Genomic DNA, 144,179 nt, shown 5'->3' with positions numbered 1-144,179 from the left:
TTAAAGTTATGTACATGGCTAAATTTTCTCTGATGAATCGAATGTAAAAAAGAATCGCATTTTGTAAGTGTGTTTATAACTATATAATTATAAAAGACAAAATTATTAGTTATATCATTTGCGTATAGCAGAGAACCTCTGTAATACCCTGAAAGTAGCTGTTTAATTCAGCTATTTCTTCAACAGCCTCTCTCCCGGATATTAATTTTTTGCAGCTATTGCATTTCAGTTTTTTGAAAACTGCATGACAGCAATAACCTGTTAAGTATAATATAACAGGAAGCACTTCCTTGCATTGATTAACATCATCTTCTGTTACATCTATTTTAAATTTATAAACATGTAACTTTTGCTCCCTTGTCATTTCATCCCAGTTAGTTTCTTTTAAATTTTTCAATTCAATAGTTCGATTATTAATTGATAAGCTCAATTTTAAAACTGACAACATTCTGAGTTTTTTTAACATTCATGCACCTGACGTATCGATATATTATACTGATCTCCACTAAGTTGTCGATACTGGCAAAACCTTGCCTCAAGGTTATCTGTCTGAAACTTTCCTGGTAATATATACACTATGTTCAGTACATTTATACAATATTTAGTCAATTCTAAAATTGCGTAAGTAGTATAGTGCAAAGCAGTATGTTTCCTTTGTTAACTTACCAGTTCTTCCAGGAATGCTATTCCAAGTTTCTAACCAGTCACAGAACACATTTAGGAAACTATAATTATCACTATTTAATGTAAGTGGATTAGCATATTTATTACGAAGTCGACAACCTTTATATGGTGTTTTCACATTCAGTATTGTCCACCAAATATGGAATATTTGAATGTATTCGGCGATTTCTGCATAATTTGGCAAGCATTCCTGTTTTCCTAATGTTAGCAAACCTTTAATAGTATATTTGTTGAAAATTTGCAAAACCAAATTAACATTTTTCCTTTCAAAAGTAGTCGGAGAAAGAGCTTTTGAAGTCAACTTATAGCAATATTTCACACGTGATTGAGATTCTAGGGCATAAAGTTTATGTAAACTAGAAACTGGAGCAATTTGGATGTTATCTAATCAATGATTTCCATTATAATAACACTCTGGGAGCATCATGCATTTACGTTCATCTTTTTGGCCAAGCCAATTGTTTCTAATACATTTTAATATATGCACTGAGTCGAATAAGAAGAAAAGAGGGCTAGACGTTCTAACTGGATGGGGATATACAATTGAAAGCTTTGATGGGCTACAAAAGAAAGACATAGCTTTTTTATTTATTGCATTATTATCTGTTATAACAGATAATACCTTAAACCCTATATCTTCTAAGCCAATTATTACACGTTTAATTATGTCAAATAAGTTCTCAGCTAAAAGACATTTAGTTGGCATAACATGCACAACATCCTTATATTGCGAAAATACACTGCTAAGCATAAAAGCAAATGCACTTGTGGCAGGTTCATTGTTGTTGTTAGCTAAGCCAACAATATTACCACCTTTATAATCAAGATAAGATTTCAGATATATTTCATCAACAAGTAAAGATACTGTGATGTCATTCTGCATTAGTAACTTGAACTTACTTTTAATATAAATGAGAAAATTGTTATCGTGTTGTTCAATGACAGGATTCATAGAAGTTGATAAGGTTAATCTTCGAATGGTTGAATAGCATGGTAAAATTACATTTTTAGTGTCTCCTAACAGTCTGCACCCTCTAAGGGAGCAGTTGTATAATAAGGAAGAAAATACCATCATTTCACTCGAATAATTAACCTTATTCATTGTCATTATGTTAATTTGTTCATATATGAACTTAATGGCATTAAAATATTTAAATGATTCATCTTGCACTAATAGCAAAAATTATAAGATTAATTTTAATAAAGAACTTATATTAGAAGTTTTCATTTCCTGTTCTTCGATGTCCATTTTTTTCATGTTTTCCATCAAAATGTGCAGAGTATTTTCCTCTGTTACATGTTTAGGAATTCTATACTCCTCTATAGCACTCATTTCCACATCACTACAGAATACTCTAACGGCCAAGTCCGGTTCAATCATCATAGACATTTTTATTTTGGGGCATGGGCATCTCTTTATATGGCATATAATGATGGTATTGTCTTGCCTAATAGAAGTCTATAAACGTTAATTTTTTTCTAAATCATCAATATTATGGAAAGTTTTACGTTTCCGTAACTCTAACTCGTCAGCAACACTTTCACATAATGCACGCTTAAAAGCAGAATTTTCTAAACACATTTTCTTTGCGTTACGAGACTCTCTAAAAGTGGTTGATGACGATAAATAGGAGGGACAGTTTGGTAATATTCGAGGAATAGCACTATCCTTAAGATAGGGATTTTTTAATTTAACACTAATTGTCTTTCCAGTCCTTTCATCAAATGCTGATGCCTCTCGCTGTATGTCTTCAGGTCGAAAATGAAGTTCACATACCTAAAGAAATAATTTCAAAGAAAGTCGTACCATGTTTGACTTAATTAAAAAAAAGAAAATTACATGCAAAAAACGATAAAATAAAAAAATAAGGTAAATGTGCAGAATTAGTCTACCCTCGAAAAATCCTTTTAATTTACCACTTTTATAGGTTTTCGGGGGTGCTGAAAACGAAAATAACGTTTAAAATTATGGCAAACTGGTAGTTTCCAAGATATAAAGAGATGTTAGTTAAAAAAAGTGGGGGATGATTTAACCTGAAACGACCACCCACTTTATGGCCATTTTTTTTACATTGGCAACGAGCAATTTTTTTTAAATTACATTTTCGCCTCAAACAAGGCTAAGTGCCTCTTTGATGTAGGAATGAACACAACTAAACGTAAAATGAGCACCTACAGTTGAGCCGGCCCCTCTCCCCGACAAAAATTGTTTACACTTTTTGAAAGGGGGTGCTCATTTTACGTTAAACTGTGTTCATTTACATTGATTCCCAACCCCCAACATAAAGGTGGCCATACTTTTTTGACACAAAACTGCGAATAACATACAAAACTCGTAATTTCTCCGTTTAAAGTGGGTTGTTTATTTTCTTTATGGAATATACTTCCAAAATAAACTATTTAAATTGTTTAAAAAATAATAGAAATATTATATTTTTATTGCCGACATTTTGTAAACACTTCTTTAAAATAAAAAATAATATTTCTATTATTTTTTAAACAATTTTAATAGTTTATTTTGGAAGTATATTCTTCAAAATTCTGACACCTACAGGGCCACGATATTTACCATAAATAATTATTAATAAGGTGTTGGGATAACAAAAATGGCCATAAACTTTAAAAAAAAGTTTAATCTATTAATCTGATATAAATATTGCACAGTAAAATAGTTGAACTAAAAAGATAAATGATTTTTCTTATTTAGAATTATTTAAACAAGGATTCCGTTTTTACGATATCGCTTTTATTAAATTGTTAGGTGAAAGTACAGAATATTTTCACCATACTCCGCATTTTAAATAAGTTTCTAAATAATAATTCATTATTTCAGCACATAACTTAAATTACATGTAAAATTCATTTTTTATATACATACTTTCATTTTTATTTTAAAATACGTTCTAAAAAAATAAATAAATAAAAATAAAAAAGGCGCGTTTTTTTTTTTTTTTTTTTTTAATATCTCAAACATTTTAACACTTACTCTGCTATATTTAGATGGAGTAAAATCCTTTCTTTTTATTGCATTAATCCACTGGTAAATTATTTACTTTTTTTTTGGGGGGGGGGAATGAAAACACGGTAACTTTGGTCCATTTTCGTTGTTACCTCGCCATTTTGGAACTATACATCTCGACAGCATGTTTAAATTCATTTAACCCTCCAAAACCTTAAACCAACTTCCGGTTTAGTCATGAGACACGTGACCAAATTTCAATAGACCGATGTTCATGACGTCACCAGACTAAATTATAGTCGTCGCTAGGCCATCATATTACGGTAGCCACGGTTAAATCCTGTAGCTACTTACGTAGATGCGCTTCATCAATTTCTGAGGACCCTCCCAAAAAAACTCTACTGAACAAAAAGTCATGAGAAAAAAAACACCAAAAACTTGTACTTACACCTGACGATTTACGGTTAAAAAAGTAAAACATTCATCTTTTCTTGAAGAAAAAAAATGTTGATAAATAATTTGCAAATAAAAATATTTTCAGTCACTTTAAGGTAAGTTTTTGTTATTTTTGATTATTTGTAATTTTTTTGTTTTTTTTGTTTTTAAATTAGTCTGCGACTGTTACAAGCTCGGGTTAAACCGATGATTGCCGTTCTCGCCCGATCCATGCTTGACGGGAATTCCCGAGAATCCGGGTCAAATTATGCAAGAGTACCTTATGTTTACATGCTTCCTTCATTTTTTTATTTTTTTCTTCTTCTTCTTCTTCTTCTTCTTCTTCTTCTTTTTTACGCTTTTATTACGCTTTCATAATCGGCGAAGCTCGGCGATTAATGTCGTGTTCCGAGCATCACCGATCGGACGTTGAGTTACGTCTGGTTCAAATTATGCACAGGTACCGACTAAATGTACGACATTCGAGACCGCCGTAATGCCGTATTGCTTTTAAAATTTAGCCGGTAAAATGTGTAGTTTAGAGGCGTAAATTATTTGACAAATAAAAATTTATAAAAACTATTTATTTTTTATATGAAACACATTATTAGACCCAATGGTTGAAATAAAACCAGAAAAAAAAATCATTAAATAAATAAAAGATAATATAAAAATTCTATCTAAAAATAGCACAATACCATCTGCACAAGAATTAAAATATTATCATGCGAAAAAAAAAACGAATAAACATTTGACATTAAATAAAAACACTAATATATATATATATATATATATATATATATATATATATATATATATATATATATATATATATATATACTAGCAAAATTACCCGTCGTTGACTGGGTTCAAAAACAGCCTACAGGAAATGGACTCTGATTTATGAAAGTATGATAGGTTATGAAAAGGAACGGTTGATAGCTTCGAATTTGGGGGTATCAAAACCAAAGCAAAATATGATGAAAGTAAAAATAAAATAGATAAACCCCATAATTTATTATACCATACCTGTTCACGTTCACACTGAAACACTTATCACAATATTCTGTGGATCCATATTAAAAAACCTTGTTAAACTTTGTGACATATTTCCATTCTATGGAGGTCAGGTGCGAACGAACACCCCATAATTTTATTATACCATATTTCTTCAAACTGAAACATAATTATCAAAATATACTTATGCAGATAGATATGAAAAATCTTTATTAAAGTTTGTGCCTATTTCCATTCTATGGAGGCCAGGCGCGAAGGCAGACCCTACAATTTTATTATACCATTCCTATTTAAGTTAAAACATACTTATCAAAGTATTCTTATGTGCATCTATATCCAAAACACTTGTAAACCTTATTTTTTAATTTTTTATTTCCATACTTTGTGGACCAGGCGCGAACGCAGACCCCACAATTTTAATGAATCACCGTTCTGCCAGATCAGATCAAATATACCCATTCCTGTGTCTCGATACATCTTCTATCGTTATATATAATCAGTTTTTTAAAATAGTCAACCATATAGGAGCCTATTCGTGAACAGACACACACACACACACACACACACACACAGCTTTATATATATATATATATATATATATATATATATATATATATATATATATATATATATATATATATACTTGTTTATTGTTATATAAACATGCTCACATCCCGCTGCTACAAATAGCCACTTGTTTCAATCAAACAACAGATATCATCAGGCAGCGACTTGACTATTAAAAGTTCAATGAATAACATGCCTGATGATATCTGTTGTTTGATTGAAACAAGTGGCTATTTGTAGCAGCGGGATGTGAGCATGTTTATATAACAATAAACAAGTATTTTAGCTCTTTTTATTGAGCACTATCTAATAACCTCGTTGAATTCATTAGTCCATTACTTTTGAATATAAAAAAAACCCGAGTATATATATATATATATATATATATATATATATATATTGTCTGTATTTTTGAGATGAGGTGTTTTCATTGATTGAGATTGTCGGACTGACTTCCTCATCTTGGTTGTAATCGTCACAACGTTTCGGTCGTTTTGCCCTCCGGCCTTCATCAGGCGTTTTGTATCGAACTGGGGAACCGTTTGTTAGGAGTCTCCAAGCTCTGTTAGGCTCTGGGACATAGTTGCTGATTCTCTGTTTTGAATGCTACTTTTTCACTGCCTTCGTTCAGGATTGAACTGAGCACCTTTGGATAACTGTAAACTTTGATACAACGCACCTTTGGGTACCCGTAAACTTTGATACAACGCACCTTTGGGAAACTGTAAACTTTGATACAACGTCTAGGACCGCTCGGCCATATGTCACTAGAACAATTCTTAGTTGGTTTTTGTTAATGTTAAACCTATGTTGTTATTCAAGGTTTTCTCTCTCTATCAGAGGTGTCCAAATTGCATTCAGCTCTATGCTTGGTTTGCTCAGTAGGTTGTCATGTCCGAGCATGTGAGCTGTTTCTCACTTTCCAGTGGGTCTCTCTGTTTATTATTTTTACTTCATCCCATAGGGGGCGATGGTCCCCCCTCTCCATCCAGACATGGTTGGCTATACCCGATTTTTCCGTCTAGGCCGGAGGGAAAAACGGCCGAAACGTTGTGACGATAACAACCAAGATGAGGAAGTCAGTCCGACAATCTCAATAAATATATATATATATATATATACACACACACACACACACACACATATATATACATATATATGTATATATACATATATATATATATATACATACATATATAAGCCTGAAGAGTCCTAGAGTGGATGAAACGCGGAATATTCAGTGTAGCTTAATCGCCATATATATTTTATAACTTACTAACTAGCTCTACCTACGTATTGAGCACTTTTGAAGTAAATACATAAAGTTTACGCATAAATTTATACTTTCGTATATTAATTTTATGTGAGTAAATTAAGTAGTTGTGACAACTTTTTCGTACCTCTGTGGATTGTAATATAATCCTCAAATTTTTTCCACCTTTTTTATGGTGGGGATGCTAGATTAAAAAAAAAAATCGACCTTGTGCTCCCCCCTCCCGCCCCACGTGGGAGAGACAAAAATACGGGGATATATCTGGTGGGTTTGTATTACTGTACACATAGATTCGAAAAAGTTGTCAAAAAACAAATATATAACAAATAAATGTTATCAAAGGCAAGATAAGTTACTTTTCTACCAAACTGGATATATTTTTCGTGTTTTTATTCAATGTAACATATTTATTCAGCTCGAAAAACATACAGTGTTTACCGATGTATTGGAAAATTCAAGATGGCGTCTGATTCTCTCTTTAACACGGTAAGTTTGGGAAAAGGTGTTATAAATAAAAAAAAACTATACAAAATACTATTAAAAACCCGCCGAATATATGTCAACCTATGCCACGGTAACATATATTGAGCGAGTTTTTAACAGTATTTTATCTGGGTTTTTATTTATAACACTTTTTCCCAAACTTACCGTGTTAAAGAGAGAATCAGACGCCATCTTGAATTTTCCAATACATCGGTAAACACTGTATGTTTTTCGAGCTGAATAAACATGTTACATTGAATAAAAACACGAAAAATATATCCAGTTTGGTAGAAAAGTAACTTATCTTGCTTTTGATAACATTTATTTGTTATATATTTGTTTTTTGACAACTTTTTCGAATCTATGTGTACAGTAATACAAACCCTATCTGGTTTTCGGGATATGATCATAGTGTGGTACTGGTATGCATATAAATAATTCAAAATGTAGTATCCGTTCCATTTTGTGAAGCCATCCTCCCAAGAATTACCTTCTTTATTCAAGGGAGAGTTTATTGCTTGAGACTCTCTTGTTCCGCCGGAAATATACAATTAATTCTATTCACATTGAAAATGGGGTTTTTTTTTTTTTTTTCTTATTTAAAAAAAGACATAAAAATCGTTTTAAAAAATAAAATTTAAAAAAATATATTACTTGCTTGTTTGAAGTCTTTCGGAATGTTGACGCTAAAACGTAATCAATAGTTTTGGGTTTTGGTATTGTTTCCCTGTAAACTTTTGACGCACGAGTTTATTTAATTGATTTGAGGAAAGCAAGAGGTGGTCTGATCGCGTAGCGAGTGTTACAAGTTAAATGAAATAGTAGTATCAGAGTAAAGCTAAGAAAATCCCAGCCGAGCCCACTCATTAAATAAATAAATAAAATGTGCAATAAACCGTAAACCACCGTTTACAACGCATCCTTCGAATCAAGCGTAACTCAGCGTTCACTCACTTTCTCCTGAGTCACGCAGTTCTGCACCAGCTCGTGTTTAGCCACGGCCATCGTAAGAGATGGCCTATCAGCTGAAACATGACGTCATCACCGAGTTCCTAGCAAACAAGATAAGTGGAACACTTAGATTGTCGATAATGAGCAGAAATTTTTACAGAAAGCGTTAGAAAACTTCAAAATTATCCAAAATCAAAAAAAAAAAAAAAAAAAAGAAAGAAAAAGATAAATAAAGAATACGATTATTTATACTCACCTAATATTGATAATAAAAAAGAATTGAAAGGGGGGGTAAAGTTGTTTGTTTATGCGTTAAAAGTAGTTGAACATTTCGTTGTATTATGGATTTGAAAGATTAGAATACATTCTTAATTTACTTACAATTAAAAAGAAAAGGAAAAAACACGATTTGATTAGTAGTGAAACTGAAGTTTATTCAATATAAATAAAAATTATGCAGGTGAGATTACGTATGTTGGAAGCAGAAGACAAATGTTGCAAAACATAAAAATTGAAGGCAATAAACAAATATTAAAATTAAACGATATTCTTTCTTTTTTTAAGTTTTACGATATCGCTTTTATTAAATTGTTAGATGAAAGTACAGAATATTTACAACACACTCCACTCCCCATGTTGGAAACATTTTTCTTATTTAGAATTATTTAATCAAGCAATTCAAGTTTTACGATATCACTTTTATTAAATTGTTAGATGAAAGTACAGAATATTTACAACACACTCCACTCCCCATGTTGGAAACATTTTTCTTATTTAGAATTATTTAATGAAGCAATTCAAGTTTTACGATATCACTTTTATTAAATTGTTAGATGAAAGTATTTACAACACACTCCTCATATTAAATAATAAGTTTCTGAGTAATAGTTTATTATTTCAACGCATGACATAAATAACATGCAAGGTCATCTTTTTATATCCATAATTCCATTTTTTTTTTAAACGCTCTGAAAAATGTGCACTAATAAGAAATAGATAAAGATTTGAAATAACGCGCGTTTTATTTATTTTTTTTTATTTTTTATTTTTTAGTCTCAAACATTTCATAACTCACTTTGCTGTCTGGAGATGGTGTGATTTTTTTTTATTTATTTATTTATTTTATTTTTTTTTTTTTTCGTATTCATCAACATATAATGTAATTCCTTTCTTTCAGAAGTGAAAAAACAGTAATTTTCGGTCCCTTTTCGTAGTTTCTGCATCGTGAAGGCATGTTAAAAATTTAACAAAACAAAACAAACAAAAAAATAATAAAAATAAATAATAAATAATAATAATAATATATACCTACTTCCGGTTACGCCGTGGGACACATGACCAGATTTCACAGGACTAAGGTTCATGACGTCAACAGACTATAAATTACGTTAGTTAATAATTGGCCATATATTACGATAGTCGTGGTTCAGCTGCTGTCTGACGTAACATGAAGATCAGCCAATCAAAACGCCGCGCGTGCACGCGAGTGCTACTCCCGAGCAGAAGACAAAAAATTGGATAAATATTGGAAGAGGATAAGAAAAAAAAAAACTATCGGCAACAGGAATGATTATATAAAATTGCTGCAAAAAGAATGTTAAAATCATTTTTTTCTACATTTAATATTGTGCTATTTTCTTTTACGTATCATTGTTATGATTTGTGGAATTTATTTTCATCTTTGTTTTGTAAAAAATTCTGCGGGAGTAAGCAGGCTCCTCATTGGTCGATTTGAATGCCCACGATTTTGTTTGAACCTATCAGATTGATTGCGAGGGTATTCTTGGCACTAAATTCCTTTTCAGCCTGCCAGTTTTCACACAGACAACAGGTCGAAATGGACGCATGAAAACTCACTCAAGGCTTGTAGCCTCAAAATCCCTTTGTCTCATTGAGACGTTTTAATGCCCAATGTGGGTGAAATGTTATTATCATTTGCAAACACCAATGCCCTGATGTTAGTCGAAATATTATATTCATTGCACACTGTGAATTGATTGACTTTCATCATTACTTATAATGCCTTTCAGAAACGAAATTAAGGTTTACATTTTGACCTTATCTTTGTCCGCCATTCGGACGGTTATTCACAGTGAACTCCATGATGACTTCCAGACTCTCAGCATTCATCCTTGTAAAGCATCACTTAACTCATCGACCTGTTGTAGTTATTCTTCAAACAGTGTGGAGTATCGTATTAGAATTGATGGCCCTTAAAGTTATTCCTCAGATTTTGGAGACCCTAATGCCTATCAATATCACAGCATTTTTTTCATGTGTTTGATGCACAAGTAGCCCTGTCATGAGAAAGCTTCAAAAAAGAATATTTTTGTGGAAAATCGTATATCAGATATAACCAAATCTATGGAGGAGGTTAGTCTAAAATGTGGGGTAACCCCTAAATTCAAATATGTTCCTTCGTCGGACAATCCAGTGGATCTTTTAACCAGAGGTATTACAACCTCAAAGTTCGAATAAGTGTTCAACTTTTTGATTTGTATACCAGATTGGCTAAATCAAGTTAGCATCTTTAGGACGTCAAAATGTATGTCCTATTGTTTACGTGTATGAGTTTGCATGCTAGACATCTGGAATTACTGCCAGACATGAGCACACACTCATTCTTATTGGCTTTTATTAGGTTCACCAACTTATTCGGTGTGCCCGCCCATGTGTATTCCGACAATGCTAAATCATTCTTAGTGTTGGGTATTATATTGTCAGACGTATTTGTCTTCGACGAATTTAAAGAACACTTCCAATCAACCACGATCGTTCATTATACCATTCCCTTTTACTACTTGGTATGGGGGAGCACGGGAAAGATAGATTAAAACTGTTAAACAATGTTTGTCAAAGTTGTTGGGTAGGAGGAAAGTCGGTTATTTTGATTTCCTAACTGCCCTTTCGGGCGTTCAAAAGGCCGTAAATGATAGGCCACTAACGTTTATTTCAGCTTCAGATAGAAGCCTGGATATTCTGACCCCTAATCATTTTTTACAAACAGGTTATCACCCCCACTTCCTTATCAATAATTATAGTTCTGAATATCTTTCTCCAGACCCTCTTATTGGAAATACACTCTTGCGTTCCCTTAAACTGATGGATGAATTTGTCAGTAAATTTAGACATATTTGGCACAATGACTATTTGCTGTCAATTAGAGAAGTAGACACCAATATTAAAGATGACGGCATGGAGTATTGTATTTTGCATTATGTGAAGATAAACCATGAACTACTACCCTTTTTAGGTGTTACCAGCCCTGCTCGGCAGATAGCTAAAGATAACACATTTTTTGCAAGTTTGATCTACTTTAATAAAATTTACGTCGAAGTTTAAAGGTGAGCATGCTGTGATTTCTTATTGTTTTGTTTCATTCTGCCACAGGCAAAACCGAGGTGAGAGAATATCTCACGGTTTGTTTCTTTCATTCTTTCTTTTGCTCTTTCTTTCTTTCCTCCTTCCTGCGCCTTCCCCAGCACTCATGCCCCCTTTTTACGTCACGTGACTGCTTTCTGCTCGTTGATTGGAAAGAGACATTTTTGCGCCAAATTGGAAAACGTGTAGGACTTTTGAAGTAATATCATCAGTTGCTGAAGAAACAAGAAATATGTATCAAATACATCTTTTTAAGGTTTCAGGAGAAAAAGAAATCTGAAGGATTATTAAAGACGATATACAACTCTGTCCTGACAGGACATTAAAATTGTTAAGAGAGGAATAAGGTGGAGAGGTGTGAACATAATTATCGAGAAAGGGATAATTATGGATTATACGAACAAAATTCGTCTGCTACAATGAACTGGAATTTGTTTTTTTGAAGAATTTAATTTCTAAACATGAGAGCAAGTAAAGAACAAATATATAACAAATGTTGGTGCTTATTCAGAATTGACCTTTTGCTGGAAATTAAAAGTAAAGAAAATACAGAAAAGTCGGTATAATAGCTACGGGCAAAAATGTCGGAAAAAATGGGGCGGGGGCATGGTTTTGAAAGCAGTATAGGAATGTAGTCCGGTAGGATAACCAATTTATAATCGATATTTACCAATTTATAGGACCGTGGTTGCGTGTGCTGCAATTTTAGTGCAGTCGAAAGTAGGAGTGTATCCGAGGAACTATTAAAGCTAAATTTAACGCAATCGCCGATTAATAGAAAAGTTATTGAAATTATTACGGAGTCACTGGTGTGGTGCCCTGTGATTGGATGAAAAACAACTGTTATAATTAAGACAAGCGTATGGTAGCAAGAAAAACGTGAACACGGAGATTGTGTATTCTCGACAAACGAGATGTTAGAAGAAAAAAAAGAAAAAAAAAAGAAAGGATCGTTAGTATTTACTCGAAGTTGACTTGGACGACGATAAGGTATGGTGAGAAGAGAGGTGGTTGAATGTTTGACTCGTGCGTCGGTGAAGTAGCAGTCGTGGCGACGGTGGAGACGACGATTAAGACGGCGTCGGAGAAGAGGAAGGTGCTGATGTTGACAGCATTCGAGGCGAAGATGACGGCCTCGGTGACGAAGACGGCGGAGGCGGCAACGAACGCGAAGCGTGATGTGTTTGACTGGTCGGTCTGTCTAAACTGCCGATTTGAACATGCTGCCCCATTTTTATATCGAGGCGCGATGAAAAAGTGGCTCGAGAAAGCCTGTGTTTAATTTAGGCGGGAGGCATTGTTATTGGCCGAAAAATATAAATGTTATTTTGCCAATGTCTGCGGAATTGCGCGTAAATCGCCTGAGATTTGTATTTCTGTTTTATAACAAAGCTCCCCCAGATCTCAGACAGATTTACAATTTGTGGGTGTGTTTAGTAGTGTAGTGTTTAGATCATGACAAAGTCCCTGAAGCGGGTGGGGAGGTTCCCTCTTGTTGTTCTCACCGGAGGTAGGGTCGGGATAGTGTTATTGTCGTGTGGTGATGATGTTGAGGGATTCATGTTTTGATTTTGTGAGGGGTTATTTGGAAAATGTTGTGTGGCGTGAAGCTGGTTGGTGTTGCAAGGTGGGGGCAGGGGGTTTGTTTTGCACAAATGCGGTGGGCGAGGGGCCAAGCGTCTGATATGTGCGCGGTGGATCCAGGCTGTATCGCCCTTTTCATTTTGCACCTGAGACATCATGTCATTTGTTTTTATGATTGTGAAGTCACCTACCCATGGTAGATGAGATGATTGTGCCATTGCTGATTGTGGCCGATGGAGTAAAACTTTATCACCTACTTGTATCGGGTCTCGACAGGTAAGGTGATGGGTGCCTTTCTCAAGTTTGTGATCGGCCTCGTCGTTGGCCAGGGTGACATGGTGGTGGACCTGTCTTAGCAAAGCGTTGATTTGCATGCCATATGCTCCCGGGTCGTCGCTTTTAATTTGTTTATTATGAAGCGTAGGCAAACCAATGTTGGGGTGACGACCGGTGATTGCATAATGAGGGGAGACACCGGTAGCGCTATTAGTTCATGGATGAGACTACCGATTCGAGGACATCAGTCCATTCACAATTCCTCTCCTCGCATAGCATGTATAGGGCATTTTTTATTGTCCGATGTTGCCGCTCAATGTTCCCCGAGCTTTGTGGACGCCAGAGGCAGTGGAGCTCCTGTGTGATGGACAGCTGGTCACAGAATTGTCTATAGACTTCTCCCGTGAAGTGTGTGCCCCGATCAGAGGAAACTATTCTTGGAATTTCCCTGTGCCGAAGAAAAAACTGAAACAGCCCGCGGGCCGCGTCAATGGCACGGTCCCTTGCACATGGTATCGCCGTGAAATACCGACTAAAGCTGTCCAAAATCGTCAGTATGTACCGTTTTCCTTTCGAATTTGGCATTGTTACAAAGTCGATAAAGACCAGCTCGAATGGCCTTTTTCCACGTTTGTAGTGACCCATCGGCCAGTGGGTGCGTTTACCATAGTTCCCTTTGCATTTTGCGCAAGTTTTGCAAGAGTCGACATAGGCCTTAATGTCGCGGTTCTTGAACTCCCACCAGTAGCCGGATAAGAGTTCTCGCATGCGAGTGATGCCTGAGTGGTTGCTGCCCTCGTGGGCCTGGAAGAGGTATCTGGGACGAAGTTTATATGGCACAACCAGTTTGGGGGAGTTATTGCTGTCCCTCATCATCAGCACGGCGGTACCCAGTTCCAGAAAAAATTGTTGGAAGTGATGTTTGAAGAGCGTAGCTCGGTGATCGCTAGGATCAAAATGTGGTTCACTGGGGTTGGTTGACTGGAGGGCACTGATGATCTTTGCTAAGGTTTCATCCTTCTGTTGTTCGTTTGCAACGCCTAGGTGGTTGCAGATTTTCTCCGTAGGGATGGGAGATGAGTGGTATGCGAAGAATGCATTGCTGATATGTTCTTGGGTGTGGGCGTCCCGTGTTGTGTGTGTCTTGGGAATGAATTGTAGACTGTGTGAGTCGTTGAGGCACCAAGATGGGATGTATATGCGTAAGGTCGATCCACTTAGCTCGAAAGTCTGGCCTGCTGGGGTCGGGTCGTGTGGAGTTTTGATTTTTCTTTGTCCATTACCTCTGCTGAGCATGTCGGCCCAAATGTTGGATTCACCCTCGATGTATTCCAGGACAAATTTATAGCATGAATTTCTTCCTGCTATCTTCGTATTTTGGCGTTATTGAATTCTCGTTGATCCAAATATGTTAATGATCGATGGTCAGTGAAGAGAACAAAAGGGCGGCTTCGGAGGAAATAATCGAATTTGATTATCGCCCACTTGACAGCGTAGGCCTCCCGTTCCGTCGTGGACCAGTTCTGTTCTGTGGAGTTAAAAGTATGGGAGGCAACAGCGACGATATTTTTCTTCGCGTTGTCAGTCTCTTGCATTAGTATCACACCACATGCCACGTCGCTAGCATCGGTGGTGAGTGTAAACAGCTTGGAAAAATCCGGAAATGAAATGATGGGTGGTGAAGAGAGTCGTTCTTTAATTTTTTTGAAGGCTTTGTCGGCGCTCTCTGTCCATATGAAGGGTTTATTGATCTTGTTGAGATCATGTATGGGAGACATGAGTTTTGAGAATGTGCCCGACCTGATTTGTTCCTGCAGGCGCGTCTCAAGGAACTGTCTGATCCATACCAGTCGGCCGATGAGGCTTTGTAACTCCTTCTTTGATGTTGGGGGCTTCATTTCTCAGATAGCTCGAACGTATTCGGGGCCAGGCTTGAAGCCTTCCTTGGTTATAATGCGACCCAGGAATTTTGCCTCGGTTGTGAGGAATGAGCACTTGTCAGGGTTTAGTTTGAGTCCAAAATTTCGGAGGGCGGTGAAAAGTTGTTCTAGAGCGAGTAAATATTCGTCAAAAGTTCTTGCGTGAACCAAATTGTCATCGATGTAGGACGAGATGTTATCACGCGACGTGACTGTAGCCAGAGCTTCTGCTACATAACGGGAAAAGATCTGTCCGGCTGAAGTAAGACCGAAAGCCAAACGAGTGTATTGGTAGCACTGGTCTTTCCACGTGAATGTGGTTTTGTGTCGGTCTTGTTGATCGATTTCGATTTGCCAATATCCGCTGCGTAGATCTAGGGAAGCAAAGTACGTGTTGCCTTTGCCGATCTTGTTGAATAACTGGTCAATTCTCGGTATTGGGTAAGGGTCTAGATTGACTAAGACTTTGTTCAGCGTCCTTTTGAAATTGGCTACTACGCGGACCGAACCGTTTTTCTTGCACACGGCGAACACTGGGCTATTGAAGCCTTTGGGGTCGGTGCATTTTTCAATGACGCCTTCATTTGCCATGCGATTGATTTCCGCGTCGACATCCGCTTCTAAGGCCTGGGCGATCGGGTGTTGCTTTTGACTGCGGGACTGACCGTTGGTTGGTATGCGGACGGGTCGGATGAATGTCCCCTTTTCGCTGTTATTTGTACCAATGATGTCTGCATATCTAATGAGTAGGTCAGTGAAAATCCTGGAGGTTTGTGGATTGTTGCGGCGATGTGGGTCTATCGGCTGATGGGTCGTCATCTGTCGTGGCGATGTGGGCTTGAGCTTGGGTATGAGGTGGGTGACGAAATGGGCAGTTACGCCCACGGAAGCAGGGTCGACCTCCGAGGTAATTCTGACACAGTGGCGGTCTATGCTGGCGCTTCTTGTGGTATTGAGGGCGGTCCTGTCTTTGTTGTTGGTTGGTTGGGCCGGTTTGTTGAGGGTGTGGCTGCCTACTAGATCGGGGTGATAGGTTCGACTTGGGTGGCGCATTCTCCCGATTTGACTGCCATGGTCTTTGAGTGTAAAATGATTCCTGGGCAGTCGCGTGTGTGAGATCAGATTTTATACCGTGATCGAGGTACCTTTGGGCCTCGCAAGCTATACCGATCGCGTTGTAGTGGGAGTCCATAGTTTTGACCAAGTGGGGGTAAAGACTTGGGTTCCAAGCCTTCACCTTCTCGCTCATCAGCATCACGCCTATGATGGAAACAAGGCCGTCCACTGTTAGTTCTGTGTTTTTATCTTTTTTAAACTTGTTTTTAATGTGGACGGCCGCATCTCTGAGGGTGCTTTCTAGGCGAGATGTGAAGTCCGGTAGTCTCTCGCCATCCAGTCGCTCCAGGTCCCAGGCACGGCTAAGGTGTTGAAAATTCGTCATCTGGCTGCCGTGGGCTGCCTGTAGGTAGTCTTTCAACGCGTTGAACGTGGATGTGTCAGCCTTCGAATCGACCATTTGTTGAAAGATTCCCTGGTCGAGGAGATCCTTCGTAGATTTGACAAACTCGCCCTCTAGACTGGGGTAGTTGTCTAATTCCGTTGCGACGTGGATGGCGTAAGCCTTGGACAGCGCTGTGATAAACTGGTTGACATCGTTACCCGGTCGGAAGGACTTTTGCTGCCTCATAATGTCCTGTATCGTCTGCTGCCGTATAACCAGACTGTAGTCGCCTTCCGATCGGTTTGTGTGGGGTGTTGTTGAGGTTGATAGCCTCATAGCCGACAACATTTCGTCGATGTCCTCCTGTAACCCGCGGAGGGTATGTTCCGATGGTTGTGTGTCTCTGATTTTTATGTTGAACATCAGTGCTTTCTGTTCCCGGATAAGGGTAAAAAGTTCAGCTCGTGTGAAGTCTGAATATTTGTTCATATTTTCCTTGCTGCACGCTCTGACACCAATGTTATAATTAAGACAAGCATATGGTAGCAAGAAAAACCTGAACACGGAGATTGTGTATATACATATATATGCATATATTTATTCTCGACAAACGAGATGTTAGAAGAAAAAAAAGAAAAAAAAAAGAAAGGATCGTTAGTATTTACTCAAAGTTGACTGGGACGATGATAAGGTATCGGCCGTGGCGTCGTTGGTGAGAAGAGAGGTAGTTGAATGTTTGACTCGTGCGTCGGTGAAGTAGCAGTCGTGGCGACGGTGGAGACGATGATTAAGACGGCGTCAGAGAAGAGGAAGGTGCTGATGTTGACAGCATTCGAGGCGAAGATGACGGCCTCGGTGACGAAGACGGCGGAGGCGGCAACGAACGCGAAGCGTGATGTGTTTGACTGGTCGGTCTGTCTAAACTGCCGATTTGAACATGCTGCCCTGTTTTTATATCGAGGCGTGATGAAAAAGTGGCTCGAGAAAGCCTGTGTTTAATTTAGGCGGGAGGCATTGTTATTGGCCGAAAAATATAAATGTTATTTTGCCAATGTCTGCGGAATTGCGCGTTAATCCTCTGAGATTTGTATTCCTGTTTTATAACACAATAAATCACGGGCTGCCATTCTAGTTCCCTCCCCGACCTCTATTTGCGCGGTCCCTTCAAATTTTCGTCCTCTTTTGCAGTTGGGACGTGTCTGCGACTACATCCATTTCGCCAGCTCTCCGCCATCAGAAATACGGGACCCGCGAGAAGTTCAGAGCCGGATTAGCAGCACACACCAAGGCCGCACCTTTCTCTTCTCTTTGATACCATAAGGACACAGGAAAGATTTAATTGATAAACGGACATATCTGTGAGATAAGTTTCTCGCAAACCCAACTGTTTGCAATACCTTTCTTTTTGACGTCGTCACATTATTTTGTTACCTCAAACGTTTGGGAAATCCCAATAAGGTGTAACCAATCCACATCCTTACATAAATCTGGAAAATAACGATACTCGACAAAGAACACGAAATAGCAGTATTAACATGAAATAAACAACATTTATTTATGTGTTAGGAATATTAGTTTAAATCGTTCCAACATAAGTGTGTGGAATATTCATAATGAAGGATTAATAAAGTGAGGATTTTTGTGAGCATAGCATGAGTGGTTTTTTATGATCAGAGTGCCGCAGGCTTAAAATTAATGTGATTATTTTCTGAGAAAAACAGTTAAAAAAATTCATATAAGTGAATATATGCGCGTGGGTGTGTGATCATATCATAAGAACAGTAGTTTGAAATAAAATTGTTTAAAGGAATATTTAAATTCTTGCTCGATGACAGCTAATAGAGAATATACTGAAGCTACCAGTAAACGCATCGAAGCACAGAAATTAAGAACCCGTGATTTTTGGAAAATCTACAACAGTGAAGTAAGCAATGGCAATCAAACAATTATGAGGCTGTTTGCACGGCAACCGAGAAGGCTAACATGCTTTCCAGTCGATTTGCTTCAAACTCCATATTGGACTCAGCAAACCACTCCCTCCCTGACTTTGCGGACAGACGCCACATTAGATGATCTGAAAATCACCCTTTCTCAGGTGCATGGTATCATAAAAAACCTAGACACCTCAAAAGCATATGAACCCAATCTCATCCCGATTGTACTATTAAAAAAATGCTCCGCCCAGCTTGCTCCAGTTCTCTCCAAACTTTACAACAAATGCCTAAACGAATCTTGCCTTCCTGACTGCTGGAAAACTGCTTCTGTGGTACCAGTTTTCAAGAATTCTGACGAAAGAACTGACCCATTAAATTATCGCCCCATTAGCCTCCTCTCGCTTATCGCCAAAATATTTGAGACCATAATTAACTAAGCTCTAATCCATCACATCACAGGTTTTTGATAGGGTATGGTAGGATGGTCTTGTCAGCAAAATCAGATCATATGGTATCACTGGAAGAATACATAATGTAATTAAATCCTTCTTAAGTAAGCGAAAAATCCAGGTTGTCCTCGACGGTCGTACATCTAAAAAATATCATATAAATATGGGAGTACCTAAGGGGTCTATCCTTGGACCATTATTATTCCTAATATTCATCAATGACCTCCCTGATAAAATTGTTTCTGAGTATATTTGCTGATGACACAACGCTCTATAACAGGCACAAAGGGAAAACAAATGAACACATATCTAAGGAAATGGCAGAAATACTAGAGAAAGACCTCCAATCTGCAGTGGAATGGGGAAAAAATTGGATCGTCATATTCAATGCTGCCAAGACTAAGCTTGTTTCCTTCAATAATTACAAGAAAACTTCTCTACCACAAATAGCAATGACCAAAAACACATTACCTGAAAATACTTCTTTTAAACTTCTTGGCCTAACATTCACAGGGAACATGAGTTGGAACAAATATATTGAGAGCATTGCTAAGGCCGCTGCAGAGAAGGTGGGCTCTCTCTACCTTGCTAGAAAGCCACTTACGCCTGAAAGTATCTTGTACCTCTATAAAACCACCATTTGTGGTATGGAGTATTGTTGTCACATTTGGAGTGGTGCATCTGCTACTAGTCTCTCACTCCTGGATAGGGTTCAAAAGAGAGTCGCCAATCTGATATGTCCTGAATTGTCATCTAAGCTTCAGACTCTGTCCCATCGACGAAATATTGCATCCCTCTGCCTGTTCTACAAGTATTTTAATGGTGAATGCTCTGATGAACTACAAGCACTTGCATCCCTTCAATGTAAATACCTCCGACAAACCCGACAAGCAGCTAAATCCCACCCCTATGCAGTAGAGATCCCTAGGTGTAAGAAAGCCTTCTACTCCAATAGTTACTTCCCCAGAACTGCTAGACTTTGGAACTCCCTTCCGGGGTTCTGCTTTCCCAACTGTACTGACTTGCAGAAGTTCAAGTGTAATGTGAACAGACATCTTGTTACTCATCTCCCTTCATAATGTCCCTGCAACTTATGCTCCCGATAATAGCCCCCTACTTCAAAGTAGCATTGTGCCTTATTTGGGGTGAAAATTCAATAATAAAAAAAAATTGTTGTAAGTCTCCACGAGGGTATTAAAGTTCATGTACATTGCACGTAACAACAGGATGGAGATTTTAACGTCTCCCAAGATGGAGTAAACTCAACACGTGTTGAACTGGAGAAATTGAAGAGGAAACTGATTTGATTTTTGCCGGAAAAATCTTTATATACAGACATTCTCGAACGTTCAAGCCTGTTTACTGTATTTCTATGCGAGGGAGCATAAGATAGTTCCTTTTGTTTTATGTGTTCGGTGGTCGTATTACGACATTGTGTTCTCACGCATTCTTCATATGTGAGGGCGTTGAAACGATTATCACTATGAAATGTTCCTGTTGGGGATTTATTCTCGGCCAGGCATTGCAGTTGCTACAGCCAGTTTATCATGATATTTTTTGTAGGTTTCCAACTACTTTTTGATTGTATTTGAAAGATTAAAGCTTGAAGTTAATTTTCCAAAGGAAAACAATATTTGTGCACATGAAAAGAATGTTATAATGAAAAAAGTGCACTGGAGACAACCCAAAAACTTACCTTTAAGAAGTCATTTTTCTTTTCATAAGTCAACTGTTTACAGCTGTAAGCGGGTCCGCTGCGAAAAAATATAACATCAGATATTATCACTGACAAGAATTACGCACACAAAACTAATACAGTTACTAGCCTGTGGTTACTAGTATTGTTATGTGTGGCCACCATTTTTTGTTTTAACTTTTGTGTATTTTGGTGAAGTGGGTTCACATGCTTAGAACATGTTAATTCTTGTAGCAGACGATAATATTTTTTTCAGTTTCAGTATTTACTGCAAACAAGAACCATGTCTTTATCCAATCCTAAACAAACTTATTTTCAATTTCTTTTCTCACAACAAGAAACCATTTTTTTTTGTAAATACTATTTTTTGTAACAATATTTAGCACACATTTATCATTTTTTGTTCATTTTTTTATTTTGTAAAAGTTCCGGTAAAATTTTCTTCAGGACCCCCCGCCCCCAAAAGATGAATAATAATACTGTTAAGTCCTGCTATGGGTGTACCAACAAGTATTTCGATGTGATAAAGTTGTATCACAAAGAAGAAGACACAAGCAGACGATTTCTTCATAAACATGGCATTTTGCCAACAAGCTTAACTTGTCCCCAATGCAGAAACGCGCATTTTCCACATCACACTATTAATCATTTTGAGGGGAGCCCTCCACCACGATCAGGAAAGGGTCATGATGGCTGCTCAAGACCAGGGATTGATGACCAATGCATTCAAGAAGATGGCAGGGATCAGTAATGACAATAAATGCAAGTTCTGCCATACAGAATTGGAAAGTGTTGGTCTTCTGATATCAAGTTGCAAAGTTCTTTTGGGGGACGGCTACTATACAGCGAGACATGATGGAGTATGCAAGTAACTCTACTGGACCATCTGTAAAAAATTAAACATCCAGTGTAGCAGCAAGTTCTGGGAACATCAACCTGAAAGAACAGTTGGAAATGACTTATATGCCATACATTATGATCATGTAACTATTATTTATCAGAATTTTTTATTTTATTTATTTATTCATTCTTGCATCCTGTGAAACTGTTCATCAGTTATTGTTTGAGTGTTTATGGATTAAAACCCAGTAACACTCATTTTTAAACCATGTACTTCTCCAGTTGTCAATAAGGGACAACAAACTGAAGAGAGCTGGCAACCCTCATTAAGTTTGCTTGATGGATGAGGGTGGCTAGACACCGAACAGGACTAAAAACAAAACCTATTTTAGGGTAGATGAGCACCAAGTGTCAACGGCCACCAGGTATGGATTAAATACCCTCGCCAACCCGCAGGCCAAGTGTGGTGAGTATGGCAAAACCCCAGGACTATGACGTACAAGAATAAGAAACGGCCCGCAGTCCCCAGCAGTTCTTGACCCACCGTTCCCAGCAGCAAGGGGCATAGCAACAGAATAGAAGGTGCTTAAAATGTCTGGATTCGAACAGGCTGCCATTGGAAATTGAACATTGGAACATACAACACGAGGTCACTGGCTACTGACGTTAAAGTCACTGAATTAGAGGATGAACTACAGAAGATCAAATTTGATGTTATAGGACTGTGTGGAACCAGATGTAAAGGTGAAGGATGTCGCATCCTTAACAACAGCGGACATAACTTATACTATACACCTCCTACAATGGGATTGGCTTTGTGGTCAACAAGAATAGTGCAGGAAACATTACAAACTTCAATGGTGTTTCAGACAGAGTGGCACAGCTCACCGTCAGGATCAACAAGGGATACTTAATTAACGTCATCCAGGTTTTCCTTCCAACAACAGATCATACTGATGAAGACGTGGAGATGGTCTATGAAGATGTCAATAAACTTATTTTTACCAGCAAAGCCAGTCACATCATCCTTATGGTGGATTCCAATGGCAAGATTGGAATAGAAATACATTTGAATCAAATACGGTTATGGAACAAGGAACAGCAGAGGTGAGACCTTGTTAACTTTGCAGAACACCACCAGTTAAAGATCATGTTCTTCAAGGAAAAATCAAACAGACGCTGGGCTTGGATATCCCCTAATGTTACCACAAAGAATGAAATTGTTTTCTTCCTTACCAACAGGCCACACACTGTGACTGAGGTTTCGGCCATCAACAGGTTAAACACAGAGAGTGACCACCAAATGATCAGAATGTCTGTTACCATAGACACCAAGCTAGAGAGGACAAAGCATTTCAAGCAAAACAAGAAACCAAACAACCAGGGTCGAGCAGACAATTCATCACAGTTCCAGCTGCTACTACCCAACAGATTTGTGGCACTAGCAATATCAGAAGATCCAAACACTGACTACAAAAATGTGATATCAGAGATCAGCTGGGCTGCACTGGAAACAGTTGATCAATACAAACCACAGAAACCAGACAAACATTGTCTACAATTACAAAACAACTGAGAGAGAAACGACAACAGATGAAAAGAGGTGGTACAAATGTACAGCACATCGAGTACATTGAGATATGCAAGACTCTGAAACACAATGAACAACAAATACTACAAGCCCTTGAAGTAAGCAAAATCATTAAGTCCATCAAAAAAGGCAGCGTCTTATCTCAAAGACGAAGATGGTACTCTCATCCATAACCTAGGTAGAATTGTTTCAAGGTGTGAGGAGTTCTATGCTAACCTCTATGCCACCAGATAACCAGGACACACTCCAACCCTTCATGCACTGAACAAATCTGAGGAATTTCCTCCACACATCCTTCCATCAGGAGTCTGAGAGAAGCTACTAAACGACTGAAGTCAGGAAAGGCTGCAGGAGAAGATAGTGTTACTGCAGAAGTACGACAGAGCCATGGTGAACCCATAGTTAAGATGTTTACAAGACTGTTTAATAAGTGCCGCTCCAATGGAAAAGTTTCAGATAAATGGAGGAATGCATCAGTGGTAATCATTAATAAGAAAGGAGACTGCAGATATTAAAAACTATCAGCCAATCAGCCTTCTGCCAGTGACATACAAGATATTCTCTCAAGTCTTGCTAAAATGTATGCTAGGGACACTAGACAGTTATCAACCATGAGAAGAAGCAGGTTTCAGAGCAGGTTACTCCATCATCGACCATATTTAGGCTGTCAGTAAACTGCAAGAGAAAGTCAATGAATGCAAGACCCCACTTTGCTTTGCCTTTGTGGATTATGAAAAGGCTTTCGCCTCTATAGAATTTAATCCACTGTTCACTGGCCTTGAGAAACAAGGACTCTACATACATCACCTTGCTGAAAGACCTGTACAGTTGGGCTACTTCTACTTTAAAGCTCCATCGTGATAGCAGCAAAATCAAGCAGAAGAGCAAGACAAAGTGACAATATCTCACCAAAACTCTTCACAGCCTGTCTCCAGGATGCGATAATCAGTCAGATTGTGGGAGAGTGGGGGAGTCAACATCAATGGCGAACATCTGTCACATCTCGTCTTCGCTGATGATATAGTACTGATGGCATACTCTCCTTAGGAACTAAACGATATCCACTCTAAGAGCAAACCGGTTGGCCTCAACAGGCATTTTGGGAAGACAAAGGTGATATATAACCAGCATGCTACCAAGTTGCCAATAATTGTTGATGGAAAGACCAATGAGGAAGTTGAAAGCTACATTTACTTGGGAAAGAAAATTACGAAAGATGTGATGATCTACGGTTGTGAAACATGGGCCCTGACAACTCTCCAAAGTGAAATCTTGGCATTAGCACAAAGGAAGATAGAGAGGATAATGTTAAGCATCGCTCTACAAGACAGAAAGATAAACATCTGGATCTGTTACCAAACAAGAGTTATTGACATCGATACTGCCATCAAAACATCCAAACACAGATGGGCAGGACACGTAGCCAGACAACACGACAACAGATGGTCCATCAGGACAATGAAATAGACACCGCATGAACATAAAAGGCCAGAGGGAAGACCTGATAGAACACAGTGAATTGGATAGCTCGGGACAGAGTTAGATGGCTAAAGTCCAGGGAGGGGTCCTTTGTTGAGTGATAAAACCCTTATTGATTGAATCATTGAACTGAAGAAGCCATCTTGGATATTTTTTATGCTTTTGGTGATTTATTATTGGTTATCTCAAACAAAAAATTTATTTTTATTATATCTAAAATCTATGTAGGTACCTATATCTTTGAAAAACAAAGAATGATACCAAATTTATTTTTGGAGCACAATCAATCACTAAATTTGAACTCTTCAAACTTTCTTGGAAATTGGAAAATTTGCTGTCTTTCAAACCATTTCTTTCTCCAGTTGTCTTGCGTGCTATTGACCCCAAAAAACAAAATTTCACAGTATATCTGAAAATAAAATCTTTGAACAGAACTCCTTACCAATGTTATATCATCTTGTGGTAAATGAACATGGAAGTAATAATTATTTGAATAAACCAACCTAAACATTGCATTAACTCTCAGAAAAATATACAAAAATGACACCGAAAACAACTTTGACTGTTCATATAAAATTCCTTTCAAAAAGCTGACACACAAAAATTGTACATTTTCAACAATTAACATATTGAATCTTCTTAATATTAGTCATAAAACAGTAGAGAACAAGCTATTTATTTTTAAATAAATTGATAAAATTTCGGCTTTGACCATATGAAAATAGATAGAAATATAGTAATATAATTTTAAGGCAAAAATTTAATTCACAAAAGGTTTTAACTTTTTTTAAAGAAAACTTAAAAACTATTACATCCACAGTATCAACAAGTGACGCATTTTCTTTAAAAATGGAGTGTTTTTATATGCATAGGCACACAAGAACAGGCACATTATGGTAGAAAAAAATGGTTATGTAAAAATAAATCGTTCATCCCTAAAAAATAATAACCTAACTTGAACTAATGTGAAAAAAAAGCTGACACACAAAAATTGTACATTTATAAAGAGAAATAATTACATTTTGTTTGCAAGCAAATATCAAAACATCACAAGAAGCAGGGAATCCATACTCAAAATTTGACTCCTATGCATATACACAAGCTTATTACTGCTTTTATCTTCTTTTAAAAACTGTGGATTGTAATCTTTTTCTATCACATCTGATCTTGATCTTTAATTGATGATTGAAGAACATGATCAGATCCTGATCAACAAAAGATTCAACCATCTGATTCTCATTCAAAAGCAACATCCACACACCACCATTCTTGCTACGGCCAGGATCATGAGAAACGACATCTGTTTTTCCCTGTCCCATGACGGCCCAATGTTGTGAATGACGTAGAATACATTCTGCAGGCGAGGATGCTCAGGATTGATATAAGCTGTCACCTCGTTGATATACCCCCAATACTGCCGGCATTTCTTCTGCTAGAAATCCACAACAAGGACACCTGGATGAATCCCCTAATCCGGAACTGTGGAGTATGGCATTTTGGGGTAATGCATTCTGGGCCAATCGCCAGGTCAAGGAAAACTTTGAGTTATTGAGCAGATCTCTCTTCTGACAATCCCAGCCAATCGATAAACAAGTTGTCAGCAATCTGTCTTATCCCAGTAGCAATACACATGGAAAAATTGAAATAGCTTAAAATATTTCAATATTGGTATCTATAGAAAGAGCTTGATGATCTAAGAAAGAATCTTTTTAAATTCTTAAAATCCGATTAAAATTAAGGAAGTTATGACTATTTTTGTGCATCACATGTTTAGATATTTTCCCTCTTCAAAAAATCTCCAGAAATAAATAGTTTCTGCATAATATACAGTTAATACATATAAGTATGCAGTAATTCCTTAAAAATGCGATGAATCCTGTTACTTCACAAGGAAGAGAGAGTGCAAAAAAATATATATATATTTATATCACAAGTGACGGCATGGTCCTGAAAAAATTCGTCCATGTGATCACAAACAATATCGCCGAATTGACATGCCATGCCACCGAACAATATCGTTGAATCAACATACATGTTCCCGAGCAACACCGTCAACTGACACAAAATGCCACCAAACAATCTCATCGAATCAATATGCCACCAAACAATATTGTTGAATCAATACCCAAGCAACACTGAACAATCTCATCAAATCGACTAGCCACGATACAAAATGCAGTTATGCGATACACATTATCAGAGCAGTGTATTTTAACCACCCCTGGATGACTTATCAGTTGTTTTTTTTTTTAGCCATTGGGCGAAACTAAATCGTCACTTAGGGTAAGATGGATGTAGTTCATTAGTAAACTTGATTTGTAATCAAAAGATTCCGAGTTCGCTTTTCACCGCAGGTAGGCCTGACTCATACACTTGTGTGTTTCCACACATGCTCAGCACACTCCACCCTGATCTCGAAATCACAGAAATGACAATGCTGGGCAGGCCGTTTCCTGCTGATATTTCACCTTAAAGGTACACGTTCAGGAACTTCCTCAGTACTGCCTGCGTCTACCACATAATTAAACTCTTTCTGCTCTGGATCATTGGATGCATCATCTTCTGAGGAGCTTTCTTTATCTGGTTGCTCATACAGCAGTGGGGCTTTGTCATCTGATGAGGTGAGTTTGTCACTGATTATGCAATTATGTCGGCATGTTGGGCACACGTCCTTTATGTGGTATAGTGTTCCATCAACTGAGATCGAGTTTTGGCTATTTATTTTTGTCACTGTTCCTGTGCTAAACTGCGCCGTGCAGCTTCCCCGTGGATTCTTCACCCAAAACCAAATCTCCCTCTTTGTATGGATTAGTGTAGTGTCAGGCACCATCACTTCATTGATACCCTTGACATGGATCTTATCATTCGTAGGTGCTGTCATGGCGGTCTTGTCATCTTTAGGCATGACGTTGTGCCAGTACACTGCTTCTAAGATCATGCACTTTGTTCTTACCGCAATGTGCTTTATTGTGCAATGGGATCTTTTCAAGCCTACCTGGCTTCTAATGCACTAGGGCTGGATCTACATTCTTTACAGTCTCCAACCACCGACCACACTTGGAGTGGACGTGTCAGGAGTCAGGATGTCGATGGCATGTCCCATGTAATATTCCGCTATGGCAGTGTTGATAAGGCCGTCCTGGGACACACCACTGACATCCAAAAGGAAAGTTAGTTTTGCTGCCCTATAGAGTGATGGATGCATTCTCACACGGACCCTCTCGAAACACAGTTTTCGTAAAGCCTGCAGTGTTATGGATTTGTTCCTAGTCTAGGGGTAACGGAACACTGCAAACATATCAATAAAAAATAAAAGAGTAAAAAAAAAGATAATTTGAAAAGAAAAGAAATTTTTATTACAAAGAAAGAAAAGAAAATCAAACTATAGAAAAGAAACAAATGTCTAATAATATAATCGATAGTGTAAGGGAAGTAACTCTGTTTTCTAGTTATTTTCCCTTAGTTAATGTTTTCGTAGTAATGTCTGTTTTCATCTTTAGACATAAATGCTTTTTGGTCAAATATAATTCAGAAAAATCTATATTTACCAGTTTGTTGAAGAAAGAGAGTTTTCTCTGTATCTTGTTTGATTCATCTGTTATTTTAATGATTCGGGTTTTCTTGGTTTTTCTTTTGGTCAGAGTCGTCCCTCATTGCGTCCCAACGTCGTGTTATAACTGAGTTAGAAAATGCGCTTGTTCACTATTTATAGTTATCGCTAGAGACAGTTCCAAGAAGAACAAAAAAGGAATACTTTTTTTGTTCCAATTTTTGAAAATCTCCAGAGACACAAAAAAAAAAAACGTTTTTCATTCAAATTCTTAAGGAATACTTTTTATTATTTTTTACATAATTTTTTACTGTTTTTCCCTTTTAATTAAATAATTTATTATTTATATTATTATTATATGTTAAGTATTTTTATTTTGTTATAATTAATATTATTATTAATAATTATTTTTATTATATTTTATTTTTATTATATGTTATTATTTGTGAATCGCAGAATGGAAAGAGTATATTATGTATGTAAAAAACATAATGGTGGTGCAAGCACAATATCAACTGGTAGCGGTGGGAGCTCTAAATATTGAGAGAGAAAAATAGGAACTTCTTTCTCTGTAGATGTGGTGATTGTGGTGTTGCTAATCAGATGTAATGTAGCATTTTATTATCACGAGTGAATGTAGAAGAAATGGTAGTTGTAAGCTATATAAGATAGTGGCTATCATGGTAGATGTATCAAATGTGTATGTGACATCTGTTGGTGCAAACCTACAGTACTTTGGTTCAGAGGGAAATTTCTGAAATCAAAATTTTAAATATGGAGATAGAGATTATATTTTTTGTCCTTTTTATACCAAGTGACACATTTTGTTTTTAAACTTTCCAGTTTGAGACGTTTTTATTTCTTAACTTCACTGATTGAGACATCATTTTATATGCACACACACACACAGTGTATCACAAAAGTGAGTACACTCTTCGCATTTCTTCAAATATTCAAGTATATCTCTTCATGGAACAACACTGAAAAAATGAATTTTTGACAAGATGAAAAGTAGTTTGTCTGCATATAATATATAACAAAGTTAATTTAATTTTCCCTATTGTTCACATCCACATCCCTGCCCTGGATGCTCAATACGAAACCTCTCAGCCAGATCGCATCTAGCCATCAGTTTAGCCAGGTTGGTCTCGCACCTCTCTATCCCTCTAGCTCCCCTTCCTACCTTGTCTATCCTGGGGTTAAGTATCTTGATTAGATTTTGTTGAGACAATCCCCCATTAAAGCTATATTCTTCAAACATGCGACGAATGTGTTGAAATCCTGAATAAAGGAGACCCTCTCTTGAACAGTGTTAGGCATATGAACTGTGATGACTCATTTGACAGCAATATCTACCATCACCAGCCTGCCTGCCTCATCCTTACAGACCATGTTAACTGTTTTTTTTTGTTTTTTTTTTACAAAGGCATCACCACATTATCAAGGCCCAGAGGCCACTCAAGGATAAGGGTTAAAGAGTGTACAGTAGAAATTGGTCAATATAGTAATCATTAGTAATGAAAATTTGGTAAGTTTAATAACTTATATGGAACGGCTCATCAAGAACTTATTTACTTTAGACTTGAACACAACCATATTGTAGTCAGCCGGAAAGCAGGAAAACGGAAGACAATTCCACAGGCGTGCAGTTCTAAGAAAGAAGCTTTGTTCATGGAATCTACGTTTAGGTTTAGGCACAGATAAAGAGTGGGGGAAATTATTGATAGTGTTTACAGCTAGACGAGTGTTTCTTGTGAAAGTTTGGCGAGGGGGGACCATAGATTGAAGCTCAGTTGAACACTTTCCATGAAAATAACGATACATCAGAGACAAACTCGCAACATCTCTTCTGTGAGATAGAGGTTGCAAGGAGGAGAAAAGGACATCTCCTACGAGGCTACGAAGTCTATTTTGAACTCTATCAAGGCAGGACAAGTCCTTTCTAGCAGCTCCTGCCCAGATGTGGCAACAGTATTCCATCCTTGGACGTACCTGGCTCTTATATAGATAGAGAATAGCATCAGCAGTGAGATATCTACTGGATCGATAGAAAGATCCCACCATTTTTCCAGCGGCCTTGGCAACAGATTTGATATACGTGTTCCATTTAAGATCAGGAGTAATGGTCAAGCCCAGAAGCTTGTCAAAACTTGAGGCCTCCTGAAGACGAGAGCCATTCATTTCAATTGATGACAAATGTGGATTAGAATGTTGATGATGTAAAGAGAGAAGCTTGGTTTTAGATGCATTAAAAGTAACCAGCCACTCCTTTCCCCATTGTACTACGTGCTCAAGATCAGAGGAGAGAGAATTGGAGAGAACTTGGTCGTTTACTGTCTTAGATGTGGTACTATAAATGGTAGTGTCGTCAGCATAAATGTCTACAAATGATGTAAGGATATGATTTGGAAGATCATTAATGTAGATCAGGAAAAGAGTTGGGCCCAGGATGGATCCCTGGGGGACACCGGCATTAATACTGTGAGCTTCTGATTTTTGCCCCTCAACTACTACTCTTATGAACCTATCAGAAAGAAATGATTTAATAATTGAGAAGACTTTTCCAGCTATACCATAGCTAGCGATCTTATGAAGTAAACCTTTATGCCATACCCTATCAAAGGCTTTAGATATGTCAAGAGCAATTGCCCTAGAAAGATTGCCACCGTCGAGAGATTTGCTAATCCTATGCGATATAACTGTAAGGACATCTGCTGTAGATCTAGAAGAACGGAAACCATATTGAGTGTCACTAAGAAGGTTATTTTTGTTGAGATGTTTGATTACTTCTGTATTTAACACAGATTCTAGCAACTTACTCATGACGCAGAGGAGACTTATTGGCCTGTACTGAGAGGGGGATGAGCGATCACCTGAATTCTTAAATACAGAGCATACTGATGAGATTTTCCAGATGGGAAACTATTCTCCTTAAGACAACGTTTAAACAGTTTTGTAAGTATGGGCGCTAATTCAGGTTGAAGTTTTTTGAGTACTATAATTGGAATACCATCAGGGCCAGTTGCTTTACTCGAATCAAGGTTTTTGATTAGCTTCGCAACATCACGTACAGATATACGTATATCACATAGCGTGTTTTCTGATACAGGAGGAAATATTGGGGGTTGGCGGTCTTGGTCGCAAAGGGTAGAATTAGCTGCAAAGTTCTTGACAAAGAGTTTGGCTTTGTCTGATGCTGACGAGATTACCTCAGGTCCATTGATAATAGTTGGGATGGAGCACACGCTTCTGTTCAGGATTCTGTTTGCTATTTGCCAAAACTGGTGGGAACCAAGCCGCTGCTCAGCTACTTTGGACTTAACAGATTGAGCATACAACACTCTTGCGTTCCTTATTACTTTCTTACAATGGTTGCTGGCAGTCCTGAAAACGGCTTTAGTTTCCATACATCTATTACGTTTGAAGCAGTGGAAAAAGTGATTTCTGTGCGCAATGGCAGCAGCACATTCTGGAGAGAACCATGGCTGGCTGTTAGGTTTTTGCTGAAACTTTTTAGAGGGTATGAAATGGTCAATACCTACAATTAACCATTCAGTTAGGTCTAATACTATAGAGGACACATCCTTTTTAAACATGGAATGCAGAGGTAGATCAGATATAAATGTACGGAAGCTATCCCAGTCAGCCTTAGTGTATCGATATACTGTACGATGAAGAGGTACGTCTGGGGACTTATTACATTTCATTTTTATCTTAATTGATACAACAGAGTGGTCGGAAGATCCAAGAGGCGACAGAACAGAAACTGAACATAGTTCAGGGCAAGTTGTGAGAAAAAGGTCTAGTAGGCTTGCATACTGGCCGTCATTATCGGGCACACGGGTAGGTTCCTGAACAATCTGAGTGAGGTCATAGGCAATGGAGAAATCATGACAGAACCTCCCCTCATCATCGGTCTTGTTTGAGTGGGTCAACCATTCGACGTTGTGAACATTGAAGTCTCCACATACGTGAATGTTAGCTGAAGGATAAGTAGAAAGGACTTGGTCAATTTTCTCAGATATGCTTTGAAAGATAGTAACTCTGCTGTTGTGGGGGCGATAGAGAGTAAATATAAATGCAGTAGTGTGAGCTAAAGCAACCCGGAAGCACATATAGGGTAAGTTAGGATCTTCCCTGGAGATGTCCCTCCCACATGGAAAGCTATCTTTAATATAGGCACATATTCCATGCCCATGGCGATCTTGGGGGTCAGATTTAGAAGTTAAGTTAGAGTATCCTGAAATTGCAAACTCATCTAGGGAAATAGCCTGTCCAATGCCAGTTTCACTTAAAAATAAAAGGTCTGGTTTAGTCTCCTGTAATTGGGTTTCAACCTCTGGAAGGTTAGAACGAAGACCCCTGATGTTGGAGAAGGAGACATGGTAGTAGGGGTCTACGTTGGAAGTTGGAGAACCGGGTTTAATCGTGCATTTTTTCTTGAAACTTGTCATGATGAAATTTTGGAATTTGTGGACTAGGTCGACAGATTTACTTAGAGCAGGACAGAGAGGGGAAATTAAGAGAGAAAAAGAAACGAAGAATTTTTTTTTTTTATTTGTAGCTAATGATAAGGTAAAGCCGTAACAATTACCCACTAGTATGGCATCGAGAGGCCCCACCAGAAGCTACTGCATGGTCCAGAATCCATTCACCAAATGGCAATACAGCAGCCCCAGTACTTTGCACCTGCTGATAGGACAGCCTCCTTAGTGGTTAATCCAAGGTTCGGGTCCCTGACTATCAGGCGGATAACGTCAGCCCAGACAAAACGTTTACCTCCAGCACCCTTACTAGTGACATGGCTACAAGGATAGACATAGAAACAGAAAATTTCCGCCATCTCAGCCAACTGTTCGCAAAAATACTGCCAACCTAGAAAACAGCTTTTTCTTCTCCCTTTGTCCGAAAAATCACTCATTTAAAAAATGAGGACTGAGGGACAAATAAGAAGAAGCGAGAGTAACAGGAGCTGCCGATAACGCATCCACAATGCGTTTTCTACTCTCCATTAAAAAAAAAAAAAAAAAAAAAACTATTAAGTATTGTACTTAATAAAAGTCCAACAGACGTGTTTAAGGGAAAGTATGGTGATAGATTCCCCTCACACGAACTAAAAATGAGTATAATTCGTAATTTTTGCTATCAACTCGGTAGATAAATAAACATATGTACGAGGAAAAAAAAAAAAAAAAAAAAAAGCTAGCATTTAATAAAACAGAAATACACAAATTAAATACTGAAATAAAATAGAGTTGTTAATATTTTAAATCTAAAATAAAAAGCATGATTGAAATCACTTATCTCAACAAAAACAATTCCGTCTCCAAATTGCAAACTGTATTGAAAGAAATTCAGTTAGTAGCGTTCAAAACATTTTTTTTTAAAATTAGCCGTTAAAAGAAAATCGTGATTTTATTCTGAACTTAAGCTAGTAACGTTTTAAGAAGCTTACGATATAAAAGAAAAGGCTGATGGGGGGGGGGGGGGTTCTTCCGAAAGTAAGTTGGTGCCGTTATAAGTAATTTCGAGATAAGATGGAAGCCGGTATTGGACTAGAAAAAAGCTAGCATTTAATAAAACAGAAATACACAAATTAAATACTGAAATAAAATGGAGTTGTTAATATTTTAAATCTAAAATAAAAAGCATGATTGAAATCACTTATCTCAACTGTTGCAGACAGGATGTGTTTCACAAGGAAAGAGACACCCTTTCCTCAGGCATTCCTGTATGTAGGCCAGCATCTGACAATTCCCAAACAAAATAAAGTCTCCTGGATTGCAGCAACATTCACTCCTAGGACAAGAAGATCTCTCCAGGTGCGAGCTGCTCAGGTTGAAGACCTCAAACCTCTCACATTCAAGCGAGCCAAGTTAAGAGACATGAGACTTACCATACACAGTGTCACATCAGACTCCAAATTCCTCTTGTAAGAGGATGCTGACGCTATCCACCATACTCAATGTTGCCAATTCCTTGATGTTCTGCATACTGTGCACAATGCTGCTGACACCCAGGGGAAAGGTTAGTTTGAGCAGCCTGTACAGTGAAGAATGCATCAGTACAGGGACTCTTAGTTTATTTGTTACTGACTTGAAAATAAAAGAACTCTTTTACGACTTTGCCAGTCAGACTTGGGGTTAGTGCTAAAAACAGTTAGTGAACATCCCTACAAAGTTAGAACAACCTGGAAATGATGAGCATTGATTACAGTATATTATTCTTTTGCTTCTCCAGAATTCTCGGTATCAAAATTTCAATACACAGCTAATTCTTCCTCTCCTCGCAATTCCCGGTCTGAAAATACAATACATGTCTGACAAAACTCACTTTTACTAAAAAGGATCCCCTTCTCTGATCAACAAACTTTTTTATTGAAACTGTCTGGCTTTTATATGCATATTAGATGCCCTGAAGTCTTGTATAAAACAGTAGAACAAAACCAAATTACATTGTTTTTCCCAGGCGACATAGTCTCCTTCTCGTGTTTGTTGCAATTTCGTTTACTACATATCGGCTGAGTAAACCAAGTCACATTGTTTTTCCCAGGCAACACAATCTTTAAACATATCTAATTTATTCAGGATATTGAACACTTTGGATCTCCTTACCATATATGATACTGTATTATTCCTACTTTGACTTCCAGGCAACGCCATGTATTTTGTATACGACATAATAATAAAAAACAAAACAAATAAACTATTTCTTCCAGGTTTGCATGACTTGCAAGACAAGATTTGCAAAATAAATTGTGTAACTTTTTTGTGGCTAGTTAAAATAAATCATTATTTTTTTAACAAATTTCACAGTTCGTTTTTAGAAAAAAATTACGAATTAAATGGTTTATTTATACCAGAAATTGTTTCATGTATCTTTAATGTTGCTACTCTCGGTCATTTCACAGCAGCATTTTCATTGCTTTTCTCTTGATTGGAAACACATTTTCTTTTATTATTATTTAATTATTAACAGCGTTTAATCTCATAGCTTAATGATTACTCCCTAAACAAAAAAAAAAACAAAAACATAATTACATCAGTCCAGAAGGATTCTTGTTTTATTACAATGATTTCAGGATTGATAAAAATATTTCTTCATTACCTTTTTATTGAAGGGACCATGCAAACATTTTGCCATTAAATTTCAGTGTTGGAATTCTTCTGTCCAATCTATACTTAGTAAATTACTCAAATTATTCATTACATACTTTTAGTTTTTAGCATTTTTCCTTAAAGTGTGATTATCGTCATCAGTTCGCCTTCAAATTATACTGTATATGATTTTATTAATCTTCAGTTGATTTGCAGATTAATTGAATATATATTTTTTTCACCGCATCAACACCAGACACCACATCAACACCTACACCAGACACCACACATATACCTGTCCCCACTCAAATGCAGACTGAGCCACCACCCCAAAAAGAATAGAGTGAACCCGGGAGGGGAGTAACCCTTCAGCTTCTCCCACTCATGAACTTACTGCAACAGAGACTCTCCCCCTTGAAATGAGGGAGAAACTGTGTTTTATAGACTGTGGCAATGGATTTACACCACCGACAGAGAAAAAATTTATAACCTCTGCTGGATTGCCAACAGATAAGGGGAAAAGACGTTAATATCTCCCTCTAATTTCTCAGACACCCCACTGCTAACAACTTTTGTCAGGCTTCCAGAGGCAAGACCAACTTGTGGACAATGCCGGAAGCAGCTGAAGGGGCTGTTCCAGGAATTGAACTCATTAGGAAAATTTACCCTTCCTTGACGAACTTTTGAAACAATGCAAGGGAAGGGTCTCAATGTTGGTTTATCTGTCAATCTATAGGGCCCTTAAATTGACTTTCCCTTTGGACTTTGGCAGCATTTTGAGAGACGGTCAGGACATAAAAAACCTGACCACCTTGAGCATTGCATACAACATTGGTGTCCTTTCTCCAGCTGATTTCAGAGCTAAGTGTGACACACCTTAAGGTAGGTACCATGGCTTTGAATTTGGCTAGTCTGAATGCGAGAGGCTTGAGATCATTGGGCTGGGCAGCTCGCCTCCAGCACAACCTCTTGTCTCTGGGAGTGGATGTGGTTGCGATTCAGGAGATGCATTTTGTTTCTTCTGTGGACTGTCAGGTGCTGGCCCGAGATTTTGAGGTTTTCTCAGCATATAGCAGCCCGCGGGGAAAGGGAGTTTCCTTGCTGGTTAAATATACCCTGTCCACAACTGTCAACGTTGTTCATAGGGATGCGGAAGGCAGGCTGGTTGTGGCCGATGTTGCCGTAAAAGATGATGTGTTTCGGGTGATTGTGGTTCATGCGCCCAGCACCGCTCCTGAGAGGGTTTCATTTTTCAGTCAGCTCGATGCATTTGTAGATTGTCAGAAGCGGGTAGTACTAATGGGGGATTGAACACCATCTTAGACCCCAAGATAGATAAGGTAGAAGGTGAAGCTAGAGGGTCTGAGAGGTGCAAGTCCAGTCTGGCGGATCTAATGGCTAGATGCAGTCTGGTCAACAGGTTTTGGGTCGAGCATCCAGGACGAGAGATGTAGACGTGAACCAATAACGTTTCCTTCTATCCAAATACCTATTTGGACAAGATGTTAGTTAGGAGAGGTGAAATAGACTTTCTATCCTGTCCCATGTTCACTTGGCTGGGCTAGATGGACCATAAACTAGTTATGGCCCAGCTGAAGCTTGGAAATAGGCCTAAAGTTAGTGAGGTACTGGAAGTTAAACACCTCCCTTCTGGAAATACAAGACTTCTGAGACAAGTTAAGAGAATTAATTAAAAAGGCTTTAGTGGGGGCGATTACCAGGAGTAAGTGGTGGTTAGATCTTAAAGCCAAGATCAGAAACGGGAGATCTGCGAGGGTTTCGAGAACATTTTGAGGAGTGTTTTACGCAGCAGCCCGATCTTTCGGTCCTTGAGTTTAGCGACTATTTGGCTGACTCTTTCTGTCTCGAGGTAGCTAGTTGCGAGGGCCGGGTGATGGAGCAGGAGGTTTTTACTGCACTGAAGCAGGTCAGCTGTGACAGATGGTCTGCCATACGAACTGTATTTGAGGCTGTCGTCCATGTTTCTGCCTCTTCTGACAGATGTGTTCAACCATTGGTTTGCTCAGGGATCCATCCTGAGGCAAGTCACCAAGGGAGTGATCACATTGCTGAGGAAAGATGACGGGCATGGCGGGCAAGAATTTGATGACTAATTCAGGCCCATAACTCTGCTAAACACAGAGTTGAAGATTTTGGTCACGGTCCTGTCGAATCGGCTGCAGGTTGTTATCAGCGACTTGGTCAAACTGGAGCAGAATTACGCTGTGAAGGAAAGATCGATTCAAAACATGCACCTGATCCGCACGATCCTAGAGGGGGGGGGGATAGAACATGACACGGAAGCCACGCTGGTCAATTTAGATCAGTCCAAAGCTTTCAAGAGGGTCGACCATCGCTTGCTGGCATCTGTCTAAGAGGCTGGCAGTTTTAAACCGGACTTCTGCAAGTCGATCTATGTGATGTATTGACAGCCCACGGCTGTTGTGCAAGTCAACAAAAAGTACTCAAAACCCTTTGTTATCTCTCGGCAAATTCGGCCTTATGCGGAATTGCTATACCTGGTGTCCCAGTCGCCAAGGTATACATGTTCGCCGATGACGTCACGGTCTTTGTGTTGAGCTTCCGAGATATTGAGATTGTGTCAGACATGCTCGCTTGGTACAAAAGAATCACAGGAGCCAAGATAAACTGCAGAAAATCGGTTAGACTGTGGTTGGGCGCCTAAAGTGGCAACACAAACCTCCCGACACCTTTCAGCTGGACAGCTGGCCCAGTTCGGATCCTCGGCATGTGGTTCGGACCGGGTGTCCAGCTTGATAAAAATTGATCAGAGGTACGGTCAAAGGTGGAGGCTGCGGTCAACTTGTGGTTTCCTAGGAAACTTTCCTTAAAGGGTAGAGCTGAGGCGTGTGTCACATACATCTTTTCTCTCATCCTTTACCGACTGGCTGCACTTCTCCTGCCTGCACAATACCTAAAAGTTCTTGTCGAACTCTTGTCCTTGCTTCTTTGAGACAGAGGAAGACACTGGGTGAGCATGTGAGGGAGGCTTGGGAATGCCGGACTTGAAGTGTCATCGAGATGCTGAGAGACTAGATTTCCTGAGCCACTATATGCAAGAGGATCAAGCTTGTTCTCGACTCCTCTATTGAGAGCCGTCGCAGGCTGTGGAGAGAATTTGCCTTCCTGAAAGAGTGCAGAACCGTGCTAAAACAATTACCAAGGTCTAGCGACCTTGTGACTGCTACCCGTAGGGGACGCCACAGGGATCTAGTGAGTGGGGGGCCACCGACGACCCGCTATGCACATGCTTGGGTTGGTAGCAGAGTGAGATTCGCTTTGTGTGGAGTTGGGCGCCAGGTTCAAGTCTACTGAACAATTCAGTTCTCTCTGACTTGGCAATTGGCCCCAAATGCACTTCCACTCAACAACATACAATGCAGTTCTGGGTTTTTGGAGTCACCTGCTTCTCCCCGTTATGAAACAACAGCCATAGAAACGACTGATCACGCTTTCTTCGGTTGCTATGAACTCCACCGTATCCAATGTCATTGACAACGTGAGGCCGCCGTGGGACAGGAAAGACAAAGGGCCTACATTACGATCTTAGCTGTGGCGAGAATGGTGATTTGGACATCGCGTCTGTAAGGTAGCCGGGGTTCTTGTCTTTTTCTGATCAGGATCTGATTGCTTTCTTTAAACACCAACTATGGGCGAAAATCAGACGATAGAAGAAGGCTGCATCATGTGGCATTTGACAGAAGATGGATACATGTAACAAGTCTGTGTGTACGAAGAAGAGCCAAATTTGAATACGTGTTCCTCGCCTAAGTGTGGAACACGCAGTTCCATCAAGTGTAATAAATTTTCAGCCTCTTAGCTAGACAAGTGAATGCTTCATCCCTTCCCAACTAGGAAGCCTCCAAGCCCCCCCCTCCTCCTATCTGCAATTTTTTCTTTTCACCCCTCACTCTAAATTTCACCCATCTTGGCAGAGAAAGAAATCAATCACTAACACCCCATCCCTCACCCACAAAATTTGCTTTTCTCCATTTTGTCCCATCCATAGACATCCCCACATAGAGACTGGCCTGCAGGAGCTCAGGTTCCTTTACAAACCGAAGTGGAACAGGCGGTCTATCAACTAGACGGGGTTGGGAGGGTCCTACCACAACCACCGAGATATAGAAGGCCTGTTAACTGAAAAATGCATGTTGTCAGAGTGTCAGTACTATATGAGGGCCATTTGAAAAAGATCAATAAAACATTTTTGAAAAGAAAAAGGAACACAGTTTGATTAATACTGAAACTGAACTTTATTCAATATAAAATATAAACATTATCTATGTAAAATTAAGTAATTTTAAAGCAATATACAATTTAATACTGATAAAACTGAATTATGAATTTAGGGAACAAACAATAAAAGAAACATTAAACAGAAATATTTTTTGGCCTTCGGAACAAGATCACAGTGTAGTATCTGTTTTGATGCAACACTTCACCTTTTCTGTCCTCGGTCAGTGGAGGAGAAATCTTTCATGACTGAGATTATTTTGTTCCTATCCAGAGTGCCCCTTATTGGGAAGCTGGATTTTCTCCACAAGATTATATGTTGAAATATTTAAATAACTATTACTTTAAATACAGAAATTATATTTAAAGTTTTGGTTTTCTATTCTTCTATGGCCATTTTTTTCCTATGTTACAAAATAATATTAGAAACACAATATATGTCAGCCTATGTCACGGTAAGATATATTGAGTGGGGTTTTAGCAGTATTTTGTATAGTTTTTAGTTTGAACTTATTTTCCCAAACTTAATGTATTCAACAGCGAGCTCGCCACCATTTGTCTTTTTCAAATATATCGATAAACACTATGATTTTCGAACCGAATAAATATTTTACATTAAATAAAAACACTGAAAACTAATCTAGTTATATAGAAAGGTAATTTATCTTGCTTTTGATAACATTTATTTGTTATATATTTGTTTCTTGACAACTTTTTCGAATCTATGTGTATAGTAAAACAAACCCCCCTTTTTTTCATTAAATTGTTAGGTGAAAGTACAGAATAGTAAGAAAGCCCCCGCCCCGTTAAAAATATTTAACTAAATAATATTTCAGCACGGTACAAACAACATCTATTTATAAGATAAAACAAGAAAATATTTATTTCTATTTAATGTACTCTTTATCTTTAGTTCATATCAAAACTAATTAAAATTGATTAGTTAATGAATTTTTAATTATTTTGTGTGTGTCATATATTTTGGGAGAGAAAAAAATTTCCTATTTTATTTCCTGTTTCTGTCATATAAATTATTTACAGTTAAAATGTTATAAAAAAACAAAAACTTGAAGTTTTAAATATATTTCAAAGAAATAAATTATGCCCGCTGCTAAAATATTTAAAATTCATCGATCGTAAAAAAAAAGAAAAAAACTGTCGTGAAAAAAGCTAATTTTAAAATATTTGGAAATACTCAGTGAAAAGTTTTATTTATTACTAGCAGGGCTACCCAGCGTTGCAATGACAATGAGAAAATTTAAGTTGATTTTGAATATAATTGTTATTGTTATTCTTTGGGGAGAGAAATTTTTAATGTCTATGTATCATTTGCTATTTCGAGCAAAAGAATATTTTACCTACCCTAGGACGACTATTACACATGTATGAAATAATTGTACCTTTCTTAAGAAATGATAAATTTGTATATGAAATAATTTTACTTTTTTAGAACGGATAATTTACAACACATATTTAAAATATGTTTACCTACCTTCGGACAGGTAATTTATATACATATATGAAACAATTTAACATACTCTCGATAAGTAATTGTACAACATATATGAAATAATTTCTTTTCCCATCAAGGCTACCATAATTTTAAAAAAATTTAAATAATTTTTAGAAAATGGATCATTAGGATTTCCAAATTAATACATAAATACATTGTGTTGGTTTATGAGTTCGCAACCCTTGCTTCACCATAAATTTCAACATTACTGCGTTTCTTTCCTTCGTCACTATTGGCACTATTATTGTAAGAAAAATTATGTCATTTTTGGAAGAAGTCTCAGTAGGATTTTAAAATTAATGCATAAATATATTGACACAGTTAAGTGATTAGACAACCCTTGCTTCATTATCAAATTCCACATTACTCTGTTTCATTTTTTCACCACTAGTGACAACAAAATTTTTGGAAAAATAACGTGATTTTCAGAAGGCTTTACAAACAAATATGTTGAAAAGCTTAGTGATTAGGCAACCCTTGCTTCATTACAAAATTCCACATTACCGTGTTCTTTTCCTTCCTACTACTGACACCATCATTTTAAGTGAAATGATATCATTTCTTGACCATAACTCAGCAGGTTTTCCAAATAATTACATAAACGCGAACGATGATGAGAAAGCTTTTACTTTACCATAATTTTCAATATTAGTGTAGTTCTCCCCGCTTCCTACCACAACCATCAACAAGACATTAGTAAGAGAAACGATGTCATTTCCGGAATATGATTCCATAGTTATTCCATATTTTTGTAATATGACATTACTCCCTCCAACCCCACCCAAAAAGTGAAGGTTTTTTAATCGCTAGAGAACTCCAGAGCACATTAAAAAGCAACATAATTATGTGTCTTTCTACTCTAATAATTCTACGTAGCCTTGTGGGGGATGTCCTTTTCTCTTCCATGCAACCTCTTTCTCACAGAAGAGATGTTGCGAGTTTGTCTCTGCTTTATCGTTATTTTCATGGCAAGTGCTCGGCTGAGCTCCATTCTATGATCCCCCCTCGCCAAACTTACACAAGAAACACCCGTCTAGCAGAAAACACTATCACTAATTTCCCCCACTCTTTATCTGTGCCTAACTTAAACGTAGATTCCATGAACAAAGTTTCTTTCTTAGGATTGCACGCCTATAGAATTGTCTTCCATTTTTCTTTTTTCCAGCTGACTACAATATGGTTGTCTTCAAGTCTAACGTAAACAAGTTTTTCATGAGCCGTTCCATATAAGTTAACAAATTTACCGAATCTCCATTTACTAACGGTTACTATATCGTCCAATTTCTACTGTACACTCTTTAACCCTTATTCTCGAGTGGCCTCTTGGCCTTGATAAGTGGTGATGCCTATATAAATATAAAACAAAAAAATACTTCACCACTACAGCTGTGACGTCATACCCCCAAAGTTAACATTGAAAATTCAGGAAAATATTCTTAACCACCTACAGAAATTGATAAATTGTCTGGGCTGATTATTTCATTACAAACAAACCAATCAATTAACTTGCATTTCATCATTTTTCATAATTCTTGGATATGTTACTAATTTCGACAATCATTTTTCATAAACTTAACCCACATTTTTGCCTCCTGCCTTATGAAAATAATAACTTTGACATATTGTCTGGGTTGATTATTTTATTACAAACAAATCAATCAATTAACTGAAATTTTATAATTTTTCATAATTCTTGGATATGTTACTAATTTCGACAATCATTTTTCATAATTTTAAACACATTTTCGCCCCTCCCCTTACGAAAATAAACACTTTGATATATTGTGTGGGTTGACTATTTCATTACAAACACACCAATCAATTAACTCACATTTCATCATTTTTCATAATTCTTGGGTATGTTACTAATTTCGACAACCACTTTTCATAATTTTAACCCGCATTATCGCCCCCCACCTGTACAAAAAAATAACTTTGATGTTTTGTCTGGGCTGATTAATTCATCACAAACGCACCAATCAATCAACTCATATTTCATCATTTTTCATAATTCTTAGATATGTTACTAATTTTGACAATTATTTTTTATAATTTTAACCCAAATTATGCCCCCCTTACGAAAATAATAACTTTGATATATTTTAGGGCACAACCTAATAAAATAAATAATTCAATACTAGCTTCTGAAATGACGAACACAACAACTTCATAAAAGGTAACACAGAACAGGTTTATTAATGAGAATGTGATATGTTCCCTGTCAAAAGCTGGACTCCGGCTACCTGGTGCTATCACGGTAATTATTCCCCGTGGAATCGTCGATACCATTAGAAATAACAATGAGGTGGAGAGAGAGAGAGAGAGAGAGAGAGAGAGAGAGAGAGAGAGAGAGAGAAGAAAAGGGAGGTCCGTACCCCTGATTGGTCAGTATGCGACCAAATAGCACATAGATTCGAGGAAGAAAAAAGTTCCATTTGTTTCTGCTACAATATCGTCTGGGTTTAAAACACATTAAATGGATTTATTGACATTTCATCACTTTTCATAATTCTTGGATATGTTACTAATTTCGGCAATCATTTTTTATATTTGTAACCCACATTATCGCCTCCTCCCTTACTAACATAACTTTATTGTCTGGGCCGATTACTTCATTACAAACGGACCAATCAATTAACATGCATTTCATCATTTTTCATAATTCCTAGATATGTTTCTGATTTCGACGATAATTTTTCATAATTTTAACCCACATTATAGCCCCCCCCCACTTACGAAAATAATAAATTTGATTTATTGTCTGGTCTGATTACTTTATTACAAACACACAAATCAATGAACTCACATTCATCATTTTTCATAATTCATGGATATGTTACTAATTTCGACAATCATTTTTTTATTATTTTTACCCACATCGTCGCCATATTAAAATGGTTTTCTAAATAATAACTTTATTATTCCAGTACATTCTGTATTCTGTATGTCAGTTTCTTATTTAATAAATTGTTAGGTGAAAGTAAAATTAGTTACACCCCCCCCCCTATATTAAGATTGGCTTCTAAATAACATTTCAGCACGGTCCTTATTCTGTATATCAGTTTTCTTTTATTTATAAAATTGTTAGCAGAAAGATACTTTTCTTTCTTCATATTAAGAATGGCTTTCTAAATAATAACAGCACGGTCCGTATCCTCTGTGCCATTTTTCAATTTTTCAATTATTAGATGAAAGTACAGAATAGGTAAAAACATGCGCTCCCCATATTAATAATGGCTTTCTGAATAATAACGCTATTATTACAGCACGATCCATATTCCGAATGTCAGCTTCCCTCCCCCCTCTTTTAAAAGTATATATGAAATATAGTAAGTATGAAATCGTAAATTGCTTCAACCATTTCCAGGACCGATTCCATATCACCCCATCACTTAAAAATAGATATGAAATAAAGAAAATTTGAGATCGTAAACTGTTTCAGCCATTTTCGGAACTGACTCTATATAAACTCCCCCTCTCTTAAAAATAAATATGGAATTAAGGAATATTGAAATCCTAAACAGCCTCAGCCATTTATGGGGCTGACTTCATATCCTTCCTGTCTCTTATAAATATATATAAAATAAAGTAATTTTGAGATCATAAACTGCTTCAGCCGTTTCCGTGCCTGACTCCGTATCCCCACTTCCCCCGCCTTCCTTTAAAATATACATAAAATAAAGTATTTTTGAGATCGTAAACTGCTTCAGCCATTTCCGGGATTAACTCCATACCCCTCCCTATTCTTAAAATATATTCTGAGTCGATTATTTTGTATCCTTGCTTTGTTTTGTTTTTTTTTTAAGGAGGAGATAATGCCTGGTAGGAAACTATATTACGCTTACTTGGCCTTTTTGCTACGATCAAAGTGTAGCATCTGTTTTGGTGCAGAATTTCAGCGACCCCCATCCCCCCCCCCAATTTGTTTTTAAGGAGAAGATAATGTCTGGTGAAAACAACTTGATTGCTTGGTCTTCATGACTGAGACAATTTTAAATGCTTAGGAGAAAGTAAAGAATAGTAAAAAAAAATACCCTACCCTACCCTACCCTACCCATATTAAGAATGGCTTTCTAAATAATAGCAATATTATTTCAGCGCAGTCTGTATTTCAGTTTGTTATTTAATAAATTGTTAGGTGAAAGTACAGAATAGTTTTAAAATACCTTTCCCTTCCCATATTAAGAATGGCTTTCTAAATGTTATTATTTCAACACGGTTCGTAATCCGTATATTATTTTCCACCTCCTCCATCTGGAATAAATATAAGATCGTAAAATAAAAGATATATAAGCTTACAAATTCAAAACCGCGAGTAAAATTTACCTATTATTTCATTCTTTTTTATCAATATTGATAAAAAAGAATGAAATAATAACATTTAGAAAGCCATTCTTAATATGGGAAGGGAAAAAAAAGTTGGCGTTATCAGCTACAATTTAAAAATCAAAACACCTAGCGTTCCAACCTAATGTTGTGTTCTCTATTAAGTGTGCGCATGCGCATGCCCCTGACTGCACAAAATGCCTGCTCGGTGTTGATGTACATTTTACATGTAAATTTGCCGATGTCTATGCGTTATTCATGCATGTAAACAAAGATATTATTCGCTATAAACCATCCTTAGTTAATAAATATTATTTCCTGAAAATTTCAATGTTATGTGACCAGTATTTTATGAGTTTACCTGTTAGATATTTACACACACACATACATGTACTGTTTTACACACACACATACATGTACTGTTTTATTTATATAGATTAAAAGAACAGACTGAAAAATATTATATAAGAATTGTTTATTCTGCAGTAAAAAAATAAAATAAAATAAAATATTCGACTTTCTCTGACAGAAATAAAAATTCAAAAACGAGTTCACTTACTATATTTTGTTAGATTAAAATTATCCCAATGTGCAATTATAATAATTATTACCCAAATGGAGAATTGTTCTTTCTTTTTAGAAGAATATATATGGACGTTTGGTAACGCAGCAATATTTTTATGCCTGTTAGCGTGACCATGTGGTTGAACACCGGAAACTTTCTATACCTACAAGTTGATCAAGAAATGACGTAACGCTGTCATGTTCACTGGCCTACTCTCCCGGAGTGGTGGTCTTACTAACCACTTTTGTATTTTTTCTTCCCCTGCCCTCGACACAAATGAATTATTGTATCATCATTATTGTTATCTTTTTTGTTTTTAGACGTAAATAAAAATTGTTTTAAACAATTGAGTTCAAAGTAGGACGTCCCCCAGTAGAAAGGGTGAATGCAGTATTATGGTGAAAGAAGATATTAGTTAAAAGAGCCTTTTATTTTAGTTCTGGAGTGACAAGAATGACAACGACCCCCCCCCCCACCTTTTTGCCCCCCTTTTGAGTTGGCCTTGTGCCTAAGTTCTTTGTTCAGTTGGAACTTTGTAATTTTAGCTTGAATAAAGAATTTAATATCTCGAAGTATAGTAGATGTTCTGATGCTGCACTTCCCGTTTTTGGTCTCGGTTAGTGGAGAAATCCTTCATGACTGATACATATTTTAATTTTTTTACCAACCAGAGTGCCCCTTTTGGGGGAGCTAGTTTTCCCCCACATCAAAAAAACAACCTTGTGTTTAACTCTGCCCTCGTGTGCAGGATAGTAAGCAAAAAAAGCCATATGATTCTAATTATATTTTCTGGTCAAATTCAAACACTTTTACTTCTTGTAGAAGCAAGATGTTTTAGGATTAAATAATTTTGCCAATAATGGTATTGCTTCATTCAATTTTAGCCCGCTGGTCTTTTGAGATAAAATGTAATTTATAAATTTTGTATGTTCCACTGTGCTTAATTTCCTTAACAGAAAGTGAAACGTTTTTTAACCAGGCCACTTTTCACATCTGAAATATGTAACTGTATCTTCTAGATTATAGTAGAAAGTTTCAATGGTGTTCCAAATGTTTTGAGAGAAAGTGATTTCGTTGGTGCTACTTCGGATAATTTTTGCTGTTGTTGTTGGGTCTGTATGAACATCTGCTCAAATCTTTTATTTTGTGCAAGTTGTTCTTTCTGTAATTTAAATTTTCAGCTTCAATTTTCTTTTGATAGGATGCTTGCTCTGCCTGTAAACATAGTTATTAATTTTGCTAAAGCTTGAAAAGTTCCAAGATTACATTTGTAAAATCCTCTAATTTTTATTCCATCACTGAAATAACTGACTTTTTAGCGTGTGTACACATTGTTAGCATCCGTCGGTCTCAGAAGACAATGGAGTTCTGTGCCTTAGATTAGTTTGTTGTGAATTGGAACATCTGTTGATTTAGGTGGTGTCTGATTGCGAGAGGTCTATTTCAGCCCTCTGCCGTCTGTGTTATTTCCTCTCTCTCCACTGTGGGTCTCTCCTCTTTTCATGTCTCTTGCAGCATGCCTGTACTGCTCTTCTCCAGCAAATGCAATCTTCAATCACAAACTCCCTCCCTGTTGGATTGATGTCACCTGCTCTCATGTCTCGTTTGCAGATATCCTTGTAGCATAGGTTTGGTTGGGAACTTATTCCTTGTTTCTTTTTGTTGGTTGAGAAGAATGTTTTCAGCTTTTACTGCGAAAGCAGAGTAACTTCTCACTTAACTGCACCTGTATCCTGTTTCCTTGATGTCTTCGCTTCTCGTTTAAAAAATCATGAGTTTATATTTCTCATTCCCAACTCCCACAAGCATGTTTGTTGTTAAATCTTAGTTTTAGAGAATGCCATTCCCATTGGCTAATTAATTTTTATTATTTTTCTCTTTATGACTGGATGGGTGTATGGAGCCTCGCGTTTACACACTTTGTTTGTGACAGCCGAAAAGTCAACGTTGTGAGTTTTATTATTTTCTTTATGAATCCCCACATATTCCTTTCTTATAAAGAAAAACAATCCTAGGATTTCTTTTCACACCATATCCACTACCATTGGATTAGTCATTTCTATAATCATTTATTTGTTTTTTCACCGGGCCAGAATTTCTCATCAGCCGTACATAACATTTTTTCTTGGGTGTAAGTCAAGTCTTCTTACGATTGATATCGGTCCTTGTGGCCACCCCATATCATCAATTGAGTATGAGACATCCTTCGCCATCAATCTCACTGCACAAATCTTCAATCACATCATTTTAAACACCTAGAGTTTCATTGTCTCAAAACAGTTTAACACTTTGCCCTAGAAAGCATTTGCATTTTATTTTTACAAGGGAGTCACAACTTATCAAATCTCAAAAACATGAAATTTATCAACACGATTCTAAACAGGCCACTCTTTATTTTTTACTTATCCAATTTAATTGGGGAGGGGTAATAAACACATTTTGAGGTTTTTTATGGGGGCGGGAATTAGCGATCACATACTTTTAAATAAATAAAACTTACTTTCGGTTTTAAACAGAACTGATACCGGCTTTAGCAAATAATTAAAATAAATTAAATAAAAAAATAAATTGAATAAATAAACTTTGAATAATATTCCTAAACAGAAACTGTTAGTAACATACAGCTAATTATTAAAATATATTTTCTTCAATGTAATATGTAAATTTTTTAATTAAATTTTCTTTAATGTAATATGTAAATTTTTGTAATGCAGATTTCCTTTGAATAAATAGTATATATAAAAATCATGCTGGAATAAGAGAATATAATACGAAAATTGTGAAATAATGTACCTTTTGTATGTATTAATCAAAATGTGAACAAACAAACAGGAATATAAATGTATTATAACAGATGAGGTGAATTAAATTATATAAGATTTACACACTTTTTTGTTCAAAAACAATGAATAAAAAATACAAAAAAATATGTTATTTTATTCATTGTTTTTATAACAAAAAATTTTAAATGTAATTTGCATGATTTAATTCTCTTTATATATTTAATGTTCTATCTCAAATATTGAACATTTTCTTCAGAATATAATTAAACTATAAATATTAAAACTAATATTCATATTATCATTTTGAAAATTTGAAGTGTATATATATATATATATATATATATATATATATATATATATATATATATATATATATATATATATCATGAAAGAGTGAGAGAGATATAAATGATCACCATTTTCTGTGACATATCATCTAGTTAGATTCATAATGCATCGTTATTTCGTCTGTAGTTTAAAATGATCCCAAGCTAATTGCTGCTCTTTCCAACAGCCATCTACCATCATATGTGCTGCCAGGCGTCCAAGTTCATCACTGGATTTGGCCGCATACCCATTACCTCCTAAGAGAACCCCAAGATTTGGAGAAATCAAATCAATGTAGGGACGTCTGGTTGGAGTCCGAGTGGTTACGCAGCGATCAATGTGAACGCCCAAAATCTTGATATCTGTTCAAAGAAAAAAAAGAAGAAAAAGAAATGAAACAAAAATGACTTGTGATCTCAAATTTTTAGAAGAAATAAAACATTTAGGTAAGTGTTAAAATTGGCATTTTGATCTAATGTTAGGCTGTTGATTGCAGATACATATTCAATTTCATTCATAGTTCATAGCATCTAAATTTTTGAATATATATATATATATATATATATATATATATATATATATATATATATATCAACAATGTTTCACATGCTTATATTTTTATTGTCATCGAAATCTGTCAAATCGTTCATTTTTCAATCAAATCAATTAATTGCCTGCTCTAGTTGGAGACCCATCGAGGTGCATCACAAGAAAGCTTCACATATCTCCCCGTAGTAATTTAGTCCACAATACATTGTTTTCTACATTGGACTGTAGAGAATCTATTGTTGATTTTATAAAATCATTTTTTATATATAATGGCTTGAATTAAAGTTTAAAATGCAAAAGTCAAGTATCATGCATCAATTGTGCTTTAAACAGAAACATTCATTTCGAATGTGCCTCTGTCATATCAAAGAACCTACTGTTGATTTTATATACCAGCCCTTTCTACTTGTGCGGCAATAAAACTTTTCAAATTCACTTGTGATGTTAGGCTGTATAAGATGTTAACTTTGGTCAATATCGCCTGTTTCTTCTTTCATCAAATTTTTTCAATTATTGATACTTATCGGAGACATTCCGATACAAAACCTATCTATATCTATTTTTACGGCTTTACTTTTTCGTGTGCTACAAAAAAAAAATTTCCTGTCTTTTTCTCTCTTACCTTCCCTCTCTGTACTGCTCTAACCAAATATACCGACCTGTTTCCACAAATCTCAAAACCTCAACATGAAATATCTCCAGAAAAAAACTCGAATAAACCTAGAGCCCCATCTTCCAACGTAGACCCCTACTACCAGGTCTCCTTCTCCAACATCAGGGGTCTACATTCCAACCTTCCAGAGGTTGAAACCCAATTACAGGAGACAAAACCGAACATATTATTTCTAAGTGAAACTGAAATAGGGCCGACCACTTCCCTAGATGAGTTCATAATTAACGGATAAGAAGATGGCTTCCCGTGTGGCAGGGATATCTCTAGAGAAGATCCTTACTTACCCTATATGTACTTCCGGTTTACACTTGCTAACACCACTGCATTTATATTTGCCCTTTATCGGCCCCACAACAGCGGAGTTACTATCTTTAAGAGCATATCTGAGAAAATAGACCACATCCTGTCTGCACATCCCTCGGTTAACATCCACATCTGTGGTGACTTCAACGTCCATAACGTGGAATGGCTGACCCATTCAAATAAGACAGATGATGAGGGGAGGTTTTGTCATGATTTTGCCACTGCTTATGACCTCACTCAGATTGTTTGCGAACCCACCCGTGTGCCCGATACACCCGGTCAATATGCAAGCCTCCTAGACCTTTTTCTCTCAATTTCCCCTGAGCTATGTTCATGTTCTGTTCATTCTCCTCTAGGATCCTCCGACCACTCCGTTGTATCAGTTAAGATAAAAACAAAATGTAATAAGTCCCCAGACGTACCCCTCCACCGTACTGTATACCGATACTCTATGGCTGACTGGGATAGCTTCCGTACATTCATATCTGATTTACCTCTGCACTCCATGTTTAAAAAGGAAGTGTCCTCTATAGTATCAGATCTGACCGAATGGTTAATTGTAAGCATAGACCAATTCATACCATCTAAAAAATTCCAACAAAAACCAAACAGCCAGCCATGGTTCTCCCCAGAATGTGCTGCTGCTATCGCGCACAGAAATCACTTTTTCCATAGCTACCAACGTAATAGATGCACTGAGTCTAAAGCTGCTTTCAGGACTGCCAGCAACCACTGTAAAAGAGTAATAAAAAATGCAAGACAGCTATATGCCCAGTCTGTTAAATCAAAGGTAGCTGATCAGCGGCTTAGTTCCCACCAATTTTGGCAAATAACAAATAGGATCCTGAACAGAAGTGTGTGTTCTATCCAAACCATTATCAATGGACCAGAGGTCATCTCGTCAGCGTCAGACAAGGCCAAACTATTTGCCAAGAACTTTGCAGCTAATTCTACCCTATGCGACGAAGGCCATCAACTCCCCATATTTCCTCCTATAACACAGAACAAGCTAGGTAACATACAAATATCCGTGCATGAGGTCACCAAGCTAATCAAGAACCTTGATTCCAGTAAAGCAACTGGCCCTGACGGCATCCCAATTATAGTGTTAAAACAATTACAACCAGAACTTGCTCCCATACTTACGAAACTGTTTAAGTACTGCCTTAAGGAGAAGTGCTTTCCGACTCCCTGGAAGACCTCATCAGTTTGCCCTGTATTTGAGAATTCAGGTGATAAGTCATCTCCCTCTCAGTACAGACCAATGTCTCCTGTGTGTTATGAGTAAGTTGCTGGAATCCATATTATAAGGGTCTACTTCACAAGATTTCCAGCTACGGTATAACTGGAAATGTTTTCTCACTCATTAAATCATTTCTCTCCGATAGGCTCATAAGAGTAGTGGTCGATGGACAAAAATCAGAGGCCTGCAGTATTAATGCTGGAGTCCCTCAGGGGTCAATCAGGGGTCAATCCTAGGCCCAACTCTCTTTCTGATCTACATCAATGACCTCCCTAAACACATACTTAAATCATTCATTGACATCTATGCTGATGACACGACCATCTACGGCAACACATCAAAGGCTGTAAATGACAAAGTGCTCTCTGATTCTCTCTCCTCTGATCTCGAGCGCGTGGTTCAGTGGGGAGAGACATGTCTGGTTACCTTTAATGCATCTAAAACCAAACTCCTATCCTTACATCATCAATGCTCTGATCCCCATCTGGCATCAATTGGAATGGATGGCTCTCGTCTGGGAGAGTCCCCGTGTTTTGACAAGCTTCTGGGTTTGACCTTTACTCATGATCTGAAATGGAACACGTACATCAAGTCTGTTGCCAAGGTCGCTGGAAAGATGGTGGGATCCTTCTACCGCTCCAGAAGATATCTCACTACTGATGCAATTCTCTATCTATATAAAAGCCAAGTACGTCCAAGGATGGAATACTGCTGCCATATCTGGGCAGGAGCTGCTAAAAACAGCCTATCCTGCCTTGACAGAGTACAAAATAGACTTCCAGCTCCCCTACTCCCCAGGGAGTTGGTCCCCATTTCCCCCCTTCACTCCTCACTTTAAAAATCGGCCTTGTGCCTAATTTGCTCGGTGGGGGAGCAAATAAATACCTTGCCTTTTTTCTGTTGTTCTTGGCCTTTGGAACAACGTACAATGCAGTTCCGGGTTTTTGGAGTTGCCTGATTATCCCAGTTGTGGGACAACAGCCGTAGAAACGACTGATCATGCTTTCTTCGATTGCAGCAAACTCGGCTGGTACTGGTCATATGTCAGCGAGGTGACGGCTCGCATTAATCCTGAGTATCCTTGCCCAATTACCGTATCCAATGTTGTGGACAATGTGAGGCCACTGTGGGACCATGAAAGACAAATGGTCTACGTTACAATCCTGGCTGTGGCGAGAATGGTGATTTGGACGTCGCGTCTGCAAGGTTGTCGGAGGGGGTCTTTTTCTGATCAGGATCTGATCGCTTTCTTTAAACACCAACCACGGGTGAAGATCAGATGTGATAGAAGAAGGCTGAATCACGCGGCATTTTACAGAAGATGGATACAGGTAGCAAGTCTGTGTGTACGAAGAGGAGTCAAATTTGAATACGTGTTCCCCGCCTAGGTGTGGAACGCGCAGTTCCGTAAAGTAAAATTTAACAAATAGCCTCTCAGCTAGCTGAGTGTGTGTTCCATCCCTCCCTGATTAGGAAGCCTCCAAGATCCCCATGCCCTCCTTCTTGCAATTTTTATTTTCACCCCCTCTTCTAAATTTCACCCATCTTGGAGAGAAAGAAATACAAACTAACCCCCATTCCTTACCCATAAAATTTTCTTTTCTCTATTCACCCCCATCTAGAGGGCATCCCCACTTAGAGACTGACCCGCAGAAGCCATGTTCCTTTTACGAACCTAGTGGAACGGGCAGTCTATCAACTAGACGGGGTTGGGAGGGTCCTACTAATCACCTTTTTTTCTTTTTTCTTCCTCCCCCCTCGACACAAATGAATTATTGTACCATTTTTATTGTTAGCTTTTTTTGTTTTTACACGTCAATAAAAAATGTTTTAAAAATTGGGAGTTTAGTAGGATGTCCCCCAGTATGAAAGAGTGAATGCGGTATTATGGTGAAAGATACTAGCTGGGAGAAACTTTTGATTTTGTTTAGTTTTGGAGTGACAAGGATGACCAACGACATCCACAATCCCCCGCTTTTGAGTTGGCCATGTGCCTAAGTCTTTTGTTGAGTGTTGATTTTCAATGTATTTTTAACATGAATAAAGGATTTAATATCTCAAAGTGTAGTATCTGTTCTGATACATACACCACGCGAGGCAGTGTTGTTCTGGCGACACATTCTCGTGCCTGGAACACCTGACGAGCTTGTTGGGTAGCATTCTGTCCGCACCTCCACTTTGTCTGTCTTTCCCTGATCCCCCCCCCTTAGAGGGGGGGGATCCGAGCTGATAATTTACGACTTTCCTGCGAGGGAGGGTCGGACACACTTTCTTTCTTCCCTCCACTAACTTCCCACTCCCTCTCACAGTTCAATCCCCCTCTTGCCGCCTTTTGGCGCCACTTCATTTTGGCGCCAAAGTCGGCTCTCCACTTTGGACGCCAACTCCACGTCACTCTTTTCAGTGCCTTTTAAAAGAAGAGGGAACCAAAACGGACACCCCCAGCCCGGGGGCCACCAATATGGATACCCTCAGCCAGGGGGCCACTAATATGGATACCCCCAGCCAGGGGGCTACTGCTCCCCAAGAGGACGACTCACCAACAGGAGGAGCAAAAACAACGTATCACCCGGATATGACAGCATTGGACGCTCCCCAGGAGAGGGAAAATTTACCAACAGCTCCCCCTCCCCGAGGGTGACTCCCCCCCAAAGGGGAGCAAAACCAAAATCGGCTGTAGCATCTCATTCCGACCACAAAAAGGAGGAGGTGCCAGGCCAAAAGGACAATAAAGGGGACAGCGCTCCCCAGGAGGGCTGCTCCCCCAAGAGGGGAGCAGATCAAGAAAATGAGGGGACATACCACTTGCACCTCACAAACGAGGAAGGGGCAGATGGCCTCAAAGTAAACAAAAAAGATCATGCTCCCCAAGAGACCGACTCCCCAAAATGGGAAGCAGCTCCCAAAAAAGACTCTAACCAAAAGACACTGAAAAGGGAGCTGCCCCCCCCCCCAAAATGCGACACTCTCACAAAAGGACAGACTAAGAAATCTGGGGAGGCAGGAAGCGTCGCCAATAAACAGGCAGGGGCGACCTCCATAAAAGACCACAAATGGGCTAACATCACCAAAGACCCCATACCAACACCAACACCACCAAAGGGTCTGTGTGGGGGAAGACCGTAGAAAAACAATTGTCCCCTCAAGAGTATAGAGACCTGTACCTGACAAAGTACAGACAATACATAGAGGGGGGGGCAGATATAAAACCCATACAGGGTGCCTGGGAGGCGATTGAGGGCAGAGTCCTGTCCTTAGCCATTTCCAATATACCGGAAAACCGCCTCCTGGGGATGTTAAGTTTGTGGAGGAGCCCCGACATGTCTTCATGGCGGGGCTCCTCCACAAACTTAACATCCCGGTACTATACCTGTACTAGAGGAGCTTCGCCGTGTGGGACATCCTCCTACCCACCAAGGACGATGCGGAGAGACTCTCCCTCCAAGAAAGAAAGAAGCATGGGAGAGTCAAATTAATACCCGAATACCAGGGCAAGAGAAGAACTCGGGTGCAGGTATTTAATGTGCCAACCCAAATACCTGCAGAACTGTTAGGAGGCCTCTTCAGCCAGTACGGTGAGGTGGAACAGGTGATCCCAGTACAGTCAAAAACTGGGACTCACCTGGGCTGCTACACAGTAGCAATGATGCTGAAGGGGGAGGGTGTCCAGGCGATACCAGCGCTACTGACGTACAAGGACACTATTATAATGGTAGTGGTGGAGGGCCACTGCTGGTTCTGCCAAAAGCAGGGCGACATGGCTAGGAGCTGCCCCCAAAGGGTAACCACTAATCAAATGACCCAAAAGACGATCACAACCCCTGAGACAGCGCCCGCGCCAAAACAAGCGGCAATAACCCCTGCAACCGTGGCACCAACCCCAGCTCCAAGGAAAACCCAAACCACCCAGGAGGCCAAGGGGGAGGAATGGAGCATGGTAGTGGGACAAAAACAGAAGCACCGTCTCACCACCAGCCCAAAAATCGAGGCAACAGCCGCTGCAAATGCAGCAACAACAACAGCCACCGCAGCCGATGCCACGGAAACAGCTGCAGCAACAACAACTACTGCAGCAGCAAAAGCAGCAAGTGCAGCAGAAGCAGCAGCAATTACACTAGCGAGAGCAGCAACAACAAAAACAGCCGCAGCAGCAACTAGAGGAGCAGACACAACCAACAGTCCCCACACCAATCGAGATGGGGATCAAGCGGAGAAAAGCTTGCTCCTCTGAGGATGAATCTGCAAGTGAGAGGGAGAAGAACTCAACCTCACCTCTCCCCGGTCCATTCGAAAGACTAAAAAAGAAAAACAAAAGAAGAAAAGGGGAAGAAAAGGTGGCCCCCACTCCCTGTGAACATACACTACCCCTAACAACAAAATCCACTTCCACCCTCAAACCAGACACCGCACCAACACCAGACACCACACCAACACCAGACACCGCACCAACAACAAACATCGCACCAATACCAGACACCATACCAACACCAGACACCGCACCAACACCAGACACTACACCAGCACCAACACCAGGCACAACATAAACACCCATCGCCACATCAATGCAAACTGAGCCACCACCCCAAAAAGAAAAGGAAAAGAATGAATCGAGGGAGGGGAAAGACTCCTCTGCCTCTCGCAGACCAACCAAATTAAATGCCCTTGCCCTCAAGGAACTATGTTATGTAGACCCTCTATCTGTGGCAACAGACATTTCCCATCGGCAAAGGAAAAACTTAAAACCTCTGCTCGATTACAAACAGACAGAGGGGAAAGATGTAAATATCCCCTCAAATTTCCCGGACGCGCCGCTCCTAATAACTTTTGTCAGAACTCCAGAGGCCTGCAAGACCAACTTGTGGACAAGGCTGCAGGCCGCTGAAGGGGCGTTTCCGGGAATCAAACTGATGAAGAAAAATGACCCTTCTCTTGACGAACTGTCAAAACAATGCAAGGGAAGGGTTCCAGTGTTGGTCCATCTGTCACTCTACAGGGCCATAAAATTAATTTTTCCTTTAGACATTGGCGGCATTATGAGAGAAGGTCAGGATATGAAAAACCTGACCACCTTGAGCATGGCACATAATGTTGGCGTCCTCTCCCTGGCTGACTTCGGAGCTGAGTGTGACACACCCTAAGGTAGGTACTATGGCTTTGAATTTGGCTAGCTTGAATGCGAGGGGCTTAAGATCATCGGGCCGGGCGGCTCGTCTCCGGCACGACCTATTGTCCCTGGGAGTGGATGTGGCTGCAATTCAAGAGACGCATTTCGTTTCCTCTGTGGACTGTCAGGTGCTGGCCCGAGATTTTGAGAATTTCTCAGCATATGGCAGCCCATAGGGGAAGGGAGTTTCTGTGCTGGTTAAACATACCCTGTCTACGACGGTCGACATTGTGTTCATAGGGAAGTGGTGGGCAGGCTGGTTGTGGCCGATGTTGCCGTAAAAGATTCTGTGTTTCAGGTGATCATGGTTCATGCGTCCAGCACCGCTCGTGAGAGGGTCTCATTCTTCAGTCAGCTTGACGCATTTGTAGATTGTCGGAAGCAGGTAATGCTAATGGGGGATTGGAACGCCATCTTAGACCCCGAGATAGATAAGGTAGGATGCAATGCTAGAGGATCGGAGAGGTGTGAATCCAGCCTGGCTGATCTGATGGCTAGATGCGGTCTGGTCGACAGGTTTCGGGTCGAACATCCAGGGCGGGAGATGTGGACGTGGACCAATAGCATTTCCTCCTATCCAAACACTTACTTGGACAGGATGTTAGTTAGGAGAGGCGAAGTAGACTTCTTATCTTGTCCTACGTTCACTTGGCTAGGTCAGACAGACCATAAACTAGTTATGGCCCGGCTGAAGCTAGGAAATAGGCCTAAGTTAGTGGCTCACTGGAAGTTAAACACCTCCCTTCTGGAGATACAAGACTTCCAAGAGAAGCTAATAGAATTGCTTCAAAAAGCACTAGTGGAGGCGGTTACCGGAAGTAAGTGGTGGGTAGGTATAAAAGACAAAATTAGAACCTTCTCCGTCAAGTATGCCCAGCGCCTCGCACTAGATAAGGCCAAGACGAAGAAGAAGCTAGAGCAGAAACTAGCCTGGGCTACAGGGGAGGGTGATAGGGTTAGTCAGGAACTAGCTAAGCAGGACCTTCTGCATGAGAATAGCGAGCGTTATGAAGGTCAAGTAGTTAGAGCTAGGCTTAGGAAGGTAGGCAATGAAGCAGTTAACTCACACACTGACGTGCGTCGTGAAATTTCTAGGCATGGCTTGGACAAGTACATTGCAAATGTAAGACATCTGGATGGACGCTGGTTTAGCCCCACTTTAAAAATGACCTCGTGTCACATTTTGCTTTAGTGGGAAAGCAAATAAATACTAATAGAAAAGAGGGTTTTTAATATGAAAATCAATACACACAAAAGAAAAACGAATTTATAGGAGTATAAACTAGCATTTCAGCCCAGCGTTGCCCGGGTGTTTGGAGGTGTATGTTGAGCAAAAAAAAAAAAGCGGTCAATTTTTTTAACTTTGACCCCTATTATGACCTTATGCTACTAAATCTTATGTGTAGAATCCTTATTCAAATCTTATTTCATGAATTTGATTCAAGAAAATGTCTAACATTTAAGGTTTAACAGGTCATAAGAAAAATTGAAATTAGGGGAATCTTTTTAATTTAGTGTCTGATAACTTTTTTTTTTTTTACATAGGCACCACCACTTATCAAGGCCAAGAGGCCACTCGAGGATAAGGGTTAAAGAGTGTACAGTAAAAATTGGACAATATAGTAATCGTTAATAATGGAAATTCGGTAAATTTGTTAACTTATATGGAATGGCTCATCAAAAACTTGTTTACTTGAAGACAACCATATTGTAGACAGCTGGAAAGCAGGAAAACGGAAGATAATATCATAGGCGTCCAATTCTAAGAAAGAAGCTTTGCTCATGGAATCTATGTGTAGGTTTAGGCACAGATAAAGGGTGGGGGAAATTAGTGATAGTGTTTTCTGCTAGACAGGTGTTTCTTGTGAAAGTTTGGCAAGGGCAGAACCATAGATTGAAGCTCAGCCGAGCATGTGCCATGGAAATAATGATAAAGCAGAGACAAACTCGCAACATCTCTTCTGTGAGAAAGAGATTGCAGTGAAAAGAAAAGGACATCCCCTATGAGGCTACGAAGTCTATGTTGAACTCTATCAAGGCAGGATAAGTCCTTTCTAGCAGCTCTTGCCCAGATGTGGCAACAGTACTCCATCCTTAGACGCACCTGACTCTTATATAGATAGAGAATTGCATCAGCAGTGACATATCTACTGGATCGATAGAAAGATCTCACCATTTTCCCAGCGGCCTTGGTAACTGATTTAATGTATGTGTTCCATTTAAGATCAGGAGTAAAGGTCAAGCCTAGAACCTTGTCAAAACATGAGGCCTCCCCAAGATGAGAGCCATTCATTTCAATTGATGCCAGATGGGGATCAGAACGTTGATGATGTAGAGATAAAAGCTTGGTTTTAGATGCATTAAAATTAACCAGCCACTTTTTCCCCCCATTGTACCACATGTTCAAGATCAGAGGAGAGAGAATCAGAGAGAACTTGGTCATTTATGGTCTTTAATGTGCTACCATAGATAGTAGTGTTATCAGCATAAATATCTACGAATGATGTAAGGATATGATTTGAAAGATCATTAATGTAGATCAGGAGGAGAGTTGGGCCCAGGATGTACTCCTGAGGGACTCCAGCATTAATACTGAGAGCTTCTGATTTCTGCCCATCAACCACTACTCTTATGAACTTATCAGAAAGAAATGATTTAATAATTTCCAGCTATATCGTAGCTGAAGATCTTGTGAAGTAAACCTTTATGCCATACTCTATCAAAGGCCTTTGATATGTCAAGAGCAATTGCCCTTGAAAGGTAGCCTCCATCGAGAGATTCGCTAATCCTATGGGATATAACTGTAGGCACATCTGCTGTAGATCTAGCAGAATGGAAACCATATTGCATGTCATTAAGAAGGTTATTTTTGCTGAGATGGTTGATTACTTCTCTATTTCACACAGATTCTAGCAACTTACTCATGACGCACAGGAGATTTATTGGCCTGTACTGAGAGGGAAATGAGCGATCACCTGAATTCTTAAATACAGGGCATACTGATGAGATTTTCCAGGGTGATGGGAAGCAATTCTCCTTAAGACAATGTTTAAACAGTTTTGTAAGGATGGGCGCTATTTTTGGTTGAAGTCTTTTGAGTACTATAATTGGAATACCGTCAGGGCTGATTGCTTTACTGGAATCAAGGTTTTTGATTAGCTTGGCAACATTATGTACAGATATTTATACATCACATGATACAGGAGGAAATATTGGAGGTTGGCGGCCTTGGTCTATGAATCAAATATAAATCTGAAATATTTGAATCTTCAAATGGAAGGTTGTGCCCATATTATGTTCACTAAAAACCCTTTAAAACACCCCAAAGAAACTGAAATTTGGGAAATATTTATTAATTGATGTCTATAAGATATATGTTAATATTTCACAAAAATTGGAATTATCTGAATTTTCATGAAGCGCTTACAACTCCCTTTTTATTCCTTTGTATAAAACTGAATTAAAATAAATATTTTGACCTCTTCATAATGATTGGTTAATCAGTGTGGAAGTGAATCCGGTATATACAAATATGTAAATATATTAACATACCGAAAAGTAGTTAGAGGGAAAAACCCTATATCTATATTCGGAAAGACATATTGAATTACTATTGAAAATTAAACTTTTTTAACACAATATTTAAATGATACAATCTTTTGTTAAAAACAATCATATTTCTGTATGTCACCTTTAACAACGTTGATGATTGCTTGCTCAAGTTGTTTGCCAAGATTTTCATCACCATTTCCCAAGAACCATTCCTGCACTTCTTTAGCAGTTGTCAGAAATCCTTTAAGTAATTCGTCCCAGTGGCCCATTTTAATGTAATACTTTCCTGGGGGGAACAAGAAAAAAAGTCAGTCCCAAAATAAATGAACATCAAATTCAGTAAATGACAAGTTGTTACAGCATAAACATATAATAGATCAAATAATTATAATAATAATCAAATAATTATAATAATAATTATCAAATAATTATAATAATAATTATCAAATAATTATAATAATAATATCATAGAGCTACTTGAAATTTTGCTAAAGTAATGTTCAATATCTAAAAGAACCCATTTTGTCTTAACATTGTTTCTAGTGAATTAAAAACATTATTTTAAGAAAGTGGTGAGGGAGTTATATTAGATATTTATTTACAAACATAATATAGCTTCCACAAAATGGGCAAAAAACAAAAATTGCCTCAGTCTGGAAATATTTCTCCTTTCTTATTCTTTATTAAAAAAAACAATTTTCCGTATTATCCGCCTGTTCCAAACTAGATAAATAGACTAAGAGATACCGACTCTAATATTGATGTGTGTGTGTGTGTGTGTGTGTGTGTGTGTGTGTGTGTGTGTGTGTGTGTGTGTGTGTGTGTGTGTGTGTGTGCTTCATAGTATGCCATACTGGCATTAAGTATTACAACTATTGTTTTCTGTATAATTTATTTTGTTCTCAATACAAATACCATTTCAATATTTTCCAGAGCCTGGTTTGAAAATATTTTTATTATGTAGTGGACTGGTGGATATATTATATATATCCCCCAGTCATACAAAATAGGAAAAATAAATTGCTTTGAGGAAGAAACGAACAACGCGTTTATTGAATTAAACGAACTAGAATTTATTTTGTGAAGAAACAAATGAAAGAAAAGGGTACAGCACGTGTTTAGTTTGGCGTGCGTCTCTCGCTGTTAACTGGTGAGAAGGAAAGTCTATTGTTGTAGAGAGAGAGAGAGTGAGAAAGTCAATCCAGTTTGGCGTGCATCTTTTGCTGTTAGCTGGTGAGAGAGAAAGTTTATTGTTGTAGAGAGAAAGTCAATCCAGGCCATGGAGAGAGAAAGCATGTAAGGTGTATGTACTTTCTGTTGACTCTTGCCCCACACATAGTAGCAGGTGACGTGAGGCATGTGGGCGCACGCGCCCCGAAAGGGAGCGGATAGTCCATCGGCTGCTCAGCTCGGGAGCTGAGTCGAAAAGAAGGAAACAGCTCAGGTCTCTTGCTTTTATAGTTGTTTCCGGTGGTCTTTGGGAAGTGACGTTGCCCATGTGTGCGTACGTGTGCGTATATGTGTGTATGTAGCGTGTGTGTGTATGCACGTGAATGTAAGCATATGTACGTGAATGTGAATATATCTACGTGTGTACGTGCGTGCGTATGTCTGTGTGCGCGTATGTGTATGACAAGAAAAATGGCTTGAGATGTGAACGCGTGTTTTTGTGCGAATCTAGAAAGAGCTTGTACAATTAGTAGCAGGTGATCCACTGTTACCAGCAAATCCTGGGATTCGAGTATGAATATCCAGCAGGATTTCAGTCCATTGACCAGAGCTAAAGCTTCTACTAAAAAAAATCAATATTTCCAATTGTAAAATTAAAATTTATCGTTGCAAAAATATGTTTTTATTTATCACTTGTTACTAGGTTTTCTAGCGGCTTATTAACCCAAAATATATGGGAACCCATAACGGACAACTTATTCATATGCTAACCATTTAATTCATATGTTTATTGTATAAGAAAAATATTAGGCCAGTGGACAAATAGATACATAAATATTTTAAAATCATAAATTTATATATTTTAATAAATATAATATTTGTGTAAATATTAAAATCTAACAAAACAAAACAATAGCAAAAAACGTTCCAATTATTCATATTTAATGCTTTTGATCATTTGTTGATATTGAATGTATGCACAAAGTGATGACGCCAACGACTTTATGGTAAACCTTGGAGGTCCCTATTCATCGTGCATAAAAGTACAACTATGGCTACATTAGCCTGATACTGTTTAGAATAGTCTCTTTCTTTGGACAAAAACTTGGAGATATGCTCTTCTGAGGCTTAGTATAAATACAGGGTATCCATAAAGTCCGTGTGCACTTTAAAAAACTTATAACTTTATTTGTATTTGCAATAGAAATAATCTGTAAAATGGATTTGAAAGAAGTAAATCTATATTTACTAAGCTTTTGTGGAAATTTTATTTAACTTTCCACATGCCCTCCATCATTAGCAATACAAAGGGTAATACGATTTTGCAGTTCACGAAAAACATTTGCCAAATGATTTATAGTAATGCCTGAAATCACATTAGTTATTCTAGCTTTCAAATCTTCCAATGAACTAGGTTTGGTTGCTAAATTCCTGATTTAGAAACTGCCTAACACGCTGAACAAAACACAAGGAGCTCCATCTTGTTGAAGCACTGTATCATCTTTCAAGTTTAATTGTATTGTTTAAGTTGTGGAATAAAGTAATTCTGCAACATATCTAAGTAGCTGTCACTGTTAATAACACGATCTTCAAAAAATACGGCCCTATGATTCGATTTATTCCCAAAGCACACTACACATTAACTTTAAGAGAGTCCCTTTCATGTTCAACAGTTTCATTTGGGTTTTCAGTTCCCTAAATTCGGCAATTATGCCCGTTGACTTTGCCACTAATGTTAAATGTTGCTTCATCAGAAAACAGTAAATTACTCACAAATGCATCATCATTGCAAAGTTTTTCATTGAACTGGTGACAGAAAGTTAGCCGTGCATAATAATCCTCTTCTAACAACTGTTGATGTAATTGAATTTTGTAAGCTTTCATATGAAGTTTTGCCCGCAGAGTCTTTTGCACAGTAGACTTTGGCAGCCCGAGCTCCAATGATGCCCATCTTACAGACTTTCTTGGACTTGCAGTAAAGGATTCTTCTATGGAAGCAACACTTTCGTCACTGACACATAGCCTTCCAGACCGTGGTTTATGATGGACAAAGCCTGTCTCTTTAAATTTTTTCATCCATTTAACAATGGTGTTCCTATGAGGCGCTTTTTTATTGTATTCTATTCTAAACTTTCTTTGTACAGCAATAGTAGATTTCAATTCAGCCAACCAAAGGACACAGTTTACTTTTTCCTCAATTGAAGCCATGGGATCAAATTGATTCTGAAAAGCAAAAGAAAATATTTTTTACTTATTTTTTACTTATCTAAAAATTGTTACGAATTTTGTGGTGAAATAACTATACTTAAAACTCGATACATGAAACTATACTTAAAAATCGATACATGAAACTATACTTAAAACTCGATACATGAAACTATACTTAAAACTCGATACATGAAACTATACTTAAAACTCGATACATGAAACTATACTTAAAAATCGATACATGAAACTTTATAACATGTTTTACAGATTATTTCTATCGCAAATATAAAGTTATAAATTTTTTAAAGTGCACACGAACTTTATGGACACTCTGTATATATTTATCTTTCTGACAACATTCACACAGCTTGGCCATGCAAGCACCTGCATTCGTTGCAAATAGCTTTGTGTGGTTATTTAGTTGCATCAAGACTATCAAAGAAACTGACATTTTGGAAGACCTCGGCATTATAAGCTAAACATTGTCTATTCTTCTCTTGAACTTTGGAATTTCCTCCTGATCTCCTGCTTCCCTGATTGTACTGACATGCAGAAATTTAAGCATAATGTGAATGCAAATCTAGCTGCTCAAGTTCCAACATAGTGTTCTTATCGACACGTCCCAAAATGTAGTCCCTTACATTCAAGTGGCAATATGCCTTGTTGGAGATAAATAAGAGTAAAAAACAAAAAAAAAAACATGTACAGAAAGAAAACAGAAAAAGAAAATGATAAATATGATAACATCTTACCATCTTCGTACTGTATTGGAGGGAGGAGGTAGTAGCCCACAGCTCCATCTTTATTTTTCAAGGCATCTCCAGGCCAATTGGCAGCACCTTTGCCTCTGTAGATAATACTTGGCATCTTCCTTGAAGAATAAAAAACCATGATTTATCAATATCTATTATGTAAAGGAGAGTTTCTGTGTTTGTGTGTGTGTGCATGTGTGTGTTTGTATATCTTGCTAAAACTTTCAAAATCTGATTTGAATAAAAATGATTCTAGTACTGTCTAAAAAGACAGGGACTCGGATGCATAATATGTGAAATTTAGAACAAAATATTTATTTTTTCTACCTTAATGACCTGAGGGAGTCACGTAAAATCGTCTCTTTCTAAACCATTTCAACATCTGCACATGCGTGAACTGCTTCACTTCTTGGATATGTTTACATAAATTTGCAATGTCATGGTACGACTGTCACAGTGGCTGAATGGGTTAAAGGGTTGTTTCAGAACTATTAGTTTTTGCATTCGCATTTATGGCAAACGTTTTGTCTTTTTTTATTTTTAGCATATTTTTTAAAATGTTTTATTTCAGTAAGCTTTTGCATTTAAACAGGGTTAAAAGAATTTTTATTTTCTGATATTTTTTTAAAGGTGAATTTGTGATACTGAAAATGTACTTTTTTTTGTCTTCACACATTTATGAATGTTGCGTGGTTTGCAAAGCACTAGACATAACTTTTTTCTACTATGTGTAAAACTTGATTTTATTTTGAAAATACTATTTAAAAATTAGCACGGTACAATAAAGAAATAATTGATATTAAATCTTTTTAATGATTTTATAATATTTTATTTTATTTTTGATAAGTGAATTTAGAATGCTGAAACATACACAATTTTCTTTTTTTAGATGTGTTTAGACGCATCTACGTTTTGGCTCTTTGTCTTATATGGCCCGGAAGACGCTGAGTACCCCTGCTAGCATATAAATAAAAATGAGTTTATTTTCTTGTATGTTTGAAAATAATTTTCACAAAATTTTCGTTGACTGATTGTTTTCTTTTATAGCATTGTTACCAGTGATGCCAAATTCAGTAATTTTTGTGAAAAAATCTTATGCTTCAAACTCTTAATATCTTCAATTATTCATTTATGGTGTAAAATTATGTATAATTAATTTGTTTCAAATATTTACTTCTATTTATGTACTTTGGTAATTTTTTTATTTATCATATTGTAACCAAACAATTTCCCTGAACCAATCCTTAATTGCATGACAAAATCAAACGGTGAATCGGGGTAAGTATAATCTGAACAGAGCTAAAAAAATATGACAAACTAAGGATTTATTCGAAAATTAAGACGCCAAATTTGATTAAAATTAACTCCACTTAGTTTCACAGCATTTTCATTATGCTTCAACCTCCTCATTTCAAAGCATCAAATGTTGATAGTATGTTTTTGAAGATATTTTGAGTCACAAATTATGAAGAAAAAATGTTTTTACAGAGATAAGAGCATTTATCCAGAACTCCCACACCATGAAAAACAAAAATGAAAATATCTACAGGGTGGAATGATAAATTTGTCGCCCTACATAAAACAACACTACAGTTTTATTTAAAAAAAATCAATTCAGATAAGTTGCTTATGTAGTAGAGTTGACATCTATTTAATGTAGCCGCTTTCAGCTCCAATCACCACCTTGGTACAAGTCCGGAACTGCGAACATGCCTTTTACACAAGCGCTGGCAGGAGCTCATTGGATACTCAGCAGATGGCGGCGATTATGTTGGCTTTTGTGTTGTGGGAGGTCATGTTAGTGATGTTCTTAACCTATGACCAAATGAAGTAGTTCAGCGGGTTCAGGTCAGGAGAGGAGGGGGGCAGTGAGAGAAAAGTACAAAGTCGTAGCACTCCTTCTGAAGCCAAGTCTAGGTCTCTTTGGAATTGTGGTCTACCAGATCTGAGGTGGCATGATGTGGCCCTCACTTGAAACCACACTAAAGACTATATCGCTCTTCAGATTTGTACAAAATTGGCCAACTAGTAGATGGTCTGCAACAAAAAAAAAACTGGTTTTCATCAAATGGAAATGGAATCATGTTGTCTTCTCTAGTGCAACAATTTTATCGTTCTACCCTGTACTATAGACAACAAAACGAAAAAGTGGTAAAAAAAAATAACTATATAGCAAATAAATTTCAAATAAATAGAGATAAGTTACTCTTTTACCTAGCTGGATAAGTTTTTAATGTTTTATTTTATTTCAAAGCATTTATTCAGTTCGAAAACAAGTAGTGTTGAGTGTTACATGAGAACAAGAAAAGTCACGTCCTTGTCTGAATAATCACTCGAAAATCAAAGATAAAACTAAATACTGATAGAAACTCACCAAATACATATTGGGTCTCTACCTATTATTGAACATTCTACTAGTCATATCTGTTTGTAGTCGAACACAAGACTGTTAATACGTATAAAGAAGTATATAAACATATAAATGACGGACTTCGACAACGGATACAGAGAGAATATTTTATTTGACTCCTCACTAACTAGCGAGTATATACAACAATGGCCGCTTCCCCACTTCCGACCGGAAAACGCCTCACTCACAGGGAGAGTTTTTTTCAGGGGAGATCACTCACACAGATTAACAGTTCTTCCCTTCTTTTCTCTTCTTTTAAGTTGGGCATCATGTAATCTGCAAAAGAAAAAAGGGGTTAGGGTATTTACATTATACAGAGGATTCCTTTGGTTCGGATATGAACCCAAGGATCTTGAATGATAGCACTCCTTTCTTTGTCAAGGAGTTCACAATTTGTCAGTTGATATCCAAGAGATCTCTTCAATTTCTTTTCTGTCAATCATTTCTCTTAAAATGGCCATCTCTATGCGAAGTCTCTTATCCAAAATTTGTGTTGAGGAATGTACAGAATCATAGAGGCAGGAATTGTCTGTTTTACAGATCTTAATGTTGTTGGTATTATCTTTCAGTTGTAATACTTCTAACAAAAGTTTTCGATAAAAAATGCAGGCTTCTGCCATGTCAACCATGGCTAAAGTTTCAGCAGCTAAAGTACTTTTGACAACTTTTCTAATGCGTTTAAACTACCAGGCAATGGGCATATACTTGTCATTGCTTCCAACTAAAAAAAGTATATAGCCTCCTTGTGAACCTCCATCTGTTAAATTGCCAAAAGAAGCATCACTGTATGCAACAATTTTTAAGTCTGGAATATCTATGTGACATTTCTCCTTTTTTGCTTTTTTTACCACCCTGTTAGCCTGTGTAAAGCATTCTACATCTTTTTGTTTTAGCATTGAACTAAACTCGCTAACATCATAACTAAGATCAGGTCTAGTTTGAGTGGTTAACCAATTAAGTTGACCGATCAATTGCCTGGTTTCAGTAACCTCTGTTGATGATATTGCATCTTTCAAATTTCTGTCTGCTTCTAGTGGGATACACTTTAGCTTTTTGACGTATTCATCCTGTCCAAGTTTAACAGCATTCCCGTTTTTCTTTATACTTAATCCTATATACTGGAACTCAGCAACTTCCTCAGATTTGATCTTAAACAAGTGACGAATCCAGTCTATAACTCTGCTCTGAAAAATTTCTGAGCCTGCGAAGCAAAAATCATGAGTAGCCATAATACCATGCAACTTGTTTCCAAAGTTCCATGTGAATATGGCTTGATCATATTTTGAAACCACTGCTCCTGATTTCAATAATTCTTCTTTGAGTGTCAGGTACCAGAACCTTGATGCATCAGTCAATCCATAAACACATTTGAGAGTTTCCAAATATATCCTGGAGGTACACTGGCTTCTTTGGGAGGATGCAAATAGATCAATCGGTCTAACTCTTTACTTTGTAAAAAGGTTGTTTTTATGTCCATTGACTTACACACCCAATGGTTAGATGACATTATAGCCAAGCTTTCTTTAGAGCAGGTTGGAGATCATTTCTTATGTTGCTTGCATCCCTTTCCTGAAAGCCTCTCGCCACAAGCCTAGCTTTATAGACCTGTTTGCCATTGACATTTTTATTTGTGTAAACCCATCTTGTGGATATTTTGGGTTGACCCTGGTCAAGCACTTGGGTGTACACTTTATTTTCAACCCAGCTTTGGAGTTCGTTTTCTCTTGCCATTTCCAGGTTGTGATTAGAAGAGGAAATCATTATATTTTCCTCATCACCAGAGGTAGCTTCATCCTTATTTATTGGTCTGACTTCATTTTCTTTCCAATCCAATACTCCATGATTAAAGTCGAGCTAAAACGGTTCACCTTGTTCCATAGCCACATTCATTAAATGCTTATTTTTGCCTGTAGCTTTGCCTGCTCTACTTATCATCATTGACAAGTTTGCATTTAATGGATTGTCCTGGTTTGGGAAGGGTGATTGTTTTGCGAATGGGTTTTTTTTTTTGGTAGTACATGTGTCTCTCTCACAGTCTGATATTGTGCAACATGATCATTCAGGGTTCCTGGTTCTTCAGTAACATCATTCTCATCAGATATTGATAAGTTTGAAGATTCTTCAGGCTCATTTTGTTAAGTGGTGGATTCTGTTATAGCCTCATTTTCAGAAGAACTTTGATATGTTACTGGGTGAGACATGAGACGACATGGGTGCACTCTTACGTATGTACCTCCATGTTTAACAAGTACCTGCTTGTGCTCCCACCCTATGACAGTTCCTGGGCCAAGCCATCTATCACAGAAATTTCTCTTATAGAAAACAACATCACCATTTTTGTAGGATTGTGTTGTACTCGTCCTAACTTGATGCTAAAGTGCAAGTCTTAATTTTTCCGAAGACTCACACATCATAAATTGTTTTCTAGCTGCATGCATGGCATTGAGATTACTAGCAACAATCTCACTGGTGGAGACACCTTCTAATGCAGGGAGTTTATCATTCAGAAGGGAGGGCAGATTGGGGTTCCTACCAAAAACCAGCTGATTGAGGCTGAATCCACGAGCACTATGAAGCGTGTTCTTTGCACTTATAGCCCATGCTAGTGCTATCTCAAAACTGCAATTTGTGTCCCTTAAAGTCTTTTTTACCATCTCTCCCAATATTCCATTGTGTCGTTCATTTATGCCATTACTCCATGGGCTTTCAGCAGCGGTGGTACGCACAACGATATTCAAATTCTGTGCCATGTCACAAAATGATTCATTATCAAATTCCCTACCATTATCGGTTAGGATAGATCCAGGAGTCCCAAAATACACTATCCAGTGTTTAAATATAGCACTGATGATGTCTGATCTTTCTTTACTGGGAATCCTAACGCCGACACTGTATCTGGTAGCATAGTCAATCAGGTGCAGTACTTTGTTACCATAAATCTCTTTAATATCCATAACAACAGTTTCATTAAAATAAGATCATAATGGGAATCCAACAATAGGTCTAGGTTCATTTTTATTATAGCGAATATACACTTCACAAGAATTTGGAAGTGTTTGTAAAATTTTAATAAATTCTGAATCTCTTATTTCTGCGTTACTAAATCACATAATTTCTTACTACTGGGATGACTGAATTGTCTGTGTAATTTAGTTGCAATTTAAAATTTTTCTGCTTTGTTTTTAGAGGAGATTTCTTTAACAAGGAGAATGTGTTTTAGCTTACCTTTATCTAGTAGTGGTCTGGTGATAGGGATGTGATAATGACCAGATGATGTACATTTCAATGGAATTTTCTTTTTCAACATCGTCACGCTGTCATTTTCAAAATTGAGACAAGTCCCGGCCCTTTTCATAGCTTCTTAGGAGAAGTGGAATGTCGGAATCCACAACATCGGTAACGATACTGACATCAATGTCAGCGATGACACACACATAGAGTCACATTGTGGAGAGAGTTCAGTTTGTTTCCATCGCCGAACTTAAAGGTTCTCACTCCTTCTCTCATAATTATTTTTTTCTTCTGTTCTTCTGTTAATGTTTCGAGAAAACTCTTGTACCACTTTGTTCCACAAACAGTGGCGGATGCACCACTATCTAGGATAGCCGAACCAAGCGTTTCACCCAAAAGCGTGTTGCCATTTGCCTCCCATTTTTGCTGACTCATCAGCACAATATTAGCCAGGGGAACATAACTTTCATGTTCGCCGTCCTCATCTTTGTCCAGGGTATCGTTGACATAAGGGCAGTCGTATGACCAGTGGAATTTGCAGCCACATTTAAAACACACCGTAGAGTTGCCCGCAGGTCCACGCGGGTTCATTTTGTTTTTGTCAGTGGAGCGTGCTTTGTTGTTGTTGTTGTTGTTGTTGTTGTTGTTATGTCGTTTTCCGCCGCGATGTGTTTTTCCTCGCCAACTACTAAAATGCGAATCACTGCGGTGCGTAGAGTGACCATAGTACACCTCGCTAGGTTCGTTTTTATCTTCAGTGTAGGCAATAACATCTTCCTTCTTAACAACAACGGGTGTTGAATTCATAGATGAAGCGTCAAACGGCTGTCTGTGCATAATCTTCTTTAACTGGGCCGACATGGAAACGAGTGTCAGTTCGCCAACAGTCGCCTTGACTAGTCTTTCATTTTCAGGGGTGAGGGAGGCACTCTTTAATGCCCTGAATGCAAGTACCGGTTCAGGCAGGATAATATGAAATCTTTCAACTTGGCAACGTGTCAGCCGAAGTTAATAAGGAAGTCTTCCACTGATATATCGGGTTGTCTCCGAAAGTCTTGTAGGCCAGAAAAGCCGACTGGTTTATATCTTCCAAAAAAAGGATGCCCAATTTTTCATATAATTTGGCTATTCCATCCACAGAATTAAGTCGCAACATTTAATTCCAATACAGCTTCTCTGGGTTTTCCTTCCAGAGAAAGAAATACTATGGGAGCGCGTTTTGTCTTGTCAAGCGACGTGGCCATTTCCCAGATTTGCATTTCTTTTTTCCATGTGCTGTATTTGTCTTTAATTAAGACGGGTGGTGAAATGTGTTTTGAAGTCATAGTTACGTTTTGCTCTCCTACCAGTGTTAGTAGTCGAACACAAGACTGTTAATACGTATAAAGAAGTATATAAACATATAAATGACGGACTTCGACAACGGATACAGAGAGAATATTTTATTCGACTCCTCACTAACTACCGAGTATATACAACAATGGCCACTTCCCCACTTCCGACCGGAAAACGCCTCACTCGCAGGGAGAGTTTTTTTCAGGGGAGATCACTCACACAGATTAACAATGTCAAATAGGTTTCTATCTTAGAGCTATTAGAATTCAAGGAAGAATACAAATTAATTGAAAAATTTTCATTTAAATTGTATTTTTCCTTGAATACAATTGTACAATAGATAGAGCGAAATTCAAAATGTCGGATAAAATTTGCTCAAAACTTTAAAATACTCCAAATATTTATTTTAAAAACTAAGAAGAAAATCCATCAATATGCATACAGCTACCAATCATCATCGTCACATCATCATGAAAGATAATTATAGACTACTTTAGCTATCCATAACTATAAATCCTTTTATAAATAAACTAGCAGGGAGAACCGACGTTGCTCGGGATTGAATGATGTTTCACACTCACATATATTTATTGAAATCAAAATCGTTGAAATAAAAGCAATTGATGGCTTGTTCTAGTTGGAGACTGTTGTGGGGTACAAATCATCCTTATTTGAGAACTAAGTGGAATCAACCAGTCTTATGAATACCACTGGTTGCAGAGACTAAATGGAGACATTCATACCATGTTTAACCGTATTCTACGAACACGTTCCTCTCATACCACTTTAGTGGCTTCTGTATTCTTTAAATACATATTATATTTATACACTTTACACTACTTGTGGTTTCTTTCATTTGGGACCCCGAGCACACGACAACAACAACTGGCTGACGAATATTCGGGCAAAGAATTCACTCTAAAAAACAGTCATTGGAAAACAACATTTGACGACCAAAGGGATTCAAGAAAAAAGAACATACGCGGAAATTTGAAATAATTTTTTCCTACACTCAGAGGAAATTCGAAACTTCAAAAGTATTTATTTTACAAAAGTTCGGTGAAGAACGGAAAAAACTATTTGTCAACATTGGGGGAAAAAACAACATTCAAGTGTAAAAATCCACAAACACGGGACTTTGAAAAAGGAAAATAATTCTTGCTGAAAAAAGGATTTTACAAAGACGTCGTCAAAAGCCTTATCTTGATGTTAAAAAAGCTACTGACAGCGTAAATACGAATTGAAACAGAACTCATGAGACAATTGTGTTGAGAATTATTACTACTGAATTAACGAGACTAAGTTTTCAGTAAGTACAAAAAAAAACAACTTTTTTTCCATAAATAAAAGTAATGTTGAAAAAAAACTTTGTCATTCTAAAAAGCATGTCTCGCTAATACGTTTTATAGTTAAAAGGCACTAGCGTTGGGAAAAGAAAAAAAATTAATGCAAAAGTAAATGATAGTATATTTTATTTTATTGGCTCAAGTGAGTATTTGCACAAATTTAAAAGGATGTCAGATTTTAATCCGATTAAAATAAACTGTTACAATATTTTTGATTTAATAATGGGGTATGATCCCACACAGTCGAGCGATTCTATTTATAAACAATGCTGCTAGGAACTGCCGAATCGAATTAATTCACAGTCTGCTACCAACCAATCAGAAACCAAGGATGGAATACTGTTGCCATATCTGGGCAGGAGCTGCTAAAAACAGTCTATCCTGCCTTGACAGAGTACAAAATAGACTTCGTGGCTTAGTGGGGTATGCCCTTTTCTCTACCTTGCAACCTCTCTCCCACAGAAGAGACGTTGCGAGCCTATCCTTATTTTATCGTTATTTCCATGGCAGGTGCTCGTCTGAACTCCAATCTCTGGTCTTCCCTCGCCAATCTTTCATGAAAAACACCCGTCTAGCTGAATCCACTGTGAAAAATTTCCCCCACTCTATATCTGTGCCTAAATCAAAACACGGATTCCATGAACAAAGCTTCTTTCTTAGAACTGCACACCTGTGGAACTTTGTTCCGTCTGCCTGCTTCCCACCAGACTACAACTTGGATGTGTTCAAGTCCAACGTTAACAAATTCCTAATGAACTGCCCCCTTAAGTAAACACTTCATCAAATCTCCACACTAACGTAATGTACTTGCAATAACCCTTATCCCTGAGTGGCTTCCAGACCTTGATAAGTGGTGATCACTGTGTAAAAAAAAAAGAAAAAAAAAACAGAATTGCTCTATAAATATTAAACCTTTTCTGTAGCAATTTCGCATGTTTCCCCCCCCCCCCTCCCGTCTTGACATGGTAAGAATCTTTTGCTCTGTGGAACTGTCTACTGCAAACCAGTCACCTCTCAGAACTTGTTTAGAAATACACACCATCAGAAACTGTTCTGTCTACTGAAACCAGTCACCTCTCAAGACTTGTGTAGAACAACGAGCCATCGGAAACTGTTCTGAAACTAAACATGGCTTACACTTCTAGAGGTTATGGGCCCAGCGTGCGTCTTTATTTCGATGGATCCGAATCAAAATTCGAATTGTAAAGTTAAATTTCTAGGATATCTACAAATCCAAAAGCTACACAAAGTACTTCAAACACAACCTGAAAACAGAAATGACCTCGATTTCATTGAAAAGAATGCAACTGTCTTTGCGGAATTAATACAGTGTTTAGATAGCCAAAGTCTATCACTAGTAACGAGAGAAGCCCTGGATGATGGCTGCAAAGCATTGAACATATTGAGAGAGCATTATTTATTGAAAGGAAAACCCAAAATTATTTCTTTATATACTGAACTGACCTCTCTAAAACCAATGGAAGCCGAAACTATTACTGATTATATTAGAAGAGCCAAAACAACTGCAAATTCTTTAAAAATGTCTGGTGAAGTTATAAGTGACAGTCTGTTAATTTCCATGGTCCTTAAGGGATTACCGAGTGATTTCAAGCCATTTACCACAGTGATAACCCAGAAAGAAAAACCCATGACTTTTAGCTAATTCAAGGTAACACTCAGAAGTTACGAAGAAACTGAAAAAATGATCACAGAAAAAAAACGCATCTACAAATATCATGAAATTTAAAAATACACATAAAAACACCAAAATTAAATTATACCCATGCCAGGAATAAAAACCGCAACTTTGCCAAAAACAACAATACTCCATACATGGGCGAATGGTGGCCTTATAGAGATACAGGATACTTTCAGGTGTCAGTAGTTTTCTAGCACGGTAGAGAGAGCCTACCTTTTTCGCAGCGGCCCTGGCAATGTTTTCAATATAATTGTTCCAGCTCATGTTTCCTGTGAACGTTAGGCCAAGCAGTTTGAAAGATGTTCTCTCAGACAGGGAGTCACTGGCCATTGCTATTGGTGGCAGAGAAGGTTTCTTGTAGTTATTGAAGGAAACCAGTTTAGTCTTGGCAGCATTGAATGTGACCATCCATTTATGTCCCTATTCCACTACAGATTAGATTTCTAGTGTTTTTGCCATTTCTTTAGATATGTGTTCATTTGTTTTCCTGTCATGCCTGTTATAGAGTGTAGTGTCATCAGCATATATACCCATCTCAGAGGCATTTTTGTCGGGGAGGTCATTCATAAATATCAGGAACAATAGAGGTCCAAGAATAGACCCCTGAGGCACTCCCGCATTTACATCACACTGTTTAGGTGGTCGACCGTCGAGGACAACCTGGATTTTTCTCTTATCTAAGAAGGATTTAATTATGGTAAGTGTTCTACCAGTGATACCGTATGATTTAATTTTCCTGAGGAGATCCTTGTGCCATACCCTGTCAAAAGCCTTAGATATATCTAGAGCTACCGCTCTGCCCTCCCCCGCTTTGTCCATTGAATGGTATATACGTTCAGAGATTACAGTAAGGATGTCAGCTGTGGAACGGGCTTGTCTAAATCCATATTGTTTGTCAGTCAGAAGTTTAGCATCTGTAAGATGCCGGACTAGAGCATGGTTAATTATGGTCTCAAATATTTTGGCGAAAAGTGGGAGGAGGCTAATGGGGCGATAATTTGATGGGTCAGTTCTTTTGCCAGAATTCTTGAATACTGGTACCACAGAAGCAGTTTTCCAACAGCCCGGAAAGCATGATTCTTTAAGACATTTGTTGTAGAGTTTAGAGAGAACTGGAGCTACTTCGGCTGAGCACTTTTTTAATAGCACAGCTGGGATGAGATCAGGTCCACATGCTTTTGAAGTGTCAAGATTTTTTATGATAGCGTGTACCTGAGCAGGGGTGATTTTTAGATTATCTAGCGTTGCATCTGTCCGCAAAGGAAAGTTAAAATCTCTTCTTTGTAATTTTCCTTTTCAACAAATACTTTTTGCATGCTTATTTTAAGGCGCGCATAAATTACAATTAACTTTTTTATTTTTTTTGTGCACATTAGTTTTCTTTCTTATTTTTCCAAAATGTCCTATTTTTTTTGCATTGTTTTAATTACCAAAAAAAACTCTCTTTAAGCGGGTACATATTGCATGTATGTTTATTTTTATGTATATTTATTTATATCTATATATGTATGCGTTTTTTCTTTTTCTTTTTTTACAAAATTGCATAATCAAATTTAAGAAATGGCTTCTTTTTCACATACCCACCACTTTTTAAGATAAAAATACTTCTTTTATTTCTCTTCTCTGTACATATATATATATATATATATATATATATATATATACATATATATATATATATATATATATATATCTGTTTTGACATTTGAACACAATTAAAAATGGCGTCTTTTTACATGCTAAAATTTTAAGATCCAAATGAGTTCTAATTTTTGTTATGTATAATTGAATATTAAAATATATATTTATTTTTGAGCAGAACAAACACAAGGGAGTTCCCCATTATAAAAAATAGGGGGGATGTTACAATATTTTTGATTTAAAAATGGGGTATGATCCGACACAGTCGGGCGATTCTATTCATAAACGATGCTGCTAGGAACTGACGAATCGAATTAATTCATGTTCTGCTACCAACCAATACGAAACCAGAATTGCTCCATAAATATTAAACCTTTTCTGTAGCAATCTTGCATATGTTTTTTTTTCCGTCTCAACACGGTAAGAATCTTTTGCTCTGTGGAACTGTCTACTGAAAACCAGTCACCTCTCAGGACTTGTGTGGAACAACGCACCATCAGAAACTGTTCTGTCTACTGCAAACCAGTCACCTCTCAAGAGTTGTATAGAACAACGAACCATCGGAAACTGTTCTGAAACTAAACAGGGCTTACACTTCTAGATAAACTTTTCACTAGTCGAAGAAGAGAAAAAAGAACAATTTTGCTAAGCATGACAAATAAAGTGTTAACGAAAAAAGGACATTCTTTTTCACAAAGAAATTGAAAAGAATAGTCATTATTAAGTAAATGCTATAAACTCTCTTTCACAGATAAATAACTAATTCTTTTTAAGGAAAAAAGAGGAAGAAAAAATGTGTAGGATCAACAAAGAATTGAACCCAGTACTTACACGTTACGAAAATTTAAAAATGGCAAATGAAATCTACTGCTTTCTGTATAAATGCAAACGCTGAATTATTTTCTCAGGAAAATTGCCACACAAAGAAATAAATATATGAAAGAAATATTCGTTAAATAATCAGGTATGAATTTTGTAAAGGTTTTTTCTCTCTAGAGTTAGTACTATAGCAAAAACTCATTTTGTCATATTGAGTAATTCTAAACCTGCCAAAAAAAAAAAAAAATGGACGATTTTGCAAAACAGATTTTGGAAATGGTGAAATTCCAACAAGTCAACACTTAGAACTTGAAAAAAGGTCTGAGAAGAGCAATTGGCAATACAGAAACAAAACGACGAGATGCAACTGACAATAAAAAGACAGATGGAAGAGAGCTGTTAAATTAAATATTTTAAAAAACAGGAAAGAGAAAAGAAAGAAATGAACGAACAAATGTTGGAATTGAAAAAATTACATTTATAGCAACAAAACCAGTTAGATAAAAAATGGATTTGATAACGCAAGTTTTAAATGAATAAGGACAGCCGAGAAGAAACCAACATGGCCTTTTCCCAAAATGCGATCCAGTCAGCTAATGAGACATTTCCCTATGCTCCTGTGGAATATCTAACGTTTGAGGCATATTTCAGAAGATTTGAAGACCTTTTAAATATTGACTGCAGTGCATGGACAGATCAAAGGAAGGTTCGTTCATTGTACAGAAGTTGGGTACATCTTAACATAACAAATTCGTGGACTATATTTTACCAAGAAAAACCAACGAATTGTCATTTGATGAGGCAGTCAAACTGTTAATGGAGTTATACTGTCCAAAAAAAGCCTTTTTCACAAAAGATGAAGATGCATGAATCTTGCACATAGGGAGAGTCAGGACTATATGACTTTTGCATCTATAGTTAATAAGCACAGTAACAATTTCAAGTTGTCGTCATTAACGGCAGATAATTTCAAATGCTTAATATTCACACAAAGTTTGATAGCCACAAAAGACGCCGATATAAGATGTTGTGCTCTAAATAAATTGGAATTAGAACCTGATTTGATGCTTCAGAAACTGGCTGAAGATTGTCAGTGATTCATGTTTCCCAAAACATAGAGGAAGTAGGTATCGCTCACATTAAAAAATATGCTTAAAAAATAAAGAACACCCGCTCGCAAGCAATTACCAACCAAGAGGCAAAAAGAACCCTTCACAAAATTATCAGGATAGACAAAATCCTAGGACCCCTTGTAGCAAATGTGGAGGACCTCTTGGGTACAATGCATGTCAGTACCAAAGGAAAATACCATATGACCTATACAAGCGAGTAGGGCACAAAGCATTATAGTGCAGAGCAAAAGTAGTAAAAAAGAGCTACATAAAAACTGCAAAAATGGACCCTTCACCAGCAGAGAACATAAGGAAATATGTTACGGTGAGAATCAGAAATAAAGAAGTGAATTTTATCAATTATAAATTTTCACACATGGAAGAGAATACGAAAGCCCACGATGACAAAGACGAATAAAGTCGCAAGATCAGTAACTGGTGAAAAAATAAATTTTGAGGGTGAGGTAGTATTAATGTGTCACTAAAAAGAACGAAAAAAGCTAAAAGTGTTCATTCTAAGGAACGCAACAAACTTATTCGGGACCAATTGGATTCAGGAATTTGAATTATGGTATTCGCCAATGAGTGATTTTTGTCACAAAGTCAAACCTAATGGCTGAAGCCGACAAACTCAAAAAAGATCTCAACAAATCTTTCCCAAGTGTTTTCTTGAAAAGCTTGGATGCTGCACAAAAGTAAATGTGAGATACGAATTGCTGCATGAAGCAAAACCAATATTCAAAAAGCTATGAAGAGTACCATTCGCTTCAAGGAAAAAAATTGAAGAAGAATTGGAGAGACTAGTAAACACTGTGATTTTGACCCCTATTAACTATAGTGAGTGGGCAGCCCCTACCGTATACGTGAAAAAATCTATAGAGATTAGGGCATGTGTGGACTTCTCTACTGGATTAAATGTGGCGTTCAAGGATCATCACTATCCACTACCAAACCCAGACAAAGTATTCGCTAAGTTAAATGGCGGAAAAACTTTTTCCAAAATAGACTTAAGCGAGGTGTACCTGCAAATACCAGTAGCGGAAGATAGCTTGAAACTTTTGTGTTTCTCAACGCATAAAGGACTTTATAAATTCAGTAGATTAACATTTGGTATCACCTGCAATTTTTCAATAGGTAATCGATACTTTGCTGAGTGGTTTGGATTTTGCAATAGGCTATCTAGACGATATTTTTATGCGTAGTCAAAATATTTAACAACATAGAGATCATGTATTTCAAGTGTTTGACAGAACAAAAGAATACGGTTTCACATTGAAGGAAGCAAAATGCAAATTATTTTGGAACGAATTAAATACCTGGGTCATATCATAGATAAAGACGGGAGGAAACTCGATCCAGACAAGTCCACAGCTATAAAAGACATGCCAGAACCTCATAATGTAACTACATTGCAGAGTTTTTTAGGGCTTGCAAACTATTATCAAACGTTCATTAAGAACATGCATGAATTGCGTGCGTCATTGAATTTACTATTAAAAAAGGACAAAACAATGGGAGTGGACGTCTGAGTGCCAGGCAGCGTTTAAGAAATTAAAAGATGTATTAACGTCAGATTTATTCCTGATTCATTTCAATCCGAAACAAGAGATTATTGTCGCAACTGACGCAAGTTCTCATGGGATCGGGCGTGCATTCTAAACAAGATGCCTGATGGGTCCACTAAGCTGATCGCCCATGCATCAAGAACTTTACTTCCTGCCGAGAAGAATTACTCTCAAATTGAAAAGGAAGCACTGGGGATCATATTCAGTGTTACAAAATTCCACCGATTTTTACACGGTCGTAAGTTTAAACTGCAAACTGGCCATAAGCCGCTTATAATCATCTTTGGCTCTAAAAAAGGTCTGCTAACTTACACAGCCAACAGACTGCAAAGATGGGGGACCATTTTCTTGAATTACGACTTCAGTATGGAATTTCTTTCATTTGCAAAGTTAAGTCACGCAGACAGATTGTCGCGATTAATACTGAAATCAAGGGAACCACTAAAAGACACAGTAATAGCGTCACTACAAAGTGAAAAGGACTATACAAATACTATATAATATGATCAAGGAACTATCAGTGACTTTGGAAGATATAATAAGGGAGGCTGAAGAAGATAGTTTCACCAAAGAAATGAAACAAAAAATTCAATCGGATGAATCGGCAGCAGAAGCTTATTCTATGTGCAATTAGGTACTGTTGTACAAAGAAAGAGTAATAATCCCAGCTACACTACAAAAGAAAATTCTAAAGGATTTTCATATGGGGCACCCTGGGGCTACTCAAATGAAGAGCCTCATGAGGTCCTACGTTTATTGGAAGAGTATGGACACTGATATAGAAGGACAATAAAGTCGTGTAAGGAATGCGCATTGGCTGCAAAAGCGCCCCCATTACGATTTAGCCCGTGGCCTAAAGCGGACCACCGACGGCAAAGAATACATGTAGATTTCGCAGGCCCACTGGATGGAAACTATTATTTAATAGTGGTAGACAGTTTTTCAAAATGGCCTGAGGTATTTGTAAAAGTCCAACAACAAATTTTATAATCAGTGCTCTTCACGAATTGTATGCTAGGTTTGGTGTGGTTGATTGTCTAGTGTCAGACAATCGCACACAATTCACTTCAGCAGATTTTAAAAGCTTCTACAAGGATTTCCAGGTTAACCACATAATGACGCCAACCTATCATCTCCGATTGAATGGTCAGGCAGAGAGGTTTGTAGACACGCTGAAAAGGGCCTGAAGAAGGCTAAAGGAACGTCCTCAGAAAAGGGATTACAGCAGTTTTACAAGTTTACCGAATTACGTCAAATGAAAGCACTGCATCAGAGATGTCACCAGCAGAGTTAATGTTCGCAAGGAAAATTAGGCCAGTCTTAGAGAAACTTTTGTCAAAACAGGTTAACTGCCAAATACTATAGTTCCCAAAAAGAGATATTTCCCTGGTTAAAAAGTATTTTTCCAGGTACAAAAAAAATAATAGTACAATGTGGAAACTAGGAAAGGTCTAGAAAAGGATCGGGCACATGGTCTACATTATCGAAGGTCCAAGATTTACTCACAAGAAGCATTTAAACCAAATTCGGAAACGTATCCCAGACAACCTCCTGCTGAATAAGAAGAGATAATAGACCAGATATATGACATGTTCATCTTGGTAACACCTCAAGCAGCCGGAAAATGCTGGTCCCTCAGAAAAAGGAAAATGAACGACCTATAGAGATCAACCCATGAAAAAGAGCTATACAATAATCCGAGGGGAATGAAAAGCTCAGGAGGGGGTGTTGTAGGGGTTCAAATCACCCCTATTTGAAAACTAAGTGGAATCAACCAGTCGTATGAATACCAGAGACTAAATGGAGACATTCGTATCATGTTAAACTGCATGCTATGAAAATATTCCGCTCTACTTCACCTGTTGATTTTATATACACGGCCTGATGTTGATTTAATATGTCTGGCCTAATGTGGATTTTATATATCTGGCCTAATGTTTATTTTATATGCCTGGCCTAATGTTTATTTTATATGCCTGGCCTAATGTTTATAGTATATACTGGCTTAATGTTGATTTTAATATGCCTGACCTAATGTTGATTTAATATGTCTGGCCTAATGTTGATTTTATATACTTGGGTAAATATCGATTTTATATGCAGGACTAATGTTTATTTTATATACGATGCATAAAGATGATTTTATATATCTGGCCTTATGTTTATTTTATATGCCTAGCATAATATTGATTCAATATGCCTGTCATAATGTTGATTTTATATATCTGGTTTAATGTTGATTTTATATGCCTGGCATAATGTTGATTTTATATATCTGGTTTAATGTTGATTTTATATGCCTGCCATAATGTTTATTTTATATACCTGGCTTAATGTTGATTTTATATACCTGGGCTAATGTTGATTTTATATGCCTGGCCTAATGTTTATTTTATATACCTGGCTTAATGTTGATTTTATATGCCTGGACTAATGTTTAGTTTTTATATACCTGGCCTAATGTTGATTTTATATGACTGACCTAATATTGATTTTTTATACCTGGCATAATGTTGATTTTATATACCTAGCCTAATGTTGATTTTATATACGTGGCATAATGTTGATTTTATATACGTGGGCTTATGTTGATTTTATATGCCTAGCCTAATGTATATTTTATATATCTGGCTTAATGTTGATTTTATATGCCTGGCCTAATGTTGATTTTAAAAGCCTAGCCTAATGTTTATTTTATACACTTGGACTAATGTTGTTTTATATACGTGACCATCATTTTGATTTTATATGCCTGGCCTAATGTTGATTTTATATACCTGGCCTAATGTTTGTTTTATAGACCTGGCCTAATGTTGATTGAATATGCCTGGCCTAATGTTGATTTTATCTACCTGGCCTAATGTTGATTTCATATGTCTTGCCTAATGTATATTTTATATACCTGCCCTAATGTTGATTTTATATACCTAGCTTAGTGTTAATTTTATATGACTGGCCTAATGTTGATTTTAAAAGCCTAGCCTAATTTTGATTTTATATTCCTGGCCTAATGTTATTTCATATACTTGGCCATCATTTTGATTTTATATGCCTGTCCTAATATTGATTTTATATACCTGGCCTTATGTTAATTTTATATGCCTGGCCTAAGGTTTGTTTTATAGACCTGACTAATATTGATTTTATATGCCTGTCCTAATATTGATTTTATATACCTAACCTAATATTGATTTTATATGCCTGGCCTAATGATGATTTTATATACCTGGCCTTATGTTTATTTTATGTACCCGCATTAATTTTTATCTTATATACTTGGCCTAATGTTTATTTGAAATGAAATTTAAGTGTACAATATTTCTTTCTATCGTTGACACGCATATCGTACAGATTTTTCTTTATTTTTAGTTTTTATTATCAAGGAAATTCTGGACAAGCAATGATATAATAAATCATTGTCCCCATATGAGAATAAAGGCATTTTCGCTGATCAGGCAGAATTTGCTTTACAATTAATTAAAAAAAGATTGAGCCAAAGTATAGAGACTATTTTTTTTTGCAAATTTAATTGTCTTAGCATGACTATTTGAGCCCACATAAACGATACATGACCATGTAGATCTTTTCTGTTATTTTCGGAGTTTCTCTCCATGTAAAACAGCCGTGAGATTAGCTCAATCAAAAGCGAAAAAGATTTCTTTTCTAAACAAGAATTGATTTTGTAGCCAATCTAGGAAATGAAAACGGAATCTATGTGGTTCGTGATAGAAAATTCTGTTTGGATTATAATCCATTATCCAGACAGAAATTAAACTTTCTCTAAAGAACGAATCGGTAGGGCTGAAGAAAGGATGGAGTGATTCTTTATGTGGGGTAATTGAGGTTATAGTTCCTTCCAGTTAGTTTGGAGGGAGTTCAGTTCACTACAGCTGCAAATAATCAAATGCCCCCCTTTTCAGTAGAACTCTAATTGATGTTCACAAAATAGAAATAAATATGGACAATCAGACATAAGTTTTAGAGATGGAATACTCTGAAATAACCTTAGTCTTTTATTATCGGCTTATCCCATCATTGTCTTGGACCTTTCTTCTTTCTTTTACCACAAGACTCAAACAAATGTATGTTTGGAGAGTTGCCAAACGTTGCTACATTATAGAGTCCCTGCATGTGCACACTTATAGAGTGAATCTTGCAACTCTCTATATGATATATCATTATATAACAAATATAAGAAAGGCTCTCAAGTCTTTCTTATACATAATTTGTTATATAATGATATATTATATACAGAGTTTGAATTACCTACAAGACACGATCCTCGAGTGTCTTTGAACTCTAGACAACCTGGCATGAGGATACTTTCCCCAACAAGTAAATGCTGACTAAATATTCAAAATAACATTTTGTATTTGAAGCCCAAATAGAACCCCCTCAATACGGCAATAGTACACACTCTAATGATGTTATCTCCAGAAACAATACTTAGATGAATACTCCATCAGACCAGATTAATTCTTGTTCTGGAATCTAGTAAGACTAAGAGACCACAAGAAAGATATACTATAACCTAGTTAGCTGGTCAATTGAAGAAAGTAAAATTAATGTTTTAACTTCTTAACTAACTCAATGTTTGAGAGGTAGAGATTCTTGGTTGAATACTGGGATATCTATGTGTCTCATATAGAAATCAAGAGTTAGCCGCCCAAAAAGAGGTCCTTGATTTCCGAGATCTTACTGAAGTCAAATTAAAACAAAACAGAAGTATATAATATACTAGCAGATCTACAAACCATTCACCAGGTGGAAGAATAACATTACATATGTATTAAAACATTGTAATATATTAAATTAAAAATTAAACATTGTAATATATTAAATTAAAAAATTTCAAACATTGTAATATATTAAATTCAAAATTAAACATTGTAATATATTAAATTCAAAATTTCAAACATTGTAATATATTAAATTCAAATTTTAAAACATTGTAATATATTAAATGCAAAATTTCAAAATTTGTAATAAATTAAATTCAAAATTTCAGACATTGTAATATATTAAATTCAAAATTTCAAACATTGTAATATATTAAATTCAAATTTTAAACATTGTAATATATTAAATTCAAAATTTCAAAATTTGTAATAAATTAAATTCAAAATTACAGACATTGTAATATATTAAATTCAAAATTTCAAACATTGTAATATATTAAATTCAAATTTTAAACATTGTAATATATTAAATTCAAAATTTCAAAATTTGTAATAAATTAAATTCAAAATTACAGACATTGTAATATATTAAATTCAAAATTTCAAACATTGTAATATATAAAATTCAAAATTTCAAACATTGTAATATATTAAATGCAAAATTTTAAACATTGTAATATATTGAATTCAAAATGTCAAAAATTTTAATATATTAAATTCAAAATTTCAAACATTGTAATATATAAATTCAAAATTTCAAACATTGTAATATATTAAATTCAAAATTTCAAACCTCAAACAAGATTTAATATATGAAAATGTATATCAGCGTCGACAACAAAGTTATGATTTTATTATGTTTAATTTTGTATTTAACCTTCTTTTTGCTATCAAAATATATAAGAGTTGTTTGAAAAATCAATGGCATAACTGTGCCATTATGTTCTATATGTGTATATAAGTTTAATTCTAGTCCATTGAAACACATACTGATTAATATCCTTTATTGTAAAAACATATGTGTAATATAGAATAGATAAAAACTATCCGTATGACAGTCAATAAGTAAAATAAGTCTGAGGCAAGTGTGGCTACAGACACCAACAAAATCATGAAAAATCACACAAAAGCAACATAAAGGCTCAGAAGGAATTTCTGAACATGATTATAACAATGTTCTCATTTAATAGGGACATACTTGGTCAACATCCTGCGAATGTTGGCTAAAATGCAACAGACCAGATAACTATGATCAGTATAAATCAACTCAACGCAGAGATGAATAAATGACAAAGGAAATTAAATCAATAATGAAGGCACCACATTACAAAAGCAACATTCCAAAGAACATAATCGCAAAATTATGCTGCCATTGATTTTCCAAACATTTTTTGTAGATAAAATCTTTCCTTACTCAATTCTATGTGCATCTTCTGGCGTTATTTGCACCAAAGTCACAGTCTGGGGAGAAAATATCAGATTGGGCTCCACAGGAAGCAATTTCCGAAATTCTGTAAAGCATCCAACAGCAATAAGGACTTTTCTGGCATGAATAGTTCTTCCTGAATCTGTTTTCACCTGTCAGAGAAAGAGAGGCACAGAGAGATAGTGTGCATGAGAGAGAGAGAGAGAGAGAGAGAGAGAGAGAGAGAGAGAGAGAGAGAGAGAGAGAGAGAGAGAGAAGATGACATGTTTTGAATTTATTTTGTGCAGGAAAAACATTTTCAACATTTTTATGTGTTAAGTACAAAAGAAGGTCCGGAAATAGACTATCCCCGCCCCCGTCTCCCTAAAATCCAACCATTCCTCATCATAGTAGAGACGATGGACACGTGGTAGTACCAGACCTGGACCTGCATGGCTAACAAAGCTCTGGCGAAAATCCACTAAGATAGTGTTAATAAAGGGAATCGTAAACTTATATATAAATATACTGAAGTAGAAAGAGGAGAAAAAGATGGAAGCAAGGAACGAAACAAATAGGTTTAAATTATTAAGTGAAGAAATAATATACACATACCAAGTTAGGGCGAAAGGCAGAGCGAGTGTAGGGACGTCATGTATGTTAGAAAGATCAAATATGGCACTACAGAAACAAGTCTCGTTTCTGATCATGTTGCCGAGAGATAGAATGAAAGAGAAAGCAAAATGGTGGGACAAAACCCAGAAACTGCTTCAATTGAAGTTAGAGAATCATTCATTAACTGATAAGTAATGAAGAATAAAAAATGAACAATAATTAAAAACAAGGTTTACAGCGTCACAGCGAGATGAGCGTTGAGAGGAATCAGTGTAAGGGCAACTTGTCCCTGAAGAAAAAAAAAGTCTGGAGTATGTTTTTATTGCCGATATGATAAACAGAAAAGAACAGTAAAGTTGACATGGTGATAAAAGGTCTACTTTAGTATCTAGCAAATATTGTAATTTGGTCCACCTGTTATATTTAAGTGCCTGACCACCAATTAAGTGACAGGAATTGAACCCTGAAAGATAATACAGTTTTTTTTTTTAGAGAAACGTAGTTTGGGTTGAGGAGAAAGAGGGAAAAAGGAAAAAGAGAGTTGGAGGGAGATATGGTTGCAAAAGAGAGGGAGGAGATTCACAAGAAAAGATAAAAGAAAAAGAATATAAAATAATGGATAGAGAAAGAAGAGATTCAGAGGAACAAAGAAAGGGTAAGCTTCAAACGACAGAGAGGGAAACAGTTGATAAACAAATCATTGTTTTTTGAGAAATGGGGTGTTTTGTTTGGCTGACATTGAAGAGAACGCATCACCCCTGGACTAAAGGGCAGAAACCCTCATAAGAATTTGAAAGGCTCTTTTTCCTAGCTGGGAAATTGTCTAAATGAACTTAAGTTGTAATAATCCGCATCAGAAAGCCGTTAACAACCCAAAGAACTTAGCTTTCTTTGTACGAAGTTTACCATGAAGATCTTTTAAATAATTATTTTTGTTCATAAGAAATGATCTCAGAATTATTTTTGAATTGTTGACTCGAAACATAGTTTTTTACAGCACCGATGCCAAGTTGTAACTGAAAAGAGTAGCATACAAGTGTTATATTGGTAGAGAGGCTGGTTGATATCGGTTGATAAATTAAAAAATAATCATAACGGAATAAGAAATAATTTTTTTTATCTCTTAGGGAATGCTTACGGCGAACGGTGAATTTAAATTCAAATATAAATATAAAAGCATGCAGCTCACCTCGCTTTCGGCGAGTGTGAATTTAAATTCAATAATAAAAAAAATAAATAAATAATAATAACAAATAAATAAACGCACTAGCGTTCGAGGCATACACACACACCCCTCCCTCCCTCCCTCTGAAAATGCAATGCGCGAGAGAGCCCACTGTCAGCGAAGCTGATGAAAAAGGAAAGGGAGAGAAAGAAAAAGTGAAATCGATGCGGACGAATAAAGAAAGTCGTTTTTGAACTGAGTGTTTTGTCAACGGTGAAAAACGATAGCGTTCGTATAAAAAAAATTGAGAGGCAAGAAAAAAAAAGAAAAAAGGAAAAGAGACTGGAGAGAGCAGTGAACGGTGTTGTTTTGTTTACGTTTGAGCGAATAATGAATAAAAAATTTTAAAAACTCACTATGAGCAGGTGGTGCTCAGGAATACCCAAAGCGCAGCGTAAACAGATTTCCCTGAAATAAACAGGAGTTGAATTCTTTCGGCCAAGAATGGATATCATGGAAAGTTCACAGTGAAGACATTAAAGATGAATAAGAAGAGGGTTGCAACGAACAAAAATATCGTCATGTCGACGGGCGTCCCCATCCAAGAAGAAACCAAACAGGAAAAATCTTGCAAATGATGAACTTTGCGGAAACATTATAAAATACAAAAGTCTAATTGGATAAAGTTAAGTGACTATTATGATTTCCCCATCCCGATATCCCCACTCCTTGTCCTTGGCCGAACTGTCATACCATACATTTTCTCTTATATTATATTTTTTTTTGTCACCTTGTTTTCTTTTCTTTCTTTTATGATGTTTTTTTTTATCATCTGACCTCACCCCAATCTATTGCGGTGTGATATTAAATTTTAGGATGTTGAATAAAATTTGTATTTTAAGATTCTAGCGTTGTGTCATTCTTGCTTTGAGTTTGAATCGTTCGGAACAAAATGTGCTAATGAGAACCTCAGACAACGTGTCAAATAGGTCACAAATCGTAGACGACACTTTATTTGTCATTATTTTATTTTTATTTTTATATTGTGTTACGGACAACGTAAGGTGAAGCGCTGACCTAGAGTCATAAGATTCTCACCAGGGGATATCCACCCCGACTCAGCTTCATACCGGTCCACATAAGCCATTCATCAGGTAACCAATGAAGGATGAACTCAATTGCAGTATCTGACGTCAAATGGCCAGCTGAAGAGTTGCCACATAGACTTAGGGTCGGGCAGATTTTGCATATCCAGAATATCAGAACAGTATTTTCCAGTGACCAGTGAGAGTCTGGTCACCCTTGAAGGGGCAATCACTAGACAGTTAAGAGAGTAGCCCTGCTGGGTTGCATCTATGGTCCTGTGAACCGGGATCGACGAACACGGCCACGGGTATATCACAAATATAGTTCCGTGAGCCAGGATTGTAATGAATGCAATCCAGAGGACAAATGGTTATATATATATGTTACAATAGTATCAGATACTAAAGTAATTAATATTAGAGCTGTTGCATGAATTTTGAGGATTACATCAACTAGTTGGAGTTTCGATCTCTGCAACCACCTAAGAGACACTACTCTATTCAATTTTCATAGAATAGTAGCTAAGGAGAGCGCATAATCTGAAACCTCAAAAAACATATCCTTCACTCTATACTAAAAAACAATATATATAGGAGCGTCTAGGGTTGTCTGGTCATAATATACATTTCAATATGATATGGAACTGGTAGCATGCCTTTTACACAAGCGGCAGCAGGAGTTCAGCCAATACTCGGCGGATGGCAGTGATCAGGCTGGCTTTGGTGTTGTGGGAGGTCATGTTGGTGATGTTTTCGAAGTATGACTAAATGAAGTAGTTCAGCAGGTTAAGGCCAGGGGAGGAGAGGTCAGTGAGAGAAGAGTACAAAGTTGCAGCATAAGCCAAGTCTGGGTCTCTTTGGACTTGTGAGCCAGCACCAAATTCTACTGCCACACCCAAGATCTACCAGCAGTCGCCTGATTGCACCAGGGAATCAGCACACTCTTCAGCACATCCAGGTACATTTTGGTGTTGACTTTCAAGCTGACTTTGAAGATGTGAGGTGGCATGATGTGACCCTCATTTGAAACCACACCACATAACCGTGACCGGAAACTCTGTTGAGCTGTGCCCACAAGCATTGAACCATCTGGATTTGCATTTTGAGGGTGCTGGCAATGGGTCTGTTGTCGTAACTTAGCATGAGTTGTACAGCAGCGCATCTCCAATTTTGCTCGTTGAACATTGTGTCACTTTCAGACATAATAGAAGCCTCCTATTGCTCTTGGGATTTGTACACAACTGGCCAACTAGTAGATGATTTGCGACAAAAACAAAAAAGAAACCGGTTTTCATCAAATGGAAATGGAATCATGTTGTCTTTTTTAGTGCGACAATTTTATCATTCCATCATTATTATACAGTCAATTAGTTCATATTATATTACACCCAATATATAGTCATGATTTCAAAAATAAAAAAATATGATTTGAGCAATAGAATCGAAACCGAAACTAAAACATAACAAAACATAGTTGCATGATTGAAAGTATGTCTACAAGTTCAGCAAAGACTGAAGTTTATTTGTACTCAATCTGGTTGGACTGTGGAAGAGGAGTGGGAATTTTATTAAATACAGCTAGTTAAAGCTGCTTTCCATGACAATAATGTTTTTGATAGACAAGATGCAAGCAAGGGCAGTCAGACAATCCACAAAGTTATATATATATATATATATATATATATATATATATATAAATTGATATATATATATATATATATATATATATATATATATATATATATATATATATATATATATATATATATCAATTTCATAATAAAATATCAATTGTGGCTGATGGTAATAATAGTTTATAAATGAAAAATAAAATCAGGAAGAGATGTACCATAATTTCATTGACAAAATTTCATTAGAAAAGGTCCTTACAACTCATTTCAAATCATCAACGTCTCAAGAAGAAAAGTTAATTTGAAGAATGGATAGGCGGATGTGGGGGGGGCTGATCATTGCTTTTATCATTCAGTGAATTTTTTTATATTGTCCATTTAGGGAATTCTCATGTTTGCAAGGTCTAACTATATGGTTTCTTAGTTTTAATTGTAGCTAAGTATTATTTCAATTATTTAAATACAAGGGGCGTGCAATAAGTAATACCTCTGACCCACTTCCAGTTGTCTTATCTAGCTGAAAATTTGCATGTGCAATGAATTATATCTCTACGGGTTATATGGCAAATTACAGCTATGAACTAATTGTGGTTTCTGTTTTACAGGTGTTTGAACTGAGTCAGGTGTGAAATGGAGCCTGTTGAATGTCGAGCAGTGATCCAGTTTTTGTATTTGAAAGGACACACACCACAGGAGACTTTTGATGAAATGAAAAAAACTTATGGTGATAATACCCCATCGTATGACTTTGTAAAACGCTGGCATTGTAAATTCAAACATGGCCGGAAGTCTGTGGAAACAGCTCCCAGACCTGGTCGGCCCCTTCTGCCATTGATGAGGCATCTGTCCGTCAAGTTGAGGCTGCAATTTTGGAAGATCAGCGCATTACTATTCACCAAATAGCCCAAGATGTCAAGATTAGTACAGGGTCTGTGGAAACTATCATTCATGACCATTTGCATATGCATAAGGTGTCTGCCAGATGAATTCCCAGGTTGCTCATACCATTCCAGAAGCGAGAACGTGTCGAGTGCTCAAGGATGAATTTGGAGATGTGCCAAGAAGATGAGTCAAAGTTTTTCAAAAGACTGATTACACAGGATGAAACCTGGGTCCATCACTATAATCAAGAGTAAAGCCCAGTCAATGCAGTGGAAGCACTTGGACTCACCACCTCCAAAGAAGACAAGGGTGTAGCCCTCCGCTGGCAAGGTCATGCTCATAGTCTTCTGGGACCAGGACGGAGTAGTGATGACAGATTTCCTGGCAAAGGGTACCACAATTACAGGAGCCTATTATGCTTCACTTGTGAGGAAATCAAGGGAAGCTATCAAAATCAAGAGGTGAGGCAAGATCAGCAAATGTACCCTTCTCCTGCAGGACAATGCTCCGGTCCACAATTCGCATGTCGCCAGATCAGAAGCACGGGCATGTGGTTATGAAATCCTCTCCATCCTCTCTACTCTCCTGACCTTGCACCCTCTGACTGTCACTCTTCCAAGCCACAAAGTTGTTTTTGAAAGGAAAGTGTTTCCCAGATGATGCAGCCTTGACTTCTGAAGTCACGTTGTGGTTGGAGGACAAACCTGGGGTGTTCTACAAAAACGGTTTCTAGAGCTGCATCAAACGATAGAAGATATGCATAACTCTGGATGGTTCCTATGTAGAGAAAGACTAATAACTGTGGCAAGTTTCGTTGCTCTACTGCTATGGAAGTGGGTCAGGGGCATTATTTATTGCACACCCCGCGGACAACTTAATAACTGATTACAGCGGTCGCATGTTTATCTGTTTCTGTTGTGTATTCATATTATAGGATTAATGGTGTGGAGTGAAGATAAGGGTTAATGAGCGTATGGTAGTCACTGAGATAACAGCATAATAAGAGTTATTGGTGGAAATGGATTATTTAGGCTCAGCAAGTACTTGTTTACATTTGACTTAAAGAAAACCATATTCACAAGAGCTATACTATCGTCTAACAAGATGGATGGGTGTCGATGACAACAATATATATATGTTGTAACGTAATCCCCTATTGAGGAGCGTTAGAACTATGCTGAGGTAGCTTTGTATTCCCGGGTGACGCCAGATAACTCAAGGATTTATGATAGAGAAGATAAATATACATATTTTATTTCATGTCAAAATAGATATTGTTTGAAAACCAGAGAAGTTTATTTTTACGGCTAAAAGCTGACGACAGGAAATTTCACTTAGAACCTTGTCTGGCCTTAAAAGAACCCAGGGTCAGAATTGACATCTGTCCTTGAAAATGGTAGAATTTCAGGTATGGGAACGGTGCCCATCCAGGGACCTGGGGCTTAGGATTTCATGGAGATTTCGTCGCAAAATCTTATTGGCTGGGGAGAATTACTACCCCATCCACATCCCTTACTATATATACGACTGTCGTGCGAAAATTAGTCAGAAGAGTGCAGAGAGTTTCAGATCAGAGTTGAGTCACAGAGAGTTTCAGATCAGAGTAGAGCAGAGACGTAACCTCCCCCACGTCATCCATCTGTCGGTCGCTGTCTGTGAAGAGAGTTGAGACTTTGAAAAGAACTTACAAAATCTGAATGAGAATTGTAAAAACATTTTGTACATAATTTTATGAGAATTAAGCTTAGTAGATAGATTTCTTCCTCCCTGCTGTTTCGATATTTGATTTCATGTAACAGCCTCAGAGGAGTCTACACGACACGTGCCGAGAATCCAAAGAAATAAGAGTCCTTAACCACCTCCTCAAGTGAGGCGTTACATGTTAAAATTTTACAGAAGGTCAGAAAAACATCAGTATCGTCGGTTTCAAATCTGATATAAAGGGGACAATTTATGGTAAAAAATATCAAATTCTCTTCAGTTTTTGCTTATATTTGTTTTCACTGGACTGCATATTATTTTTTCAATTTAGTTATTTATTTATTTTTTATGAACTTATATTTTTATTTCATTTTCAAGTATCTTCCGGTTCATGGGTTGCCAGGTTCAGGGAAAATCTGGATTTCAAAATATCTATGCTGATTTAAATTTAACGATTGGTTTTTATTTGCATTAAAAAATATTGACGTTTTAAAAGGAAGGTAACTCTTGAATTTTCATTTTTTCTCAAAATCAGGCAATTTGTTAAGACCCTTCACTTTTTACATACGTAAACACACACTATGTACTTTTTAAAAGTTTATACGAATATATCCATGCATACAAACATCTATTGTATTTTGTTTTAGTATTTTGCTTCATTCCTATCTGTGTTAAATGTTTTTTTCTTTAGAAAAACTTCTATTTATTTATTTGTTTTAAAATCTTTTTAAATAACATGGATAAATATACTCTGTATACACCTACATTTATATTATTTTATCTACTATTCATTTTTTACTAGCAGAACCCGTGGAAATTCCATCACACAAGCAAACAATAAATATCAACGAAGTATTTGTCCCAGGAATTACTACTGAATGCACAGCACAACTGTAGTTTTAGAAATGTTGTGGCAGTGACCACAGTTTTGAAGATGATGAGCATAGTGGTCGATCAAAGCTAATCTACATACAACTGTTTGAGGACTTGCTTCTGAATTGGATGTAACGTATACGACGATTTCCAACCACTTGAAAGAGATTGGAAAGACAAAAAAACTTGATGAATGGGTGCCTCACAAATTGAACGACAATCAAAAGAAATGCCATTATGAATGTCATCTTCCCCCTTTTTTTATGCAACAAGAAAGACCTGTTTCTTGACCAGGTTGTGCCTTGCAATGAAAAGTGGGTTCTTTATGACAACTAGCGACGTTCAACTCAGTTGTTAGATGCCAACGAAGCGCCATAGCACTTACCAAAGCCAGAGTTGCAGCAAAAGAAGGTCATGTTGACTGTTTGGTTGTCTGCGACTGATTTCATCCATTACAGTTTTTTGAATGCAGGTGAAACCATTATGGCAGAAAAGTACTGTCAACAAATGGATGAAATGCATCAGAAACTTCAACAAAACCCAGCATTAGTTAATAGAAAAGGCCCAATTCTCGACCACATGTTGCTAAATCAACCCTGCAGAAGTTGAACGAATTATGCTACGAAACTCTCCTTTAACCACCATACTCTCCAGACCTCTCACACATACCGACTACCATTTTTTTAAACATTTCGACAACTTTCTGCATGAGAAATGCTTAAAAAATCTAAGCGATATCAAAAACGCCTTCAGCGACTTCATCGCTACCAGAATACAAGATTTTTAGGTTACTGGCATAAATACATTTGTTTTGTATTGGCAAAAGTTTGTTGATTCTGCTAGTGCTTATTTGGATCAAAAAATTTTTTGTTTGAGCCGAAATATCTTCATCTGAATTCAAAAGTTAAAAACCGCAATGATAGGTTATGAAAAGGAAGGGTTGTAAAGAGATAGCTTCGAATTTGGGAGTATCAAAACCAAAGCAAAATATGATTAAAGTAAAAATAAAATAGATAAACCCCATAATTTATTATACCATACCAGTTCACACTGAAACACTTATCACAATATTCTGTGGATCTATATTAAATAACGTTGTTAAACTTTGTCATATATTTCCATTCTATGGAGGTCAGGCGCAAATGAACACCCCATAATTAAACGTTTTTTTTTTTTAATTTTTAAATTTTTTATTTCCATACTTTGTGGACCAGGCACGTACACAGACCCTACAATTTTAGCGAATTATCATTATGCCAGATCAAACATACCCATTCCTGTGTCTTGATACATCTTCTATCATTATATGTGATCAGTTTTCTATAATAGTCAACCATATAGGAGCCTATTCGTGACCAGACACACACACACATGTTTAGCTTTATATTATAGAAGATTAGTGATGGGAATTCAAAATTTTTTCCGATTCCAATACAATTACCAATTCTGTTCTGATTCTGATCCAATTTCCGATTTTGATTCTATTAAAGTTTCTAAATATTTTACTATAAAGTTGTTAATTTTTGATCACCATTAAAACCCATGTAATAAGTTTGTATGATTTTGTAAATGTAAAAATAAACACGTGTGAGTTATGGTTTAGAGATCTTATAGGCTTAAAATCAATTAATATTTATCATTAGTTCTAACAATGGTAAATTCAACAAAAAAGCAAATAAAAATTAGTTAAGGGGATCGTTTTTGGCATTGGAAAATACGCACAAATTTTCTGATTCCGATACCTGAAAACATTCTTATTTTTCTGATTCATGATTTCAGTTTAATCAACCCAACACAAGTATATATATATAAATCCACTTATCAAGTGTTTCCTTTTCAGATCAAATATGTTTTTAACTCTTTTTCAAAGTGTTTTTAACATGTTTTATTAACTGTTTGCTCTTATATATATATGTTCCAACCTTGAAGCAAATAATTTTTGTAAAAGCCTTACCTTCATAACAGGTGCTCCATTAAGTAAGTTATCCTCAGTTACCTGATTGACAATTTCTCTAATTACATCACAACCCAATTCAAGGGCAGCTATAAGTTGAGCTCTAACAAGCTTCCGGGGACTGATATGTCCAGCATTTTGAGCCTCATAAATTGCAATGTCTTCATCTCCAAAATTAAGAAATGGAAACTTGCTTTGAAGTTGGCTGTTATCAAGTGTCGCCACACTGATACCTGTGTCATTGGCAGTCTTTTGTACAACAGGAATGTATTCTGCACCTACGGTGAGGGAACCCACTTCACTGTAAAAGTTTATCCCTGGAATATAAGAAATCAAGGTAATCATTATTATTACTGGCATAAATTATTTTAAAGTTAAGAATTTAATCAAAACAAAGTATTTTGTTTGACCTTCTTATTTCTGACCTACTTGCGTTAAAAACATTTTAATATTCAATATTTATGAAAAGTTTTAAATCAATCTACTTAACTGTAAATAGTAATTGAATAGAATAATCTGTGATCGTCATTGAGAGTTTGGACATGATTTCTCCCTCCTCACATTTCACAAAATCTTATTGGCTGACAACTAACTATTCGTTCATTCTGGAATAAATAAACCGTTATTCAAAAAAGAATGCTCCAGAGATAACCACAAACATGGCTTCCCTGATTATATTAATTAATCATTTCAGATAAAATATCCCGATTACAAACATATTCAGACATCCAAACATGTTCAAAAGCCACGTCATTTACACATTTAATATACCATACATGTTAGCTTTTCGTACACAGCTACGATAACGTGATACATATTTTGTGTTTAACTACAGCGTACATAATGTTTTCTGACACAGGTTGATAGCCATTATTTCTTCTTTCTTTTCTAAAAGCTAGATTAAACCTTATTATACACTTATTAAAAAATAAAAACAACTTATCAGGCGAATATTGCAGTACACACATTTGTGTGACTTGGAAGCTGTTAAACTGCCTAAAACATTTAATTTCTTCTTCGTTAGTATGATTGAGTAATATTCTTTCCTTAAAAGCTAAATACCAAAATACCAAATGCCAATACTACATTACTGCAGTCAAGACATGAATTTTGTGTGCTTTTGAAGGCTTTAAACTGCATTTATTTGATAACTGAAAATTAAACATATTGATTATTAAAAATAAATTGTTGCTTTAACGTAGATGTTGTTCATGAAAACTACTATTCTAGAATGATATTTCACGATTATTACATGTGGTTTGTTTTATAATTACATTTCATAAAAATTGACCAACAAAAAATAAATTGTTGCTTTAACGTAGATGTTGTTCATGAAAACTACTATTCTAGAATGATATTTCACGATGATTACATGTGGTTTGTTTTATAATTACATTTCATAAAAATTGACCAACAAAAAATAAATTGTTGCTTTAACGTAGATGTTGTTCATGAAAACTACTATTCTAGAATGATATTTCACGATTATTACATGTGGCTTGTTTTATAATTACATTTCATAAAAATTGACCAACAAAAAATAAATTGTTGCTTTAACGTAGATGTTGTTCATGAAAACTACTATTCTAGAATGATATTTCACGATTATTACATGTGGTTTGTTTTATAATTACATTTCATAAAAATTGACCAACAAAAAATAAATTGTTGCTTTAACGTAGATGTTGTTCATGAAAACTACTATTCTAGAATGATATTTCACGATGATTACATGTGGTTTGTTTTATAATTACATTTCATAAAAATTGACCAACAAAAAATAAACTGTTGTTTTAATGCTTTACTTTTACAGTAGATTTATTTCTGTTTACATTTTGTGATTTATCGGTGTCCACTGAACGAGTCCCTTTGCAGTGATTATATGATTCCAGTTTGTTTAAAGCAGTCATTTCGAGAGTCATAACATTGAATGTTCGTCGTAGACCAGTCGGTTAAAGCGTTTCCGTTATTTGCACCACTTTTTACAACTAGTGAACATTCGATCCTCACCTCTGCGGCTAATTACCCCCCCCCCCATATAACGGTTTACCACTGCTATTTACATTGTTTTTAGGGCGTGGATTAATTTTTTTTCTATATTTTTGAGATACACAAATAGGTCAAAAACCAAAATAAATTGTTTTTTCCTAATTCACCATAATTTTATTTACACGAAAATAGCTCACTAAACATACTAAATTTTATTTCCTTTCAGGTATATAAGCAATATTTCTTTCAAAATGATTCAATAATTTTGTTTTCGTTGTCTAACATTTAACATCTAAAATGGTTTACATTGTTTCAATCTCTAAATTGTTCTATTTATATTGTTTATAATAGAAACAAAGTCCTGTATATATTATTCAAAATAAAAAAGAATTGTTTATTATTTAAAGAAACCGTTTTGTTTATACTGTTCCTTTTTTCTGCTTACTTAAAAATGTCAATTTCTGAAAAACTATGTACATTTTTACATGTCAATGCACATGTGACTACAGGAATTTAGTTCCCTTTAAATGATAGAGGGTTCAAGAGTTTTTTGCCACCCTAACTCCAATCTTGCTAACAAAAATACCATGCCCTGAACAATACTCTGAACCATACCCTGCCTGCACGAACCAAACGACACTGCAACAACTAATTTTTGTTGTTCGTTCATAGTATTAGGGCGTGGGGTTCCTGACAGCGATTAGCAAAGTTGCATTTATGGCAAATTTTGTGACAACCATACCCCCACTCACAAAATGGGATGTCAATTCCGAAAGTCATTCTTGGGGGTGTCTATTCCAAAAGCCGTTTTTAACATGAGAAGGTTAGGAGTTGGCCAACAACAAAAACAACAGCCGTACTTAAAATTTTATGTGGAGGAGAGGATGCATGCTACTACCAGGCAATGCTGGTTAACGGCCCTGCTACTTTTATATATCATAAAAAAGAAAGAAGATAAAGAAAAATAAAGATAGAAAATAGATTAGATAAGAAGATAGAAATAAAGTGATATGTCCCAGAAAAGGATATATTTTTAAAATAGCTGAGTGTTGGCTACTGTAATAGAATAAGCGACCTTAATGAATGTTTGTAGTCATAGGTAGTAATATGTTTGAGCTTAAGGCTTTTGGTGTATTTTTTACATTGCTCTCTGTGGTGCTGGTGCTCTTGGTAAGTGCTAATTAACGTTTTACTTTGGCCAGCCAGAATAAACTCGGACTCAAGGCAAAAAAACAGCATGTTCCATAAACTGAAAAATATTTTATTTCCCGTCCAGAGGCAGGTAAAAAAATCTGGAATAAAGATGAAATACAGATGGTGAGTCTTATGGAAGAGAAGAAATATACGCATTAAAGAGAGAGAGAGAGAGAGAGAGAGAGAGAGAGAGAGAGAGAGAGAGAGAGAAAATTGCTACATTAGATTAAGCATTTTTAAATAAATTGTAGCAAAATACACTAGTTTATTTCAATTAACATGGTATAACAATAGTAAATCAAACGAGACTAGTCAGAATCACAGTTCCATTTGTCAGCTTAAGTTTGACAATCCGGCCATTATTATTTTATATATTAAAAATAGAAAGAAGATAAAGAAAAATAAAGATAGAAAATAGATTAGATTAGAACATAGAAAGAAAGTGATATATACCAGAAAAGGATATATTTTTGAAATAGCTGAGTGTTGGCTACTGTAATAGAATAAGCGACCTTAATGAATGTTTGTAGTCATAGGTAGTAATATGTTTGAGCTTAAGGCTTCTGGCATATTTTTTACATTGCTCCCATGCTGCTATTCACGTCCATATTTATGGCTTATACCAGCCAATCCAATTCTTGTGTGAAGGAACACGAATGTATCTATATTCATTAAATAAGAAATAAAAAAGAAAGAAAAAGAATTTCATTTTAAATCTGAATGTTCCAATGATTTGAATATACAAATATAAAAACGCATGAAACTTGAGAAAGAAATTACCATTTTTGAAAAGAAGTTTGTGATGTCATAAAATACGATTAGGTAAAAAGACAAAATCAAGTCATAAACAGTCGCTTGGATAAGATTTGAATAATAACATTGAAATAGTTGTGATAGACATCAGAATCCAATTTTGAATATTATTATACATAGTGGGGCAGAGCAACTTACTTATCTGGAATATCAATTGTGACGTAATCCATGACTTGGATTACATAATTAATTAAAAATCGAAACATTTCATTTCGGGCCAACGAGATATGTATCGTTTTTTTGTTATTTTATCTTATCACCAAGGCAAATGAATGTAGTTTCCAAGAGAGAGAGAGAGAAAAAGAGAGTATAGGAAAAAAGAGGGAGAGGCTAAACCTAAAAAGAGAGAGAAAGAGACAGTGATTATAGAAGAGAAGGGGAGAGATGGGAGAGGCGTCTAGTACACAGGCTAGCCGTGTCAAGCGACAAATAAAGAAAAGAAAGGGTTAAGAAAGATACTGAGAAGAGAGAGAGAGAGAGAGAGAGAGAGAGAGAGAGAGGGAGAGAGAGAGAGAGAGAAAGAAAAAAAGAGAAGAGGCCTTTTGGTACAACAGTCGCCTCTTGGCGGTAGTGCCAGGCGGATGTGCGAAATTCCCACCCAGCAACAGAGGCAGCGATGTCGTCGAGATAGGAGGTATCGACCCCCCCATCAACAGTGAAAGGAGATAATGCCTGGGAGAAACTCCATACCAACGGCGAAAGGATGCGACGTCAACGGCGGTAAACAGCAAACTTTACAAACGTGCGCCTTAATCTGGAGGGACGGATATCAAAGACATTTTGACCAACCGCTTGAAACAAAAGGAAAGAAAAGATAAAAAAGAAAAAAGAATAAACTCAGTAAGTCATCTTCGTGAATATTTCCCTCTCTCGTATATTAGGACATTGAATTCATTTTGCCATCATTTGTTTGTACTGAAGATACATTTTTTGTTTTGATATATTTCTCATTAGCATCTTCGAATAGTAGACAAAGATACCCCTCCCCATCTGTATAATTTGTTCTTTTTTTTTATTTTCACTTAATTGCATTATTCCTTCCTTACCATAGTTAGTTCATTGTTTTGTAATAAAATTTAACTTTGAAAGTAGTATGGGTATGTTAGCAACAGCTCGGCAAATGTTGTTTTTCAGGTGAGTCAAAGTGTTAGTACGATCATTGTACACAATTGATTTCAGATATCCGTATAAAAAATAGTCACATGGTGATAAATCAGAGGACCATGCTGGCCAACGCAGATAGCCCCTCAAGGAGATGAGGTATCCTGAGAAGTTATGCTGCAAAACAGTCATTGACGTACACTGAGTGTACGGTGGCACTGTCCTGCTGAAACCACAAATTTTCCACACCCATCTTGTTCAGTGTTGGAAGGAAACGCTCATTGATCATGTTGACATAACGGTCAGATGTCACTGATACTGCCTGTTCGTTTGCTTCAAAAAATCATGGGCAAATTATGCCAATTCGCGATAGTGCACACTAAACAGTTACACGTAGTGCATGTAGATGAAGTTCTCTGGGGGTTTCAGGACTCCAATAGGGCATTTTTTGCTTATTTACAGATCCCGAAAGATGGAAGTGAAACGAGTGTGTCGTCAGGCAAGCCCAAAAGTGCCTCGCATGGATTTTCACAAGCAATAAAATCGCATGGATTAAGTTCGTGCAACCAATTTGTGGGGATGAAATTTCAATTCTTCATGGAGGATTCGTCTCACAGAACAAGCAGATGCAGAAACCCAAGAGCAGATGCGTGTTTGTGGACAGACCATCGGGGAGATCTTAAAACAGATTGTCTCACCGCATCACTGTTTTGGTTGACCTTGCTGTTCATGGGGGAGACCAGGTTTCTTTTTCTTTACATCACCCATTTCCCTGAAGTTGTTGACCCATGAAACAGTCAACTGCCGGCCAAGAACACAAACACTGAAATGTCTACGGAATGCACGTTGCATTGTGTCAATTAAGCGACTGCTTAAAACAAATGCCTAAACAGTGAAAGTGCATTCCAACCTCGTCCACTCCATTATGCTCACTAGGGTTCCTGAAAAATAACCAAAAAATAAATAATGCATGTTAAGAACCAAACTTTAAGCTCCACCCTCTTAAATAAGTCCATCCCTATCATTCTTGGACCAACCATCGCTTTAGGGCACCAAATTTAAATAAGCAAGTTGCTCCACCCTGTAAACTAGCTGATCTGACACGCTATTGCCTGGGAATATTTTATTTTACACAGACTACACAATATTATTGTAAAATCTATGGATAAATAAGTAATAAACAAATATAGTATAAAGAGAGTAACTCTTTTTTTTATAAAGATTTATAATGTTTCATTCATTGTTTATGAATAAATAGTAGTTTATGAATATTATTATTTTTTTATCGTCTCCCAATTGTAGACAATAATTTTGGAATATTAGTACTGCTGTGCCTCCCACCCGCTGTTTATTAATGATAAAAAAATATTTTATATTTAAAAAAAAACGTGTACACATATCGCCCCTTGAAAAAAGTAGAGAGTTTGAGGGAGAGAAAAGCAACATAGTGGACATTGGACATTGCCGGAATTCAATATCATCTGTAATTAATGTAATGTTTATGCTATGAATAAATTGTGTTTTAAAATACAATGAGCTTGTTAACTATTCTGTACTTACATATGTTATGGAGACTTATATAGAAGACAGATCATGATATTATTTTTTAAGATAAGATTTTCAAATTAGATGCAGTTCTTATGGCATGATTTGTTTATTAAAATGTTAGGTGAAAGTACAGATTAGTTAGAAAACTCCTTTCCCTTCCCATGAGTATCTACATGTGTGTGTGTGTGTGTGTGTGTGTGTGTGTGTGTGTGTGTGTGTGTGTGTGTGTGTGTGTGTGTGTGTGTGTGTGTGTGCAGGTTATGCAGGGCATAGGCTGTAGTCAGGGATATTACATATAATTTAAAAATAGACGAATGGCGTCCAAAAAACATAACTTACTTAAAAAAAGTACAAATATATTGTAAAGAATCCCAACACAACAAAAACTATGTTTCTATGTTTCTGACGCATCAACCTTGAATATTCTTGGCTTAGATTTTTATTTTTGAAGAACTTGATTTTTTTTCAATGTTCCCCTAAACTCGATTTTTAATTTGTTCAATATTAATACTGCAGCAGATGCTGAAACACATTTTAAGAACAAACTTAAGACAAAGTTCGTCAATGTTTTCCAGGAGAATCTTGGATGTTGTTCTAAAGTTAAAGTGACTTTAAAACTGAAGGCAGATGCAAAACCAGTCTTCAGACCAAAGTGTCCGGTACCATCCACAGCTTTAGCTACAGTAGAAAAAGAATTGGATCGTCTACAAGAAGTATAATCCAACCTACAAATTATTCATCCTGGGCAGCACCTATTGTCATTGTGAAAAAGGCTAATGGCAAAATATGCCTATATGTGGGCTTCAGCACAGGACTAAATGGCAGACTGGAGATACATCAGTATCCACTACCGTCGGTACCGGAAGATTTGTTCTCAAAACTTAATAGTGAAACTTGTTTTACAAAACTGGATCTTGCAGATGTACACTTGTGCCCGATATTATTCATACCCCCCCTTGAAAATTGAGTTTATTAGGTGTAACTTTGTGAGAATTTATTGTTTACGTCCATATTGATACATATTCTTAATAAACCTCTTCTGATCATTTTCATCATTTTAAAATCTCGCGATACTTGTAATAAAAAAAATATACAGCTATTTATAAAATCTGCAATGTTCAAAAATAATCATACCCCCTTATTTTTTCAGTAATAATCGAGTTTCTGACTGTTTGTTTCCTGTTTGATTCTTATTTTGAAATCTTTTATACAACCTTTGATTAATTTCATTCCGTTTTTTGCATTTTTCAGAAATTAAAATGATATCAACTGAAAACCAATAAAAGAATAAAAATTATTAGAATGAGGAAGAAAAAAGAGCTTAGTAATGATCTTAGGACTAAAATTGTGAATTCACATAAGGATGGTTTAGGTTACAAGTCAATTTCCAAGAAATTTGAGGTCCCTACAGCAACAGTACAGAGCATCATCAAAAACTTCCAGAGCCACCACACAACAAACAACTTGATTGGTAGAGGAAGGAAAATGAAATTGTCTGCTAGAGCCACCAGGAATATTGTAAGAAGTGTTAATGTAAATCCAACCACCACTACTAAGGACATTTTAGAAAATCTGGAGTCTTCTGGCATAAAAATATTAAGGCAAACATTGCAAAGGACTCTGCATGAAAATGGTCTGAAAGGAAGAAGACCAAGAAGGACTCCATTGCACACCGGAAAACACCTTGCAGCACGTCTAAAGTTTGCTAGGACCCATGTGAATTCTCCAGAGTCCGTTTTCTCAAGTATTTTGTGGACTGACGAAACAAAAATTGAATTGTTTGGCCATATGGATGCTTCTTACGTTTGGAGGAAGAAAGGAGAAGCTTACAACCCAAAGAACACCATACCCACTGTGAAATATGGTGGTGGTAGCCTAATGTTTTGGGGCTCCTTTTCGGCTAGTGGTCCAGGTAGTTTGGTCAAGATAGATGGAACCATGAAGAAGCAGCAATATTTGGAGATACTTCAGAAAAACATTAGACAGGATGCGGAGAAGCTCCATTTAGGATCAAACTGGGTCCTTCAACAGGATAATGATCCAAAACATACTGCCAAAATAGTCAAGAAATGGTTTGAGGATAATCAAATTAATGTTTTGGAATGGCCTAGCCAGAGTCCCGACCTGAACCCTATCGAAAACCTCTGGCACATATTGAAAACTGAGGTTAAAAAGCGGAAACCTAGAAATTTGAGGGATTTGGAGAACTATTGCATTGAAGAATGGTCAAAAATCAGTGTTGATGCTTGTAAAAACCTTGTTGATAAATATCCAAAACGGTTACAGGCAGTTATTAAGAATAAAAGGCATGCTATTGACTATTAGTAAGAGAGGTATGAATAATTTTGAACTAGTGCCATTATTGTTTTTCTTTGTATAATGTTTCAAACTTGCATAATTTATTTATTTGTTAAGTTTAAATAAAATGCTTATGCTTGATTTATTGTTTGAAATCCCTTTAATATTGTCTACCTTCTGGTTTGAGCAATATTCTTATAGAAATCTAAAAGATCCGAGGGGTATGAATAATATCGGGCACAAGTGTATATCTACAAATGGCAGTTGACAAAAACTTCAAAAACCTTCTGACTATTAACACCCACGAAGGATTATTTCAATTTAACCACCTTCTATTTGGGGTCAAGTCAGCTCCAGCAATATTCCAACAAATTATGGATACTATGCGCACAGGATTACCAAGAGTTTCTGCCTACATTGATGATATTATCATTACAAGCACATCCCAAGAGGAACTTCCGCATCATCTTACTTCAATTCTGAATCAAATTCAACAATATGGATTTCACTTAAGACCAGACAAATGCAAATTCTTCTAAACTCTTGTGAAATACCTTGGATTCATATTTGACAAAAATGGTTGAAACCAGATTCAGACAATATTCAGACAATATATTAGATATTACTGTTGTGACAGATGCTTCAGACTATGGAGTCGAATCAGTAATATCCCATTTCTTTCTGTTGGAAGCAAAAAAGCCATTGTACATGCATCAAAGTCTACTGAACAAAGGTATAGCCAAATTGAGAAAGAAGCCCTAGCAATTATCTACATGGAAAAGAAATTTCACAAAATGCTATATGGCCGGCATTTTACTCTAATCACAGGCCACAAGCCTATTTTTGTTTCCAGAAAAGGAATTCCAGTTTATACAGCAAACCGCTTACAAAGATGACAACTATGCTTTTAGATTACAATTTTTCTACAAAGTACCAACCAGGAAGCAAAATTGGCCAAGCAGATGCGTTATCCAGACTCGTCCCTTCTCATCAAAAAGTAGTGGAAGACACAGCCATCATTGCTATATCTGTGAAACCTGAAGTTGTCTCTGTGTTTGTTTCCACATTTAGATCACTATCTGTCACTTTAGAGATGATCCAGGAAGCTACAACCACAGATTCATTATTCTATAAAGTTCACCATTTTCATCTCACAAGCTGGCCAAAAACATGCACATACCAGCTACTTCAACCATTTTTTCAGAGAAGATCTTTATTCGAGATCAATGGAACACTTCTCTTTGTGTTGTTGTCCCATTCAAACTCCAGAACAAAGTTCTTAAGCAATTTCACTATGGACATCAGGGAATTAATCAGATGAAAGCCTTGGCATGTGACTTTCTCTATTGGCCAAAAATGAACAGGCAATTAAAGGAACTTGTAAAAAGTTGTGCCACATGTCAACTGGTTGCAAAGTCTCCTCAGAAAACAACATTGCATGCATGGCCTAATCAATGGACAACATTGTTTAATATTGGTTGATGCTTACACTAAGTGGACAGAAGGTTTCCAAATAAATCATACCACATCAAATTAAACTGTAAAGAGACTACAAGAAATTTTCAGCAGATTGGGCATTCCTGGAATCTTAGTTTCGGATAAGCGTACGGCATTTACCTCAGCAGAATTTTCTAACTTCTGTAAACAAAACAGTATTCAGCATCTCAGATATTCATCTTTCTATCCACATTCAAATGAGCAAGCTGAATGCTTTGTTGGCACATTTAAAAGAGCACTTTTGAAGGGGAAGGAACTACTCAAGATATCATAAAAAATATTTCTAAGTAGCTAGAGCTACCCCAAATCTAAATTGCCCAAATGGAAAGTCTCCTGCTGAAGCACTGATGAATAGAAAAACATGTTTACTAATGGATGCTATTCGTCCATCATCAAATAATTTTCACAAGAGAAACAGGACGATGGAAAACCAATTCAATTGCCATCACTGAGCAAGTTCACGTAAATTCCTACCAGGACAACCTGTATTGACAAAAAACTATCGCAATGGTAAAGAAAAAATGAATACAAGGTCACATAATATGTCGTCTGGTAATGTAATCTATGATGTGGAGGTACAATCATCTATTTGGGTCAGACATGCAAATCAAATTCGTCCCTCATATCTTTTAAAGAGACAATCAAATAACAATCTTTCCATTAAATATTTTACCGGACAGATTTGAATTACCTCAAAGTGTTCAAGCAATATGCAGTAAACAAAGCAAGTCTGAGAAGAAAGGTACAACCTGAAGGATGCAACAAAAGTGCAAACTAACTTCAACTCTGCAAATAGACCCACATCAAACATTTTACAAGCATCATATTTCAAAGAGGAGGTGTTAAAGCGATATAAAGGGGAATAACTCTAAATAAAGAAAGTAAGAATTATCGCCCCTTATAGATCTTTGAAAAAAGTAGAGAGTTTGAGGGAGAGAAAAACAACATGGCGGACATCGCCGGAATTCAATCTTGTCTGTAATTAATTTAATGTTTCTGCCACAAATAAATTGTATTTTAAAATACAACGGGCTTGCCTACTTGTTCTATGTTATCCAATAATCCTGACATAATACTTTCGCTAAACACAACATTCTTCTTCTTCTTCTTCTTCTCATTATTATTATTATTATCATCATCATCATTATTATTATTATTATTATTATTATTATTATTATTATTATTATTATAAGGCCCTTACATCCTTAAAAGCACATCATTCAAAATAATTCACCTCTTTGTAGAATCTAATAGAAACGATTGTTTAAGTTGAAATTACAAAAAAAGGTTTGTTGCCTAGTATTAAGAAAAAATACATATTTTAACGTTTATTTTAAAAACATCAAATTGACTATCAGGTAATCGAAAAGTGAGGAGAAAATCAGAAACATGAAAGGTTTAAGTTTATGTTTTTGTTTGAATCAGTTATTATTACTATCTATCCAAAATATTATGAGAAAGAAATTGAATTGAAGAAATGAAATATATGTGTCAATCACATAATGAATGAAAAAAAAAGCGGAAAAGAAAAGCTAGTCCAAATCAAATATCAGTATGTCAGATGGAATGCTATTTACATCTGACTTTTAAAATTCAACAAAATAAATTCATATTTAAATAATATTAATAGTGAGATATATATATATATATATATATATATATATATATATATATATATATATATATATATATAAGAGAGAGAAAAGAAATTAAAACTGTAAATTAAAATTTACAATTAAAATTTACAATTAAATTTATTACTTGACAGAATACTCCTGCAAACAATGTTCAAAGTCTTTATTCCATGGAGTTTCAAAGAATGCTGTTCTTGCTATTCTTCTCATCAGAGGACAGAAAGAAATTAGCAAATTATAATTGTAGCTAGGCTAGAATTTGCTGGTTGAGCCAGTGGATGAAACTTCAATTTATGATAGTCATAAATTGCAAAATGTTCATGTCCGTTAAGAAACATGTGAAGAAGTGTTAAAAAAATGTGGAAAAGAAGGAAAACAAACTGAGAATAATATTCAATGGTAATCTGAAAAGCGAAAAGGAAATTTTTAAAAAGGAATCCAACAGCTAGAATTTAAAATCCAGGGGTAATTCGTTAGGAAAAAATTGATAAAATCAACTCAAATTGATAAAAAATTGTTTATTCAATCAGTATAATCCAAAGATACAAGGTTAATCTTCGGCTGAATAGAAGAGAGAAAAATAGAGATAGAAAAACCAACAGGGCAGCTTTTATTTGTTTAAGAAATATGAGGTGTTCAGACTTAATATTTAAATTTAGGTCAGCCTAAAACATGCTTGCATGTGTGCTGTGATTGACATCTGTGAACAGAAGCGGACCAGATAGTAAGATTCAATAGTACCAATATTTTTTATCTTTTGTTTCTTTTTTTTGTTTTTAATCTAAAATGTTCGATATTTTTGTAAAAACAAAAGCAAAGAAAAATCAACCTGATAAAATTTTATAAACTCATCTATTTCTAGTTTACCTGTGTCTTGTTCCAGTTTCCTATAACGTTGAATTGATCTACGTGCAAGAAGTGACCATATCCAGTTGGGGTCCGACATACGAGTAATACGTCCCTCATCATAATGAGCACTCCAGATGTCACGATCAGGTATCATCTGTGTCTGTAGAGCATCAAATAAAGATTGATAAATGTAAATATTGATGAATTAAAGACAAAATAAAAACGATTGAATAAAAATGATATTGAAATATATCTCAACAAAAATTCTTTACAATAGATATGAATTATATTAGATATTGAATGAAGATGATATTGAAAGACATCTTTTTTTAGATATTGTTTTAACCATGGTTAAAGGATTACAAGGAAAACAGAACACGGGAGTAGAAAAACGTATAAACAAAAACATACAAAAATGTGAGTTTGTTTGTCTAGCAAACAAACAAGCTCCATTGGTTCTCCGGATCTAATGCCTAGTCTACCGGTATTTATGAAGAAAATATTGAAACACATTTTTTTATATTGAATGAAGAAGATATTGAAATATGTATTTTTAGACATTGAGTAAAATCGTATTGAACTACAACTTTTTTAGGTAATGAATAAAGATGATATTTTAATACATCTTTTTTAGATATTGAATGAAGATGATATTGAAATACATCTATTTTAGATATTGAATGAAGATGATATTTTAATACAACTTTTTTAGATATTGAATGAAGATGATATTTAAATACAACTTTTTTAGATATTGAATGAAGATATTTTAATACATCTTTTTTAGATATTGAATAAAGATGATATTTAAATACATCTTTTTTAGATATTGAATGAAGATGATATTTAAATACAACATTTTTAGATATTGAATGAAGATGATATTGAAATACATCTTTTTTAGATATTGAATAAAGATGATATTTAAATACATCTTTTTTAGATATTGAATGAAGATGATATTGAAATACATCTTTTTTAGATATTGAATGAAGATGATATTTAAATACATCTTTTTTAGATATTGAATAAAGATGATATTTAAATACATCTTTTTTAGATATTGAATGAAGATGATATTTAAATACAACATTTTTAGATATTGAATGAAGATGATATTGAAATACATCTTTTTTAGATATTGAATAAAGATGATATTTAAATACATCTTTTTTAGATATTGAATGAAGATGATATTTAAATACATCTTTTTTAGATATTGAATGAAGATGATATTTAAATACATCTTTTTTAGATATTGAATGAAGATGATATTTAAATACATCTTTTTTAGATATTGAATGAAGATGATATTTAAATACATCTTTTTTAGATATTGAATAAAGATGATATTTAAATACATCTTTTTTAAATATTGAATAAAGATGATATTTAAATACAACTTTTTTAGATATTGAATAAAGATGATATTTAAATACATCTTTTTTAGATATTGAATAAAGATGATATTTTAATACATCTTTTTTAGATATTGAATGAAGATGATATTGAAATACATCTATTTTAGATATTGAATGAAGATGATATTTTAATACATCTTTTTTAGATATTGAATGAAGATGATATTTTAATACAACTTTTTTAGATATTGAATGAAGATGATATTTTAATACATCTTTTTTAGATATTGAATAAAGATGATATTGAAATACATCTTTTTTAGATATTGAATGAAGATGATATTGAAATACATCTTTTTTAGATATTGAATAAAGATGATATTGAAATACATCTTTTTTAGATATTGAATGAAGATGATATTTTAATACATCTTTTTTAGATATTGAATAAAGATGATATTGAAATACATCTTTTTTAGATATTGAATGAAGATGATATTGAAATACATCTTTTTTAGATATTGAATGAAGATGATATTTTAATACATCTTTTTTAGATATTGAATGAAGATGATATTGAAATACATCTATTTTAGATATTGAATAAAGATGATATTTTAATACATCTTTTTTAGATATTGAATGAAGATGATATTGAAATACATCTATTTTAGATATTGAATAAAGATGATATTGAAATACATCTTTTTTAGATATTGAATGAAGATGATATTGAAATACATCTTTTTTAGATATTGAATGAAGATGATATTTTAATACATCTTTTTTAGATATTGAATAAAGATGATATTGAAATATATCTTTTTTAGATATTGAATGAAGATGATATTGAAATACATCTATTTTAGATATTGAATAAAGATGATATTGAAATACATCTTTTTTAGATATTGAATGAAGATGATATTGAAATACATCTTTTTTAGATATTGAATAAAGATGATATTTAAATATATCTTTTTTAGATATTGAATGAAGATGATATTGAAATACATCTATTTTAGATATTGAATGAAGATGATATTGAAATACATCTATTTTAGATATTGAATGAAGATGATATTGAAATACATCTATTTTAGATATTGAATGAAGATGATATTGAAATACATCTATTTTAGATATTGAATGAAGATGATATTTTAATACATCTTTTTTAGATATAGAATAAAGATGATATTGAAATACATCTTTTTTAGATATTGAATGAAGATGATATTGAAATACATCTATTTTAGATATTGAATGAAGATGATATTGAAATACATCTATTTTAGATATTGAATGAAGATGATATTGAAATACATCTTTTTTAGATATTGAATGAAGATGATATTTTAATACATCTTTTTTAGATATTGAATAAAGATGATATTGAAATACATCTATTTTAGATATTGAATGAAGATAATATTGAAATACATCTTTTTTAGATATTGAATGAAGATGATATTGAAATACATCTTTTTTAGATATTGAATAAAGATGATATTGAAATATATCTTTTTTAGATATTGAATAAAGATGATATTTAAATACATCTATTTTAGATATTGAATGAAGATGATATTGAAATACATCTATTTTAGATATTGAATGAAGATGATATTGAAATACATCTATTTTAGATATTGAATGAAGATGATATTGAAATACATCTATTTTAGATATTGAATGAAGATGATATTTTAATACATCTTTTTTAGATATTGAATAAAGATGATATTGAAATACATCTTTTTTAGATATTGAATGAAGATGATATTGAAATACATCTATTTTAGATATTGAATGAAGATGATATTGAAATACATCTATTTTAGATATTGAATGAAGATGATATTGAAATACATCTTTTTTAGATATTGAATGAAGATGATATTGAAATACATCTATTTTAGATATTGAATGAAGATGATATTGAAATACATCTATTTTAGATATTGAATAAAGATGATATTGAAATACATCTTTTTTAGATATTGAATGAAGATGATATTGAAATACATCTATTTTAGATATTGAATGAAGATGATATTGAAATACATCTATTTTAGATATTGAATGAAGATGATATTGAAATACATCTATTTTAGATATTGAATGAAGATGATATTTTAATACATCTTTTTTAGATATTGAATAAAAATGATATTGAAATACATCTTTTTTAGATATTGAATGAAGATGATATTGAAATACATCTATTTTAGATATTGAATGAAGATGATATTGAAATACATCTATTTTAGATATTGAATGAAGATAATATTTTAATACAACTTTTTTAGATATTGAATAAAGATGATATTTTAATACATCTTTTTTAGATATTGAATAAAGATGATATTGAAATACATCTTTTTTAGATATTGAATGAAGATGATATTGAAATACATCTTTTTTAGATATTGAATGAAGATGATATTTTAATACAACTTTTTTAGATATTGAATGAAGATGATATTTAAATACATCTTTTTTAGATATTGAATAAAGATGATATTGAAATACATCTTTTTTAGATATTGAATAAAGATGATATTGAAATACATCTTTTTTAGATATTGAATGAAGATGATATTTAAATACATCTTTTTTAGATATTGAATGAAGATATTTTAATACATCTTTTTTAGATATTGAATAAAGATGATATTTAAATACATCTTTGTTAGATATTGAATGAAGATGATATTGAAATACATCTATTTTAGATATTGAATAAAGATGATATTTTAATACAACTTTTTTAGATATTGAATGAAGATATTTTAATACATCTTTTTTAGATATTGAATAAAGATGATATTTAAATACATCTTTTTTAGATATTGAATAAAGATGATATTTTAATACATCTTTTTTAGATATTGAATAAAGATGATATTTTAATACATCTTTTTTAGATATTGAATGAAGATGATATTGAAATACATCTTTTTTTAAATATTGAATGAAGATGATATTTAAATACATCTTTTTTAGATATTGAATGAAGATGATATTTTAATACATCTTTTTTAGATATTGAATGAAGATGATATTGAAATACATCTTTTTTAGATATTGAATGAAGATGATATTTAAATACATCTTTTTTAGATATTGAATGAAGATGATATTTAAATACAACTTTTTTAGATATTGAATGAAGATGATATTGAAATACATCTTTTTTAGATATTGAATAAAGATGATATTTAAATACATCTTTTTTAGATATTGAATGAAGATGATATTGAAATACATCTTTTTTAGATATTGAATGAAGATGATATTTAAATACATCTTTTTTAGATATTGAATAAAGATGATATTTAAATACATCTTTTTTAGATATTGAATGAAGATGATATTTTAATACATCTTTTTTAGATATTGAATAAAGATGATATTTTAATACATCTTTTTTAGATATTGAATGAAGATGATATTTAAATACATCTTTTTTAGATATTGAATAAAGATGATATTTAAATACAACTTTTTTAGATATTGAATAAAGATGATATTTAAATACATCTTTTTTAGATATTGAATAAAGATGATATTTTAATACATCTTTTTTAGATATTGAATGAAGATGATATTTAAATACATCTTTTTTAGATATTGAATGAAGATGATATTTAAATACATCTTTTTTAGATATTGAATAAAGATGATATTTAAATACATCTTTTTTAGATATTGAATAAAGATGATATTTAAATACAACTTTTTTAGATATTGAATAAAGATGATATTTAAATACATCTTTTTTAGATATTGAATGAAGATGATATTGAAATACATCTATTTTAGATATTGAATGAAGATGATATTTTAATACATCTTTTTTAGATATTGAATGAAGATGATATTTTAATACAACTTTTTTAGATATTGAATGAAGATGATATTTTAATACATCTTTTTTAGATATTGAATGAAGATGATATTTAAATACATCTTTTTTAGATATTGAATAAAGATGATATTTAAATACAACTTTTTTAGATATTGAATAAAGATGATATTTTAATACATCTTTTTTAGATATTGAATGAAGATGATATTGAAATACATCTATTTTAGATATTGAATGAAGATGATATTTTAATTCATCTTTTTTAGATATTGAATGAAGATGATATTTTAATACAACTTTTTTAGATATTGAATGAAGATGATATTGAAATACATCTATTTTAGATATTGAATGAAGATGATATTTTAATACATCTTTTTTAGATATTGAATGAAGATGATATTGAAATACATCTTTTTTAGATATTGAATGAAGATGATATTGAAATACATCTTTTTTAGATATTGAATGAAGATGATATTTTAATACATCTTTTTTAGATATTGAATGAAGATGATATTTTAATACATCTTTTTTAGATATTGAATGAAGATGATATTTTAATATAACTTTTTTAGATATTGAATAAAGATGATATTGAAATACATCTTTTTTAGATATTGAATGAAGATGATATTTTAATACAACTTTTTTAGATATTGAATGAAGATGATATTTTAATACATCTTTTTTAGATATTGAATGAAGATGATATTGAAATACATCTATTTTAGATATTGAATAAAGATGATATTTTAATACAACTTTTTTAGATATTGAATGAAGATATTTTAATACATCTTTTTTAGATATTGAATAAAGATGATATTGAAATACATCTTTTTTAGATATTGAATGAAGATGATATTTTAATACATCTTTTTTAGATATTGAATGAAGATGATATTGAAATACATCTATTTTAGATATTGAATAAAGATGATATTTTAATACAACTTTTTTAGATATTGAATGAAGATATTTTAATACATCTTTTTTAGATATTGAATAAAGATGATATTGAAATACATCTTTTTTAGATATTGAATGAAGATGATATTGAAATACATCTTTTTTAGATATTGAATAAAGATGATATTTAAATACATCTTTTTTAGATATTGAATGAAGATATTTTAATACATCTTTTTTAGATATTGAATGAAGATGATATTTAAATACATCTTTTTTAGATATTGAATGAAGATGATATTGAAATACATCTATTTTAGATATTGAATAAAGATGATATTTTAATACAACTTTTTTAGATATTGAATGAAGATATTTTAATACATCTTTTTTAGATATTGAATAAAGATGATATTGAAATACATCTTTTTTAGATATTGAATGAAGATGATATTGAAATACATCTATTTTAGATATTGAATAAAGATGATATTTTAATACAACTTTTTTAGATATTGAATGAAGATATTTTAATACATCTTTTTTAGATATTGAATAAAGATGATATTTAAATACATCTTTTTTAGATATTGAATAAAGATGATATTTTAATACATCTTTTTTAGATATTGAATAAAGATGATATTGAAATACATCTTTTTTAGATATTGAATAAAGATGATATTTTAATACATCTTTTTTAGATATTGAATGAAGATGATATTGAAATACATCTATTTTAGATATTGAATGAAGATGATATTTTAATACATCTTTTTTAGATATTGAATAAAGATGATATTTTAATACATCTTTTTTAGATATTGAATGAAGATGATATTGAAATACATCTATTTTAGATATTGAATGAAGATGATATTTTAATACATCTTTTTTAGATATTGAATGAAGATGATATTTTAATACAACTTTTTTAGATATTGAATGAAAATGATATTTTAATACATCTTTTTTAGATATTGAATGAAGATGATATTGAAATACATCTTTTTTAGATATTGAATGAAGATGATATTGAAATACATCTTTTTTAGATATTGAATGAAGATGATATTTTAATACATCTTTTTTAGATATTGAATGAAGATGATATTTTAATACATCTTTTTTAGATATTGAATGAAGATGATATTTTAATATAACTTTTTTAGATATTGAATAAAGATGATATTGAAATACATCTTTTTTAGATATTGAATGAAGATGATATTTTAATACAACTTTTTTAGATATTGAATGAAGATGATATTTTAATACATCTTTTTTAGATATTGAATGAAGATGATATTGAAATACATCTATTTTAGATATTGAATAAAGATGATATTTTAATACAACTTTTTTAGATATTGAATGAAGATATTTTAATACATCTTTTTTAGATATTGAATAAAGATGATATTGAAATACATCTTTTTTAGATATTGAATGAAGATGATATTTTAATACATCTTTTTTAGATATTGAATGAAGATGATATTGAAATACATCTATTTTAGATATTGAATAAAGATGATATTTTAATACAACTTTTTTAGATATTGAATGAAGATATTTAAATACATCTTTTTTAGATATTGAATAAAGATGATATTGAAATACATCTTTTTTAGATATTGAATGAAGATGATATTGAAATACATCTTTTTTAGATATTGAATAAAGATGATATTTAAATACATCTTTTTTAGATATTGAATGAAGATATTTTAATACATCTTTTTTAGATATTGAATAGAGATGATATTTAAATACATCTTTTTTAGATATTGAATGAAGATGATATTGAAATACATCTATTTTAGATATTGAATAAAGATGATATTTTAATACAACTTTTTTAGATATTGAATGAAGATATTTTAATACATCTTTTTTAGATATTGAATAAAGATGATATTGAAATACATCTTTTTTAGATATTGAATGAAGATGATATTGAAATACATCTATTTTAGATATTGAATAAAGATGATATTTTAATACAACTTTTTTAGATATTGAATGAAGATATTTTAATACATCTTTTTTAGATATTGAATAAAGATGATATTTAAATACATCTTTTTTAGATATTGAATAAAGATGATATTTTAATACATCTTTTTTAGATATTGAATAAAGATGATATTGAAATACATCTATTTTAGATATTGAATAAAGATGATATTTTAATACATCTTTTTTAGATATTGAATAAAGATGATATTTTAATACATCTTTTTTAGATATTGAATGAAGATGATATTGAAATACATCTATTTTAGATATTGAATGAAGATGATATTTTAATACATCTTTTTTAGATATTGAATAAAGATGATATTTTAATACATCTTTTTTAGATATTGAATGAAGATGATATTGAAATACATCTATTTTAGATATTGAATAAAGATGATATTTTAATACATCTTTTTTAGATATTGAATAAAGATGATATTTTAAGACATCTTTTTTAGATATTGAATGAAGATGATATTGAAATACATCTTTTTTAGATATTGAATAAAGATGATATTGAAATACATCTTTTTTAGATATTGAATAAAGATGATATTGAAATACATCTTTTTTAGATATTGAATAAAGATGATATTTTAATACATCTTTTTTAGATATTGAATGAAGATGATATTGAAATACATCTATTTTAGATATTGAATGAAGATGATATTTAAATACAACTTTTTTAGATATTGAATGAAGATATTTTAATACATCTATTTTAGATATTGAATAAAGATGATATTTTAAGACATCTTTTTTAGATATTGAATGAAGATGATATTGAAATACATCTATTTTAGATATTGAATAAAGATGATATTTAAATACATCTTTTTTAGATATTGAATGAAGATATTTTAATACATCTTTTTTAGATATTGAATGAAGATATTTTAATACATCTTTTTTAGATATTGAATGAAGATGATATTGGAATACATCTATTTTAGATATTGAATAAAGATGATATTGAAATACATCTTTTTTAGATATTGAATAAAGATGATATTTAAATACATCTTTTTTAGATATTGAATAAAGATGATATTTTAATACATCTTTTTTAGATATTGAATAAAGATGATATTTTAATACATCTTTTTTAGATATTGAATAAAGATGATATTTTAATACATCTTTTTTAGATATTGAATAAAGATGATATTTTAATACATCTTTTTTAGATATTGAATAAAGATGATATTTAAATACATCTTTTTTAGATATTGAATAAAGATGATATTTAAATACATCTTTTTTAGATATTGAATAAAGATGATATTTTAATACATCTTTTTTAGATATTGAATAAAGATGATATTTTAATACATCTTTTTTAGATATTGAATAAAGATGATATTTTAATACATCTTTTTTAGATATTGAATGAAGATGATATTGAAATACATCTATTTTAGATATTGAATAAAGATGATATTTAAATACAACTTTTTTAGATATTGAATAAAGATGATATTTAAATACATCTTTTTTAGATATTGAATGAAGATGATATTTAAATACATCTTTTTTAGATATTGAATGAAGATGATATTTAAATACATCTTTTTTAGATATTGAATGAAGATAATTTAATACATCTTTTTTAGATATTGAATAAAGATGATATTTAAATACATCTTTTTTAGATATTGAATGAAGATGATATTTAAATACATCTTTTTTAGATATTGAATGAAGATGATATTTAAATACATCTTTTTTAGATATTGAATGAAGATATTTTAATACATCTTTTTTAGATATTGAATAAAGATGATATTGAAATACATCTTTTTTAGATATTGAATGAAGATGATATTTAAATACATCTTTTTTAGATATTGAATGAAGATGATATTTAAATACATCTTTTTTAGATATTGAATGAAGATATTTTAATACATCTTTTTTAGATATTGAATAAAGATGATATTTAAATACATCTTTTTTAGATATTGAATAAAGATGATATTTTAATACATCTTTTTTAGATATTGAATAAAGATGATATTTTAATACATCTTTTTTAGATATTGAATAAAGATGATATTTTAATACATCTTTTTTAGATATTGAATAAAGATGATATTTAAATACATCTTTTTTAGATATTGAATAAAGATGATATTTAAATACATCTTTTTTAGATATTGAATAAAGATGATATTTAAATACATCTTTTTTAGATATTGAATAAAGATGATATTTTAATACATCTTTTTTAGATATTGAATAAAGATGATATTTTAATACATCTTTTTTAGATATTGAATAAAGATGATATTTTAATACATCTTTTTTAGATATTGAATGAAGATGATATTGAAATACATCTATTTTAGATATTGAATAAAGATGATATTTAAATACAACTTTTTTAGATATTGAATAAAGATGATATTTAAATACATCTTTTTTAGATATTGAATGAAGATGATATTTAAATACATCTTTTTTAGATATTGAATGAAGATGATATTTAAATACATCTTTTTTAGATATTGAATGAAGATATTTTAATACATCTTTTTTAGATATTGAATAAAGATGATATTTAAATACATCTTTTTTAGATATTGAATGAAGATGATATTTAAATACATCTTTTTTAGATATTGAATAAAGATGATATTTAAATACATCTTTTTTAGATATTGAATGAAGATGATATTTAAATACATCTTTTTTAGATATTGAATGAAGATATTTTAATACATCTTTTTTAGATATTGAATAAAGATGATATTGAAATACATCTATTTTAGATATTGAATAAAGATGATATTGAAATACATCTTTTTTAGATATTGAATAAAGATGATATTGAAATACATCTTTTTTAGATATTGAATGAAGATGATATTTAAATACATCTTTTTTAGATATTGAATGAAGATATTTTAATACATCTTTTTTAGATATTGAATAAAGATGATATTTAAATACATCTTTTTTAGATATTGAATGAAGATGATATTGAAATACATCTATTTTAGATATTGAATAAAGATGATATTTTAATACAACTTTTTTAGATATTGAATGAAGATATTTTAATACATCTTTTTTAGATATTGAATAAAGATGATATTTAAATACATCTTTTTTAGATATTGAATAAAGATGATATTTTAATACATCTTTTTTAGATATTGAATAAAGATGATATTTTAATACATCTTTTTTAGATATTGAATGAAGATGATATTGAAATACATCTTTTTTTAAATATTGAATGAAGATGATATTTAAATACATCTTTTTTAGATATTGAATGAAGATGATATTTTAATACATCTTTTTTAGATATTGAATGAAGATGATATTGAAATACATCTTTTTTAGATATTGAATGAAGATGATATTTAAATACATCTTTTTTAGATATTGAATGAAGATGATATTTAAATACATCTTTTTTAGATATTGAATGAAGATGATATTTTAATACATCTTTTTTTAAATATTGAATGAAGATAATATTTAAATACATCTTTTTTAGATATTGAATAAAAATGATATTTTAATACATTTTTTTAGATATTGAATGAAGATGATATTTTAATACATCTTTTTAAGATATTGAATGAAGATGATATTGAAATACATCTTTTTTAAATATTGAATGTAGAAGATAGTGAAATAAGTCAATTTTGTAAATTGAGTGAAGATGATATTTTAATACATTTTTTTAGATATTGAATAAAAATTGTTGAAATATATCTTTTTTAGATATTTAATTATAATTTTCCTTTTAATTTGTCTTTTAAATTTTGGGCATCTATCATTGTATTTTCCATCTTTTGGCAAAAATTAAGAGTTGGCTAGTTCTATAATTCTAATTCATGCACCCAGTCTGACCGAGTAAATTTGTGGTATTCTTTAGAAGGTGAAAACTGCTGGGTCCTTTAGACTCACTTTCTTTCTCACATTGAGCCGGAACTTTCTTTAGGGAGCGCATTTTCTCTCTTCTCACCGTTTTCTCTGCTTGAGCAAAAGCACTGTCGCCTATAAATCTGAGTTCGGTCTTTTATTCCTCTCAAATCTCGGGAATTCTCGTGGTTAGTCTCACCTCTTTCCCATAAAACCAACCACGTCTACTGCTTCTTCTTCCTCCTCTTCTTCCTCTCCCAGCCCCTGTGTGTTGACAGCAAACAGAACAGACTTTCTGTCTATTGGAGGCGAGTGCATTAGAAGAATTACTACTACAGAACGTAAACTTTTATTTTCTAGTTGTGCTCAGCAGTGTAACGTTGGTCAGAAATCATCCCTCAAAATTGATTGATGGCCATTAATGGTATTCACTGTTTAGTGAGATCTCAATATTGTTGGTCGATTCAATTTTTTCCATGTATTTAAATTTAGTATTGAGATCTTATAATTTAATTTCATCACAGCCGTAGGTTGCAAAATCATTTTCGTTTTTAACCAGATTCAAGCATTTCCACCTTTTATGGAATAGGGGAACTTTTGGGCTGAAAATTTCTGTAAGGAGTTTCACTGTATCAGCAAAAGAAAATGCTCACAAATTTATTATATTCAGCAGTCTCTAATTTGCGTAATAGCAAACAAACTTTTTTTTCTAGTTGGACTAATGCTGGCAGTCTATACAAAAGAAATGTTCATTCCTTCAAAATATGCTGCAAACGATTTCTCTTCTTCCGGTACATAGCAGAAATTATCAATGCGTGTGAAGCCATGAACTTCGTCATGAAGCTTGCCCAGCATATGGATCAAAATGCAAAACATGTGGCAAAGATAACCACTGGGAAGCAGTTTGTTTATCAAGCAAAACAAAACCACAGCAAAGATCGAAGTCACGAAACAGAGACTACAAAAAGTCAAAGCCGGATATCAATCACAATATCAGAGAGACCAGTCTAAGAAAAGATGGCCCATCCAAACTGATGCAATATGTAATACTCAAGGAATAGATGAAGAACTTGAAAGCCTTATTTTAACAGCATCAAAGCGTTCTCTATCACCCAGAGAGACGAAGCTTTTGTTTATGTAAATATTAAATTACCTAACAGAAACGGAGTCCACAGGTTGAGGTTGAAAATTGATACAGGAGCCCAAGGTAACACATTACCAGTCTCTACATTTCGTAGAATGTTCCCGGAGAAATTGGATGCCTATGGCTTCCCAAACATAGAAAACAAAACAAGGAAAAACAAACTAATAGCATATAATGGTACTCCGATAAAACGCTATGGTAGCATCAATATTCCATGCAAATACAATGGAACAGACTGGCACAACAGTGTTTTTTACATTGTAGACGTACAAGGGCCAGCAGTTCTAGGATTACCCTCACTAGAACAGCTCAAATTAGTCACCCGTCACTGCACAATCAGGAAAGAGGATAGACATCAGCCTCCTGCTGCAACACCAGTCAATACAATAAAAGACCTGATGCAGATGCACCCAGATCAGTTTGATAAAATTGGTTCCATGCCAGGGTCTGTGCGACTATCACTCAACAAAAGCATATCACCGCACATCAATGCACCTAGAAAAACACCAATTTCTCTAAAAGACAAGACAAAGCAGGAACTTGATAACATGGTCGAAAACAATATTATCAGAAAGGTGACAGAGCCAACAGACTGGATTTCGAGTTCAGCATACTCACATAAAAAAGATGGGAGCCTGAGAATATGTTTAGACCCAAGACACCTGAATGCAGCACTCAAAAGACCACATCATGCTATTCCTACAGTGGAAGAGCTAACACACCATTTTGCAGATGCCAAGCTATTTTCTAAACTGGACGCTAAAGCTGGTTATTGGTCGATACAGCTGGACAGTGAGTCTCAACCACTAACAATATTCCAATCTCCTTATAGTAGGTACTGTTTTCAGAGACTACCATTTGGATTGAGTGTATCACAAGATATTTTCCAAATGAAGATGGACTAGATACTTGAACAAGTTGATGGTGCAGTGGGAATCGCTGACGATGTTGTTGTCTATAGCAAAACGGATGAAGAACACAACCAGATTCTACAAAAGTTCATGCAAGTAGCTGCTAATAATGGTCTCGTGTTCAATTCTACAAAATGTGAAATCAAATCAAAAAGTATATCCTTCTTTAGGATGATCTATAGTGAAAATGGTGTCAGTCCGGATCCAGAAAAGCTCAAAGATCTAAAAAAAACATGCCATACCCAACCTGTAAGGAAGAGCTACAAGAATTCTTAGGCCTTATCATATACTTATCACCATTTATTCCTAACCTTGCTGACAAGACACATACTTTAAGAAGACTATTAAAGAAGGAAGAACACCACAAGGAATGTTTTGAGAAACTCAAAACAGAAATTAGCCAAAATTCTACGTTAACATATTTTAACACAACTGAAATACTAACACTACAAATGGACGCACGTTTAAAAGGACTTGGAGCTGCATTAATGCAAAACAAAAATCCTATTGCATATGTATCAAAGTCTCTAACAAACACTGAAAAGCATTACACATGCAAAGAAAGAGAGCTTCTTGCAATTGTATTTGGGGTCCAAAGATTCCACATATACCTATACGGCCGTAAATTTAAGGTACTCACCGGTCATAAGCCACTAATCATTATTTTACAGAAGCCACTGACTAGTGCACCTCCTAGACTGCAGTGAATGCTGATCAAGTTACATATCAGATGCAAATAGAGTACATACCAGGACGGGAAATGACTCTAGCTGATACTCTGAGCCGTCTCCCTAGCACTGAAAACACAGACACAATTGACTTAGACGTGCAAATCGATTTAGTGAGATTCAGGAGTGAGCGGCTGAATGAGATAAAAAAGGAAACAAAGGCTGATCCAGTACTTGATCAGCTGCAAGAAATCATAACAATAGGGTGGCCAGATTCAATAAAGGAAGTACCGCCAGCAATACGGTCATACTGGTCATACAGAGATGAACTATCTGTCAATGATGGTATCATCATGAAGGGGTCAAGGATTATTATCCCAGAAATCCAACAGAAAATCATTTTAGACCAGCTTCATTACAGCCATCAATGTATTGAAAAGACACGTCTTCAAGCCAGGGATGCAGTATACTGGGAGAAGATTAATTCTGATATCGAAAACATGATCAAGAAATGTTCAATATGTCAAGAAAATCTTCCAGCACAACCAAAGGAAACTCTACAACCACATGACATCCCCAGCAGAGCATGGGAAGTTGTTGAAACTGACTTGTTTCACTGTGATGATCAAGAATATCTAATAATTACTGATTACTACAGCAAATTCCCAATTATAAGGAAAATGACTCGCTTAACTACAAGCAACATGGTCATCTCAGCAATGAAACAGATTTTCTCTGAGCATGGTATTCCCACCAGTCATTAGTGACAACGGACCACAATATTCCAGTGAAGCATTCAGAGAATTTGCCCAACAATGGCAATTTGACCACATAACGTCATCCCCAAATTTCCCAAAATCTAATGGCTTTTGTGAGCGTCAAATCCAAACAGTTAAAAGAACACTAATCAAGGCAAAGCAAGCAGGCAGAGACCCTAATTTAGCAATGCTATGTCTACGAACAACACCAATCAGTCGCAAGTTACCAAGCCTTGTTGAACTTTTAAACAACCGCACTATGGGATCAAACATAATTGCAAAAATTCCAAAATTCAGATTTCCCAACCCTGAACATATCCATGAACAACTAGAACATAGACAGGATATGCAGAAAATATATCATGACAGAACAGCTTATGCTTTACCAGCACTTGCCCCTGGACAAAATGTTTGAATGCTAGATAATCAAACAGGGAAATGGAAACCAGCAAGAGTTTTAAGTAAACGTGAAGAACCCAGATCATACATCCTTCAACTCCCAGATGGATCTTCAAAAAGACAAAACAGAGTCCAAATAAGGGCGACTGGAACATCTACCAGCAAACAGGTTCATTTCAATGATCACATCACCTCATCACAAAGTGAACACATTAACACAAACAATAGCTTACACCAACTAGCACCAAAACAATCAACATATAACACAAAATGTGGCCGTGAAATACATAGGTCAAAAAGATATAAATAACATATGTACTGGTGTATATAATAAACATTTGAACAATGTTTTTTTTTTATCTATCTGGTAAGGGGATAGTAATATCATAGAACTACTTTCATACGCGCAAGAGTTGTGGCCCCTGGCGTATGAATATATACGAGGTTCTTACTTCTCGCTCGGACATGGGTTAGTCAACATGTGTATATCTTTTCCTTATGTATATATGCATTAATAAATCATTTGTTCATATAAACGTCTCTGCTATAGTTCAAGCATCAACACACCCACACCCACATACCAATTCAACAATGTACACAGGCATACACACACTCATATGAAGGTCATAGACACATACAACTTTTGCCAATAATTTTATACTTGTATTAAGAAGTGCTAACCACGAAACTCATTTTAACATCGATTATTTGCCTGAATTTTTAATTAAAAAGGTAAAATCTGAACAGAAGATAAAAATCTATGGCTGACTTGTACGAGAGTGCTCCCCCTAAAAATGTGTGTGTGTGTGTGTGTGTGTGTGTGTGTGTGTGTGTGTTTTCCGGTGATTTTCATATATTACAGATTTAATTCATCAGCAAAAAAAAAAAGAAATTTTAATTAAAAAAAAAAATTAATGACTTTTAAGAAGGGGGTTCACTTTCTCGTTATACATTCTACTTCATTGCTACCTGACTTACTATCCATTTCTTCACCGACGTGTCACGTGACTAAAACGTTATAACGAGAAAAGTCATTCATTTTTTTTTTTTTTTTTTTTTTTAATTTTTGGGGTTAATAAGTAATCATTGATTTTTGGGGGTAATTAAGTAATCATTGAACAAAACTTTTTTAAAAAAGATGAAAAACACACACTTTTAGGGGGGGGGGACTCTCGTACAGGACCGCCAAATATATATTTCAAAAGGAAATAATTAGAGAATTTCTAAATAAATTGCGTTTGTTAAATTAAATAAAATTTTTAAAATATAAACAATTTTAAAATAAACAAGTTTTTTTTTTTTTGTTTTTACCTCCTCAGGTCCGATCACACAAACTTTATACGGCTTTGTTGTTGCGTGACGCGCATAGTTGATTGCGTGGCGAGCTGCGGGAACCCCACACATTCCGGCACCAATAACGCACAAATCATAAACTCCATAATTCCGCTCATTGCTTTTTGACATGTTGTTTTATTATTATTATTGGAAACTTTTTCTTTCTTTTGTTGTCGGTTATTATTTTTGAAACATTATTTGCGAAACATTTATCCGTCGATTGAAACGAAGAAGAATAAAAATGGCGCTTTTTATTGTTAATATGACGTTGTGTTATCTATAAAGACGAATAAAAAAAAATGATTGCTTTTTTGTTTTTTTATCACAATGCAAAACGCACCGCAAGTGCAGTAAAATAACGCAATAGAGTTATCTCCCTTGGACCTACCATTTAATTCTTGTTGCATTTTCATTCAAAACCATTTACTGCTGCTGATGAAGATGTTTGTTGCAGATTCAATCTATATCTTTATAAAATTTGCTATATTTATATTTTTGTATGCATAGGATTCATTCCTAAACTAATTAACAAATCGTTTTGACTTTTAAAGCACAGCTGGTAGGCGTAAAGGGTTCAATTTTTAGTTATATTTAGCATAATTTAGTTTTAGTCAAAGGCTTAGTCAAAATTCTGATAGCTTCAACTTTCATGAAATTTTAACAACAGGTATTCGACAAATTTCAGTTTCTTTTAAGTACAGGGTGTTCCAAAAGTCTCTTCAAAGAAACTGAAATGCCGGAATGTGTGGGGTTCCCGCAGCTCGCCACGCAATCCACTATGCTCATCACGCAACAACGAAGCCGTATAAAGCCTACTAGAATAGAAGTTCAAATTCGATGCAAATTATGTATATTTTACTTTTCAAGCACTTCCCATGTTATTCCACCTAAAAACTCTTTGAAATACTTGTTTGTAATGAACCCTACACTCTATCTGCGCCTAAATCTAAATGCAGATTTCATGAACAAAGCTTTTTTCCCATAACTACTTGCCTGTGGAACACTGTTCCGCTGGCCTGTTTCCCAGTCGAATACAACATGGTAGCCTTCAAATCCATTGTAAACGAGTTCTTGAACCATCCCTATAAATAATCAAATTCTACTCAATTTACACAATTAACGATTACTACATTGCTACCTTACATTCATTAACTCTTATCCTCGAGTGGACTTCAAGCCTTGATGACTCCAAAGTAAAAATTTTTAAAAAAAACATCCTATGAAGAAGTGAGCAAACATTCACATGGGCTCAAATGTGCATACGAAACCAAACCACAATTCAATGCAATATAATTGGTTAATAAATATTTTGGAGATGTTTCTATTGTTATTTATTTCTAAATACATTCTTTGTTTACTATAAATTAGTTATTCCAATTTATTAAATAGATTCATACCATTATAATTAAAGATTCAAGTCAGAATGACCCAAATAAATAACCCAAATATAATAAATAGCAGAATGTGCACTGAATCTTGAATTGCAATGGTATGAATCTATTTAATAAATTGAAATAAGTAATTTATAGTAAACGAGTAATGTAGTTAATTAAAGATAGAAATAGAAATTTGATATATTTAGGTTTAGCAAATTTGATGAGTTAATGCATACATGTTTGAAGCTAACGATGCTTCTGATTGTAATAATGAGATCTGATAATTATAAGTTGACAATAATAAATTTTAAACTTAGATAAAAAGAAAAGGAATGGTGGGGAGTGAAATATTAACTTAGAATGACCCTAAAAAATAACCCAAACATAATAGCATGATTAGCATTAAATATTTACATGTAAATTTATATATACATTTTATTAAAAGAAGAAATTAGTAGTAAATGATCAGTGTATTTGAAAATAAATGCAAGTAGGAATTTGATTTATTGAAGTGGAGTGAATTGTATTAATCAATTTACACTTGCTTGAAGCTAATTATAAATTTTTAATTGAAATATTTATACTTAATAATTACAGGTGGAAAATAATGAATTTTAATGTAAGACTTAAGTAATTGATAAACGAAAATGAATAAATAAATGAATAAAATTAAAAATAAATACAGATATAAATATATAATAGCTCACATTGACTTAGGCTTAATATTTCCTTTTTAGAAAAATAATAGAAATTCATCAAACAAGAAATTCATTAAACAAATTTAAATAAGAAAATTTATTAGACATAATTTGAATATTAAAAAATTTATATAATGAAACTCCCCCTGACTAGAGAAATAAAACTAATGAACTCCCCCTGACTAGAGAAATAAAACTAGAATCAGACGACCAGGCCTTTAATATTAGCTACTTGTATTTTCTCTACCGCTCTCCCTCAACCCAGGACTGTACCCTAATAAACAATGTCTCTGACAGCATAGATATAGCACTCTCCCTCGATACTAGTGCACAAGTACATGTATTTTGGTGACTTCAATGTCCACCACAGTAATTGGCTAGGATTCTCTAATTACACGTAGCTGGTAGCACAACACATAGCTTCTCTATATCCCATTCCCTATCTTAGAAGGTTACATTTCCGACACGTTTCCCAGACCAGCAGGATCAACATGCCTCACTTCTAGATCTCTTTCTGACAACGGTTCCTGATGATTGTACAATAAATGCCCACAACCCACTCGGGAATGCTGATCACACTGTGATAATAGTAGAAATCACCCTAAATTCTCGCCCTAAAACTGAAGACCCACTACTCAAAACAACGAGGTATTACAAAAAGGCTGACTGGGAAGCCATCAGGGAACTCATCAGAGATGCCCCATGGCAAACTATCTTTTCTCTTCCAACGGAACAGTGTGCAAATGAGACCACTGAATGGTTCAAAACTGCAATTGAAGCATGGAAATTCTATAGCAAGCCCAGTGGTTTACTTCTGCTTGTGCAGCTGCCATTTGTCAAAGACAGCATGCGTTCCGCAGATTCAACCGACATAAGTCCAGTTCAAACAAACAGAAGTATATAGAAGCTAGAAATAAATGTAAGAGACTGATAGCGACAGCTAAGACAGATTACTCTGAAACCACCAGAAAAAGCATAGCGGCACAAAAATTAGGAACCCATGATTTTTGGAAAATCTACAACAGCATAGTAAATAAAGGGCAGTCAACGATTTCCCCATTAGCAAACAATCATGAAGTTGCTTGCACGGCAACTGACAACGCAACTGACAAGGCTAATCTGCTTGCCAGTCGGTTTGCCTCAAACTCCACACTGGACCAGGCACACCACTCCCTCCCTGACTTTCCTATGATATGATGTGGATTTATTTTAGCTGTGTGAAAAAAAACATAAAACATTACCTTTTTCCTGCCCAGTCCTTCAGCATTAACAAATCTGACAAGAAAGTGCTAAAAGATATTAAAATACTTTGATGTTTCAGTAAGTGAAACTTTTATCACCTCTATGTTAGACATCTTTTAATTTTTGAAGTCACCGTCCCTTTACTTGATACTACTGCCTGTTATAAAAATAAGTTCTCAATATATGTAGTAGAGGGATTAGTGAAGATAAAAAGCAATAAAAAAAATATTTAAAAGAAACTAATATTGAAATCGTTTTGCCAGTTGAGTTTGACTTGGAACAGATAAGACAAGAAAATTCATGCTACAAGATTGACATTTTGCCAGTCACCATAGAAATGTAAGTTCTATTTTCATTAATTTTATGTAGAATTTTAGTAGATATTTTTATTAAAATGGTGAACCTGTAGGAGCGTCACTTATACTAAAAATATGTTTCTGTTCGGTTTATTGCTATTTTTCAGTGGATTATTATTGAATGGACACTTATATGCAAGATTATTAAAGAAAAAAATTAAAAGTTAATATTTCGACATTTGTAAGGGGTGCTCACTTTTTAGTTACGACTATTTTGTAAACACGGAAATGAATTTGTTTCTTTTGCCTATTTTTTGTATTATGTATTTTAGGTACTGTGCTGAAATAACGTTATTATTTCGAAAGCCATTCTTAACATAGAGAGGGGACGGTGTTTTTTAGGGATCTCCAAACGTTTGTGAAGAATTTTGTACATAATCCCGTGACGTCAGACTTGGGTTTACTTTACGAAGTATGGAACGGCAAAAACGACTTAATGCTTTTTTAAAAACCTTTATTTATCTTCTTCAAACGGCAACTAATAAATAATCTTTGTTATAATTTTGTTAGGTTTTAAGTTTTACACATTAGTAATATTATAGACATTTATATATTAACTATAAAATACGATTTTACTAAATATTTACGACTGTTCCTTTGGTTAATTATGGGTTTCCATACTTTATTTGGTAAAAAGGGACAAACTAGAAACCGTAGTGATCTTTGAAATAGTTTATTTTTCGCACAATAATATTTTTCAATCGTCTTTAATCTGGCCATGAAATAGATGGCAAGAGTCGTGTTTATATTATAACTTAATATTAAAAAATTTGAACACAGTTTTTTTTTTTTTAATCTATGTTGTAATGGAACATTTTGAAATAATGGAGTTTTAATCTTTTACAAATTAATTAACTTTTAGGAAGTTTCTTTTTCTTCGCAATTCAACGGGAGAAAAAACGTTATTTTAAAAAAGGACTAATTTTTTAATTCCAAATTCAAGGTAAGTTTTTGTCCAATTTGTGCATTTAAAATGTAAAAAAAATAAATATTTTGTATTTAATGGAACTCTTATCTTTCATAATAAATAGTAATTTCGATCGATTTAAATATATTTCGTTAAAATTTGGACAAAAATTATTTAAATTATTCACATCAAAGCACCAAGAGAAAATAGGCTTCTCTAAATTTGCCGAGCTTAGGCCGAAAGAATACGTGCTAGCAGGTGGTGCCGGGACTCATACTGTTTGCATTTGCACAATCCATCAGAATATAAAGTTGATGATTACAGGATCTCATCTGGCTAAACTGACTGAAGGAGAAAGTCATCATTTGACAGATTACAACCAATGCATACTTGCTGTTACATGCAATGAAGCATCGATAAATTGTTACTTGGGTTACTGCTCATCTTGCAACAAACTGATGGATGATTTTGTTTTGTATATGCAAGAAAATTTTCAAAAAAACTCAATTGATGATTTTGTATACAAACAGTGGTTATCAACAGATAGAACCATTCTACAAACTCTATCACAATCTACAGAGGAATTTATTGAAACTTTCCTTGCAGGGCTTCAAAAATTGAAAAAGCATAATTTCATTGCCAAAGCACAATCCAAATTTTGTTCTGATAGAAAAGATTCTTTAAAGTTTGGTGAAGTCTTAGCAATAGCAGATTTTTCTGAGAATTATGCATGTATTTTGCAAGATTCAGCTCAAGGATTCCACTGGAATAATGATCAAGCTACATTGCACCCATTTATCTGCTACTATAGAAATAGAATTGACCTTGAGCATATTAATTTTGTTATAATATCTGATTGTCTTAAGCATGATGCAGTAGCTGTCCATTTGTTTCAAAAATTAAATGATAAATTTTAATGTACAAAAAATAACATATTTCTCAGATATTTCTCACATTATAAGACTTTTAAAAACTTTATAAATCTGTACAACCATAAATCTGATTTTGGTATTGATGCAGAGTGGCACTTTTTTGCTACTTCCCATAGGAAAGGACCATGTGATGAGTAAGGTGGCACTGTAAAAAGGGTAGCAGCAAAAGCTAGCCTGCAGCGACCTTATAATGAACAAATAATGACGCCAAGGCAGCTGTATTTTTATGCAATAAAAATATTTCTGGAATACATTTCTTATATTCCTCAACTGCAGAATGGACAAAGAAAGCAAACATCTTAGAAGACAGATTTAGCAATTCCTCCACGATTATAGGAACACAAAAATTACATACTTTCATTCCTGTCTCTCAGAGAGAAGTGGAAATAAAAACAGTGTCAGCACAAAAGAAAGGAAGAGTTCGAATCACAAAACGGAACAATATGGCGTTCGAAAACATTAACGGATTTGTGACAGCACTTTATGAGAGAAATTGGTGGTTAGGATGTGTACTTGACAAAAATCCAGATAATGGTGAGGTGAAAGTGACATTTTTACAACCAAATGAACCCTCTCCATCTTTCTATTATCCATCATATGCAAATATATCAATTTTGAAATATTCTGATATTCAGTTGATCCAATAACTGAAACAGGAATATTTTATAAACTTTCAAAAAAGATGAAAAATGCATCATATATTTTAGAAAGAAAGATTATGAAAGAAAAATCTAAATAAATACTTTAATGTTCATTATTATTAAAATGTTTCAGTAAAACAGATATTTCATTTTGAAATGTATCCTAATGAACACATGTTGATTTCTTGTGTATATAGTGCATACTTAAGACTTCTAAAAATGTCAAAGAAACTTTTTACCATCGCCATCAAATGTTGTTTATTCTTTTGATACTTGTGCGAACATTTTCTAGTCTCGCACAAAAACATGTGTTCACATCTCAAGCCATTTTTCTTGTCATACACATACGTGCACACAAACATACACGCACACGTACGCACACGTACATATATTCATGTTCGCGTACATACACTCACATTCACATGCATATACACACACGCTAACATGCACACATGTACTCACATATATGCACTTGTACGCACACATGGGCAACGTCACTTCCCCTTTGAAGGAAATCCACACATGCGCAAAAGACCACCGGAAACAACTATAAAAGCAAGAGACCTGACCTGGTTTATTTCTTTTCAATTCGGCTTCCGACCTGAGAGGTCAACGGACCAACTGGTCCCTTTCGGGGCGCACGCTCCCACGCGCCTCACGTCACCTGCTATTATGTGTGGGGCAAGAGTCAACAGACAGTACGTACACCCTACACTCTTTCTATCTCCATGGCCGACTTTTTTCTCTCTCTCTCTCTCTCTCTCTCTCTCTCTCTCTTTACAACAATAGACTTTCCCTCTCACTAGTTAACAGCGAGAGACGCACGCCAAACTGGATTGATTTTCTCTCTCTCTCTCTCTCTCTACAACAATAGACAAATAGACAATAGACAAATCGAGAAAGATTTGTTCACGATTGAGATCACATGTTTTATCGTATAAATCCTTAACAGCTTTCAAAATTCTTTTTTTATTATATATCACTTTTCCATAACAAAATCCGTGGTGCATTAAAAAAAAACGGTGCTTATGTACTTTTTGAACCACGCTATTTTTCAAATTGTATTTTCAGCTTTATTTAAAGTTTTACGATATGTTCTTTTTTATTATTAAATTGTTAGGTAAAAGTACACATTAGTTACAAAACACCCTCCTCTCCACATGTTAAGAATGGCTTCCGAAATAACATTATTATTTCAGCATAGTTAAAAAAGTGCACAAGTACCAAAAAACAAATGAAGAAAATTCAGTTTCATCAACAATTTTTTTTTTTTACTTTTTGACCATGGTCTTTATGTAAATATCAATCAGCATCAAAATAGCTTTACAAAGATATCAAACTTGACCATATTGGGAAATATCAAAATGTTTTATATGAAGTCGCAGGTACTATTTTCCGCCATTTTAAATTTGCCCACTTCTTTAAAACGCTTGTAACGATAGTTCTAGTGAAAGGCCCATCATGAGATTTGGAATATATACTGTCATAAGATAGACAAATCCTCTGTCAAAATTTAAGAGAAATTGAAATAACGGTTTTTGAGATAATTCAGGTTAAAAGTTAAGGTCAAGGTCAACTTTTTAATTTGACTTTGAAAAAAAAAAAATTCCCTATTAAAATTATAGATCTATCCAAGTACTTTAAAATGATATATGAATGAACTTTGTAGGTCCAAACAACAGAGATATCGTCTTTTAAAGTTGGTCACTTCTTCAGAAAAATTCACGTTTTCGTAAAAGGCTAAGGTCATATCTCAGAAACCTCTTGACCTTGAGATGTTTAACAAGTGCCATTTAATTTCTTTCATGGAGATCTAGAAGTGTAGCAAATTTGAAAAAAATCCGTGTCGGCCCATGGTTTTACTCCCTGTCGATTTGACATGGAATGAGCCACCAGTTTAAATTTAACACAAAAAGGAAAGGAAAAAAGTTCAAGTGACTTAGTAACACATCAACAACAATCTCTAAGAATTCTCCTATAACATTCTGTCTGCATTCTCCACGCAGCCTATTTTTATGCAGTCAAGCAATGAGATTTTGCACACGAGCAGCGAGATTTTGCATCACTTTGCAAGATCACTAATCATAAAAGTTGTGAACGCCGTCATCTTCATTCTTTCTCTTCTTTAGACAGCTTGATTATGCACACATGAGTGGATGCTTTAACAGCCCTTTTCTTGGTTTCCACAATTTTCCCTACATTCCCCCCTGATCTTATGATCACAGACAGAGCAGGGAGATGGTGATCGTCTTCGCTAGTCACTTCTTCAAAGAGGAATAACACAGGCTTCATCCTCACGTGTTCTTTCGTCTACAGTTTGAGGGTTGAGAATAACTGCATCTGTCTAGAGGCTGCTAATATCTGAATCACTTGGAAACCAGTTTTGGCAAATAGCAAAGAGGGTTATGAACACAAGCGTGTGCTCTATCCAAACTATTATCAATGGATCTAGAGTAATCTTATCAGCATCAAACAAAGCCAAACTCTTTGCCAAGCACTTTACAGCTAACGCTACTCTATGCGACCCAGCATACTGTGCGTGATGTTGCCAAGCTAATCAAAAACCTTGATTCCAGTAAAGTAAATGGCCCTGATGGCATTTCAATTATAGTGCTCAAAAAAGTTTCAACCAGATCGAACGTCCATATTTACAAAGCTGTTTAAGCATTGTCTTAAAGAGAATTGCTTCCCAACACCCTGGAAAACCTCAACAGCATGTGCCATATTTAAAAATTCAGGTGATCACTTATCTCTATCTTAATACAGATCAATTAGTCTCCTGTGCATTATATTTAAATTGCTAGAATCTGTGTAAGTAGTCAACTACCTAAGCAATAATGATCTCCTCAGTGACATGTAATATGATTTTCGTTCTGCTAGATCTACAGCGAATGTGCTAACAGTTATATCTCGACAGAGGCTTCCTTTCTATGGCAATTGCTCTTGACATATCAAAGGTCTTTGATAGGGTATGAAATAAAGGTCTACTTCACAATATTTCCAGCTACAGTGTAGCCAGTAATGTCTTCTCAATTATTAACTTATTTCTCTCTGATAAGTTCATAAGAGTAGTGGTTGATGGGCAGAAATCAGAAGCTCACAGTATTAATGCTGGAGTCCCTCAGGAGTCCATCCTGGACCTAACTCTCTTCCTGATCTACATCAATGATCTTCCAAATCACATCCTAAGATCAATCATAGACATTTATGCTGACGACACTACCATCTATGGCAATACTTCAAAGGCTGTAAACGACCAAGTTCTGATCTTGAGCAAATAGTAGAATGGGGAAAGAAGTAGTTGGTTATTTTAATGCATCTAAAACCAAGCTCCTATCATTACATCATCAACGCTCTGATCCCCATCTGGAATCAATTGAAATGAATAGCTCTCATCTTGGGGAGGCTCCATGTTTTGACAAGCTTCTGGGCTTGACTTTTACTCCTGATCTGAAATGAAACATGTACATCAAATCTGTTGCAAGGTTTCTGGAAAAATAGTGAGATTATTCTACTGCTCCACTTGATATCTCACTGCTGATGCGATTCTCTACCTGTGTAAAAGCCAGGTACATCCAAGGATGGAGTATTGCTGTCACATCTGGGGAAGAGCTGCTAGGAAGACCTTATCCTGCCTGACAGAGTTCAAAATAGACTTCGTAGCCTAGTGGGGGATGCCCTTTTCTCGTCTCTGCAACCTCTTTCCCACAGAAGACATTACGAACCTGTCTCTGCTTTATCATTATTTTTATGGCAAGTGCTCATCTTAGCTTCAATCTAGGCTCCCCCCCCCTTGCCAAGCTTTCATGAAAAACGCTCGTCTGGCTGAAACCACTATCAATAATTTTCACCACTCTTTATTTATGCCTAAATCTAAATGTAGATTCCATGAACAAAGCTTCTTTCTTAGAACTGCTCGCCTATGGAACTCTTTTCCGTTTTCCTGCTTTCCACCTGACTACAATGAGGTCATTTTGAAGTCCAACATAAACTAATTTTTATTGGTCAGTCCCCTTAACTAATCCAATTTACCAAATTTTCACTACTAACGATTACTATGATATTATCTCATTGACTACTATACACTCATTAACCCTTATCCTTGAGTGGCCTCCAGGCCTTGATAAGTGGTGACTCCTTTGTAAAAAAAACAAAATTAAAAAATCACTGCCTGATGAAGCTGGTGTAAATCAGAATAATGACTTACTCGTCGTGAAATTCGATTCACTTATGTTAGTAAATGTTGGTTGCAATTGCCTTACCAGCCACACATTTTTAATATGACAGGGCACACCATCAATCCGCACTGATTAACTCAGTGACACATCGAGTACTATATCTTTTTGTACATCTGCTGCGCATGTTTTTGACCCAAATGACCTCACTCTTCTTAAACTTCTCTCCGGTCACTTCCAGTTCGGGCAGTGGGTTGGCTTCAATACCCTTCATCCTTACATTGAACCTATGCAATGCATCAGCCGGTGCTGTGGAAAGTGAAACGTCATCTTTTGGGGTAACGTTGTACCAGTAGACTGCCTCAAACTCTGTATGTTCTTCCTGGCTGCAATGGTCTTGACGGTTCTGTGGTTTTGTCCGATGATCCTGTTCCCACTCGACAAGTAGGTACACCGAAACCACGGATGTTCCAACTATCCACAAATTTTTTAACTCCTCACTAGTAAACACATTGCCATTGTTGGTCAGTATCTCCATTGATGGATTTTGCTCAAGGAAGACAGTATCTAACCGTTGAGTTATGGCAGTCGCATCTTACCAATGCAGCAACCGCCATACTGCAGATCTAAATGAACTGCGTCAAAAAATTCTCACCATAATGGTAAGTTATATCCATCACCAGTCTGTTCCAGTTGTCTTTTGTGCTCAGTTTCCCTCTTGTTCAGCAAACATCGATCGACTGGCAGGTTCTACAGACTTTTACAATAGATTTCATGTTCTCTTTGGACACATGCAGGTTGATTAATCTGGCGAAGTACAGAATTTACTTTGCCCCCGGATGTCCACTTTGACAATGGACATTGGCTACCTGGTCTTGGTCCAGTTGTTCTCTCACTGCTGTGCAGCTTTCAAGTACCAACCCTCTTTCCTTTAGCAGATCCAGCCACTTGCGCTGTATTCTAGTGACGCAATCTGTGTGGTTCTGACAAAACTGTACGAGCATCACCTTCAATTCATGCTCTTTTATTTATGATTGCAGGGTTCCCAACCGTCACCTAATCAGCATCTCGCCAGCAGCCCTTGTATTCACCCGTGCCTTCCCAGTCAAGGTGTCGGAAATCTACCGGTGCATGCATGCCGAATCAGTGATCAGGTGTAATTGTCATCACCTCCAACTGGAGAGCTAAGTTGACCCCCCTTTCCAAGTGCCATGTTGAACTTGGCTACTAATTCGTCCAGCTTAAGCTCATTAAGCTTCAAAGACATGAACTTTAACGGTAAGCTGTTTTCTTGGTTTCAACAATTTTCCCTACATTAAATAAATCTAATAGATAAAAGGCAAAATGTGTGTATGTGTGGTGTTTGTATGTGTGTGTGTGTGCGTGGCATTTGTATGTGTGTGTGTGTATGCGTGGCGTTTGTATGTGTGTGTATGCGTGGCGTTTGTATATGTGTGTATGTATGTGTGGCGTTTGTATGTGTGTGTGTATGCGTGGTGTTTGTATGTGTGTGTGTATGTGTGGCGCTTGTATGTCTCACAAAAACTTCCAACAGATACATTTAAACATGACAAAAGCGGTCTCTTGGACAACAAATATTGAAAAATTGGCCAAAAACATTAATTCCTTCACCCTTATCTAAACAGTTTTCTATGAGGAGGGGTCGGTTTTTTTGTTAACATTTTTGCAAGTTATAGTCTCCGTTGGATTGACTACCTTTAATTCAAATCCTTACGACTTTAGGTTTCGTGATGGATGCATCAGCTAAGACGTTACTTTTTTTTACCTTCTTTTCCTCTTTCGCATTACAGGTTCGAGCCTACCTGCCTGCTACCATCTTTTTTTCTTTAATTCTTTTTATTTTCTTTTAAAGTTGATGAGTTCCTTTTCTTCTGATGAGTCAGGACAGAAAAGATTTAAGATTGACATAATAATTATATGAATGGTTCTGCGCTATGAAACAGGTTTTGTCAATACTTGAACATTTTAACATGCTGAAAAAAATATCCGGTAAGATGGACAACATCTTGGAATTTGGAATATAGACTAGCTGAATTCAGCCACTCTGATAAGTCGTAGACGATGAAACACGTGTCAGTGGATAATTATATTTTAAAAATAATATATATGCTGTTCCCCATTTAGGGGGTACCCAATTGGTCAAAGGGAAAATTATTCCCAACTCGCATTTAGGTAAAAAACTATGTAGTTTCTGTAGAAACTGACAGGATACTATCAGGCACTGATCCTGATTCTTTGTAAAAGAAAGGAAAAGCCTTAAGATAACTTTAAGGATAGATAGTTGTGAAAAGAGAACGCACATAAGGAGCAGGTAAAACTAAACGGTTACGTGTGAATGATCTAAAGCTGGCAGAGGTAGAAAGTTGGGAAGAACCAAAGCAAATAAGTAAAAAGAAGAGTAAGAAAAACCATTCTTGTGGAGCCAAAGGATATGGAATCAGATATTGAATTGGAATGGGAGGAAGGGGGGTAGGTTTATCCCTCCAGTTGATGAGGAGTTACGAGAAAAGGTAAACCTCCCCATGGAATAAGAAGTTGGAGTAACTTCCGCAATAGGGAGAATCAAAACAAATTGGACCTGGGTGCAAACTCGGTGAATGAGGTGAGCGAATGGGAGGAAGAAGATGAAATTCCCCTCACTCAACTCCAGAAAAAAAAATGTAGAGAGAAGGAAGCAATTAAAAAGGCAGAAGAATTGCCTCTAAAGCTAAGACTGAGGAGAGCAAAATGTTTGTTGTGGTGCATTTGTTGGCTTAGTCATGTGTACAGAAGGCCCCCCCCCCCATGCATGTGCGAGGCATAGTGAATGCGGAACATGCTGCCACTCGGATGTTGCTGGGAGATGAAAAAATGAAATAGGGATGAAGAGAAGTATATAAATCATATCGATTTTTTTAATAAAAAGAAAACAAAAAAAGGGAAAAGAAAAAAGGGAAGCTGAAGGAACTGATAGCAATCTAAATTTAGTAGCAGCGAAAGAAGTTGTCATCGAAATAATTTAAAGATAAGGAAAAATAAATAGTTGGAAAAAGATTTTGAAATCGGGATGGAGAGAGGTATATGACGAATAGCAGTTCTTAGAAAAGTGAAACCGACAGTACTGATGTTGGTTAGATTTTTATAATGCAAGTAGTTAAAATATTACATCCTCAATTTTTAGATTTTTTTTATTGAAGACTCCTTGGGAGTTGTAGCTATTAACTTTGATGTGCACAGCGCATTGTTTGAATTCAAAACTGACGGTACTGATGGTAACTTGATTTTTTTTTTGATGGATAGACTGTCACTGAATTAATTTACAGATAGAAAGATAAGTGTGGGAATGCAACTTGACTGTGCCACGTTTGGTTGGAGTCACCAGAATATCACATTTACTCCGTTTTTATTTTGTTGACGTCCACATAATCACGTGAGGGTTAAATGAGATTTTTTTAAGTTAATGATTTGAAAGAATTCCTCACTGTTAGACGTAAGAATAAATCAAGTAATCACAAAGCACTGACAATAGCACACTTGAGTGGAGCAGGGATACCAATAGGTGCCCTCTACCGGAACCGGGATAGCATACATGAGCTGCAACCGTCGACAAAACGCAAGGACCTCAAAATCTGTCTCTAAACGACGATTGATAAAAAAATATATGAAAAAGCAAATATTAAAATCACAGATAATTTTCTTGTTTTTATGATCCATAAAAAAGAAGATAATGTGCAAGTAGCTGTAGAGGATGTGAGAACCCTTCATCTTGCAGTGAATTGTGCATAATTATTCTTCCTCAGTTGCATTCATAATTATCAATTTTGTTGCCATTTTCTTCTGATAATCATTAATTACATACAAGCATACATACAAGTACATATGCACGCATACACACTTACATCCAAATATACATGACGGTTTAACCAAAACCATTAGACCAGAACATTTTGCATGCTGAATGAACAAATTTTGGCAATTTCTTTTTATTGATTTTCTTTGTAGACTTACTATTTTCAGGTAAGCGTTTCTGATGCAGGATACTTAGGTGTCATTTACTAGAAAATGACAAGAAAAAGAAAGGGGCAGATGTAACACGGTTGCATGCGCTGGATAATACCGATTTACCTTGCTTACGGACTAAGAGTAAAGTTTTATTTTTCTAGATGGTGGCCAGAAAGTGGGTGTTCAATTTAGTAGAACGTTATCATTGAAAACTGATCCCACACGATTAATAATCATAAAAATATTTTTTTCAAATTTAAAAAAAAATCTCGTTACTACAAATTGAGTCTGTAGTATAAGTCTGTAATCAATGAGATTAACTGGAAAAAAGATTTTATGACAAAGGAAACTTGTAGAATTTAGAGGTGGAGCAATTTCATAGACTTGAATTCTATTTAAATACTAATAAATAATGGTTTTAACTTTTTTTCAATGAAAATAATAATCTGTGAATTTAACTTATACACACTCATGCACTAATCAATGCATTTCAAGTTTTTTTTTTTTTTTTTTTTTTTTTTTACACAGTGATCACCACTTATCAAGGCCCGGAAGCCACTCAGGGATAAGGGTTATTGCAAGTACATTACGTTAGTGTGGAGATTTGATGGAGTGTTTACTTAAGGGGGCGGTTCATTAGGAATTTGTTAACATTAGACTTGAAGACATCCAAGTTGTAGTCCGGAGGGAAGCAGGCAGACGGAACAGAGTTCCACAGGCGTGCAGTTCTAAGAAAGAAGCTTTGTTCATGGAATCCGTGTTTTGATTTAGGCACAGATATAGAGTGGGGGAAATTTTTCACAGTGGATTCAGCTAGACGGGTGTTTTTCGTGAAAGATTGGCGAGGGGGGACCAGGGATTGGAGTTCAGACGAGCACCTGCCATGAAAATAACGATAAAACAAGGATATGCTCGCAACGTCTCTTCTGTGAGAGAGGGGTTGCAGGGTAGAGAAAAGGGCATCCCCCACTAAGCCACGAAGTCTATTTTGTACTCTGTCAAGGCATGATAGGCTGTTTTTGGCAGCTCCTGCCCAGATATGGCAACAGTATTCCATCCTTGGACGTACTTGGCTTTTATATAGATAGAGAATTGCATCAGTAGTGAGATATCTTCTGGAGCGGTAGAAGGATCCCACCATCTTTCCAGCGACCTTGGCAACAGACTTGATGTACGTGTTCCATTTCAGATCAGGAGTAAAGGTCAAACCCAGAAGCTTGTCAAAACACGGGGCCTCACTCAGACGAGAGCCATCCATCACAATTGATGCCAGATGGGGATCAGAGCGTTGATGATGTAAGGATAGGAGTTTGGTTTTGGATGCATTAAAGGTAACTAGCCACATCTTCCCCCAATGAACCACACGCTCGAGATCAGAGGAGAGAGAATCAGAGAGAACTTTGTCATTTACAGCCTTTGATGTGTTGCTGTAGATGATCGTGTCATCAGCATAGATGTCAACGAATGATTTAAGTATGTGTTTAGGGAGGTCATTGATGTAGATCAGGAAGAGAGTTGGGCCCAGGATTGACCCCTGAGGGACCCCAGCATTTATATTGCAGGCCTCCGATTTTTGTCCATCGACCACTACTCTTATGAGCCTATCGGAGAGAAATGATTTAATGATGGAGAAAACATTTCCAGTTATAGCGTAGCTGGAAATCTTGTGAAGTAGAAGTTAAGTTTGAATTCTATTTAATTTAATAATTAATAAAAATTGTTTCAGCTTTTGTAATGAATAAATTATCATTTACTTGACTTTATGAAGATCAGAATAATAAAAGTTCAAGGATCGACCCTCAGTAATGAACTGTCGGGCATTTATGATTTTTAATGAACTGTCAAGCATTTACAATTTAAAAGTGGTTACTGAGATTCGACTATGGCCTTTTTTACCTTCTAACTCGGCAGGCTTTGCACCAACTTTATTTTTAAGTAAAAAAAAACAACTTTTCATTACACACACTTCATAATTTGGTAAAAATTAAAGTTATCACAAACCAGCCTAGAGTTCAGTGTGCAAAAATGGATAAATATAGTGAAATTCCTTTCGATTTTAAATTGTGAAAATTTACTTTTAGGGATGTTTTGACAAAATTTTATCTTTCAAACAAAATTTGATCTTTTCTTTTTATAAAATATACAATTCTTTCTTGTATGTATGCAAGCATACATACAAATATATATGCACTCATACATACTTATATCCAAGTATATACACCGATATAACCAGAACGATTAGACCAGAACATTTTTGCATTTTGTTAGGCTATTATTTTTTTAGTGATGATCATTGTATTTTTTTACATTAATGTTTTTTTTATCGTAATGTGCATGTTGTTGTGCTTCTACAAAAACAGCCCCACACCTTAAAGAAAATTGGCCACTTGTCAATATTGTATACTTAATACTGTATTTTTCATAAAAATAAAAGTTGAAATGCTTGATGAATTAAATTTTTGCCTTATGAAATTGTATTTCCAAAAATTTAATATAATCCAAATCTGACATATTTTTTATTGATTTTCTATTAGAAGAATTGTTTGATCCCTACTGTATTATGAATCATATTAAAAAATGTGTTAGCTGTTGAAAGGAATCTTATATGAACAGTGTCATTTTTGTATGTTTTTTTTGTTTTGTTTGTTTTATTTTGCGATTTGGGTCAATGCTTAGGTTGGTTTGATCTCAATTATTACTTCCATTTTCATTTACCACAAGATAATATTACATTTATAAATAGTTTTGTTCAAAGGTTGTATTTTTAGTTTACACTGTGAAATTTTGCTTTTTTGGGTCAATAGCACACAAGACAACTGGAGAAATAAATGGTTTAAAAATGAGTGTTATTGGGTTTTAATCCATAAACACTCAAACAATAACTGATGAACAGTTTAACAGGACGCAAGAATAAATAAATAAATAAAATAAAAAATTCTGATAAATACATTTACCTACTCAGCAATTATAAGTTTTTGAAAATAAATTTTAATACAAAGAATATTAAATATTTACATGAAACAATTTAAAAAAATAAAATTATATCCCCGTTATACATCCAAAATATGTTTTAAAATTTAACTGGATGCAACAATGAATAAATATTAAAGTAACATATTCTGATAAAATAAATTTGCTCACTCAGCAATTAGAACAATTAAAAAAACAATTTTTTTAATACAATGAATATTAAATATTTTCATGAAACAATTTCAAAAAATAATATTATATCCTCGTTATACATCCAAAAATTCATTTATATATTATATTATAATATATTATATTATATTCCCATTATACCCAACAAATTCATTTTGAAAAAGAAAAATATCATTTCATCTTTTGCACCATAATATCTCAAGCAACAACTTTTTCACAATTTCTTTGTAGCTTTTTTATGCTAAAAATTTCTTAAGAGCTTTTTTGCCAGGCCCATGAAGGATTTCAACACTCATAACTTTGATGTCGACTTAATCAAATGGAATTGTCTTTAAAACATCAAGTTCATTTCTCTCGACA

At 35.0% G+C, this 144,179-nt stretch overlaps 2 protein-coding genes across 2 annotated transcripts in view; both read right to left on the bottom strand.

The window, feature by feature from the left end:
• LOC145249683 (uncharacterized) overlaps window positions 1-8,345 on the bottom strand; it is a 126,590-nt gene extending 118,245 nt beyond the window's left edge. The window contains exon 1 of the mRNA XM_080111480.1: window positions 8,073-8,345. The gene's annotated coding sequence lies outside the window, so the exon portion shown is untranslated. The remainder of the gene's footprint in view (window positions 1-8,072) is intronic.
• A 37,815-nt stretch (window positions 8,346-46,160) lies between these two features.
• On the bottom strand, window positions 46,161-126,669 carry LOC145249682 (N-methyl-L-tryptophan oxidase-like). The gene is made up of 7 exons (XM_080111479.1): window positions 126,308-126,669; window positions 109,081-109,222; window positions 96,140-96,456; window positions 86,243-86,406; window positions 64,992-65,110; window positions 61,001-61,147; window positions 46,161-49,739 (listed from the first exon to the last, which is right to left on the bottom strand). The coding sequence occupies exons 1-7, from the start codon at window positions 126,458-126,460 to the stop codon at window positions 49,510-49,512; spliced, it is 1,272 nt and encodes a 423-aa protein (XP_079967605.1). The 5' UTR covers window positions 126,461-126,669; the 3' UTR covers window positions 46,161-49,509.
• Window positions 126,670-144,179: the final 17,510 nt, after the last annotated feature.

Source organism: Euprymna scolopes, chromosome 28 (assembly GCF_053919585.1).
Source record: "Euprymna scolopes isolate OS-2025 chromosome 28, ASM5391958v1, whole genome shotgun sequence".
Lineage (NCBI taxonomy): Eukaryota > Metazoa > Mollusca > Cephalopoda > Sepiida > Sepiolidae > Euprymna > Euprymna scolopes.
Note: the sequence above shows the minus strand (reverse complement) of the source record. Positions and strands in the feature narration are given on the sequence as shown.

Excerpts from the sequence above, each read along its gene's own strand:
- LOC145249682 (XM_080111479.1), bottom strand. The coding sequence starts at position 126,460 with ATGTCAAAAAGCAATGAGCGGAATTATGGAGTTTATGATTTGTGCGTT. Across the intron at positions 109,223-126,307 it reads GTGTGATCGGACCTGAGGAG|ACACAGATGATACCTGATCG; the intron begins GTAAAAACAAAA and ends GATGCTCTACAG. Across the intron at positions 61,148-64,991 it reads TCCAATACAGTACGAAGATG|GAAAGTATTACATTAAAATG; the intron begins GTAAGATGTTAT and ends TGTTCCCCCCAG.